At 40.3% G+C, this 121,896-nt stretch overlaps 1 protein-coding gene across 1 annotated transcript; it reads left to right on the top strand.

Annotated features, from left to right (window-relative positions):
- The first annotated feature begins 4,702 nt into the window (after positions 1-4,702).
- On the top strand, positions 4,703-108,343 carry PGCKA1 (PDCD10 and GCKIII kinases associated 1). Its single transcript, XM_089678378.1, has 4 exons — positions 4,703-4,841; positions 99,811-99,859; positions 100,199-100,251; positions 102,464-108,343. The coding sequence occupies exons 3-4, from the start codon at positions 100,220-100,222 to the stop codon at positions 103,275-103,277; spliced, it is 846 nt and encodes a 281-aa protein (XP_089534504.1). The 5' UTR covers positions 4,703-4,841; positions 99,811-99,859; positions 100,199-100,219; the 3' UTR covers positions 103,278-108,343.
- The last annotated feature ends 13,553 nt before the right edge of the window (positions 108,344-121,896 follow it).

The following is a 121,896-nucleotide window of genomic DNA, read 5'->3' as shown; positions in this document are numbered from 1 at the left end:
ACAAAGCAGCATATCGGTGCTGACAGGGGAGAGATTTTTGTTGTTTACATACAGACCTCTCCCCTTTCACTGTTCCTCGGCAATTGCCGGGTGCCAGCGGGGAATCTCCAGCCGGGACCCAGTGATTTGCAGCTGCAGGTGTCAATGGCAGCGCAGGTAGGTTCTGCTATAGGGTGGCGGGGAACCGGTTAATATCACTTTAAAGAGTTACTACACCCAGGACCCTGTATTCACTATATCTGGTCTCCCACAGTACACACAACATGGAAATGCAGGTTCTTTAGTAAATATAAACTGCTAAATACCTTTTCTCATCAGCAGTTAGAACAGTCTTGTGACTTCTATCAGTATCCAGCTGAGCACTAGTTAAAGCTTGTAGGAGGAGTTTTCTTTCTGCTCTAGGATGATGCAGGACCCCTGACCTTTGTCTGGACAGTGCTCTTTGGCCCTGTGCTGATCACATGCACAAGAAAAATAACCCTCTCTGGCAATACACACCTATGGATCAATAAATACATACTATATTCATCTATCCTCCGGTGTACGGCTGACCCTTCTTCCTAATACACACCAAACTGAACATGTGCAGAGTGACGCCACACGATGTGTCTTATCGGGAGATAAGAGGGGGACACTGGAAGAAGGGGAGGATCAGAGAAGTCAGAATCAAACAGTGTTTTTACATAATGCGGAGGATTAACCCCTTAGGTTCCACAGTGAGTATAACAAGCATGCTTTACTGCATATACAGACTGATTTTACTGTTGTGGGTTTAGTAACACTTTAAGTCAATGTTGTGGTGTGCTAATACCCTGCGTGCTGCAATTTTGTTGCATTGGCCTATGTCCTCCCATTTATGTCAAATGAATAGAGTTCAAAAATTTTTTAAAAACTTGAAACCTTGAAAACTATATAAGTACCTGAAATAAATAAATATTAAATACATGGAAATGTGTTAAGATGTTGCAATGCCGAAAATGTAAGTTTAGTGACACTTCTCTTAGTGAATAATTTTTTGCTGACAGGGTCACCTTAAAGTTAACCCTCTCAGGACACAAATGATATTCTGAAAATGCTAGCTGCCTGACTGCAATGCGGATCCACTAGATTTGAGACACAAAACCTGGAACAAAAGTGCAGCTAGGGAAAGTCTAGTAGAAGTCAGGAGTGGTTTTCTGCATATTTGCTCTGTTATTGTTTTCAGTGTTGAATCAGAGAACCAACATACCAGGCAGACAACTAGCATTTTCAGAATAAAGGGGACATAATGGCAGCTTTGATGTTTCTCTCATGGCATCAGTTAAGGTGCTCATACATTAAGATTTGGTTGAAGGATCAACCTGCATTTTTGGTGATTGAATGAGACTGCTTTCTGAAAAAATGTTTAGGGATAAAGCGTTATGGGATGAATGGACTGAGAGTCCTTATAAGACTGGTTCACACCTATGCGTGTTGTGATTGATGAGTTTTTGGCAAATTTTGCATTTTTTAACAAGCTTTTTTTTACATGTTTTATGATGCGTTTTGCTTTTTTTGCCAATAGGAAAGTATTGAATGCGACTTTCATGCAACTCTACACTTTTTGGCACTCAAAGTTGCATCAAAGTAGTGCAGGAACCTTTTCAAAGTTGCTGCAACTATGAAAATGTTCCTGCACTACTTTGATGCGAATTGAGTGCCAGAGAGTGTAAAGTCGCATCAAAGTTGCACTTAATATTTTCCTATTGGCCAAAAAAAATGCAAAACTCATCAAAAATATACGTGTGTTTTCAGTGAGGTTCCATTTAAGCTTATTGCACCATGAATGAACTCTGCTGTGAGGAAAAAGGTCCCTGACCCTTTCTATAAATGCAGCGGCTGAAGACGTATAGATGTGAACATGTCCCATAGGAAACCCTGTTGAATAGATTGTAATGTGTTTCTGCAAAATGTGCTAAAAAACGCATAGGTGTGAACTAGGCCTCATTCACAAGTGCATTTGCATTTCATGTGCCTAACCAGGTCAACGTACACTGAGGTTCAATGCATATGGCGCAGTCCTAGTTTGTAATGTACGTTGGCACAGAAAGCACATAACAACCCTAACATAAAAGGAAAAAAATCCTGAACACATCATATGAAAATGTCAGCATATGTACAAATATTTATCATCTTTATTCCAAACATTAGTGGATGCAGTTTCTACATGTATTTGCACATTAAGCAATTACCTACATTTAGGTACAGATGAGCAAACCGTCTGCATCCAGAGTTGTACATCCATCCCTGTGCGTATGTAAGCACTCCATGTGTAATTACATATGAACAGCTGTGGACAACGGCAGACAGTGTCAGCCTGTTATTTATTTGTACTAGCTACCAGGGGCGGACTGACAACTCATGGGGCCCCCGGGCAATAGGGGATCAGGGGGCCCCTGTGTCCTTGCCTAAACTCAAAAAAAGCCTATGAAAAAGGTACCAGGGGCATCTCATGGGGCACCCTACTGACCCCTGGCCCTTGGGCAGTGCCCAAGTTTCCAAATGGTCAGTCTGCCCCTGCTAGCTACCTGTTTGTGGCTGATGGCAAATGCCTGATCATACCCACCGCACAAATACGCTCATCTGGATGGTGTACAGCTCTAATTGGCTCTGAGCAAGAACCCTAATGCTTAGGCTACATTCACATTCAGTGAAGCCCAGTGTGACTTGTAGCAGCAGGAATCTTTTGTTTACAACTGTGGATGAGAGTGGCTAGGAGCAGCCGCTGGCCCTGTTCACTGTAATGACAGGTCGGCCATAGCTATCCGTGGCTCTTCACACAGCCAGCGATTACTTTCAGTGAACACTGCAGGATGCACAAGAAACAAAAAATGATTTTTGCCTAAAAACGAACAAAAATGGATGGCATCTGTTTAAATCCATTCAACATCCATTCAGGTCCATCTAAACGGAAAAGGACGCAGCCTTGTTCCATTTACAAAACGGACCTGAACAGACACGGATTTAGGCAGATGTAAACAGATTATCATCCATTTCATCCAATTGCCCATAGACACACATTGTGGTTCAGTCTGGATCTGTCTGAAAAACTAACAGATGGTTCTAGACTAAATGCCCATATGAAAGGGCCCTTAACGCGTGCGCTGTCAGGTCTGTTTACACACAACCCAGTGGCTGCAGCATTGCGTATATATCTGACAAGCAGACCCCTGCCTGTCATTTGAAAGCATTCGGGCGGCTGCACTGCTGACTGAATGCTTCCCCCCCCCCCCCGCATTCATGGCAGGTGCCAGCGGGTGGAGGGGAGGGGAGGGGGGAGAGCAGACACACATGCGCTCTCCTTCTTCTTCTTGCTGTGACCCTGAAAGCAATGTGTATGACGTTACTTCCGGGTCACCCCCATCACTTTGCATTGCAATACGTTCAGTGGAGCCCAGAGGAGACAAGTATGGTCTTTTAGACCCTGCATATCTCACAAAAGAGAACCTGTCACCTAAAAATCAACACATAGGGGACTTTATGTCCCCTATGTAATTAAAAACAAGATAAAAAAATTAAGCAAAAAAAATGTATAGTTACAAAAAAAGTTAAAAAATAAAGTTACATCCAAGCACATAACATCCCCCCCAAAAATGATGAGGCTCCCCACCCCCACATAGACGCATGTATGAGCATAAATGCAAGGGGCGCCTATGCATGAAAATGTCAATACACATGTTATATATCTCGCCATACGCCGCAGTGAGAGCAATAACTCTAGCACAATACCTCCTCCGTAACACTCAAATGAAGACCTGTAGGGGCTTTTGAAGCGTCAGCGATAGAAAATATAGGGTCCCGAAGTTTGTCGCCATTTCACGGACACACACAAATTTAAGGTTTGACGTATTGGGTATATATTTACTCAGTACAACCTTGTTTTTTATATTTTACCAAAAATGTGGGTAATTTATTGTTTTTGTTTGTCCTAAAATTCACTTTAGTGAGTTTTTTACTGAAACATTTTGTTTCTTCTTTGCGGTAATAAAGTGTGACATAAAAAATTGGAACAATCACTATTTTATTCTCTTGGGTCTCTGCTTCCAGAAAATATATAATGTTTGGGGGTTTTGTGTAATCTTCAGGCCTAAAAAGATGTTTTAAACATGTGTACAAAAAAATGCAAAAACGGCTCTGGCAGCGGAAGGGTTAAGCCGGTCATAGATGGCTTGAATCTTTACCAGTTCAGCAGGGACCGGCCGAGATTCCAACCATCTATGGGCATACTGATTGTACCCAATTCGATTGTGGGACCACTTGGGTACAACCAGCCTGTTGGATTTTTCATGTGATAATTGCCATCGGCCTATAGCAGAATCGAGTTGTTTGGTTGCAGGAAAAAAATTGCATCATCTATTAAAAAAATCGCATCATCTGAAGTCAGTGTGTAGGGTAATCAATTGAAAGGGCCTGTATATGGCAGTAATTAAAAAAAGAATGGGCGATTGTAATAAAAAGCTACGGGTGTATCTTTAAATGTTCACAACGTGTGTAATTAGCCAGCATTAGCCTATTGTGTGCATTGTTGGACTTAGTGCTTTATGTGTGTAAGGCATTATCTGGCTGGATCTGGCTCGACCTGCAGGTAAAGAGTTACACACAGTACATCTAGGAAGTATGAAAGAATGTATTTTCATGGGCTGTCACGTGATCACTTAATTCTCAGTGTCACCAGCTCCCGTCTCTCATTAAGAGGTCATGCAAACTGCAAGCTGCTGCAGCCACTCATACTCATTTCACATTCAAATCCAGATGACAGGCTGACAAGCCATGGGAGCTGCTCGGGGAAGGAGCTCACTGTCCCAGCAGCCTGGAGAATCCAAGTAAGAGACCCCCACAACTTTTCTTCTTTTGTCTGTCTGATCCGTATTGTATTGTTTGCTTTACCTGTCCTGCTGCCGCATACATGGTGTACCTGTCTGACACACCTGTTCAGCCACAGAACAAAGCACAGTTCAGTCCGGAGGGAACTATGGGTAGTATACAGGCGGCTTGCTACTGTTTGTTTATTAACAAAATTACATGAAGAACTTATTTATACTTGTATGCAATAAATCACATACATTTTTCTGCATTTCAAGTAGAAATTCCCATGTTTACCTCTGTGTCCGGTTCACATCTATGGGTTACAGTTAGAGTTTTAGGGGGATATTATATAGGTCCATTCACACCTACATGTGTGCCTTGCCGTGTGTCCTGCAATGCGCATGGATAGGCATGAATGGGTCCTTATTCTGCATTGGTGGTTGATGCAGATTGTATATACAACTTTACAAAATATAGACAGTCATTGGTGAGAAAATAATGCAATTTAAATGCCATCTTCATATAGAATTTTTGAGGGATTTATTGAAATGTGTCCACTTTGCTACCATTTGCCCATCCATGCAGAGCCAGCAGGGCTTGACCCACTTGAAGCTCTTGAAGCTTTAGCTGTTTGCCTGGTTTTAGGCTTTAGGTGCAAAGCCGCTCAGAAAACTATTGAGAGGAATAGGTTTCCTAGCTGTACTGCAGTGAAAGCACACCAAATCATCATCTTCTTTAAAGGTCCCGTCCACTGAAAACTGATATTTAAGTTTTGTATGCCTGTGAGGGAGCTAATTCACTTGTTGTTTGTTGATATCAGAAGCATCGGTGGTAGGATTGCCCAGCAGAACTTTGTGCCTCCGGTCCCTCTCGCAAGGCCATAATGAGGAAGCCACTCTCTCATTACCAGATTGATAAGTCATTACGTTATAATATATTATGAAGAAATTCACCAAAGGAGTGTGGCACCATCATGTGGATTTACAAAGCTTTTAACAATTTGGTGGAACTTGGAATTCTGGTGAGATATCTTGTCAATGAAGCCCCCAAGAGATAGGAGACAGTTTTGAATCAGTCTGTAGGGAACTATGCAGAATGGAAGTGTCAGGTGGAGATGCAAATTAGAATATCTTCTCAAATGTTTTTTGATCATATTTGTTACATTTAGCCCTGCAAGTAAATGCAACATTTCCACGCACATCCTCCAGTATTGTGGATACTTTTCATTGGCTGCACTTAGAATGAAGAGAGTGTGGTTTTGCAGATTGCTTGATGATTGTCTGGAAATGGGTAATTGTTGGGAAACTAGCTGCCAGGGACAGGTATCAAAGAATTAACTGTTATTCACAAAACATCTGCCTGTGTATGCCCAACTTTGTTCTCATGTATTTCACCATTTTCTGTGGATGCTGTCTGCATAGTAATAGTAATGACTGCAAATAATGAAGTGAGACCCATGATGGAGTCAGATAATTACTAGTTGATATTGAGGTCCTATGGATTTGTATGCAAAGAAGTGTAGCAAACCTTTGTGCCTCAATTAATATGTGATTATAAACTCTTAAATGTTCATTAAACTGTCCACAGAAATCAAAGCGTTCATAAATATTCATCCAGTGTTACCCTGTGATCACTATACATATACTAAAAATGCGCTCGCTGTCAGGATTTGACCCCTGTATATGTAGAAGGTCAGTAAATGCTTGTCATCATATAGATATTATAGCCAGGACCTCTGTCACACTCTTGTGGAATCCCAACCTTTGCACAAAATCCTCCTTTCAGACAGACACTACAAACAGCAATTCCTCAAAAAGACACAAAAGGACTATCTAATGCTCTCTATATAAAATAAAGTTTATTGACCTCAAAGTGATACTCACATAAACAGAACTTGTAATACTGTATGTAATAGTACCTGTGAGTTTACTCCACTGCCTGGTCTCATAGCAATCACTGCAGCCGTTTAATTCACCTGACTGCTTTACAGTAGAACGATAGGCAAAACCTTTTTTTTTTTCATTTTGGATAGAGCAAGGGATGGTTATAAACCGTCTGAATTTATATTTGGCATATGTGTCCCCATTGCAGAGATTTCACTTAACTTCACTTGCCATAGCCAAGCAGGAAGTGAGAGGAAATTCCTTAAAATTAAGGGAATTCCTTAGGGACCCTTAGGTCACCAGAACTAATATGCCTATTGGAAAATTTCCCCTCTATTACTTTTCTGGTGACGACACAAAATGTGGGATTTTCTTTTATTTTCACTTTCAGTGATAATGGTAAACAGGACAAATAGAGAGGGTGAATCTCCTTAATGGGGACACAGACAGCAATAAGAACAGGCAAGCATTCTAATCCATCTCTACTCTATCCAAAATGAAAAAAAAAGTTTTACCTTTACTTATACTTTAACAAAACTCCTCTCAATGCTGATGACATGGACCAATCCCACTTGACACATTGGGGTTTATTTACTAAAGCTGGAGAGTGCAAAATCAGACTCACTTCTGCATAGAAACCAATCAGCTTCCAGGTTTCATTGCCAAAGCTTCATTGAACAAGCTGAGGATAGAAGCTGATTGGTTTCTATGCAGAAGGGAGTCTGATTTTGGACTCTCCAGCTTTCGTAAATAAACCCCATTGTGTTCCAATGTGACTTCTTCAGAAGATAGGGACCAATCGGCAACTGCACTCTTTAGAAGCACCGAACAGAAGCACCTATGTGTGGGTGCAATATGGTGCGGCAGCACAGAACACACTGAGTCTGGTTACGATTAACAAACTTGTATTGAAGGATCAGCTCAAAGATACAACATCCCAGCGGGGAGGCTCCCAGCTGAAAACTCTTACAGTTCTGTGCCACAATTTCTAGAGCGGAGCAGGTTCTGATGCACCAACAGCGTCTGTCTCCGAGGGTGGAATGTGGCCAGTCTGAGCCCAATGGAGAAGGATTCCTAGAAAGGGTAGCATGCCCCTATCCTGACCCTACTTGTCCAGAACCTATCCCTACCACTATTCACTTTCCTTGACAGATGGGTATCCTGTACCTGTCCTGTCCACTCACAAAAATACATGCCAAGCCCTAGAGCCAGGGTCTAAAATAGACTCTGCCTGACCCAAAATGGCCACCAGAGTAACATGGGTGGCAGCATCAAGCCTGATCTCTTCCCCAGTAACCCAGGTAACCATAGAAGAATATGTTCCTCTTGACCTCCTCTCCCTCTGCAGTGCTGCTTCAGTTGAGTTAGTTGAGTTAGTGGAGAAAAGCAACTGCACCTGCCTACACACCCCTTAGTGTTATCACAGGAATCTATTTTTTTTTTACTTCACAGATACTGAACTCACCTCAATTCATGAAATGGTATATAGTCAAAAGGTTGAGAAGTTTGATGCCTAACCTCATCTACAGTTCTGGCTCTGGGGTTTGACATTTTTGCCAAAGATGAGTAAAAAAAAACGTATTGATTCCCTATAAGTGGCTGGATAAATTACAGAACAAGTCCATCTGAAAGTGACTAACTACTGCTAGACCATGACCTAGGAAAAAGAGAACTTTTATTGTTCTTTCAGACAGGTGGTGAGCTTACCTCCCTCTGAAAAGCGATGGATCACTTTTCAGAGATGGACTAGAAGCCTCTGACAGGCGTTCAAGAAACACTTGAGGCATGTTTTTTGTTGTTTTTTTTTTCTTTTTACTTTTTTTTATATTGTCAAATGACAGTTGTACGTTGCAGGATCAAAGCACAACTGCAAGCCAAGCATTTGGCTCACCAGTGCAGTGTAGCCCTGTTGATCTCAATGGGCATGTTTGAAAGGCAATATTGACTGTCAATGGAAAAGGAATGTTAGACATCCTTAGACTTAAAAACAAAAAAAAACGAGAGAAAAAGAAAAAAAAATGAGGATTCGAACCTTTTCTTGCCCTAAAACAAAATAAAAAGGTTTGACTAGAGTTGGGCTTTAAGGTGGAAGAAAGCACACCCATCTCCTTTACAAACACTGCACCACACAGCTTTGTCTTTTTAATGGAAAACTAATTCTTCTCAATGTTTTTCCAGCTATAGATATAGAATATATAAATGTTATCGGTGTGTGTAAATGCTTTAAAACACCTTGTGCCTATTTATAGCTTTTAATGATTATGTATACAGCCGTATTTGCTTAGTACATATGCAGGCTGTGCGTCTTGCTTAGGATTTCACCTACAATGTTATCCTTTCTCTTGGTGCAAGTCTACCAGTGACAACTGACTGACTAAAAACTAAATGTATGCTCTGAATGGTTTACATTTTATTTGAGCATTTGTTGTTCAAAAATGTTGAGTGATTTCAGTGATGTTAAGTCACTAGATTCAGAAAATTTGTATATTAATCTCTTGCTGCCCATGTAACGCATTTGAATGGTGGCAGAGTGTAGGCCTTAATGCCAGCAAGCCACACATGTATCCATGGACGGCAGAGATTTCTGTGCTGAGAGCACATTCACTGCACACTCCAAGAACAGTGACCAAGTTGACAAAAGCAGTTATCGGTGCTTACTAAACTTCAGGAGATGGCGGGACTGACTCTCATTCCTGTGACCACTGTGACAGCCAATCACAGTGGTCATATGACTGGCCAATCCTTCTCACCTTCTAGGCATACAGAGCATAATAAAGGAATGCCAGAGCTGGATAAGAAGGGGTTAAACACAATCATGGAAATATTTTACAACGTGCATATGTAGCGGAATGCTGGGCTATGGTAACATGGAGAAGGAGACAATTTCCTCTGTTGCTCTACTTTCTACTGTAATGCTGATATTGGGCTGCATTATACCCTCCAACCAACAGGGGGAGAGAAAAGTCAAACCAGCCCACAGAATCCTATGCACAGATTGGTGAATTATGGGAGTTGTAGTTCAAGACAGCAGTTAGTGAATTCTTTACACTACATTTTCCAAAAGGCACGAAGGAGTAAAGGGGAGTGTCCAAGTGGTTTTTACTGGACTGCCCAGGAAAATTCACACTCTTGGCGCCAGGAATTCGGGGAGCGCACATCTGCATCCAGGGTTGCTTGCTGCCAGGCTGAGTTTGGAGAGATCAGTCAGGAGGCCTAGGAGGAAAGGGAAGGAGATACCCTTGTTGCACAATACAAATTACTGTGTTCCAGCTATGCATCCCACAGAGGGACTGAGAGACCTCTCACCCTCAGCTTCCCATTGCAAGCTTTCGGAAGCATGAGATAAAGAGCTGGATTGCAGAATGAACAGCACTCCTGAGATCCACAGGAGAAGTTCAGCCAAAAGTGCTTTCCTTTAAACATACCACATCGCATCTATGCCCTAACTACTCTACACACCCTCCCCTTTTCACACTGTATCTTTACTGTACCTGTTGTATGTTTACCATACTACACTGCGTGCTTGTTATTTAGTACTACTAATAAATGCACCAACACAATTTATTCTTCCTGGATTGTATTTTTTCTAAAGGGCTCAAATGATAGCCAGCAGAAGAACCACTTAAAGGACTGACTTTCCTGTTAAATCACCCTACACATCTCTATTCCCCCTTCCATTGATGCTAATTTACCATGGACCGTGAATAACAGTCAATTTAGGCCTAGCATAACAGTCTTTAATGCACTCTGGCAGTATAATCACACCTTTGGTAGTTTACACATCATCACTGCCCACTGCTGCACCTGAGGTGGCCTGGCTACTGTTTATGCTGATCTGGAAACCAAGTGTTACTATACTACTTACTCTTTACTACCCAACACTTTCTATGCTAATAGTGTTACCATCAGTGTTGCTTCAATTCTATGTTTGCTTTGTTATCAACTTTGCCTAGTGACAATATATTAAGCCGCTTTGCCGACTTGCTTAATTGCATGTTCCTTTGACAAATTGTTACTGCTTTTTCCGAAGTGCTACTTGTAGTGAGTGTCTGTGTCTTTGCATGAACTTACACTCAACCAAATATGTCAGAGGAGCTGAGATTCCTGGGAGGTCGAGGCAAAAGAGCATGGGACACATTCTGTTCAGTGGCTCCTATGGTGTTAGCGCTACTAATGTAAATATGTGAAAGTTACAGCAAAAACTTTAAAGTTAAAGTGTATCTCAACCCAAGAACAAAATTGTAATATATTGCAGCTTACAAGTCCCTAGATGAGGTCGCTGCATACATTTTCATTTCAGTCTTATTTTCACCTGGAGATTCTCTCAGTAATACACTTCCTGTCCTAGGGTGACAACACTCACTGTGCTGTATGTACAGAGGAGCAAGGTTGTTACTATGGGTCAGGAATACAGTTACTTCCCCCTCTCTTCTTCATAACATGGGGGAGGTGTTTTGTAGTGATGGCTGGGGACAATGAAAGGCTGTAGTACAGGCAGAGAGCAGAAGACGTTATCAGTTTGCAAGATTTCTTTCAGGAATAACAGACGTTTTTTGCACCTATGGAATATAACAAATCATATCTAATAGAATATTTAACAAATAAAAAAAAAGTTTATTGTTAGGGTTTATATACTTTTTAACTTATTGTTTGTGTTTCTGTTCTTGGACCCCTTCTCTTCTTTATCTACACCTCCTCTCTTGGTCACTTGATACATTTTAAACAGCTTCCAATACCATCTCTACTCTGATAACACCCAAATCTATCTCTCTGTTCCTTACCTCACCCCTTCATTTTCCTCTCGTATTACTAACTTACAAATCAGCATGGATGTCGCACCACTTCCTTGAACTAAATCTCCCTAAAATCGAGCTGACAATATCCCCCCCCCCCCCTGCTTGTGCCTTCATACATAATTTTTCTATCAAGATCAATGATGCAACTCCCTCCCCTCACGCCAGGGTACTAGGTGTAATCCTGGACTCTGACCTGTCCTTTCAGCTCCAAATCCAATCACTGTCCAAATCTTGTAGACTTCTCCTCTGTAACATCTCTAAAATTTGCCCCTTTTTATCTCATGAAACCATTAGGTTACTCATTCACTCCCTTGTTATATTTCACCTTGACTATTGCAACTCCCTTCTCATAGCCTCTCTATAGACTATCCCCTCTTCAGTTTATCAGGTATATTGCTGCCAGACTCATCTACCTTACCAACTGCTCAGTGTCTGCCACCCCTCCCTGCCAATCCCTTCTGGGTTACAAATGCCCAGTGAATTAAATTACTATTAACAATATACAAAGCCATCCACAACTCTGCCCCAAGCTACATCACCAATCTTGTCTCCAAATATCACTCAGACTGTCCTCTCCTCTTCTTCCAAGACCTCCTGCTCTCAAGCTTTCTTTTCTCCTCCTCCCATGCTTGTCTCCAGGACTTCTCCAGAGCCTCTCCCATCTTCTGGAACTCTCTACCTCTGTCTGTCTGTCTGTCTGGCTATCTCCTACTCTGGCTACCTTTAGGCGATCCCTGAAAACTCATATTTTTAGGGAAGCCTTTCACACCTCCAACTAAGTGAACTTTTATCACCTCCATCAGCTCATCCCCCACAGTTATAACCTTTTGTAACACTTGCCCCACCCTATTAGACTGTAGGCTCTCATGAGCAATGCTCTCTTAACCCTCTTGTTTTTTATTGTAATGTAACTGTACTGTCTTCCTTTATATTGTAAAGCACTGAGCAAACTGCTGGTGCTTTATAAATCCTGTAAAAATAATAATAAGTGAAAACCCCAATTCCCTCATTGAGCCTGCTCCCTGAAAAGAAGCCTGACTGGATAAAAAGGGGCGAGCTACCGTTGCTCACTTGTTCTGGAAGGTTAGAATTATGGGGCTGTTTTTTTATCCCTCCTTTTCTAATTGGTGAGTCACTGATTTGAAACAAGTATGTGCTCAGGTAGGTGTTCACTGGCTGCAGGTTTCTTCCATTGTGTAGTGAAGGAAAGAGAAAGAATGAAGCTATAAGAGCAGGTCAGCAATGGCAATTCCCATCATTTTATGTCAAAAGATTGCCTAAAAATACATAAACAGTAGCAAAAGGCATGGGATACTTACTTTAACTTTAGGATACCATGGCTGGAAGACACATGACTAAGCCTAGGCAGAAACAGGGAGATGGATTTGCCAATCTGATTGCTGATCTTGCCCTACAGCCTGGATTATGTGACCAAAAGCTGAGGCATTAAGTCACATGACTACCCACCATGGAATACCAAAGCTGTGTTTTTTCAAGCCAATGTTCGTAATTCATACCTTCTGTTACTATGCATGTGTTCAAGGATTGGAGAGGGCAGAAAAGCACTTTCATTTTAAAGCACCATGGCAGTTCCTACATCTGTTGTTTGCAACTTTTGTCACCTTTTGTCAGGAATGATGTTGCCGCCCTCCGGCTAAATTATCAATAGAGTGCCGCATGCCTTTCCATAAATTTGATTGTTTTCCTGTGTGAGACATATACAGTTGTGTCCAAAATTATTCAACCCCCACTGAAATTGAGTGTTTTGGCCAGTTTGACATTGCTTTTGATCATTCAGTCATCTTGCTTACATTTACATTAAAGAGGCACTTGTAGGTCAGACAAATATAACATAACAGTTATAATGAAATAACCACAAATGTCTTTTCTGTGCTCACAGCATTATCAGTTTTATTCAACCCCCAAGTGACATTCAATCTTAGTACTTAGTACAGCATCCTTTTACAGTTATAACAGCTTTTAAACGTGAAGCATAGCTTGACACAAGTGTCTTGCAGCGATCTACGGGTATCTTCGCCCATTCTTCATGGGCAAAGGCCTCCAGTTCAGTCACATTCTTAGGCTTGCGCACTGCAACTGCTTTCTTTAAGTCCCACCAGAGGTTCTCAATCGGATTTAAGTCTGGTGACTGCGATGGCCACTCCAAAATGTTCCAGCCTTTCCTCTGCAACCATGCTCTAGTGGACTTGGAGGTATGCTTGGGATCATTGTCCTGTTGAAAGGTCCAACGTCTCCCAAGCCTCAGGTGTGTGACGGACTGCATCACGTTTCCATCCAATATCTCCTGGTACTGAAGAGAATTCATGGTACCTTGCACACGCTGAAGCTTCCCTGTACCTGCAGAAGCAAAACAGCCCCAAAGCATGATTGACCCTCCACCATGCTTCACAGTAGGCAAGGTGTTCTTTTCATCATAGGCCTTGTTCTTCCTCCTCCAAACATAGCGTTGATCCATGGGCCCAAACAGTTCTAATTTTGTTTCATCAGTCCACAGAACACTATCCCACAACTTTTGTGGTTTGTCCACATGGCTTTTGGCATACTGCAGTCGACTCTTCTTATTCTTTGGAGACAGCAAGGGGGTACGCCTGGGAGTTCTGGCACGGAGGCCTTCATTACGCAGTGTGCGTCTTATTGTCTGGGCTGAAACTTCTGTACCCACATCTGACAAATCTTTTCTCAGTTCCTCAGCAGTCACACGGGGACTTCTCTCCACTCTACGCTTCAGGTAGCGCACAGCAGTCGAAGTCAGCATCTTCTTTCTGCCACGACCAGGTAGCGTTTCAACAGTGCCCTTTGCCTTGAATTTGCGAATGATGCTTCCTAAGGTGTCTCTTGGTATGTTTAACATCTTTGCAATCTTCTTATAGCCATTGCCCTTCCTGTGAAGAGAAATCACCTCTTCTCTTGTCTTCCTGGACCATTCTCTTGCCTTCACCATGTTTGTAACCACACCAGTAAATGTCTAGAAGGAGCTGAGTATCACAGTCATTTTAAAGCTGCCTAATTGGTGCTTATTATGCTTGATTGCTGCTCGGTGACATCCACAGGTGTTTTCAATACCTGATGGAAAGCACCTGTATGAACCTCTGTTCTTCAGAGTGGTAGTCTTTAAGGGGTTGAATAATTGTGGCAATGAAGAAACCACATAAGAACCATTTACTACTGTATTACATAAACAATTGATGTCATTTTAGTTGCATTTGGGTAGTTACAACGTCCTTGTAGGATTTGATTCTGAATACAATTCCAAATGTACACTATAGTCCCTAAACCCCTTTACAGCATTGGGGGTTGAATAATTTTGGACACAACTGTAGGTCTATGCCAGTCGAGAAGTGTGGAAGAAGAATACTGCTAGTGCTGGCCTATCAAGAGGTAATTAGGGGCATACAGTGTATGCATGGGATCAACACCCTAATAAATGTTAGGATAAATGACCTCAAAGAACTTGGTAATAGGTCCTTTTAAATAGGAATTAAAGTACTATTTTGTAGTTGGCAGCAGTATTTTACAGTCTTTTTTTCATTCTAATATTGTAATTGTGTTGACAAAACTAGAAAATGTATTTCATCTGATCTGCACGCGCCAACTTCTGACAGCGCGGGTAACACCATGTGATTTACACACAAGTGATTTCTCTTTCTGAATTTTATGTATTTTGCATCTATGATACTTTAGAAAAACTCTGTTACAGCTTGCCTCTTGGGAGTTTTGACACAAGTAGTTCTGCTGGCAGACAAGTATACAGCCTGTCATTCCAACGCTGGAGGGAAAATCCCTTCACTGAGGTCCTAGACAGACCCAGCAAGGGGGCAGCCAAACCCTGTCCCCCTCCACTAAAAAATATTTTTTTTATTTATAAAACAGCATGTTTTATTTCTGCTTGGAATTCATCTCAACTCCTTCAAATACTATTTGCATCTAAAATGGGTATATGTAATGTAACTTCATTGCCGTGCCTCAAAAAACAGCTTTTTGTGGTGAAATCAAGTTCACACTTTATTTTGCCTTAGCCTGTCTTAGATGAGTAGGTTTGAACTAGGAAACTGATGTGACAGTTATCACCTCTGGTCCTGTCAATCTTCCCTGTCAAATATAGTTTTAGAAGAAGGGACTGGACAGTTCTGTGCAATGAAGGATAAAGATGTGTACTGGTTATTTTATAATATTGTAAAACAAATGTATTGCCTTACCTTTTCATGCCTATTTTATTATTCTTAATTCTTAATGTTCTTACACTTAGAACATTGAATTGATTAGCATTTGGTGGGTACAGTGTTACATTAATTTATTCTTCCTGGATTGTATTTTTCTAATGCATAATCATACTTATCAAAAGCTACAATATATATATATATATATATATATATATATGTACGGTTGTGTTCAAAATAATAGCAGTCAGACATCACTAACCTGATCAATCACTGTTTTTTGTAGAAATGATATTTCTACATGGCAAATAATTTACTAGCAGGTGTAGTAGAGTAATAAGAATCCAACAGACCCAACAGTCATGCCATGCATGCTGCTGATTCTGTGTAATTGAATCACTAATTGAAAGGGGCATGTTCAAAATAATAGCAGTGTGGAGTTCTATTAGTGAGGTCATTCATTCTTTGAAAAACAGGTGGCAATTATTGCCCTTATTTAAGGAAGGAAGGCAGCAAATGTTGTACATGCTGGTTACAGTGCATTTTTCTCTGAAATTCTGAGGAAAATGGGTTGTTCCAAACATTGTTCAGAAGAGCAGCGTACCTTGATTAAAATGTTTATTGGAGAGGGGAAAACATATAATGAAGTGCAGAAAATGATAGGCTACTCAGCTAAAATGATCGCAAATGCTTTAAAATGGCAACCAAAACCTGAAAGACGTGGAAGAAAGCGAAAAACTACAGATCGAATGGATAGAAGAATAGCCAAAATGGCAAGGACTCAGCCAACAATCAGCTCCAGGAAGATCAAAGAAGGTCTAAAGTTACCAGTGAGTACTGTTACAATTAGAAGACGCCTATGTGAAGCCAAGCTATCTGCAAGAAGCCCCCGCAAAGTCCCACTGTTGAAAAAAAGACATGTGCTGAAGAGGTTACAATTTGCCAAAGAGCGCATTGACTGGCCTAAAGAGAAATGGCGCAACATTTTGTGGACTGATGAAAGTAAGATTGTTCTTTTTGGGTTTAGTGGCCAGAGACAGTTTGTCAGACGACCCCCAAACACTGAATTCAAGCCACAGAACACTGTGAAGACAGTGAAGCATGGTTGCGCAAGCATCATGATATTATTATTATTATTATACAGTATTTATAAAGCGCCAATAGTTTGCTCAGCGCTGTACATTACAAAGGGGGACAGAACATGTGACAGAACAATACCAATACAATGCAAAACATGAGGGGATCGAGGGCCCTGCTCTTTCGAGCTTACAATCTAGGAGGGAGGGGATGGTGGCACAGGAGGAGATAGCTGTGGGGGATGGAGTGGTAGGAAGAGTGGAGGAGGTCAACAAGTTAGCAGGGGGTGGGGTAGGCTTCCCTGAAGAGATGGGTTTTCAGGGTGCGCCTAAAGGAGAGGAGAGTAGGTGATAATCTGATGGGTTGGGGCAGGGAGTTCCAGAGGATGGGTGACACCCTGGAGAAGTCCTGGAGGCGGGCATGGGAGGAGGAGACCAGGGAACTAGAGGGAATGGGAATGGGGATGTTTCTCATACTATGGTATTGGGCCTATTTATCGCATACCGGGGATCATGGATCAGTTTGAATACATCAGAATACTTGAAGAGGTCATGCTGCCTTATGCTGAGGAGGAAATGCCCTTGAAATGAGTGTTCCAACAAGACAACAACCCCAAACACACCAGTAAACGTGCAAGATCTTGGTTCCAGACCAACAAGATTGACGTTATGGAGTAGCCAGCCCAATCCCCGGATCTTAATCCAATAGAAAACTTGTGGGGTGACATAAAAAATGCAGTTTCTGAGGCAAAACCAAGAAATAGAGAAGAACTGTGGAATGTAGTCCAATCATTCTGGGCTGGAATACCTGAGAATAAAACAAAGGGAAAAATATGAAAGCTTGTCTACAAAAAAAGTTTTTAGATTTAATGATTTGATTTGAATGAGTTTAGAGAAGATGACTCTCTGATGTTCCTTGGAATTGAATTCCAGAGTTTGGGAGCATAGCAGGAGAAGGCTCTGTTTCCTACCGAGTGTAGGAGAGTAGAGGAGACACACAGAAGCCAAAAATTTGAGGAGCAGAGGATACGAGGGGGGGCGGGCAGGGGGGAGTAAATTGATTAAATTTCAGACAGATAATAGGGTGCCAAGCCATGAAGAGCCTTATAGATGAGCAAGAGGATGTTACACTTTATGGGAAACCTGACCGGTAGCCAGTGCAAGGACTCCAGGATAGGGGTAATATGTTCAGTTGTACCAGACCAGTGAGGATTCTGGCTGCAGAATTTTGTACATATTGTAGTTGATTCATAGTGGATTTAGGTAAACTAGCACCTTTTCAGCTACTGTGTATAATAGCATAGGACGCAGCTGAGCTATGTTTCTCAAGTGGAAAAAAAGGTGTTCTGACAACATTTTGTTCATGTGGATCAAAGGTTAAGCTAGCATAAAATATTACCCCTAGATTTTTCAATTTAGACTAAAGCTCAAGTACAGTGCCATCAATAAAAAGGCTACCTTAACTGGCCTTACACAATTGATGGGGGGTGCCAATTGATATCTATTTCAGGTACTTATATAGTGCTGTCAATGTACGCAGAACTTTACATACATATTGTAAATTCACATCAGTCCCTAACCCTCAAGGGGTGCACAATCTAAGGTATATGGGGCAGTATGTGCAGGAGAGGAGTCTAGAGGGTAAAAGGTTGGACAGTATATGCTGGAAGGTTATTATGACAGTGGGCAGTATGTGCATAATAGATTTATGAATGAAAGGTTACCTGTACTGCCCTTAGAACAGTTCTAATTTCTCTCCTGCACATACTGCCCTTACCATACCCTGCACATTTCTATGATGCACATACTACTCACTGTCCTAACCTCTATACCCCTTTCCAGAATATACTGTCCACTCTTTTACCCTCTACACTCCTCTCCTGCACATACTGCCAATCATTATACTCTCTACACTCTTCTCTTGTACATATTTTTCACCATCATACATCTTTTGTGTGCATATGCCCATCATTATAATCATTGAACTCCTCTTGCACATATGGCTCTCAATCATACCCTCCGCACATTTTTTCATGTGTTAATGGGGTTTATGCCTGGTAATACAAAGCTTAATGTGAAGTGTCAGCCCTTTTTGGTATGTGGTGCTGTGAGGATATATTTAGCAATAAGGGGTTGGGCCTAGGGGTTTTGGTCATGGGAGTTGGAAAGCCAATACATATGAGGATGTAGTGTTGCACCTAGAGTGGAATTACCCCTTGGAAGGATCCTAAATGGGACTGACAATTTGGAAACATATTGCTATCAGTTGGGTATTACCACAAACTAAAGATATGAGCACCGGAGATCAGCCCTAGTCAATTACAGTAACAGCAAAGAATTTATAAACAGGTGAGAAGAAGCATCACCACTGATGTGTTGCCTTGCTCATGTAACATTTGGAAAACTGTGATGTGGAGATACAATGGAACAGTCAGTTTAATCCGTTCTATGTAAAGTAAAGGAAGTTCTGAGTTAGCAATAATGTCTACTCTGATTCACATGAGAAGAGGATAAGTGTTTGTTTCTATAGCTCTGGGAACTGGGAATGGAGTATAAACTTTCATGTTAACCTTCTAGGTAATTGGGAGTGAGAAGTAAAGGGAGGGAGGGGCAGCCAACTTAGGAGAAGGGGTATTGATGGCCAATGATGGTTTTTTTAGAGGTGTGAACTGGTAGCTGTATGGTTTCCCCCTTCTAAGCAGCAGGTTCCCTACACTAGGGCCTATTACGAAGCAGAGCCCTTCTACAGACCGGACCTGCCCACAGTGTGTGAGGTCTCATAAGGTATAAAAGAGTTTGCCTCCATGCCTTTGGGCTGAAACAAGTAAAGTGTTTTATTTGGCATGTGTAAGAAAGCTGGTGGAGACATTCAGCACTCTCAACACTGTGTCTCCCAAAATATCTCTATAGTCCGTGCTGGGACAAATATCACTTAGCAAGTGAAAAGATGTTATCCTTCCGGTGTGGTGGCCTCGGGCCATAAGGTGTGCTAACCCACAGGAGAAAGCAATACCACCATGCTAACACCTGGCAAAAGTAATCATGTAAATTATCAGCATGCAGTTCCCACATGTTTGCAAATTGCCCACTGTCATTGTTACAGGATTTCCCCTGGAAGGTGACATGGGCTCACTAGAGGCAAGGAGTCTAAGTGACACCTTGGTCTTTATCAGAGCACCCTATAAGGAGTTATGAGCCAGTGACGCTAAGGCTCCTTTGCTGCAAGTTGTCACCAGGTCATGGCCCCCAGAACCACCCCACCAAGGGGATCACAGGAACACGGCTATGATATGGAGACTGGCCAGTGACACTAAAACTTGTCAAGTACAGGCTAAGGTCAGAGCAGGCAAGAGCAGTTGGTGTTCAAGCAGACGTCGAGGCCAGCAGAAGACAAGAGTAGTCAGGGCCCAGGCAAGGGTCGAGGCAACCATTTGATGATAATAAAACAGGGACGAGTCAGCAATAAGGTCAGGAGATATAGGTAGAACCAGACAGTCCAAAGCAAGGAAGGAAACAAACAGAACAACAGAAATGAGGCAACAAGGGGAGTGACGGGAACAAGGTAAGGAAGGAACAAGGTAACTGCTGAGAAGTCACAGTATTGGCCATAATAAGGGAGGGAGATGAAATACTCTCTTTGATCTATGTACACTCTCAGTGTTAAGAATGCATACCGACATATGAGTGTGTGCTATGCTTCACACAGACAGGACAAAGCAATCCCCTGGATGTATTAGATGTAGACCCTAGAGGTATTGTAACAGACATACCCTCTACACTCCTCTCCTACACATACTTGCCCATCATCATACTTTCTGCACTCTTCTTTTGCTCATTCTGGCCATCGTCATAACCTCTGCACTCTGCAGACACTTCTTTAACTTTATTTGCAACGTCCCTAACCTTGCACGTTTGGGAAACAAGCACGTTCTTTGCTAATATATATATATGTGTGGTTATATATTTTTATTTATAGTACATACAGAGCAGTGACAAGATGAACAGCACATACAATAATTTATGACTAATTATTTATAAGTATAATAATGTTTTAAAGTAGATGACCTGTCCTTCTTGAGCAGTACTTATTTTTACTTAAAGATGCGTACGACCCATTTTAAGAGCCATATTATGATTTTAGGAGGTGGAAAAACTGGCTTACAGCAGCAGTTATAAGGACAGTAAATTAGTGAAGCTGGAGAACACCTGTGCGAGGTGTGCCACTATTATGACAAATAGTCACAGAATCCTTTAGGAATGTGGATAAAACTGGTTGTAATGTGGACATTCATCATAATACAAGTTAACAATGCAGCAAAGGGATGACCTCTGCCTTAGGCTCCAATGCAGCTGGAGGTTACACAGTTTAGTTTTGTCCAAAATTACATGTGCTTATTATGCTGATTCAAAACAAGATAGATGGAAAAAGAAACTTTTCTGTAATCCTTTTAATGTAAATATGTGGTGAGAGAAATATAGACTACAGTATATTCTTCTGAAAATGCAAACATCAACACAAAGAAGCCCTGGATTGCTCACATAACTTAATTCCCTGCAAAGAGGCTGATCAGATCTATATGCTCGGACTACAACCAGTGTTCCCACAAGCTGACATCTGGAGAGAAGCAGAAAATGTTTGTAACCATCACTTGTGCCCAGAGCTTATATGAGTACAACTCCATGATACCCATTTTTGCCCTAATACTCCCCCCCCTTCCTTGGTGTCTAGTGTTACCACCCTTATTTGAAAAAATATTGACCTTATGGTATTTTGTCTATTAATAACATTGGCAACACATCTAAATTTCACCAGCCAGGCAAGCAAAATACTGTCCAGGTGGCAACCCTAGTGGTTACAATCCCTCACGGGTGGGTCCATGATGCCCTGCATTTGCAGGAAGTCCTACATCTTCCAGAACTTCTAGCAGTGGAAAGACATTACTGCAAGGGACAGCACAGCAAAGGAGGCGAGTACAACCTACTGGGGGATCTTTTTTTTTTTTCTGGAGTCGTGCTTTAATTTATCTGGACAATCCAAAATGCTTTTGTTAATGCTTTGCTTTTAAGTAGTATGTACTGTATCTCCTGGAATACTATACTAAAGCCAGTTGGTGATGGAGGGAGCCATTGCATTCTCCTGGTGGGAAGGGGGGGGCTGTATGTGGGGGGAGCTGTCCTCTGTGAGAACACAGTGATTACTGCTAGCGGCTAGGAATAGTCGTATGTAAAATCCGACAGGCTGGTTGTGCATTTAGCCTGCCCGTACGAGGTTCAAATCTTGGCTGGTCCCTGCTGAACCGGCCGAAATTCGAACCGTCTATGTTCAGGTTAAGCATCATGAGTTGTGGAATTGACTGATGCTGTAACTTTCTTTATATTTATTGATCAGTGCAACCTGTCATGTGCTCCTTCCTAATTAATACGCTATCTGCCTGGCAGCCATGCTAGTCCTCCAAATTTACTACGGTTGATCAACTAAAGGTGTTGAGTTATTCAATTTGCAAAGTGAATATTCACTTAGCTTATTAAATGTGATTAATCTGTGTTCACTTCTGAATATTCAAACATTTGCAAGCAAAAAAAAAACAGCCTTTTTGCTTGGATGTGATTGGTTGATTGAAGTGAACAAAACTTTTTTTAGTGAACATTTAGTTTGCTAAGTGAACAGTCTCTGTAAATCAACCTTAGTGAGTCACTGACATGGAACATACACGCAGCAAGAGGGTTGACGTCAGAACTCCTAATCTGTACTCTTGTTCTGGGTCAGTAACAGCTAAAATAATATGTGGCCTAATTATACACGTCCCTAGTTTTCTTTTCCTTGTTTTAAAGCTGAAGCTTTAAAGCTGGTACACTTACGGTACATTAGTCCAGCTTGGACCAATATAAGTATGCATAAAAATGCATGCATGGTAGCTGTCAATCACTGTAGTAGTCAGTGCCACTACAGTGATCTTCACAATCTTTTGGGTCCTGAGTAACTGCCCCACTGCACACTGACCATGGGGTCAGATTCGCTCGGCATGCCTGTAATTCATAAAAAAAAGTGTTTTCTTTTTTTCAAAATACAAGGTGTTCTTTAAATGGGTGAGGTGGAGAGGAGGGGACATTAGATTTCCACTTTTCCCAAACACAAAGCACCTTGAACTCATTGAAAAAAATACAAGGTTTTTGATGAATGGCAGGGATGCCAAGCAAGCAACCCTCTATGGTCAGTATGCAGTGGACAGCTTCTCATACAACTTGCAAGATTGTGGTGATCACTGCAGTAGTGCTGACTACTACATTGATTATCAGCTTCCACAGTGACACAGTATGTACACTTACATTGGTCGAAGTTGGACCAAGTGTAAGCAAGTAATAAAGCTCATACCAGGCATTCAACATTCATTCTGCTGCACGTTGCATGATTTTCCCACTATTACATCTAATTACAAAATAAATGATTAAATAATTGTCAGAATGAGGCAGAAAAACTAAAACAAAAAAACCCACCAACCTTGGGAAAGGTCCTTTGCATGCTTTCATACAATAAAAATAATACACTTTAAAATAAAAATAATACATCTATCCAAGTTCAGTATTACATATTTTTGAAGAAATCTGTCTTACAACTGTTGCTGGACTATTTGCACCAATAAAAATAGATCAGCAGAGATACAGTCATGAACAGTGTATAAATACATTATACTTTCAAATTGGTATTTTCCAAATGGTCATTACCCCTGAAAGCACCAACCATGTGTCTCCAAAGATAATGCAACAGTGCTATTAATTGGCTATCAATGTTCGGGTGAACAGCTAAAGGAGACTGTCCCTCTTTTCAAGTACCTATGAACTCATGAAGAAAGTATGGCTTGTATCAACTAATCACAGGGGCTGATACTGAATTGGACCTACAGTAGAACACCATAGCAAAGGGATATGATTCAAGTTAATAGGACCTCATAAAGTATAGGAGGGGGCCAATACCAGATTATGATGGAAATGGAATCTAGAATAGTATACAGGCGGTACATTCCAGATTCTGAAGGGAATAGAACCTAGAATGTATAACAGTGGGTACATACAGGATTGTGGAGGTAATAGGAGCTAGAACAGTATAGCAGAGTGTACATTCTGGATTCTAAAGAGATCACAACATAGAACAGTATATCAGGGGTGTCACAGCAGATTCTATAAGAAGCAGGACCCAGAACAGGATAGCAGGGGGCCCATGCTGAATAGAATAGGACCTAGAATAGTATACGTAGATTACATACTGGATTCGGAATTTGGATTCGGAGAGTACAGGGTCCAATCAAGTCACATTTTCATTGTCATTTTGTTTAAAGGTAAGAAGGGCTAAATGTTTTTCTTAGCTTTTGTTTTTTTTGTTTTTGTTTTTTTAAACTAATAAAATAATACAGCAAGTAGATGCAGAGGATCAAGAATCATTCCATGAATATCAGTTACATGTAAATCACCTAATTTGCTACAAACCTTGACAGATTGGATTTCCCATTAGTATGACTACCCTCTGTTTCAGCTATAGTAACATATTTATTAAATCAAAGCAAAGTCAAAACAAAAAATACAATAAAAATGGCAAATTTATATATTAACAAAACCGTAATTTGCCAATTTTTGGAAGTGTGTTCTGTGTTTGGACATCATGAATGTACATGCGTTCCCTTGATAAAAACTAAAATTCCATCCATAAATGATTTTTTTTTTCGTGGTTCAGTAAATGATGATTTAGTTTGTCTACATGGAAAATGAACCAAAGCATGGTATTGTGTGCTCATAAACAAATGAGCAACATTGTAATAAAATCATAATAACAAAACACTGAAAAAACACATGACACTGACATGTGAAAAATCTATGGCCATGGATAATTATTGGATTTCAATTATATAGTTTACCTCTAAAATAGCAGTGAAGTCACCTGTATGATTTATATCTGCAGGTAAGCCTATAATAAGGCTCATTTGTAGGTACAGTAAAAACCTCCTAAACGTGCACTGTTTAGGAGATACTTTAGTAGCAGCCAGTGACATCACCAGCACATGCGCACTGGGTTCTGCATGGACTGTGCCATCCATTCAAAGCTCTGTGCCAAGGCCATGACTACCACATGCATGCACAGGAGTGACATAATTGTGGCTCAAATGGTCAAAGCCTGCAAACCCGGTAGGAAGGCTGGGTGAAGATGGAAACCCTGGCAGCGGTGACAGCGTACTACTGGAAGGCTTTGTTTTAAGGTAAGTCTGTCATAAAGTGGTGCATACTAGCACATTATAACATTAGCCCCCAGGGCCCAATTTTTTTTTTTTTTTGTGGTTTACTACTGCTTTAAAGCAAACTTTATTAACCACAAAACCAACTGTTAACCATTAACATTCATCATGCTCTAAAGTAAGTGTGAATGTATCAAATTTACTTTAGAGTACCAATTAGTACCTCAACAAGCTTCTAGTCTGTGAAAAGACCAGGCTTGCTTGACTTTAGGTAACCTGTTGAAGACCATCTAGTGACAAGTAATCCAATAGCTGGAGGACAAGTTTTCGCTGAGATTACCATTTTCCAATCCTATAAACAACATATCCAAGCCCATTTACACCTCTCCCTATTGATAATCAGGCAGTCTGTCCTTTAACCACTTCCTGTCCGGACACTTTTACCCCCTTCCTGTCCAGGGCAATTTTCAGCTTTCAGCGCTATCACACTTTGAATGACAATTGCGCGGTCATGCAACATTGTACTCATATGAATTTTTTACCATTTTTTTTGAGACAGATAAAGCTTTATTTTGGTGGTATTTATTCACCGCTGTGATTTTTATTTTTTTTACTATGTAAATGAAAAAGTCCAAAAATTTTGAAAAAAAGTGTTTTTTTTATAAAATTTTGCAAATAAATAATATTTCATCATGAATCTTGGCCAAAATTTATTCCGTTTTTTTTTAGTAAAAAAAAAAATCCAAATTAGTTTATAACCAAAAATTATAATTTTTAAACATTTTTTTTACATTTTTATTTTATTATTTTTTATTTTATTTTTTTTTTACATACTGTCACCCTAGCAGTACCGTGTCACCATGGTGACACTGTACTACTTGTGGGGGGTAATGAAGATTTTTTTTTTTTACACTGATTGCTTTTACACCCATATAGGGTGTAAAAGCAATCATTTCTCTTTCTCTCTGTCTGCATTCTTGCAGTCATTGAGAAATACTGAGTGAGCTGTGATTGGTCACAGCTTGTCACATGGTACAAAGCTGTTGTGAATAGCCTTGTACCATGTGACCTCTGTGATCATTCACAGATTTCACACGTAGTAAGCAATGATGTCACAAGTGACATCTTGCTTACTACTTTGCATGTGATCACTGATTCGCCAGTCAGTGATCACATGATCGGGACCTCGTACAGAGGTCCCGTCCGACGATCGGTGTTTCACTGTGTCCGGAGGACACAGCAGGCACCGGATCGCGGTGGTGCGCGCTCCCAGGCAGCGCGCACAGCTAGAAAAGGTGGGTGCCGTTTAGGAACGGCAACCCGCCCTTGGACTGCCACCGCCCTGCCGTTTATAAACAGCAGGCGGATGGCAAGAGGTTAAAGTGGTTGCAAACCCTTACATATACCCAGTGAAGTGACTGGCCTCAGGTGATACACAGAGATGAAATAAATCATCCTATATATGTTGTACCTGTTTATCTATAGCCATCTTTCCCCTACATCCATTCAAATTGCAGAATTTATCCAGGATCTCTCAGCTGTGAAAATCAGGGGCCGGGGATTTGAAGTTATATCAGTGAGGAGAGCTCTGGGAGCTGATTGGAGGGAAGGGACACACCCCCTTCACAGAGCACACAGGAACAGAGCCTAGGCTGTCAATCACAAGCTGTGCCTTCCTCTGTCACCATTTGTATCTTGGTGTCAGGAAAACTCATCAGAAGTCACTCATGCTGATAGCAGAGGAACAAAGCAGCGGACAGAAATGACACTTAGTACTCTGGATTGCGACAAGTACACACTATAAAAGAATATGCTTTTTTTCATATTTCATGTCTGAGGTTTAGACCTCATGCACACTGGGCGTGTTTACAGCTGCTGTTCTTGACTTCTGGCATTTTTTTCCACAGCAACTCCCCAGCATTCTATCCTATGTGTCCATGCACACGTGGGGGAGATTTATTAAGACTGGAGAGTGCAAAATCTGGTGCAGCTGTGCATGGTAACCAATCAGCTTCCAGGTTTTATTGCCAAAGTTTAACTGCACAAGCTGAAGTTAGAAGCTGTTTGGCTACCATGCACAGCTGTGCCAGATTTTAAGTGTACCAGTTTCAGTAAATCACCCCCATAGGCTCTAACTAGCGTTTTTTCTGGCTGGAAAAAAAACCTAGTAGGTTTCAAGAGGAGCTTTTTAGCTTTAAAAATGCTGCAAAAAGCTACAAAAAATGCTGCTATCCAGTGTTTGAGTGTTTTTGAGCCTCAGGCTTTTGTGGGAGTATAGTTTTACTAAAAATGCAAACAGCTAAAAATGCTGCAAAACGATAATGCAAAAAATGCTAAAAAACCGACAAAACTCGCGTTTTTAATACGGCATTCCACAACTAACGCTACTAGCATTTTTAAAACATCCAGTGTGCATGAGGCCTTACAACCACTTTAAATATAACACAACAATCCTATGGGGCCACTTCACAAACTATTTTTTGTGACCCTAACACGTGCAGTGCTGAGGGTTGGTGGAGAAAACATCATTAGCTCAAGTTTTCATTTCTATGAAAGCATTCTACACATACATCCAGCTTCTTAGGTATTTCATTCAGCAGTTTTCCTATGACTTAATTTGGTCTGCACATATTTACTCAGCCTACATTTCATTTGCATAAGCCCTGTCAGAAGGATCATGTGAAAATTCCAAAGGAAGTTACTCTATAAGCTTAGAAATGAGATGCACTCCTCAGTCTGGGCCCAGGGAGTGGCACTGATACAGGCCTATTCAAGAGGAGAAAGTGCAATGTACACAATGTGCAGCAAACCAAACCAATCACAAATAATCTTTAACTGATTTTACAGGGAGTAACCTGAAATCTGATGTCTGTGTGTTGCCTTATCAAGTAAGCCCACTTCAGCCAATACTGTTGATATCTGTGATGTGCGATTATTCATTAGCAGCAGGACATTTTCGGCAAAGCAGTCAGGAACCTGAGCAATTTAACATGCACATATTAAAACAAAAAAGACGTCACCTTCAGTACAAACTGCATGCCAACTCCACCCCTCCTATCTGGTCAATGAGGCCATTCAATACAGCAGAAGTTTTTAATGAAAGTCCAAATCCAGGCAAGCAAAATAAATATTCCAAAACCTAATGGTATCCCTAAGTAGTAAATAAAACATATTTTTTTACTTTCTTTCCTGAGTTCATAAGATACAGCTATCCTGGCTTCTTTACTTGAGACCACTGTAGGGAGAAGACTGCAGGGCACTCCAAATGTTTTTCTGTTAAAATAGGTGCAACCTGTAGGACTAGAACTACTGCCCTAATGTCTTGGAAGTTTATAGAGACAATGTCATATGATATACTTCAGGTGTATTTTTAGCTGTTTGCCTGGAGTTAAGCTCAAACACAATATAAGTTGGTTGTCAATGTTAGAGAGACTTATAGTAATGTCATCAGTATTCATATTAGAGGGCTGTTATGCTTGGACCAGCTTAGCTATTTTAATATACAGAAATATATACCTCCGTGGTCACTAAATTTTGCAGATCTTGAAAACTGACCATATGCTAGTTCGCAGGCAGTCACATACATCACAAGAAAGCTGAACAATTGTTTTGCAGGCCTAAAACTAGTATGCATGTGGGTGGTTACAGCGTGGTGTGGCAACAGTGAACAGTGATTGCAATGATCAAAACTTGCATTGAAGAAATTGCTCAGTAATACAAACAGCCCAGCGGGGAGGCACCCAGCTGGGAACACTCACACTTCTGTGCAATAATGAAGAGTGGAGCAGGTTCTGATGCACAGCATCCGAGGACGGGATACAACCTGGTCAGTCTGAGCCCAGTGGGGAGGATTTCTAGAAAGCATAGCGTGCAGCTATCCTCTCCCTACTCCTCGGGAAACTTTCACTACTTCTGTTCGCGTTCACTGAAAGACAGGGAACCTGTCCCTAACCTGTCCACTTGCAAAATGCGCACCAGGGTCTTAAATAGACTCTGCCTGACCCAAGATGGCCGTTAGAGTCACATGGGACAGTGACATCCAACCAAATTGCTTTCCAGTGACCCAGATAACCATCGAGGAAAAAGTTCCTCCTGATACCTCTACCTCTCTAATGCCGCTGCAGTATGAGCGCCAACTGTGTAGAAAAGAAACTGCACCTGTCAACATGCTTCCATTAGGGTCTTCTCTGACAGGTAATTATTGCTAGGGCAGATTCTTCTGTGTCCACATTAATTATACTGGAAATCATCATTTTATCCTCTTTAAGAGTCAACTTATTTATACCACCTTATAGCAGATATACTGCTACAGCGCGGTACACCTGTGCAAAATCACACATATTTAATTTGATTCTGCACCTCCATCTAGGGGGTGCTGTAAGGGACCGCCCGGCGGTACCACTAGCACTCCACTGAATAGGCGTCCCCAGCGCACGGAGTCTAAGTCCCAGGGTGCTTGTTCACCAGGGCCCCTGATGGTGGGGATGGACTTGGAGCCCCCCGAGACCAGGTCGTGGCTACTGGGTGCGTCCGTCAGTGGTAGTGGTATGCGCCAAGGGCTCCCACGGGAAAGAGGCTGATATGAGGAGGTCAGAAGACCCCACTGCGAGGGATGGGCGGATGGATGGATGGATGAGCAAGGTCAGACGGGCCGGGTCGGTAACAGAGAGGACGGTAAGGTACAAGGCAGCGGGCAGAGAATGGTCGGGTCACACGCCAGGTCAGCAACAGCAGGTCAAATCTAATAGGGGGCATCCAGGAGAGAGGTCAGGCAAAGCAAGGGTCAGAATAGGAGAAAACAGCAAGGTCAGGTACAATCCGGGTCAATAACTTACAGGGTACAGGTTCGCAGAATCACAGGATGCAGGAAAGACCAGAAGGCACTGAATGACAGCTCAGGGCCATTTAAATATCCCGCCCTGCGCTGCCATTGGTGCCCAGCGGGCGACCGCGGCTTCTACTGCGCATGCGCGAACTCGAACGCCGCGGCCGGCCCGGACCTAGTGCCCGTGTCCCTGCACAGGGCGGTGCACTGCGCCTGCGCCGGGACCATCGCGGCGGGGATCGAGGAGATCCCTGACAGGTGCACTTGTGTGCCGCCGGTGGGCCACTTCAGCTGAGAAGCCAATCTGCGGTTGCCGGGCAGTGGATGTCTGATCCTCGAGCAGAGACACAGAACAGAGCTCTGCCTATGTAAACAAGGCCGAGCTCCTTCGGATGGGGGTGGGGATGCGTGATGGATCTTGTGTCCCTGCAAAGGCAGCACACAGTGCACAATAATACACTAGCTAACCCTTTGATCGTTCTAGATGTTTAATCCCTTCCTAGTCAGTGTCATTAGTATACTGTCAGTGCATATTTTTAGCACTAGTATTAGTGTCACCGGTTCCCACAAAGTGTCTAAAGTGTCAGTTTGTCTGATTGTCTGCCACAATATTGCAGTCCAGCTATAAGTCGCTGATCACCGACATTACTAGTACTAAATAAATAAATAAACATTCCAGTATATAAACACCAAACTTTGCAGATAATATACAGTAACTTTTGCACAAAACAATCAATATATGCCTATTGGAGGGTTTTTTATCAAACATATGCAGCAGAATACATATTGGTCTAAACTGATAAAGAAATAGGATTTTTTTAATTTTATTGGATATGTTTAATAGACGAAAGTAAAAAAAATACAGTTTTTTTTCCAAAATTATCAGCATTTTTTTGTTTATAGCGCAAAAAATAAAAAACGCAGTGGTGAACAAATACCACCAAAAAATAATGACACAATTTTATATGGGTATGACGTTGCATGACCATGCAATTGTTAGTTAAAGTAATACATATCGCAAAAAATGGCCTGGTCATGAAGGGGGGTAAGTCTGATAGTTTGCCTGATTGTGCTCTATGCAATACTTCAGTTATACTGTGCTCACACAAATACCCCAAGTGAATATAGTACTTCACCTTTTTGGATGGACCTTATGAGCAAAAGGTCAAAAGGAGCTTACTATATATGGTCTATACCAGGCATGTCCAAAGTCCGGCCCGCGGGCCATTTACGGCCCGGGGGTCGGTTTAATACGGCCCTACAACAGCCCTCCCTGCTCTGTGTAATGTGGCCCTCCCACGGCCCTCCCTTCTATGGCAGACAGTCTTCTGCTTGAGAGCAGAGGGCAGTGCACATGCCTGACTGCGGCGCGTTCTCCCTGGTCTGTGTAAATGCGGCTGTCGCACGGCCCTCCCTTCTGTGGCAGACAGTCTTCTGCTTGAGAGCAGTGTACATGCGTGACTGTGCCGCACTGGGAGCGACAGAGGGCGGTGACGTCAGGGCCGGGCTTCCAGCGTGAAGTGTGTTTCTCTTCCCCTCCCGGCTGCCGAGCAGAGACTTCAGCTCCAGCTACCTTTTTCACCCTTCACATTAGTGCAGGTAAGTTTTTTTTTTTTTTTTTTTTTTATTTATTTTCAATACATTGTGAAAACTCAGCTGTCAGTTGATCTTAATGTTATGAAATGAAAAGTATGTCGTTTGCAATTAACTTGGCATAAAATAATTTATTTGCATTTAATTGTAATGGTTCAAAGAATGTTCGGAAAAATGTTCGGCCCTCCACCATGTTCACTTCATCCAATCTGGCCCTCTTTGAAAAAAGTTTGGACACCCCTGGTCTATACCTACATCTACACCTATATAGAGTGGCTTTTTAGATTTCAAAGTCTACCTGCATTTTTCTTAATTCACACCTATTCCTAGCTTAGAAGGAGAGTATTGATTTTTATATCCTGGGAAGTCTGAAGTTAGTATCATGGACGTGGATTTGTTGAAAGTATGAGGGGAAATACTTGGATGGATCAGCGAGAATACTTACATGTCACCAATGTAGCTACTTTGGATGTTGGAAAGAAAACATGTTCTTTCTTTTTATAGCTTCATGTCTATTTTTGTTTTACTCTTTATTTACATTAGCAGGGGAAAAAAAATTTTGCATTGGATGCAAATTGTTGACCACAGAGATGGAGAAAGAACAATAATCCTTCAAATGAATCCATGTACATTATGCTAATGGAGAAGAAGCATCTTGATTGTTATAGGAGTAAGGGATGAGCCGACATTTGTGTTTTAATGTGGAAATAAACAGTCCAGCATTGTTCATGGTTTAATAAACTCTATAGGCATGTCCATTTAACTGAAGGGATGATTGTTTTTGAACACTCCAGTAGGTTCATTACCCAGTTGTGAGAGTATTACTGGGTCAAGCTGGGCATAACACAGTTTGGCAATCTGTAGAATTTTTATATATATTATTTCATTTTCTATACAAATTGGATCTGTAGTCTGTTTAGCAGAAACTTAATTGCAATTGATCTGAAAATGTTAAAGCAGACCTTGCTGTTAAAAATTAGTGTCTACTTGATATCTCTGGGCTCCCGCTCTCATAATATATTGCAGCATAAAGTAGAAAAAAAAAAAAAAACTGTAAGGAAAAAAAGTAAATGCTGTATATTTACCCTACCCTCAGCTTCCACCTGTGGCAACTAAGTGAGGCTGACAATCCTTCCTGTGAGAACTCAAAGAACGCATAATAATCTAAATTTAAAAAAAAGACACTCCTTCGCTGTGTTAGAGCACTTTAGTATACCGGATAAGTAGCTACACAGTGGATCAGCTTTGCAGCTGTGTTGCAGATACGGATTAGACTGTCAACGTTGAGACAAACTATAATCAACAAAGTTTAAAGACAGAATACTTAAATGAAATATGTCCATGAAAATATGTCACTTTGAAAAAGTAAACATTACTTTTAGGTAACATTTACCTTGAGTTTACAGTAGATACTGAATGTCTAATAAATAGCATTTATCCTTAAAATGGTATTCCACTATGGATGAGAAGATGAGGGTACAAAAAGTGGGACTTTAAATATACCTCCAAAGGTGCAATGGAAACAGTCAAAACAAATTTATTCCATGTCTGACACAGCAGGGTTTATTTACTAAAGCTGGAGAGTCCAAAATCAGACTCCCTTCTGCATAGAAACCAATCAGCTTCCAGGTTTCATTGCCAAAGCTTCATTGAACAAGCTGAGGTTAGAAGCTGATTGGTTTCTATGCAGAAGGGAGTCTGATTTTGGACTCTTCAGCTTTAGTAAATAAACCCCAGCATGTCTATAAAAACACTTTAAAAACACAAGCAGGTATTAACCATCCACAAGAGCTGTACATCTAGTCTTGAGATCAACTTGTGATAGGCCAACGCATTTCGTGGAAAAGACTCTGCTTCATCAGAACCTCTCAATATGTGACTGCTAAAGTATTTCAATTCATCCTAGCCCGATGTTCAACAAGAAGACTTGTAATGTAAGAAGAATAAACTCCTAGCCTGCCCCTTCCGTACGCCATCTTGAGCACATGTTCGATGTTTACTGGGGACTCAGCATCCGTAGAGCAGCTCTCTTTCTCCGTTTAAAGGCAAGGAGTTTATTCTTCTTACATTATAAGTCTTCTTGTTGAACATCAAGCTAGGATGAATTGAGTTGAATTACTTTAGCAGCCACATATTGAGGTCCTGATGAAGCGGAGCTTTTTCTGCAAAATGTGTCAGCTTATCACAAGTTGATCTCGAGACTAGATGTACAGCTATTGTGGATGGCTAAAACATACATGTGTGTTTAGAGTGTTTTTATAGACATGCTGGGGTTTATTTACTAATGCTGGAGAGTCCAAAATCAGACTCTCTTCTGCATAGAAACCAATCAGCTTCTAACCTCAGCTTGTTCAATGAATCTTTGGCAATGAAACCTGGAAGCTGATTGGTTTCTATGCAGAAGTGAGTCTGATTTTGCACTCTCCAGCTTTAGTAAATAAACCCCGCTATGTCAGATATGGAATAAAGTGTTAATATTTTATTTATAATTAGTTTTGTCTGTTTCCATTACACATTTGGAGGTAAATTTAAAGTCCCATTTTTTGTACCCTCATTTCTTAAACTAATAGGGATGATACCTCCAGAGGTTAGACTTATACCTAACCCCCACCCAATGTATACATTTCTCTATGAATGAGAAGATAGAACCCCCCCCCCACACACACACACACACACACACACAAACAGACACAGAGTTGACTTTGGTCAAGCAGAGGTTATCTATAGGATAACATCCAATTTATTCAGCATATGTGATCACTTGCTCAATTGCCTGTTCTAACGGTACTTTATTTCAATGAACAATCATCAGAATGCCACTGAGCTGTTCTCAAGTGGTTTTAACCAACTGATCTACAGCACTGTCTCTTGGCAGACCTCTGCTCTAAAACTGAAAATTGTGTAAAATACTTACTGTACTTTTACTCTCCTGGCATCAGTCCATGGCAGCATGCATGTGGTAGTATCCTCACCTACTTTCACCCACAAGTCCAGTGCAAAGCTATAAAATGTTGACATCCACAAAACAGGCCAGGAACAAACTGGGTGAGTTTGGTATGCTGCAATGGATTGGCACCAAGAAAGGAAAATTATGTTAAGTATTTGATACAATTTTTCATTTCCTTGGCACCAACAAGGCAGCATACATGTGGTGGACCAATAACTAGCTGCTAGGATGGGAAGCTTCCTGAGTTTGTCCCATGAGGACAAAAATGCTGCCATCAAAATTCAAGAGAATGTCCAGCGATTCATGAAAAATTATAAAAGGTGATTGTTATCCTGCAGATGACTTTGAAAGTCTGTTACCAGATTTCCAATCCACTTATGCCAAATAGATCCAATAAGCTGCCAAAATCAACAACTGTTTGTCTTCTCCTTCATTTTTCCTTCCCAAATATCTTCAACTTGTCACACGTAAAACCCCAAAAAAACTCATATAGTTTAGTATTTTATAAATAAATGGAAACAAACATATCTATATTGTGCTCACATGTGAATATACCAACACCAGTGCACCACCAGTGCACCATGTACACATGTGGGGAGAAGACACAAAGTTGATGATTTTTACAGTTTATTGGACCCATTTGGCATAAGTGGATTGGAAATATAGTAGGCCGAGGGTGTTGGTGGTCTGTTCAGCTGCTTGGGAGACTCTGGGTGGCACTTGTGCACTGGTGGGCTCTTTAAATTTGTTATGAATGTATGCTGCCATGTTGGCACCTGAAAAATGGGTTTCCTATCTTAATGAAAATTAGAAGTCCTCTTTTCCAATTGGGAATTTCAAGTTTCATTTTTCACAGCTTCCTTAGCAGATTATGGTTTAACAATATTTTTTTTCACGACAGCCTCTGAATAATGTGTTACTTTTTTTATAATTATGAAATGTGATCTTGTCTCATAACTCTTCTGTTCACAGCTCAACATGGAAATTACATGTAACATTTTGCTGTGACAACTCACTGTCTGTTCATCCTGTATTTATAGTTTTGTACCTCTGTTTACTTTGAGAGGATCATAAAAAAAGAAATTGCAAGCCATATTTGTTTTGTGATTTACAGATCTCTCATAGTTAGCTAACAGAGAGAAATCTACAGTGAATTCTTTAGTGTATAGTGTATCAATTAATATATTAATTTTAAAGTATATATATAGCCATTTTTTTTAGAAATAAGGAAGAGTTAAAACCCCTGCCAGATAATTTTTTTGCTATCTGTACGCTTTTGGGGAAATTTCCATTAAGTTCCTGTCCCAAAGACACAACAGAAAGTTAGAGGAAATCTCCCAAGTTGAGGATAATTCCCCACTTAGACAATTGTCCCTGGAATACATGTCCTTATTAGAAGATTTACTCTTACTTATTGTTCGGAGCACAACTCTAAAGCAGGCCATACATCTTTTTTTTTTTTTTCAATCACATTGAGGCCCTATATTGAAAGAAATACTACATGTGGTATTTCCATTGATAGCACAAACAAATCCCTTGTGTGAATTATCCAATGCAGTATTTTTACATAGATGATAAAAATAATACAGATAGGGCATGCAGTAAGGCTTTTGTGAATTGATCTCAAAGCATGCTATAGTGCGTTCCACAATTCTGTGACCTCAAACAAAACAGAATTACATTTTAAAAAAATCCAGTTTGCCGATTCTTGAACAATGATGTGTGTGTCAGAAGATGAAGAATGTGTGTTATCATAGTTCTTTTTACAAGCATATTCTGTATATTGTCAATGGGCAGGGATATTAGTGTAGGAGTATCTATATAATGAATACAAGCATGGAAGCAGAGTGGATCCACAACAGGCAGTGGTCTAACAGGTTTGTAGTGTTTGTTCTGTGATCTCAGAATTATATGTATGGTCTGGGATAGGAGGAATAATGAACATAAATACATAATAGCTCCTGTTAACCTGAGTTCTCTTTATATATGTTATATCTAGCATGTCTTTTATCCTAGCACTTCTTTATACAGTAAATATAGACCTGTGTACACCTCCTCATTTTGTGTTACGTGCCATTTGTCTCCCTCTCCCATTCTATCTCTCTCTCTGTTCTAGAGTCACAATAAAGGACCACAAAGATGGAAAAATCAATGTTCTGCATGTATTACTACACCTGCCTAGATCATGTTGCCTATCTTAGAAGCATTGAGAGTCTTTTTAGCTTACTCAATGACATTTGGAAAAATTACCATTGGAGTTCCATTCTAAAAGAACTATTTGGCTTCCCAGCTGTATTAATTGACAACTTTACTTTTAGTGAAGTTGTCCTTTAACATTTACCCTTAACTCCCTGAGTGGAAGCCATCTAATAAAATAATTACTGTCATCCAAACTCCTGATCTCTTCAATGTGGGACCCCAACCTGCATGGTTGTTGCAGCAGTCAGGTCCAGTGTTAACTTTGCATGTACAAAGCTTGGCCTATTCATTCTCATGGCTGGTCCATATTCATTGTGGTCCCCATCCATCTAAAGGAATATGTGATGAGCCCTAGAAATAAACTGGGTGAGTTGTACTAATGCACAATAGGAGCTGGACATGGCCAGGAGTTCTTGCTGCAAAAATTGTGCAGCACCAGACAAGGCCATGCAGTGAAGATTTGAATGAGATCGCAATCTATCTGCACTGGAAATGTGCACGCTGGAAATTTTAGTTTTGGATGCATGCGTTCATTGAAGAGTTTTATTTTGTCATATTCATTATGTATTATGTTGACCCAGTTCGTTTTCGGATTTCATTTTGCATCATTGGCATTCTTCCAGGTGAATTAAAAAATATTTTGTAGTTTTTCCAGAAGATTACTATAGATTTGATATATTATCGCATTGGACAGATTAAATCATTTCAGATGCTAGTCTAACCCACCAAGAGAAATGGCATGAACTAATTGATTATGAGCTAATATCGATTGGCGTCATGTACATCTGAATTAATGAATAGAAGAAATTTGGATCCATTCGTTTTCAGAATGCAAACTAATTAAAAAATTGAATTAATTTCTCCAAGGGCCTAAACTACTATTGCATCATGTGACAGCATCCGCATGAAATGAATGCAGTCATTAATTTCATTATAACTTTTTTTGGATTCGTTGCCATTTGTTTGTGTCCATTCAGAGATCCAGATACATCTGAATCTCCGAAAATGAATTTTTCATCCAAACTAATCACAACTAAACAAATCACACATGTCTAATTTGCACCCAAGAGCCAACATTTGTCCCTAAGTGCAGGTAACCGTTGAATATACAGATACATTCTTACAGTCATGAAGCCCTCAACTCTTTTCAGCCTGTCATTCAGTTGTAAGGGCTGGAACACCTGGGATCCTGGTCGCAGGAATACAGTAGTTTCTGCACCCATTTAGCACATGTGAATGAGGCCTTACTGCTGCAAGCTCCATCATATAAACCAAAATGCTTCTTGAGTAGGTTGACCCATTGATGATAACCCTACCTGGATGACATAGTTTGCTAAAGCACTGTGTAATTTATAAGGTTACAGCTTACAGTATATGAAATTGTAGTGGGAGGTTTTAGAACTACCGTAAAGGGGTCGTAAAGGCATGAGATTTTTTACCTTCATGGATTCTATACATGAAAGTAAAAAACCTTCTGTGGGCAGCAGTGCCCCCAGCCCCCTCAATACTTATCTGAGCCTCATTGTGATCCAGCGATGTGAACACAGCCTTGGCTGTCTCGGGTCTCTGCCTCCATTGGCTTCCACTGCTGTCAATCACAGCCAGACAGGCAATGAGGAGAGACAGGGGGCGAGTCCAAGTGAATGGACACATGGAGCATCAGGTACCCTCCATAGCAAGCTGCTTGCTGTAGGGGCACCCTACAGGAGGGAGGGGCCAGGAGAGCCTGCAGGGGACCTGAGAAGAGGAGGATCCAGGCTGCTCTGTGCAAAACCACTGTACACAGCAGGGAAGTATAGCATGTTTGTTATTTAAAAAAAAATTAACCTTTAGAATCATTTTAATTTTCTAACAAGTAGATGAACTGGATGTTGATATAGCAGAGTAATATGTATGAAACAAGATGTCACGAAAAAAAAACCCAGGACTTTACTAAGCAAAAATAAGTGATTTATCCAGCTAAACAGCACTCCAAATTAATTCTTCTTTAGGTTTTACTACTGCTCACATTTTTGTACAGTATATCACATACAAATATCAAAGTAAAACAAAGACTGTATTCTTGTATACTTACTTTTGCAAGGTTGTGAATTCCACTGTTTGCTTCTTTTAGGTAGTCATGTGACACAGAATAGGCTCACTATTTTCTGGACATGTTACCGTTTATAGGTGGATTATGCATACTCACACATTTAGCTGTTGTACGCACTGATGCATTTTTCAGCAGGATTTTTCATGGAGCACAAACATAACAGCAGCAAAATTATCCAGTAGTAAGCCAATGTGCTTTAATCAAAATTAAAAAAAATGATGCATGCATAGTCAACAGTATCCTATTGTGTCCATGTATTATGCAATATTTCCAATCAATAAAACAGATTTGTGTTTCTGTAATCTAAATCCAATAACAGCATTATATATTGCATCTTAGAAGCCCATTGGTGTGGAGGCTGCATTTTTTTCTTTTTTCTTTTAAAAGCACATGGTGCTGCCAGTAATGCACTTCATTTCCTGAGGTGGCAGCTATAAAGGAACAGTACAGTCACCCTAGGCTGCTTTTTCCTGATTTGGATTACAGAACACCTCTCCCTCTTCTTGTCTCTATAATATAGGGGGAGGTGTTCTATCATTCACAGAGGTGGACTTGGTGGGACTGATAATACTGCCTGAGATCTTATTGCAGCACAGAAAGTTAGGAGCTAATTAGATCAAATTATATTTTTTCCCATAAAAATCACAATACACTTTTAGTGGTATCTTTACAGACCAAAAAGGAACAAATTGGAAGAATCCAATATAATAAATAATTTTTTTTTTGTATTGTTCTGGTGTGTGATACAACCATATGAGAAATTTGTGAGTCAAAAAGATATTTCACTATGCTCTACAAATTTTCCTAACCATTGGAAAAAGGAATGGCCCTTTCACCCTTTGGTTGTTCAGAAAATCACTTGAGCCATGCTGGGCCTCAGTTTTAGCAAACTTTTTGTCTACAACAGGAGTTCTTTAATCCAAGGACCCAAAAGGGAAAATTGTTACCATATTGGGACCCAAGAAGAGAATTATTACACACTAGGGTATTTTGAATTTCGAGCAGAATTGCCACGATTCTGCTCGCTATTTCAAAACTCTCTCCTAAAATGACAAATTGCAGAACTGTGTGTTCAGGTGCCATTCATTTTGATGGCATCTGAAAGTGCCATGTGGTTCTGTCGAGATTGTTACATGCTATATTGCTCTGCATTTGCGGCACACCACATCGCTCAAACTTCTTTGGGTGATTTGCGTCGCACGATGCAGTTTGACGCAAATGCAGTGCGGTTTATTGCACGAGAATTGCAGCAGAACTGCACCACATTTTCAGTTGCCATTATAATGAAAGTGATTCCACGATTCAGCAATTTCTCAGTTTAGTAGAGTGCTTACAGATCAGGGCCAGAATCACGACAATTCAAGTATGTAGATTTAAAACGCCTTAGTATGAATGGGGCTTAACAAAGTGTCAGCAAAGTGAAACAAAGACAAATCACAATTGCTGCAAAAAAAGCAAAACATAAACAGTAAAGATCTTGTTAGGTCTTGCAGTTTTCTTATACTGTACAAGATGAAGTGCATAATGTCATGTGCTTCATCCCAAGCAATGTACTGTATGACATTAAATTAATTTGTGTAACCAAATGATCATAATGTCATTCAGCACATTGCACTCGGGAGAAAGCTTTTTTTAAAATGTAAAACAGATGAATGTAATGTCGTTCAGTGCATGCGCAGAAGCAGGGACCTAAGAAGAAGACAGAGAAGAACCAACATATTCAATGTTTTTGCACAATCCATGCAACTACTGCAGGATACATATTCCCGCGTACAGCCTACGTGCTTTTAACAACCGCCGTGCAAGGGTGAGAACTGTGATATTAAAGTGGTTGTAAAGTTAAAAGATTTGAAAAAAAAAAAAACACATATCAGATTTTCCTGCTATGTGCAGTGGTTTGGCACAGAACAGCCTTGATCCTCCTCTTCTCAGATCAACTGCCGGCTTTGTCAGATCCTCCTGTCTGCCACCACAGGAAGCTGCTTCCTATGGTGGCACTTATGCAGGCTTCATCTCAAGCCGGGCTGCATGTGTCTATTGACACACATGGTGTGGTGTGGCTTGGTCCCACTACCATTCCCCCCTTACTCTAATTGATTGACAGCAGCAATAGCTTCAGCTGCTGCCTCCATGTCCAGTGCTGCTGCTCTTGGGCACAGCGCTGAATCGAAATCAGGCTCCGGTATTTGGGGGTGAGGGGTAGCTGACAATAGAAGGTTTTTTACCTTAATACAGAGAATGCATTAAGGTGAAAAACCCTCCAGCCTCTACAATCACTTTAAGAGGGACACAAGCAAGGTAGGCTTAGTGACCTGACACTCTCCAAAGTGTCTGTTTCTTCATGACGGAAAGGATGGCTATAACTCTGAATTACTTGCTCTGAGACAAAGACTCCAAAAGTATTGGCGTAAAATGACAGACAGGCAACTAAACATTTTCTCCATACTTCCTTACCTGTACATTAGCTGTAAAATAATTGACTTAATATTTATTATTATTTCTACACATGATTTATATAGTGCCAATAATTTCTGCAGTGCCTTATTTCTAAACTTCTGTGATTATTTTCACATTTACCACATATTAGATGAAGAGTTGCCACGCATGCATTGAAAACATTGTCTAATTTGTTTCTTTGAATTTACCCTCTGCGATATTCTCCCATCAACTTAATCCCATCAAATAATTGAGAATGACTCCAGGTGGCTACAAATGCCAAGATTCAACCTTATGAGCCTAATCACTACAGGAATAATACATAGGCGTGAAAATTTCTGCTTTGATAACACAAACCCTAGTAGTTTGCTTGTCTAATGTAAATAAATGAATGATCTTTATTTCTTAAATAACTTGTGGGAAAATTAGTAGTAATGCTTTGTAAACAGGTCCATTGCAGCTCCAAGACAAATAACAATGGAAGTACATTGCAACACACAAGGGTGGAAATATGCCATCATATGTAAACAATTACTACCTTCTGAATATTTGTGGCTGGTGGTAAGAAGAACAGGCATGAATAGCTAGGCATAGTATTTGGCCACCCAAAAAAATGTTTGTAGTTTAGCACACAATGCAGTACACAGGAATGAAACATTGTTTAGCACTACCCCCACAGGAGCCACTAGTAGATTTGGGCCCTCTGCTCTTTATCTGGTCCTAGCTAGAGCTCCACTAATACTGGTACCACCAGAATACCTTGACCGGTATTAACTCCCGGTGACTTTAGTCTACAACTTTGTGTCTTAAAGTGACCTCAGCCTGCAACCCCTGCAAAATTAGCTCCCGGTAGTAACTCAAGAAAGATGCACACCAATTATGGTAAAACAAATGACCAGGTTGTATTAATGGAAGGGAAATGTTAAAACAAGGCAGCAATTTTCTGATTGAGCAATAAATACAGTGAATCAACACAGTGACAATCAGGGGCGGACTGGCAACTCATGGGGCCCCGGGCAATAGGGGACTATGGGGCCCCTGTGTCCTTGCCCAAACTCAAAAAAGCCTATAAAAAAGTACCAGGGGCATCTCATGGGGCCCCCTACTGACCCCGGGCCCTCGGGCAGTGTCCGAGTTTCCAAAAGGTCAGTCTGTCCCTGGTTACAATACAGTTCTGAAAGGTACCCGTTAAAGCATAGCCAACTATGTCCTGCAGAACCAAGAGTATAAACAATAGCCCTCAGACCAGGAGATTTCTCCCCAAGTGAGAACTGTAGGGTAAAACAATGAATCAACTGGTTAGCTCACTTCTGGGCTCTCAGTCAGAAGAGTCTAGGTTTAAGCATCAGCATCTGGTAGACCTCCTGCAAACCTGTGTTTCTAATAGGATAACAGGATATGACACTGTCTGAGAAATGAGTTCTTCTGCCGTCTTAGCTGGGGCTCTTTCCATTGGTGCATAATGCAGGGTACTGTCACTTTAAGAGGTGAAGTGAGTAAGATAGTTATGTTTCTCAAGTCAGGACTGTAGATGCAGTTCACCTTAAGCAATGAGAGTTAATTTTTAAAAGAATAGGGGTTGCAGGCTGAGGTCACTTTAAGACACAAAGTTGTAGACTAAAGTCACTTTAGGATTCTAAGTTGTAGGCCAGAATGCTTTAGGGATTAAGCTGTGGGCAATGTCACTTTAAAAGGTTGGATCTGGGATATACTTTACAAGGCCAACTCAATCTCAGTAGCAAACACCCTATGTGATTGCAGTAGATGCAATAACATAGAACTGAATCTGCCTGGCATGGAACACAGGGTTTATCAAGTTCCACAACCTGCAGGCAGGAATCACGAGGGCAGGTGACTGACAGAAGTCTGTAACAATAAAGGACAATGGTGTATTGATGACACAATAAAGGCCTATGCAGAAGAATGTCTCTAAGAACTTGAGGAACTTGAATGAACACAGTATGAAATGTAACTGACTCTGATGATGTGTGTGTCAGTGACTCTCTCAGCCAATCCTAGGCAGCAACCAATGAAATGATGAGCATCTGTTGGTGGTGGGGGGCCATCTAACTGGAGATGCGGCTGTAATGGCGGCGACCTTTGCATTCCTGCAGCTGTCAGATCTCCCCAGGGTGGCTTTTTTCACTCGATTCTCAGCTTGACAGTGATCCCTTAAGCTTCTCCAGCCTCACTGCGAACTCAGGTCCAATCCGATCTGGTCCAGAACCATGCATCTCAACATGAGCTCTCCAGCCCCCTTTCCTCTTATACAGTCTCTCTCCAACTCCCCCCAGTCTTCCCGGGGTTTTACTTTTATAGGCTCCCGCCCCTGGGTGATTGCTCATGGATGCTGTATTTCAATCTCACGCTCCCTCAGCATGGGTGTGGTCCTCGTTCTGTGAATGCTGCTGCCTACAGGTGGTTGTGCCAAAAAAACAGCATTCTCACCACTTGTCAAGTCTAAGCTCACAATCTGCAACAACCTGATTTGCTTGAAACTGAACTCTAGGTAGTGTTCTTTCATTCTTTTTGGCCACCCTTGTTCCTGTCAGTAGGAGGACTTCTAGTAGCAGATAGTTTTATTGGTCTTAAAGAAGTAGAAGAAGTAAAAGAAGAACTCCGGGCAACATTTTCCCATGCAATGGGGCTGTGCCCGCACTGCATAAGTTAACGGCACGTTTTGTCCAGGAGCGTACAGAAAATCTATGCTTGCCCTATCCTCCGGAAAACCATTGCCCCCCGCTTCCAAAGGAAGACTGTTCCTGCCATCCTCATGTCCACAGTCATTCTATGAGCATGATGACATCAAGAACAGTCCATTCACAAGACCACTAGCTTACAGGGGGAGGAGCTGCGGGGACTGAGGATCTGTGGATTAGTTAAGCATATCTCCGCTCTGCCATCCCCTAGACAAAAATGACTAGTTAACCCATGTAGTGTGGGCACAGCCCCACTGCAAAGGAAAGTAAAACTTTTGCCAGGAGTTCTTTAAGTCTCATACACAAGATGAGAATAGACCCTGGTTGAGAAACCCTGTATTAGAGCATATAGGTGTGAATCCAGCTTCAGCCTTCACATAACTAGTAGATGAGTAATGTCTGCTTTACTTTCTGTTAGAGAAATGCTCATCTTTGCGTGAATTGGAGGGGAACCCTTCAGCTTTGCTTAACTATCCCAAATAAATTGCTTACATGGCCAGGGATTTCCCAGCTATGTAAGTGAATGGGGCCGGTGACAACACTGGTTGTTAAGGACTTGGCAGTTACCTGTCGATGTCAATTTGGCATAACAATCATTATCTTCAATAAGGGGCAGGCTTCTTGGCAATTTTAGCATTGAACATAGTTACAGGGTTTGATTGGAAATTAAAAATACATTGATGGGGGTATTACTTATGTAAAAATGAAGAAATGGAAATCTCATTGCCTCATTTTTTTATTTCTTTTCTGACAGTCAGTCTTAGTTGATGTCACTGTTCAGATCTCATATATATAATTTCCATTTAATACAACCACCTTTAAAGTAATACAACTTTTTTAAATACAACTTTCTTCCTAGGTACCCCAGGACCCCCAAACCTGGACATGTTAACAGGGAAAACTTTCTGTCCCACCTATCCCATAATGCAACGCATGTGCCTCACTGACCTATAGAGGTCAATTTACTACATTTTATGCTCATAGTACTTAGTAAATAAGTACAAACTGTATTTGTCCATTTTTTTTTTTTGCACATGAATTGACATCCGAAGTGAACACAGCTTCAATTTCTATAATAAGCTAAGTTTTGTAAAATGACCCTCTACTCCTTTAATACATTTACTCTGCAGAAAGATCACTACTTTCATATTTTGAGACAGTCAAGAAGCTAAATAAAAAGCTTATGTGCATGCTAAAGTCCCAGAGTTATTGCTAAAGTGAACCTGTTGCTTTTCAAAAATCCGAACAGCCACACTGTAATAGCAGAGGATGACTATTTACCTGTACAATGGGTAATGAGACATTTTGCCTACTTGTAGAGAAACCAGCAGGCTGTAAACTGAAACATTTAGGTTTGTAAAATAGCATTTCTCCTGCTGGGCATCATTGTTCCTTCCTACATCACTACAGAACTTTGTGTGAAAAGCCTAAAATTGTTATGTGTCTAAACCAGGGTTTCTCAACCAGGGATCTGTGGAACCCTAGGACTCCTCCAGAGGTTGCTAGAGGTTCCTTGAGCGAGGAGAAATTTCTGCCTTTCAGATAAATTCTCACTGACACCATTGATCTTTTTAGCTATCCACAATGTGGTAATTCTTCTCAATGACCACAAGAATAAGGAGCATTCTTCCCACTGACCATCACTCTAATGTATTATGAGTTGTAAATATAGTAATTTTTAGCAGGGGTTCCCTGGGATTGGAAAGTTATTTCAAGGGTTCCTCTGTGTTGAAAAGGTTAAAAAGGCTGGTCTAAACCCTACTGGTACTGGGTGTTAGGAACAGGAGCATGAAGGAATGATTTGCACAAGTCCATCCACTTTATTAAAATGAGTCATAGCTCCTTTTTTGGATTTGTACTGAAATTGAAATAAAATATGTGTATTCGACTAAGCTTTGTTTGGGAATGTTTTTCTATTAGGGAGAAAGTACTGAAAAATACACTATACATACATTTAGGTGATATAATTTTATCATATCAATAAAAAAAAGAAACCTTCCAAAAATAAGGACTGAACTAGTCAGTATTATCTGATGACTAGAAGAAAAAGACTATAAAATGCTGCTTATATTACTATAGATTATGGATCTAACGAACTGGTGTTAAAGATTAGAAAACAGTCATATAGAACCCCAGTATCTGTAAATAAACAATATGAAATGAACAATAATTTAAGTAAAAACTATTAATTATGGCAAAGGTCATTTGGGGTACTTATGTACATCTTTATTACTAATGTCTTTTAGTATAGGAATATTGTCTATATTGTAGAATGTTATGCTAAATTGGTAGAAACTCATTCTTAGAAATCGGATTAAGGAAAATAATTTTAGGAGAAATGGAAAAACAAAACACAAATATGAGTCCTTTATAATGATTTGACATAAGTACCCTAAGTTTACTTGCAGAGTGATTTCTTATTTTATCAAATTTATTTTCTAATTGAACATATTTGTGCACAAGATGGATTAGACTTTTAGATTTAGTATTTGTGTATTTTCATTTTGTCACTCTGTCTCTTTTTAGACCCTATTAATATTACTATTTATAAGACATATATTTCTCCATTATAAAAGCAAACTTTACCCATACCAGTTTGATAATAATTATAGTTCTTTAACAAAAGAACATACATTCTACATTAGTAATTATGCTACCAAAATTAGTGTGTGCTGTAAATTGCCTCCAGCATTGCTCCTGTTTCTTCTTGCTGGAGGAAGCCCAGAACAGTCACTTCCGTATTGAAAACTCTCCCCTCTCCTTGGTCTCAAAAACTGTATGTCACTTTTTTCATTTAAAATGTGTACATTTCCAACCTTGATTATATGCCTTGGTTCAGTTAGAGAGAAAGGTTGCAGAAGCTTTACAATGCGGAAGTTCACATGCTGCTGAGAATATCAGGGAGATAAAATAAGACATAACTCTTGTAAGTATAACTCTTTTGTGTCCCCCTGGCAGCAGAGTTTATCCTGTCACCTCTCCTGTTTTTTTTTTCTAATCTCTAATCTGTGTTCCTTCAGCACAGTCTGTGTCATTCCAGTTGCTTTCTTCCCCGTAGCAACGGTAAATCCTAAAGCTGTCAGCTGATCGGCCTCTAGTGGCTCTGGTTTTAGGCACAGTGCCGAGAATAGCAATCAACAGAGCATGTGCAGAGCAGGGTGAGACAGTGTATTACTGGATTATAAATTACATAGGTACTTATTTTTATTGTTTTACATAGCTATACCTGCAAAAGGGGCCAGCCTGAAGTGATCTATCAGGACCTATTATTCTGACTAAAGTTCCACTTTAATTATGAACAAATACATTTTAGTAGTATTGTCTTTTATTTTCCAAATAAGCAGAAGCTGTTTTCTTTTTTGTAGACTCTGTTCACACCTGAGAGAAACTGCCGCGTCGTGTTTTTAGGGCATTTTTATAGAGATTTTTGGAGCAGCACAATTCATTTGAATTTGCCTCCCTCGACTCCAAAAATGCGCTAAAGTAGGTCATGTACCAAATTTTGGCACTGAGCCAGGAGCGTTTTGTGACGGACGGTTTAATGCATATATACTTTTCCCCTGCTGATGAACAAGAAGATCACTCCATAAAAGGCCTGTATAATAATAATAAAAGGGTGTAAAAACAAAAGTGGATTCATTAAATATATAATTAAATTTAAAATCAGCTCTTTTTTAGCAGTATTTTTCTACAGTATATATCTGTAATTATTAGATTCTAGTGGTGTGTGGTTGAGGCACAACATAAAAAACTGGTTTACAGACTTATCCGCTTAAACACATAAACATCCCAGCTGAGGTTTCTGCGAACTGCAGTGTGCATGATTGGCAGTTAGTTGATCCATATGCATTAGATTAAGGTGAAGTTATGCATTTAGTGTGATTAGTCAGTTACTATACAATCTAAAATGTGCCTCTGATCACATCACTGCTGGATTATCATTGCCAGAAGAGTGTAGCAGTAGATGTCTTATTTCACAGAGTCGTTTTCATTCCCAGCAACAGTATGTACATGTGTGAACAGCATTAAATAAGAAAAACTGCAGTCTTTCCATTTCTAGTATTTCTTTAGACCACAGTTTGCCACTAAGAGCTTTCTGAAATTTCGTAGAGTATAAAACAGACTATTTTTCAGTAGCTGTCTCATGCAGAGAGAAACACAGACATAATAGTAATGTCTCAGCTGTAATATATAAGACCTTTGTGATTGTCACATCTATTGCTACAAGATCCATAACCTTAACCTTTTTAAAGTCAACCTCTATATAAACTCATGGTTGGGAATATCATGTATTTTTAATCCTTCTATTTTTAGTTATATATCTTGCTGGAACATACATTTTCATTGCATGCTTCTGTTCTTATTGTGCTTAGTGTGGCTTTTTTCTTTTTATCCTGTTAAAAGCTTTGACCTTTTGCTATCACATATGAGTGGAGTGAACAGAATGCAGGTTGTGGACCTGGAGATTTATGGCTTTGTAAAGCTCAGTCTTAAAGATCCAACCATGTATTTAAAAGCAAGAAGCTTGTGATTTTTCGCTCAACCCTGGCCTGCCTTTCTACTTTCACTTCTTACTTGTCATAATTGAAAGTTGTATAATGCATCCCACAGGGATCCCATAGACAGAGCGCAATTTTACACTCCATGGGTCGGTGATTTGTCAGATTGTGTGCTGTATGAAGCTGTTATCACAATCATCAGCAGCCTTTACACAGGACTGCTAACAATGTATGGGAGTTTTATTGTTATCTAAGGGCCTGGAATGGTTGTGTACTTTATCCACATGGAACTGACTCTGCATAGGAAAACATTTACTTTGCTTGCCAAATTATTGCAATATGATAAATCTATGACTTCATGGATGGTAATCTGTTATACAGAGGCCCGGTATTACTTTCCCAACACTTCTTTACAGCTAGAGTAAAAAGTTGTGACACAATGCCTATGTCCAGGGGCATATTTACCACAAGGCAAACATGGCATTTGCCTAGGGTGGCATTTTTCCTGAAGAAGAGATGGAAGAAGGGACACACACGCAATGGGAGCCAGGTGAGGTCCGAGAGAGACTGCGGGCTGCTTGATGGTATATGCAGAGTGCGACTCTCGTTCCTGTGGATGTCCAGAGCTGTGAAGGTGAGTGTCTTTCTCTCTGTCGCCAGGGGGGTGGTAGTGGAACGGTCTCTCGGGTGGGGGGGCAAGAGTGTTGTTGGTCAATGTCCAGCTCTCTTCGCGGGAGGGCTAAAAAGGGGTGGTGGTGTTGGTCAGTGTCCACGGTGGCAGATGATATTTGTGTTGCCTAGGGCAGCACAAAACCTAAATACACTACTGACATAGTCACTGAATGAGAAAGTTAAATGATATGCAGATACATAGAGCAATAAATAGCAGGCCTCCTATTAATATTATGAAATATTTAAACTGGGAAACTTGGTTAAACTTTTTTTATAGGGGGGATAATGGTTTAAGCCTTTGTCAGATTTGTATAGTTGTCTGGTTTCCCCTCTCATCCTACCCTGGTAACTGGTGCCACAGGAAGCAGGAGAAAATCTCTCTGGGGGACACAGACAGCAATCAAAATGTTTTTTTCAGTTGAGTAGACAAGGTTTGGAAGTGCAGGTAGGTTTCCATTACTGTTTGGGTCCTCACTTGGGTATCCTGTTCAAGTATATTTTGCCACTAGGACAGAATGTAATTAAAATATTACACTTTTTTTATTGTTTAGCTGGAAATTCAAATACATGTACCAGACTTGTCCAAGTCTTGAACAAATTTCTGCCTGCAGCAAACAAAGCTTACATGCAATAGGCAGTGGAAAGTGTGCTTGGCACTGCGACATGCAACCTGGTTCATACAGAAGACGCATTTGATTTAAGCAAATTGATAAGGATCAGGCATTGAATATCTTCAAAGAACCAGCAAACACAAATGCTCCTGCACTTGGGGATGGACTTGATGCAGGCTACAACCACATTAAGAATGTCCTGGAACATGCACACCTTGCTGCCCTCAAATAGAACGGGGGGAATCCAAATATACTGAATGAGGAAAGAACAAACAGAGGGCGCACAGGCCTAGTGCATTACCATAAAAAATGTTTAATAAGAAATAAAGTAGGTGGTGTGCTCAAAAACGACAATAAAGTCAAGGCACATCATAAAAGAACAGCTGGGTCAACACCGCACTGAGTAATAGTCCGCAATAGGGAGTGTAGACATCCAATAGGCTGACGCGTTTCGAGGACTTGCCTCTTCCTCAGAGCCCATGCTTAGTGGTTTTAACAGTTAAAAAGGGGGTCTGAGGAAGAGGTGTTGACCCAGCTGTGCCTTGACTTTATTGTCATTTGTGAGTACAACACCTACTTTATTTCGTATTAAACATTTTTTAATGGTAATGCACTAGGCCTGTGCGCCCTCTGTTTGTTCTTTCCTCATTGAATATCTTCATAAAGGGACAATACAAAGATTTTCTCACCATCAGAAAAGCTCCTCAGCATACACAGGGATCACAAAGAATGTTGTCAGGCACCAATCATTACCTCCTCTAGGAAAAAAAACAAGAGTATGACTTTGTGTCTTTTACTGACACAAGTCAGCAAAGCTGGAAAGAAGAGTTCAAGGATGAGCTGCGGTTTGACCGTCTGTCCTTTTTTGTGAGATATCTGCTTCTACAATGGCTATTTTAGGCCGTAGTTTTGCATCTGTTTCACTCTTATTTCAAAGCGGTACTTATCTGTTGCCAACCTTCAAACGTTATTAAACCCAGATTATGAAAAACTCTCATTACATGTTATATAACAGAGTATGCATACTCATAAAGTCACTAAAGCATGCGTTTTGTGTAGAGTGAAACATACTTGGTTGATCCTGCCTTTAGCTGCCTTGTCCGTCTTCTCTGTGTCCCCACTGCAGCCTTAGATTGTGTAGACCAGCTGTTGCCTTCTACAGAGCATGCCCCTGTTTTAGTTCCCTTTTAAGCTCTTCATTTCCTCCTTTTTTCTGTGCAGCCCATGTGACTAAAGAATCGCACATGTGGGCTTATGCACAGTGGTAAAGGACACTCCCCTCCCTTCCTCCTCCTCCATGTCCTCCTATTGCTAAACACTATGGAAGCAGGATATAGTATGTTGATTGATTACTTTCACAAGAAACTCACAAAAAAGTGTAGTTTTAATATAAATCAGTATTAAATATATTAAATGTAATTACTAATACCTGTAAAGTAAAATTAAAGGAGCCTTGGATGCAGATGCCATCTGAACAGAATAAAAGCTATTGTCAATCATCTTTGAATCATCTTTTACACTATATTAATGTGCAAAAACGACACATTTGATGTTAAATAGTTTTTTTATGGAGCTGTAAAACAGTTTTTTTTTATAGTTATAATTTCTTTGAAGTGATCGCTCTTCTGAATCTGTTCTGAATCTGTGACCATCACAACACCAATGACAGCTATGCAGATATAGGAATTGTATAGAGCATACATCAGCATAGTAATAGAAGCCGCTCCCAAAGATCTTTCATGCAGATGCCAATGAACATATAAATATTATGCAGGAATAAGGTACTTAGATGATTAAAAAAATATATACAGAGGCGTGATATATATGATGTATGTGAATTAATTATGGCAATTAACACTTCTTTGTTAAGTATCCCTTTAAAAGTAAGATATTTCATATGAAGCTCCAAGCGAGATCAGGCTCCACACTTCACAATCACATCCCAGGTGCTGGCCCTACTGCTCTCTACCAAAGCAAATACTGTAACTATGCCAGCAATGGGAATACCACACACCAAAATGCTACATAATATTTTTAATTAACAAGCAGGAACAAGTTATATTCTGACATATTTTGCACTAGGTACAGCACTTGCTCAGAGAGAAAATAATATTCTCTTTAATGTTTCAGTGAACATATCTGAATTTAAAGGACTTCTATCACACAATATATCATGTAATGATAATGTTTTGTATTTTTATTTTACACACCCCAATTTATATTTTTTGAACTATTACATGCACACTTTTGTCAGGCTGTTCAGAAAAAGTAACAGTAAAAAGGGATGGGACAAACTATACCACTACTAGGGGTCATTATAATGGTTACTTTTTATTAACATAGTTTAAAATTTCTGTTTAATAGAAGGAGTTACCGCAACTACTCAATCGTCCCCAGCAGTATCACATATTTATCTTACTGTACATACAGTTATGAGCAGGGCTATTTTTCTCAAAGTATAGGTGCAGGAACTCCCCACTTCCAAGTCACCTCTTGACTCCACCCTCTACCCATCGTTCCTTGGTTCAACCCCCTACCCACCTCCCAGTGCTGCCCCTTTTATAGAATACAGACCCAGGTATCATTTTGTGGTGTTAAGTAATTTGTATGGAATTTGGTAATGATAGCAAGACAAGCAGTAATATAATTCCCCTGCACCAAGCAACAATAGAACCCCCCAGCAACAGCCTTCCCATGAACAATGGACCCCCCACAACAAAATAACCCTCCAGCAACATAGATCCCCCAACAGCAACAATAGACACCCTCCACAAAAATATGTCTTCTTCAGCAACAATAGATCCTTCATCAGCCAGCATCAACAGACTTTTTAAAGTGCATGTAAACCCTGGACTTAATGGACTTTTTAGTGTATTTGGTATCATGCCAATAATAACAGTTCCTGTTGCAGTTTGAGAACACTAAGCCACTGCCTCACAATTAGCATCAGCATTGTGATCCCACAATTAAATGAAAAAAAAAGGATATTTAGTGGGTGTGATGGGAAAATTTTAAAAATGGGTGATGTCTTCACTGACTTGTTTTTGTAAGCTCTGGAGTCAACATCTTCATCCTTTCTTCATTATTAGGTAAGAAACTGATCCAGACCGTTAATGCAGCCAATTATTATTATTATTATTATACAGTATTTATATAGCGCCAACAGCTCGCTCAGCGCTCAGCCAATAAAGTCTCACTTTCATGATTACGTTAAATTAGTGCCATATTTGTGCAGAGAGGCTAGAGAGGATGGCCTTAGAGCTTGCTCCTTCAAACACAAGTCAATAATGGCAGCACATTTATGTTTGTCCTGATAGTGTGCATTTACAGTGGAACTATAGCTTATACAATCATATGGAGAAGAAAGGGTCTCTGGTTGGCCGCACATTCATAAAATCACGTTTGTTGTAACATCTTGACAAAAAAAAACACCACAATGTAATCGCGGGTGGGAAAATAGCATTCCAGCTAACGTCTCACGCTAAGCCAAACGCTTATTCATAGCTTACACAATAATGATGTTCTGTACAGGTATTGAATGCTTTTATATGTTTTATTTATTTTGCTTAAGTAGAATTTTTTGTACTGAAATTTAGTAACATATTGGGACACGTAGCAGGTACCAATAATTATTGGCTGCTGCGCTTTAATTGTTCTGCCCAGGTTTTTGCAATTAACGGTTTATCTAGCTTACTTGTGTGCAGATATACCTGTGCAGATTATCATTATTGTATGAGCTATGAATAAGCGCTGGTCTTAGCATGAAACTCGGTAGCTGGAATGCTCCCCCCCATGATTACATTGTGTAGTGTTTTTTGTCAAGATGTTACAATAATGGTGATTTTATTGATGTGTAGCCAACCAGAGATGCTTTCTTCTCCATATGATGTGGATTGCAATGAACAGGGCCAGCACCTGCTAGTGTGCTAGTGGAGGTGGTACAGGGAACTGACATGGAGCGGTGTTTCACTTGTTTCTTATAGTTCATACAATATCATTATTATTACTATACAGGATTTATATAGCAACAACAGTTTGTGCAGCATTTTACCATGTAAAGGGAGACATTATAGCAACAATACAATTCAGTACAAGAGGGTTAGGAGAGCCCTGTTCCTGGGAGCTTACACTCTAATAGGGAGGGGCTGGTGGAACAAAAGTTAATAGCTGTGAGGGATGAACTGATGGGAGAAATAAAAGATTTGGTTATGAGCTGAAGGCAGGATAGGTTTCCCTAGAGAGGGGTTTTCAGGGGTTGCCTAAAAGTGCACCGAGTAGGAGATAACCAGACAGATTGGTGTAGGGAGTTCCAGAGGGTTTTCAGGGATCACCCAAAAGTGGACAGAGTTGGAGATAGCCAGAAATATTGGGGCAGGGAGTTCCAGAGGATGGGAGAGACTCTGGAGAAGTCTGAGGAGATGAGCATGGGAGGAGGAGACAAGGGACACCACCCCCCATTGACTTCTCCATCATGTCCAACAACGCCACCATCAAACCCGCCCCGCAGGCCAGAGTACTTGGTGTCATTCTGGACTCCAACCTATCCTTCCAGCCCCAAGTCCAATTTTTAACAAGCTCGTGCAGACTCCACCTCCACAACATCGCCAAAATCCACACGTTCCTAACCCCAGAAACCACTAAACAGCTCATCCACTCCCTCATCATATCATGACTCGATTACTGCAACTCCCTCCTTACTGGCCTGCCTCGCCGCTGGGTATCCCCGCTTCAGTCGATCCTGAATACGGCAGCCAGACTCATTCACCTTTTCAACCGCTCCATCTCCGCCACCCTCCTCTGCCAATCCCTCCACTGGCTTCTGATTGTGCAACGGATCAAATTCAAAATCCTAACACTGACGTACAAAGCTGTCCACCACACTGCCCCGAACTACATCACTGACCTAATATCCAAGTACCACCCAGCACACACACTCCGCTCCTCACAAGACCTCCTTCTCACTAGTTCCTTGGTCTCCTACTCCCATGCCCGCCTCCAGGACTTCTCCAGGGTGTCACCCATCCTCTGGAACTCCCTGCCCCAACCCATCAGATTATCACCTACTCTCCTCTCCTTTAGGCTCACCCTGAAAACCCATCTCTTCAGGGAAGCCTACCCCACCCCCTGCTAACTTGCCGACCTCCTCCACTCTTCCTACCACTCCATCCCCCACAGCTATCTCCTCCTGTGCCACCATCCCCTCCCTCCTAGATTGTAAGCTCGAAAGAGCAGGGCCCTTGATCCCCTCATGTTTTGCATTGTATTGTTATTGTTCTGTCACATGTTCTGTCCCCCTTTGTAATGTACAGCGCTGAGCGAACTATCGGCGCTTTATAAATACTGTATAATAATAATAATAATAAGGGAGCTAGAGAGCAGGAGGTCTTGGAAGGAGCAGAGAGGTTGGTTTGGGTAATATTTGCAGACAAGATTGGTGATGTAGCTCAGGCCAAAGTTGTAAATGGCTTTGTATGTTATTGATAATATTTAGAATTTTATTCGCTGAGCAATGGGAAGCCAGTGGAGGGATTGGTAGAGAGGGGGGGTGGACACTGAACGGTTGGTAAGGTGGATGAGTCTGGCAGCAGCATTCACGATAGACTGAAGAGGGGATAAGCTGCGTTTAGGTAGGACAATGAGGAGGAAGTTACAATAGTCAAGGCGAGAGAGATAATAAGGAAGTGAATAAGATGCTTAGTGGTTTTAACAGTTAAAAAGGGGGTCATTTTGGAGATGATACAGAGGTGATGTCTACAAGATTTGGACAGAGATTGGATTTGGGGCTCAAAGGTTAGGTCAGAGTTTAGAATTACACCTAGTACCCTGGCACGAGGGGAGGGACTGATAGTTGTATTATTTTGATGGCCAAGTGAGAGGATGGGGCTTGAGTGGGAGGGAATATTACAAGCTTAGTTTTAGAAAGATTGAGTTTCAGGAAGTGGTGCAAAATCCATGCTGATATGCCAGTTAATAAGTTAGTAATGCGAGAGGAGACATTGTGATTTCACCAAACTGTTTCACAATTACAAATGGCGTATGTATTATTCCATCATCCCTTTCCTTGCTATCACATTTTTATTTTTTTGGTCCTTGTTCCATAGACCTAAATAAACATTTGCAGACAGTCAGTTACTGGTATGTACAAACAGTTCTCACAGTCAGTCTCTCATGACTTACACTTTCTGTCTACCTTGGACATTTATGTTCTTTATAACCACTTTAAAATACAGTAGTACTATATGCTTCTTGTGAAACCACAAATATCTCAATGTTTATTCTTTGCTTTTTGGTCAGTTTTCTTCCAACTGAACCTGTACAGAGTGATTGATAAGCAAATGTTCCAAAAACATATTTGTACAAAATGGTTTAAAGTGGTCACATAGAAACAGTTTGCATTGTATGAACAATTGCGCCACTTATGATGATAGAATGTGATGAGCATTAGCGACAGCAACATTTGCCTATAGAACTTTAGTTGAGAGGTCAATGAAAAATAGCGTTAGTCACTATTAAAATAGAAGAAATTAAGCTTTTAACCCCTTGTCCTAGATGTGAGAGGAAACAGCTCCAGCTAATTTTACAAGTGCCCTGGGGTAGTTGTACCTTGGGTTCCCTCAAGCCTTACATGACTTTGATAATGTAAATATAATTTTTGGAACTAGTAATACTCCAAAAGGGTGAATAATAACAAGCATCCACCATAACAAAAGAACTCCAACCCCCACTTATACAAACACTATCTAACAACTCCAAGCTGTGATACTAAAAACGAATAAAAAAACCCAAAATGAATAAAATATAAAATGTTATATAAAATATAAAACTAAATAAAAAAAACAAAGCTTAGAAAGAAAAGTATTTTCCAAACCAAGCCAAGGCGTCCCTCCAAACATCTTCTGTAGATTCACACAGCTTCTTTTTTTTAAAAGAAATTCAATGACAGATATAAAATACCCCTACTTAGCCCAGTTATGTAATCATTCCTTTGTGGTCACCCTGTTACCACCTGGTCACTTGCAAGCAATACAAACCCTGTAAAAGAAGAGGCAGAATTTCTGGCAGCCAGTGTGTTAAAGTGTCATTGCATCATTGCTCCCTGGCCACTGCAGGTTATTGACCCTTTAGGGTGATTCCAATACCTGCTCCCCCACCACACACAGTGGTTTCTTCTTCTGGCTTATATGTCCTTCAGTGACATATGAGCTGGCAGGAGGAACCATTGTTTGCACTAGGAGGAGCAGGGAAGTGTGGAATACCTGCAGCAGCTGGGAAGCTGCATCATTTGAAGACACAGGCCTCTAGAAATTAAGTATAGTTGAGCTTGTTTACAGGGTTGTCTTTTTATAGGTCAATATGTGGTGACAGGTTCACTTGAAACGTATTTAATATAGGGTCACTTTATACTTGCCATCTGCAGTTCCTGCACAGCAGGATTTTGACTGGGATAGGAAAGGATATCCCTGTAAGCCAGTAAAGTTTTTCAACCATTCATAGTATACAGGTTGGTAGGAAGGAAAAGCACAGGATTGTCTTCATTGGTGTGTTTTGATCCTGCACTGTCCAATGCAGGCAGATCTGTCCCAGAGCAGTGTGTGGTAACAGAGAATAGTGTAATCTGGTGATAGGTCTCTTTTAGCAGAGCCCTCCTCTTGTGAAGTCATGGGTGAGTCAATGCCCATATTCAAGCCAGGCTGGGAGGAGCTTTAGTGCAGTCAGGTCTTGGGATCCAGAGGCCCCACCAGCATGCAGATGTAGTCAACTAAGTGGAGGCCCTGGACAGGACTGGAGGACAAGAGGAGCCAGGACAATAGCCAAATGTAGTCATTCTATCTCTTATAGTGGTGGAGGCTAGAGCAGGTTGCAAAAGGCCTTTTAGGCCAAGCCAAGTATTACTTAAAAAGTGAGGCTATTCTCGTAGAGGACCAGGGAGAAGTATACTAAAGCAGAGGTGAACTACAGTGATCTTGTCTCAGGAACTATATGCAAGAAGTTGTGAGCTAGGCACAGATAGTCTTAGGCAAGTCAGAGTGAATACTAATAACCTTGGGAAGGAGAGGCTGAGTAGGGGAAGATTGCTTAATATTGTGCTGGCTTCAAATGTGACTGCTCTGGATCATCAACTATATGTAATTTACAAAGTAATGACAAGTGACCCTGGATAGTATATCTATGTTATGTCACTGTAAATGCCATCAAGTAACATCAGTAACATGCAGCTACTCTCTCTTTTTTGTGGACATTCCTTTCTTTGGGCTAATGGCCAGGAATGACATGGGGAGGCCTCTGGCATAGAGATGGGCACAATATGGTGGAGATTAAGGCTTCAAGCAGGACGGTTGTTGTTCAAGCAAGAAGAAGCAGGGCAGGGACTTGTGCTCCTTGCACCACTACGTGGCAAGCCCCCTTACAAGCTGATAGCGGTGTCTGAATTGGAAAGCTTGATGGAAAGAATTACATTTTTCTAGCAAGAAAAACTCCTCACAACTATGTATTTCAAATGTGAATTTAGCTATTTTCCTACAATTCCCACTTTAAGTGAGGTTAGCTGCTCTCCCTACTGTGAGGCTTACATCCCAGAATGGGCAGGAAGGCATACATACCAAGCATTTTAAGGACCAGAATTATAACCTATCAAAAATATTGTATTGGAAATAATGCAGTTTGCAGATTCTGCAGTGCTTTCCTTTTCATTTGGTGACCTTATCAGTATTATATACATTTTCATTGTCAGATATTTGTCTTTTATAATTCAGGTGATTTATTTCCTTGTCTGCATTTTTTTTATTGTGCCTTGTGCTAATATATAAAGAAACACTGCTGATAATAATGATGGAACATTAGATGCTAATTTCAAGGTCCACAGATAAATGATTTGGAAGTGAATGGGTACCTTAGAGGAAAGGTAATTTACAACAGCGCTTTTCTGTTTGATGTGCTCAGTCAGATGGAAGTCGAATGTCTCTAGATGTTTTTTTGAAGTCACTCTGCAGTTATGGCATTAGAAATGTTTTCATGGGAAAATATTTGATGAAAGGTATGTTAAATCACTGTAGCGGACAATATGGAAATTGTGACAACCCCGCAGTGACTCATTAGAAGATTAAAGGGGCTCCCTCTGTATTATAATATTAATACACAGAATGGTCATTCTGGGCAAGATAATATTGCATTGTGCATTCATTTGCTAATTTCAAAGATATGATTGTTAACAAATTTAGACTAAAAGTTAATTTTAGAATTATGCAATAACTAGCTGTCTATAAAGAATAAGTGATAAAACTAATGATATATAATTATTATTATTATTCAGTGTTTATATAGCGCCAAAAAGTTTGCTCAGCGCTGTACAATATAGTGGGGGACAGTACATGAGACAATACAGTAACAAAACAATAAACAAGAGGTTCGAGGGCCCTGCTCTTTCGAGCTTACAATCTAGGAGATAGATAAAATAATGAATTTTACAATACAGAGTTTTAGATTAGGACATATATATATATAGTCTGGGTTTAACATGAAGGAAACATTTTTCATATTCTACAGAAGACTGCAAAGGACCAAACTTTTTCAGTTGTGTTTGTTCCTAAAGGTACATTGCATCTCATTTAAACGCCAACCACATCTTAGTTAAAGTAAATGTAAGCCCTAATGTAATTTCATTTAGTTTGCTAAAGCTCTGGGTATCATAAACAAATGCTATTTTTAGAAATGTAAACCCTATAGAAGTCTATGGATGGTGAATCTTGTTATTCAATTCCGTCCGTTTATAGGAATAATATGCAAGCTACTGACATACAAAAGACATAGAAAGCCAGACACTGGGTTGGTGGACATGCACCATTGCCATAGTTAAAATAATACTGTACATCAGGAAGAGGTCTTTCCATGTGGCTTTGAGGGTTTCATTGAAAATACACAAACACTTTAAATTACAGGCTTGGTGGAAGCTTTAAGGCTGTACATGATAATGTAGAACAGGCTGTCCCTGATTTCATTGATGCAAAACTGTCCAGCTGATGGCCAATTTCTATCAAACTCCCATTAGTAATTTAAAGACTGTACTGTAGATGGCACAGCATCAAAAAAGCCAACAGCAGCAAATTTTTTAATGAGGGAATATGTGGCCAAAATGTACTAGAGACACAGAGAGTACAGGCAGGTGTTTTACTAATTGGGAAACTGCAGAGAATACAGCAGTGTAAAACTGTTCAGTAGGGCTGGGCTTCATGTTCGAGTCGAACATAAATTTGACTCGAACATGGGCCGTTCGTGTGTTCATCAGTGTCTTCACTACTAAAATACCGCATGACCTAATAATATAACTCATGTGGTATTTTAGTAGCTGTGCGATATCTTACTACATGCTCAGAAGCGGTAAGATACCGCTTAATCAATAGCCCCTGTTCGAAATTCACAGTCGAACGTTCAGGAGGTTCAAATTTTCAGCCACAAACCGAACAGGGGGGTGTTTGGCCCATCACTACTGTTCAGCAGCAGGACATTTGTAACAAGTGAAAATTGGCCGAGTTGTTATAAAGACACAGAGCACAAACAAGTTTTTTACTACACAAATCAAAAGAAAGTACATGATACAGCTATGTAAAATTGGCCAGAAGCAAAACATTTTAATTTATTTCAGGTGCTTATATAGGGCCATCAATTTACACAGCGCTTTACATATATATATTGTACATTCACATCATTCCGTAACCCTCATGGAATGTACAATCTAAGGTCCCTAACCCACATTCATACATACATATACTAGGGCCAATTTAGACAGGATCCAATTAACCTACCAGCATGTTGTTGGAGTGTGGGAGGAAACCAGAGTATCCAGAGGAAACCCAGTCAGGCACAGAGAGAACATGCAAACTCCAGTGAGGTTGTGCTGTGGGTGGGATTCAAACCTATGACCCTTGTACTGCAGACAGAAGTGCTAACCATTTAGCCACCATGTTAATGAGCTAGACTAGGCCAAAACGCACTAGAAAAAAAAATTAAGATATCTCTAATGATACAACCATGTAAAACTGGCAAACAGCAGGACAATTTTATTCACCAATAACAGGTATAACTGGTGTATGCCTAACTTTTAGTATTACTATGAGGATGGGGGGAGGGGGTAAATGTGGTTGATAGATATAGTTTGAGGTAGATTAGGTGCATGTTGTTCTTGCACTTAGTTAGAGGTAAGTCGCAGCACTTAGGTATGCTGCGAACCAAGAACAAATGATTAGTATAAAATAAAAACTAATAAACGTGCAAAAGAAAGAAAACACTTGCGGCAAAAATAAAGTTTGCTGTGAAAGGGACAGCACTTAAAGTGACCACTGACCTCAAATCAACCACAAAATTAAATTAAAGACAAAAAAATCCAATAATAAGAACAAAAAAAGAGAGCAAATAAGTTGACTGCTTAAACAACAAGTGATCAGAACATTTTCCTAACTGACCCTAATCACGTCTAATAGGCTTTGTCAGCTTCTCATTCCCTTGCTCTAGAGCAGCATCAATACACAGTCACTTTGATTTTTTTGTGCCCTGCTTTTTATATTGAGGTGACTGATTTACCCAAAAATTCCTTATTAATCCCTTATAAGCATCCTGGTAATAGTGTAAAGGCAATGCAGTGTATTATATGGTATAAAATTCACCTGGGTGAATTTTGAAATAAATTCATTGGGGCTGTGAATTTCAAACCCCTGGGATCTGCTGCAAAAACATGGTAGGAGCTGACGTGAACCTCATCACTATTTTTCACAGTGGGTTTTCAGCTGGTGACAACAGTGGACCATGTTTGCATAATGTGTGTTGGCATGGGCATTTGTAATTGCCATTGAAAGTGCATATGGCAGAGTGACAACACAGAATACAGAATAATTAGGAGACAGGGACAGAGCATTGTCATCCTACAGGAAGCTTCTGAACAAGGACCTTCATGGTATGACCATTGGGTATTATTTGATGAAAGCTGCAGATTTAAATATTGAAAGCAATGTTCTTTACTATGTTAAAGCTTAAATTAGATTTAATGTTTTGGTTTGCATTCACTTCACTCCAGTTTTCCAGTTTTCCTTCTCCTTATCTCTCTCTTTCCAACAAATTCTCAGAATACCAATACTGTCCATTACACTTAACCAGGTATTTCCAACATCCCCTTTTGCATTGTTTTAATTATATTACCTGAGTATAGCTGTGTTTATAGGTATTATGCATTGTTTTTAATTATATAAGGTAAGGGTACCAGTTATCATTTAATTTGTGTCGGAGGTGAACACCTTACCTGGCCCAGCTTGTGGGTCATCTAGTTATTAATATATTATTTTTTATACAGAATTTATATAGCACTAACAGTGTGTGCATCACTTTACAAAAAGAAGCCAGTACTGTTACAATACTATTCAATACAAAAGGAATCAGAGGGCCATGTTCATTAGAGCTTACAACCCTCTACTCTATAGATTCGTGCACTCCCACCTGAACATCACAGGTACAGATGTGCCTTTTGTACTCATGGAGCAGACAGGCAGTTTTGTGAGCTGGACCAGTTTTTTGTGTGTTTTTATTTTGTTCATTGTTGTTAGTGAGGTGCTGATAGGCATACAAACTGGTGTCAGCATAGCAAAGGCCCGCCATTTTTTTGATGGCCCCCTTGTTATGGGGATAATAGCTCATGTTCCAGGTATGTCTACCTATAAATCCTTTCAACTGATGTGGTTGAATGCTTTTTTATTGGGTATTTCCCCAAATAATGTAAACAAAGGAAAAAGTAAATAAAACAAGTTTAGAAAATCAACCATTCTAGGTAATCTAGATTTGTGCAGGGTGATTCGTTCTCTCTCTCTCTTATTAGTATCTTCATGTTCCAGCTGCACTGAACCCAGTCTGTAAGTGGGTTGGAATTGAGCTAAAGTGCTGCCCCGGACAGAAGGGTAGGTGTTAACCTTAGTTTCTGGGATTTTCTCTTGCCGGGCTTTTTGGGCCCAACCCACTGGTCCTGTGCCTATAAAGAGGGAAAGTGGTCCAGAGCTGGGATGCTGAGCTCTTCCTTGGAGGTCGTAGCTCCTCGCTACACTGCTGGCTGCTGACATCTTGCTAACTTCTAGGAGCCTGCCCTGCACTGATGTGGGGGATGCAACCTATGGACCTTTGAATACATGGACTCTACCTTTGGAGGTATTCTGGGGCAGCGCATAGACTGAGCTGTAATTAGTGATGTAGGGGCAAGAACTATTGTATTACACTGTAGAATTTGTTATGCTCGAAGTCTTTTCTTAAGTAAAGCATTGAAACCTTACCTTCTGCCTGGTCTGAAGGAGTGCAATGTAAGTATCTGGCACATTTTTACAGCTTTGGGTCACTAGCATATTGGGGTATGAAGAGACGGCATTTAAGAGACATCCTGGTGAAGTGCAGCAAGTGGTTACCATGGGTAATGGAAGTCTACAATCAGTTAATGCAGCCTATCGGTAGCATGTAGTTTACATTGTCTCAGGTGGAATAGCCTCTAGCATCCAGGGAGATTTTGTCAGCACTCCTTCCTCCAGCGGTCTGTCTCCCATAGCAAAGGGAGCGGATTTGCACCACAGGGGTCCCCATTCTGTACAGAAGTTCGGAAGTTTAAGAGTCAAGTCATGTGCATGTATGGATCTTGCGCTAAGTGCACAGGGAGGCCCCATTCTGCTACTGGGAACGGTAGTGGAAAAAGCTGGACAGATGGATGTGAACAAGGCTTAGTGTGTCCCTTCCTAATTGCAAGTCTACAATGAGAGTGTACATTGTCACAGGGACCCGAGGGTTAACTGGAGAACAGTTATGGTGCAAGTGTACACGGTGTACGTTCATCTCTAATAGTGGAGTCCCACCTTAAGATTGAGTATTCCCCAATGGTGGCTTCGGCCTTGTCCCAGGGCATTGATGAAAAAGTAGACATTTTGTTATATGGCCTAGCATAGCCCAGAAAAACCTACCCTGGCGACAATCCTCTTATGTGACCCAGACTTGGCGAGCAACGAGTTAATGGGAACATGGAGGAAAGCTCCATCATCACCTGCCACCCCTACAAGCCCCCAAATGTTGTTGCATTTGACTTTTGCTGCACATATTCTGAAAGCTAGAATAAGCTGGCTGGGTTCAGGTTCTGCATCAAGCCGGAAACTTTTGTCTATAAAAACAACATACAACTACATGTACGATATAATTGTATATTCAACAGCTATTTTATTTCTTTTATGTTCAATAGTGTACATGTCTCTGGCATTCCTATTATCACGTGAGGTTTAAATGACTGTTTGTAAGAATGTGAGCTGTCCATGTGCTAGCACAAAGCATGTCCAGAGTCCTTTAGAAAAAATGACATTGTTTGGAGGAATGTGCAGTGAGCTCTAAAACTCCTATTTGGCTGTGAATAAGTGTATGATATAGTCTGTGCTATGGTATTTCATTTATGCTTATTTATTGATATAACAATGGTTATGCCAGTTTAATTATATCAAATAAACAATTGTGATACATTATCCTTCCTTAGGTTGAGCAGGATTACTAATAAAATACAAGGGGTGTTCAAGTCAAAGCAGGACTTTTGAGGTTATATAATCAAAGAACAGATTTCAAGGAGTGAAAACTGCATGTATTTTTCAGCATACTCCTCTGCTACATTTATACACTTATCCAAAAGTTTAACCCCTTCGCGCCGGCGCCTCCTGGCTCTTTAAGAGTTTCAGAAGCTTGGAGGCAGGGCGGGGTTTAGGGTTATGTGACCGCCGTGACACGCTGTCACGGCGGTCACATGCTCGGGAAAAGTCCCGATCAAAAGAGGAGATCGGGACCTTTCCGTGAGTACCGGACATGTGTGCTGGGAATGCGAGCTCTCGGCACATATGTCCTTTTTTAATAGAACGCAAATGTGTGGCCACTCGGCGTCTAGGCCCAGACGCCGGGAGGCCGCACATTTGCGTTCGGCCGGCGTGAAGAGGTTAACGAATGCCTGGAAAGCTTTGGCATAACAAAATTTGTCAGTACATCTGAACCAACCTAGGACAGCCTGCTTCACTTCGTGATCAGTGCTGAAATGCTGACCACAGAAAGATTTGTCTTTTGTGCAATTACATGACAGGTCATGCGTCCATTATCCAGGATCATGCATTCCGCGTGCTTAATGTTTGCAGGAATGACTGCTGTGGGCTGAGAACCACCACAGCCGGAATAGGCACTGACGGATGTACGGCCATCTTTGAAACCTTTACACCATTCAAATATCTTACTGCGCGTTTCATCACCGTACTGTGTTTGAAGTTTTGTGTAGATATCCGCAGTTTTTTTTGCCTTTTTTCACAAGAAACTTCATCACCACATGCTGTTCCATGCACAAACCAACACTGTTGTCTGCCATCTTGATTAACCTCCCTGGCGGTATTCCCGAGTGTAGCTCGGGGTAAAGTTTCAGAACCACAAGCGGTAACCCCGAACTACACTCGGGCTTACAATGCGGTGTTGCTCAGGGATTCCCTGCAGCGCTTACCTTGACCTTCGCTCCCACGATGTGTCCCCTGCAATGTCCCCGGCCATCTCCTCCGGCCAATGCCGGCATCCGGCTTCCGTGTTCCTGTCCCTGTGACGTTGGGACGTACGGGGGCAAGAACCCGCGGCAAATTTGAAAGTTTTAAAAAATTTCATTTTTTTGTAAACAATTATTACATAGCAAAATATTGCTGTTTCAAAGCATTTCACATACATTTTGTCCCTACTGCTTTGTCCTGTGCCCTGACTGCATTTTGATTGTTCTTTCTGCCTGGAAACTGAGAAAAGTCCATGGCGTCCAAAAAGCATCCCTTTAGGTCAAAATCGGTTTTAGACCAGCTAGAGTACAGCGATAGTAAATCAGATCCACTTGCAGAATTGAGTGATAATGATTTGTGGGGAAATTCGTCATCAGACACTGAAAACAATTCTGCGACTTTGCTCAGCAATGTGCGAACTTGGCGCTATATTTCAAATTTCAGTATTTTTGGTTTGATTATATTATTGAATTAAATGTATTATTATTATATTATTTTTATGATTATTTATTAAATTATAATTTATGATTTCGTGTTTCAAGTTTTATCATATCCGGAATGTTTACTAGACTCTTGTTCGGACAGATTTCAGTGAGTTATTCCTAAAAATGACAGGCCTACAATAAAAAAATACATATTTCCATGCGAAATAATGGTACCGCTTTCAGCACCAAAAATCTGAAATAATCATACCGCCAGGGAGGGTAACGGTCTCTAGATTGGCCTGCAACATGTGCACTGCCTATCAGTAATAGGACACACTTAACACATACTACTGTGTGTGGTACCACCACGCTAGCATCCCTTTTTATACCTGCAAAATGAAAAGTCCCAGCTTGACTTGAACGTAAAATGTTCGGTGAATGATTGTGTTCACCTCTCCCACAGAAAGATTTGTCTCTTGTGCAATTTCCTGACAGGTTATGTGTTAATTATCCAAGATCAGGGGTACCACGTGCTGAATGTTCACAGGAATGGCTGCTGTGGGCTGGAAAGCACCAAGGCTGAGATCATCACTGACGGACGTTCAGCCATCTATGAAACATTTACTCCATTCACATGTCTTATTGCAGCTGAGCGTCTCATCACCGTACTGTGTTTGAAGTCTTCTGTAGATATCTATGGGTTTTATGCCTTCGTTCACAAGAAACTTCTTCACCACAATCTGTTCCATGCACTCACTAACACTGTTGTCTGCCATCTTGATTAACAGTCTCTGGACTGGCCCGCAACATGTGCGCCGCCTATCAGTAATCAGACACACTTGCCACTTACTACTGCGAATAGTACCACCATGCTGGTATCCCTTTTTATACCTTTAAAATTAAAAGTCCAGGTTTGACTTGAACGCCCCTCGTATATCGTATAAGGGGCATATTTATAGAAGCAGATATCTGAGATTTAGGAACTGTTTTCTGCAGGAGAAACTTCCAGGGTATGTCCATAATTGGTCAATTGAGTCAACTGGGAAGACCAACCCAGGAGATGTCATTCAGTATAAGTGAAATCAGATGTCTCAGCACCATTCATTTTGCATTGCTGCATCGCTGGACAACTCAATTGACAGTGGCTCTAGAAAATGTTGGGACTTTTTTTTTATTAATTGGCTTGCAAAAAACATTACAATTTTCTTTTTTTAGGAATGAGTACCCCTTATTCATTTGCATTGGTGGTACGATATCTGGGGGCCCCCTTATTGTTAAAGGGGTTTTTCAGATTTTTGTAAGCCCCACGCCGCATCATTCCCCCACAGCCACTGGGCCAGGGTTGTGGGGAGGAGGGCTTTGTCCTCACTGACATCAGGACAAGTAGATTTTCTGGGGGGTCCTCCTGCTAAGGTGTCCCCTCATGTTGAGGGCATGTGGCCTAATATGATTAAGACAGGCACACGTCCCATTTTTCTGGCCTGCCAGTGTGCATGATTAAAAACAGTTTGGTATGCGTTTAAGGGGGGACACAATTTTTATATGTGTTTTTTTTGTGCTGTTTGCCCTTAAAATCCGTACCAGACCTGAAGTGCCTGATATGAATTTTAAGGGAGACTTCAATGCCTCATTCCTTTATTCCTAATCCCCAGTTCACAGCTGAATGTACCAAGCATGAGTCATCGATTGTTAGGATGTGGTGTGTGGGCTGCAAGAGGCCTACAAGAGGGTTAATGTGTTTTTCTTTCTGTGTTCTTGTTTTTGCAGTCTGTGTTCTCAAGTTAATTGGGCCAGCTAGGTGCAAAGTGATACAATATCTATGCAATTGTCCTTAGGTTGACCTATGATTTGGGGGTAACTGAGCAGGAAGGGTTGATGTTTTTTCCACCATTTTTAGCAAGGTTACCAACCGCTGAAGATCATACCATATAAAAAGGGTTCACTTAGTGCCCTATAGAGCATTGCGTGGGGAAATACTGCCAAAAATATAGGGTGGTCACCCCTTTGGGGCTGGTGGGAACCCAGTCAGGGTTCCCCAGGGGGGTCTGGATTCTGGAGACAGTTATAGATGTATAGCTTCCAATCATGAATTTTACTGCCTTAGTGAATTAGCACCAAATCATGGACTCTAAGGGACCGTCTCTGCCTTTGTGAATGTATTGCCTAAATGGACTTTTGCCTTGAAATGACTGCTTTATGAACTTGCCATCTGCCTAAGGTACAGTCATTTTTATGGGGGACTTAGAGGACTCTGTACAGGAATGTAAGAAAGATGTCTTGAGAACTGTTTCTGTGTTATTCTGAACTATCTCAGTAAAGAATCTTTATTTGTTCACTTACTTTGCCTGGTCTGAAGTCTATTAAAGTGGTGCATGCACAGCATATCAAAAGAACAGGGCTTACATCAGGGGAATGGAAAGTTAGAGAGATACAGTACATAGAGGCCAGTATGTAGGATGCTGTCTAGTGTAGGCTATATTGCCGTTGCTAGAGACAACTGTATTTGTACCATTTGCTTAAAGCAGCCAACTAGCCACGGAATGGGTGACATGGAAAAGGCGAAGGTCACAATGGTAGTGAAGAGGGTTAAGTACTTGGCACCTTCACTAGCAGCCAATTCGCCACTTTCTGGGACCAGATCCACAGCACAGAGCACTTAGGAACCCAGCCTGGAGTCACGGGAGTGATGGAGATGCATGACATACCTCGGGAGAAAGAAAGCAAGCATGTAGAATAGAGAGAGAGATTGTTTCCTGTTTCCAGTAGCAACAGTTGGATAGGTCACTGGGAGAGAGGTGACAGGAATTGCTGGGCTGTCGGAGACCGCTACAGGCTCTGTGGTACTGGTCCCTAAATGCTGCACACCTGGGGAGTGGTTTTCTCTAACCAGTAGTTGAGTCTAGAAGGCCTGGTGTTAACAGTGTAACAAGTTGGCCATGGGTTATAAGTGGGTTAACTGTGTTAGTTGTTGCGTGCTTCTAAGCCTGGAATTCTGCCTTAACCACTTGCCCTTCCTGACCAGGCCTTTTTGTGCATTATAGCGCTACGTTACTTTAACTGATAATTGCGCGGTCATGCAAAGCTGCACCCAAATGAAATTTACATCCTTTTTTCCAATGAATTGAGCTTTCTTTTGGTGGTATTTGATTACCTGTGCGTTTCTTATTTTTTGTGCTATAAGCAAAAAAAAACGACAATTTTGAGAAAAAAACAATATTTTGGACATTTTGCTATTAAACATGTCCAGTAAAAAAAAATTAAAAATCTAATTTCGTCATAAATTTAGGCCAAAATGTATTCTGCTACATGTCTTTGCTAAAACAATTCCCAATATTTGTAAATTAATTGGTTTACATGAAAGTTATAGCATTTACAAATGACGATATAGATAATGGTATTTTTTTTCTACTAGTAATGGCAGTGATCAGCCTTTTAGCGGGACTGCGGTGGACATTCTGACACTGAGGGGCAACTAACTTGGTGTCACTGACACCCCAGTGGCACCAATTCAGTGATCAGTGCTAAAAAAAGCACTGACACTGTACTAATGGCACTGGGCAGGAAGTGGTTAATGTGAGGAGCGATCAAAGGGTTAACTGTGCAGGGAGTGTTTTACTAGGAGGCAGGGGGTGTGTTCTTCACTGTAAGCACACTGATCGGGATGGCTGTACTGTGCACAGCCATCTCAAGCAGTGTGCTCAAGCTGACAGGGAGGAAGATTGTGAACAAAACAATCTTCCTCCCCGTCAGAGATGCTCGGTAATCACCGGGCGCCAGCGGGTAATTACCGTCCGGGACCCGGTGATTGACATCTGCGTGCGTGCCCCCTACTCGGAAATGCAGAATGACGTATATATACATGATTCTGCGCACAGGAACAACCAAGAACTCTGAGAAGCAAGCTGTCACATTAGGCAGTGGTAGTAGTATTGCTGCAAAATGTTTCAATTCCCTGGGCAGCTAGGGCACCAATTGCACTTCCCACTATGGCTCAACACCCATTTAGTTGCCCATTTGTCCAACTTCCTGAACAATAGATGAGCCTACAGCTCATCGCTAGGGAGCACAGGAATCCCTGTACACAGTGTGGATATTATTTCCTCTTATGATCTATTGTTTTTAGCCTATAGTGTTCAGCCATTTCCTCTGTTGGTCCAATGTTTTTTAAAGTGTATTTATGTCAAAATATAAAGACATACAGTGGGGATCGAAAGTTTGGGCACCCCAGCTAAAAATTTGTATTACTGTGCATAAAGAAGCCAAGGAAAGATGGAAAAATCTCCAAAAGGCATCAAATTACAGATTAGACATTCTTATAATATGTCAACAAAAGTTAGATTTTATTTCCATCATTTACACTTTCAAAATAACAGAAAACAAAAAAATGGCGTCTGCAAAAGTTTGGGCACCCTGCAGAGTTAATATCTTGTACTGCCCCCTTTGGCAAGTATCACAGCTTGTAAACGCTTTTTGTAGCCAGCCAAGAGTCTTTCAATTCTTGTTTGAGGTATCTTTGCCCATTCTTCCTTACAAAGGTCTTCCAGTTCTTTGAGATTTCTGAGCTGTCTGTCACGCACGGCTCTTTTAAGGTCTATCCATAGATTTTCAATTATGTTGAGCTCAGGAGATTGTGAAGGCCATGGCAAAACCTTCAGTTTACGCCTCTTGATGTAATCCCCCGTGGATTTCGAGGTGTGTTTAGGATCATTATCCATTTGTAGAAGCCATCCTCTATTTAACTTCAGCTTTTTCACAGATGGCATCAAGTTACCATCCAAAATTTGCTGAAATTTTATTGAATCCACTTTTCCTTCTACTCGTGAGATGTTTCCTGTGCCACTGGCTGCAACACAACCCCAAAGCATGATTGATCCAACCCCATGCTTAACAGTTGGACAGAGGTTCTTTTCATTCAATTCTGTGCCCCTTCTTCTCCAAACGTACCTTTGCTCATTCCGGCCAAAAAGTTCAATTTTAACCTCATCGGTCCACAGAACTTGTTTCCAAAATGCATCAGGCTTGTCTATATGTTCATTTGCAAAGTTCAAACGATGATTTTTGTGGTGAGGACGTAGAAGAGGTTTTCTTCTGATGACTCTTCCATGGAGACCATATTTGTACAAGTATCTCTTTATAGTGGAATAGTGTACCACAACTCCAGTGTCTGCCAGATGTTTCTGGAGGGATCGTGCAGTCAAACGTGGGTTTTGAATTGTTTTTCTCACAATCCTGCGAGCTGTTCTGTCTGATATTTTTCTTGGTCTTCCAGATCTTGCTTTAACTTCCACTGTTCCTGATGACTGCCATTTCTTAATTACATTCCGAACAGAGGATATTGACATCTGAAAACGCTTTGCTATCTTCTTATAGCCTTCTCCAGCTTTGTGAGCGTCAACTATTTTCAGTTTCAGTTTTCTAGACAACTGCTTAGAAGAACCCATGGTGCTGATTGTTGGGGCAAGGTCAGATGAGTCTGGGCATTTAAAACCTTTGAGATTGACATAACCTGGTCTTCCCAGACGATGATTGAGAACAATCCATGACACTGGCAGGTCTCAGCTTTTCAAAGGGGGCAGTGCATGCTATAAATTCTGCAGGGTGCCCAAACTTTTGCAGACGCCATTTTTTTGTTTTCTGTTATTTTGAAAGTGTAAATGATGGAAATAAAATCTAACTTTTGTTGACATATTATAAGAATGTCTAATCTGTAATTTGATGCCTTTTGGAGATTTTTCCATCTTTCCTTCGCTTCTTTATGCACATTAATACAAATTTTTAGCTGGGGTGCCCAAACTTTCGATCCCCACTGTACATTAATTTCCACATTGTATTTCATTTATCCCTAGTCTACTCCTATTAATCAGAACAAAAACATTTCTTTAGTTTCTTTTCGGATCAATTTGTTAAGTTACTAATTTCATTTAGTTGTATTCACAACAATATTCATTTTGTTTAGTTTCCTTTTGTTTATTCATTTTGACCTTATTCTACTTTTTACAGTGGGTTCGAAGTATTCAAATCTAATTCAAATCAAAAATATTGAATTGATCCAAATTCATTGTGAAGAATAGTTGGTTCTATACTACTCAAATTTCAAATTTTGGAAGATGGTTATATTCTTTCTATTTTATTCTATTCTAATCTTTTATTCTCTTCTATAATATTTTCTATTCTATTCTTTTATAGTCTACTCTTTTTTATTCTTTTCTATTCTATCTTTTTAATTCTATTCTTTTATTTTCTGCTTTATTCCATTCATTTCTATTCCATTTTATGCTATTCTTTTCTAATCTGTTTTATTCTTTTTGAAATTTTAATTAAAGAAGATGGATTGATTCTATTTTATTATAGTCTATTCTAATCTATTCTATTGTTTCTATGCTATGCTATTCTATTCTTTCCTATTCTGTTCTACTCTATTCTATTCTTTTATATTCTATTCATTTATTTACTATTCTATTTTATTCTATTCTTTTCTGTTTTACTCTATTTATTTCTGTTCTATTCTATTTTATTCTATTATATTCTTTTTGAAATTCCAATTTCAGGAGACAGCAATATTCTTTCTATTGTATTCTAGTCTATTCTTTTCACATCTATTCTATTTTTGTTTTTTATTCTATTCAAATATATTCTATTATTTTCCTTTATTTTCTATTTTAATCTTTTATTTTCTATTCTATTCTGTTTTATGCTATGCTATTCTTTTTAAACTTTGAGTTTTGGAATACAGCTATATTTTGCCTCTAAAACATAATGTCTTTGTAGGAAATCAGCAATAGTCAGCAATATGTGTATGTTTCAAATTTGTTTTCAAATTCAATTTTGTTTTTGAATTCAATTCAGATTTCAGACGAAATGTAATTTTGTTATTTCTGATTCGTTTGAATTCGTTACTATTGTAATTCAGAAATTTGAATACATCCGAATCTTCGAATATCAAAAATTTTGTTAAAAATTTGATTCGGAACTAAATGAACTGCACATGTCTAATCTGAATGGTCTTGGAAGTTTGTAAACATACTTTGTGAAGATTTGTGACATTTATTTCCTTGAACTCTGACATACAGTATATTTACTATTAGATGGTCACAGCCTGTGTCACTGCTTGAACTCAACCTGTAACCTCTTCAGTTCCTTGCATACCACCTAGGTGCTTCAAAGCCTAGGAGCCCACTCACACTCTACAACTCACTGGAAATCAGATAATCAGATTTATTAGACTAACAGCACATACTGCAGCTGACACACTAATGTCTTTCACCCATGACAGGGCTTAATCGTAGGGAATGGGAATATATTATGCCCTGTGAGTAGGCACTGCTGTATCATGGAATTCACATCACCTGCCTTCTGATCTACAGAGGTGCTGAGAGGAGGAGTCTAAGGAGTTGGAGTCTGTACAGAAATCACAGCTTGCAGGAAGCAAGGTACCATGGAATATGTAGTCCTTAGAAATTGAAAGTAAACAGCAAAGGAGAAATTGCAAAGCATGCAGGGAATCCAGGAAGTTATGGAAAGAGATAGCCAGTTGACAGTCAATATTCACAACATGAAATAAGATTTTTTTCGAGTAAGCTTACTGTATATTGGATCATCAAAAAACACTATAGTGTATATTTTTATTACAATGCTGATGTTATAAAGTGAAAATGTATGTTGTGACCATAGATTTCCTTTAACTCTTCTGGTCGAATGTTCTTAAGACTATTTTCTTTAGGATCGAATGTTGGGGAATGATACATTGGCCCTGCGAAAAGCAAACATGACATTTTACACATATGGTGCCTTGAAAAAGTATTCATACCCCTAGGAATTTTCTACATTTTTCATGTTACAAACAAAAACGTAAATGTATTTTATTGGGATTTTATGTAATAGACCAGCACAAAGTGGCACATAATTGTGAAGTGGAAGGAAAATGATAAATGGTTTTCAAAATGTTTTACAAATAAATATCTGAAAAGTGTGGCAAGCATTTGTAGTCAGCCTCCTTTAATCTGATACCGGAGTCTACCCGTGTGAAATTTAATCTCAGTTTAAATACAGCTGTTCTGTGAAGCCCTCAGAGGTTTGTTAGAGAACATTAGTGAACAAACAGTATTATGAAGGCCAAGTAACACACCAAACAGGTCAAGCATAAAGTTGTGAAGAAGTTTAAAGCAGGGTTAGGCTATAAAAAAAATATCCCAAGCTTTGAACATCTCACGGAGCACTGTTCAATCCATAATCAGGAAATAGAAAGCGTATGGCACAACTGCAAACCTACCAAGACATGGCCGTCCACCTAAACTGACAGGCCGAGCAAGGAGAGCATTAATCAGAGAAACAGCCAAGAGGCCCAACTCTGGAGGTGGGAGAATCTGTCCACAGGACAACTATTAGTCATGCACGCCACAAATCTGGCCTTTATGGAAGAGTGGCAAGAAGAAAGCCATTGTTGAAAGAAAGTCATAAGAAGTCCCGTTTGAAGTTTGCGAGAAGCTATTTTGGGGGGCACAGCAAACATGTAGAAGAAGCTGCTCTGGTCAGATGAGACCATAATTGAACTTTTTGGCCTAAAAGGAAAACGCTATGTGTGGTGGAAAACTAACCCTGTACATCACCCTGAACACACCATCTCCACTGTGAATCATGTTGGTGGCAGCATCATTTTGTGGGGATGCTTTTCTTTAGCAGGGACAGGGAAGCTGGTCAGAGTTGATGGGAAGATAGCTGAAGCCAAATACAGGGTAATCCTGGAACAAAACCTGTTAGAGTCTGCAAGCAGGACAATTCTAAACATACAGCCAGAGCTACAATGGAATGGTTTTGATCAAAGCATATTCATGTATTAAAATAGCCCAATCAAAGTCCAGACCTAAATCCAATTGAGAATCTAGGGTAAGACCTGAAAATTGCTGTTTACGGAAGTCTCCATCCAATCAGACAGAGCATGAGCTATTTTACAAAGAACGGGCAAAAGGTTCACTCTCTAAATGTGCAAAGCTGGTAGAGATATACCCAAAAATATTTGCAGTTGTAATTGCAGCGAAGGTGGTTCTACAAAGTATTGACTCAGGGGGGCTGAATACAAATGCATGCCACACTTTTCAGATATCTATTTATATAAAATTTTGAAAACCATTTATCATTTTCCTTCCGCTTCACAATTATATGCCGCTTTGTGTTGGTCTATCACATGAAATCCCAATAAAAGACATTTACATTTTTGGTTGTAACATGACAAAATGTGGAAAATTTCAAGGGGTATGTAAACTTTTTCAAGGCACTGTATTACAAACATTATGGGTATTATCTGTGACTTTTGTGCAAATGCTAAGGCATTTGTAAAGCAATTTGTTTCATAAATACACCCCAAATAAAAGTTCAATATTAATAAGTAATTTTTCAAAAGAAAAATCTAAAACAAACATAAACACTTAAAGAATCCAATAAACGATTACCAATAATAGTGACTATAAAACTGAGTATAATAAAGTGCTAAAATCACATGATTATCATAAGTGACTAATTGTGCATCTGTTACATCAAATCATCTAAAAAAGGAGGACATTATGGACATGGTGTTGAAGGAGGAAAAAACTAAAATTCTTTTTACAAGCTTTATTAACATATATGTTAACAGTGAAAATATATATGTTCAGTTAAAATAAATATTTGGCCAAATTGTGGATCCCTCTTTGTTGTATCAGACCCACTTAGGAGTTACCAGTATCACATTCGGCATAAATACTCTCAACATATCTAGGGGGTCCTCATACACTTCTCTTTGAAGTGTATCAAAATTGATAGAGAAATAGATTATGTGATTTCTAAATGGAATAACATCACCACAGAAAAAAAATCTTTTATATGATATATTATGGGTTATGCAGTCTGTCTATCCACCATGATGGTATCGCCCTTTTACCAGTTTGTAAAAGACTTAGAACCAGTTCAGAGTGGGTATATCAGGAAGGTAAAATTATATGTAGTTTTATTTTTTTTTTAAGCACGCATGCACTCCCTTGGTTAAAAAAAGTTAGAGTAGTTTTTACATGTGTGTACGCATACATGCAAATATGCGCGTGTGCTATACAGCTTGTCCTATTGTTTTTTCTGCCAGAAAAATCTGATGTTCATACATCAATACCATATGCAAGCACCCTAAATGTTACCGCTAGCTTAACTTACTGTAGTATTGTCCCAGCTGCCCCATATCACAGCATGTATGCCAGAATTATAATCCCCACACGTGGCAGTTCTGTCATGTTAACATCAGGCATAAATATTTCAAGCCATAAACAAAGTCAAACTTAGCTCTGACTCATTAGCATTACCACATGAGTCTTATAAAGATAAAGAAGGTGTTAGGATTTGCTTGGGAAAATCCTTGTTTACATCTGATAAGATGTACATTGGCTAGTCCTTCCCACATTAGCCTTTTCCTTAATAAAACATTGGAACTTCTGTTGTAATTTGATTAAACTTATACCGATTCAGTAGTGTCTTCCTATCCAATCGCCTGACACAGAATTAAAGCAGTAGATATAAAATCAACAAAAAAAATATTCTTGTAATTCTGACATTCTGCATCTAAAAATGACAAGTGAGGATAGTAATGGTATTACTTTCAGTACACTGTCAGAACCATCTGTGAAAACTGTACATGCTTGCATAGCTCAAGATTGGAAATGATCGTCTCCATCCACAAAAATGTTTGTAGAGCTTTCTGATCCACCAAATGTGCAAAGCATTAAGTGTGATCTGCACCCTATTGTCTCAATTTGCAGCTGGGAACAGTAAATAGGATCATCTGCAACATGGGACACAGAGCTCCCTAAACTTAATAAAATTGACTCTGTGGACCTAAATGTTTACATCAAAGAGGAGAGGATAACTACCCAAAGCACAGTGGTGGGCCATTAGGGCCAGTAAGACCTTTTCTGGTGCCCTAAACACTGCCTAAACTATCAGAACCACTTAATTATGTTTTAACCACTTGCCCTGCAGAGGATTCACCCCCCTTCCTGACCACGTAATTTTTTGCATTATGGCACTGCGTTACTTTAACTGATAATTGTGCATTCATGAAACGCTGTACATAAATTAAATCTATGTCTCTTTTTCACGCAAATAGAGCCTTTTTTTGGTGGTATTTGATCACCTGTGCATTTTTTATTTATTGTGCTATAAACAAAAATAGACCAACAATTTTGAAAAAAATACTTTTGACTTTTTGCTAAAAAACATCCAGTAAAACAATTTAAAAAATAAAATTTAATCATAAATTTAGGCCAACATATATTCTGCTACATGTCTTTACTAAAAAAAAATCCCAATACATGTAAATGAATTGGTTTACGTGAAAGATATAGCGTTTACAAATGGCAGTATGTATACTGGAATTTTTTTATATTTTTTTCTACTAGTAATGGCGGTGATCAGTGACTTATAGCGGGTCTGCGGCAGGCATTCTGCCACTGGGTGGGAACTGACTAACTGCCATTGACATCCCAGTGACACTAATACAGTGATCAGTGCTAATAAAAAGCACTGACACTGTACTAATGACACTGGGCAGGAAGGGGTTAGCATCTGTGGCGATCAAAGGGTTAACTGTGTGCTGTGTGCCGTTTTACATAATGTGCTGTGTGTGTTTTACTACAGAGAAATACACAACAGCATGTTATTGCTGGCAGCAGAGAGACCTGTGTTGTTTACACGCTGCTCTCTCACCTGTCTCTGTGTCCAGGACCTGGTGATTAACATCTGTAGCCGCCAGTGGTGGCACGGGTAGGGTGGCGCACGCGTGCCCCCTACCTGGGAATGCAAATCACGTATATATACATGATTTTGCGCAGCCCTGCCACCCTGTAACAATACTTCTGTTATAGGGCGGAGGTGAAGTGGTTAATATTTTTTCCATGAATGTACCTTGAGACCTTCAGAATCAACAGTGCATGTGCCTTACAGTAAAAGGGAATTAAACTGTTGCTTTGAACAATCAGATTGTAGGCTGGTGTCACTGGGACCATCTAACCGGGCCCTGGTGACACATGATGGCTACTATGGATAAAATGTATAATTTGATAAAGACTCTAACATAAAACTTACACCACTGGAAGCAGGGCAACCAAGAGAAAAACTATGAAATAAAGAGTAGAAATGTGCAATTTGTTTTGGTCTGAATGTGGATTCAGACACATTTTTGATTGTTCGGAGATTCCGATGTATCCAGATCTCTAAATGAGATAGTAATGAATTTAACTGAAATTAATTTCACATATTCGTTTTCTAACTAATTCAAACTTTTCAGAACAATTCAAATTGGTTGCTAGTTTGACTCTTTCCCTTACAGTGTAGTGTAGCTAAAACCTTAAGGTGAAAATGTTGCTGGCAGAAAAAATGTCATTGTCTGTATTTCTCTTCTGCAATAGAAGATCCTTTTCTGCCTGCCAGCAATGTTTTTCCTAATTTTACACTGAGCCACACATGCACAGGGCTTCACGTCATCCCAAACTGAAAAGAATAAAGAATATGGGGAGAAGATGTCCACAGTGACGAAGCAGCGACTGGGGGTGAGGTAAGTGTAGTGAACTTTTGTTCATCTTAAGGGTCGGTTCACACTATAGAAAGGCAGCCCAGATAAGTTTCTCCAAGTGCATTTTTGGCGCGTTCCAGTGTGTTTTTGATGCGTTCCAGTTCATTTTTCCCCTCTTTTTCTTCAATTTAAATAGGGACTTGTGCATTCTGGTGCATATTTTTTACCATGTTCCAGTACAGTTCTGTGCAGAAAAAATGCAGCCTGTTCTACTTTTTTTTCTGCAACCAAAACACACTGGAACTGCAAGCACTGATGTGAACTATGACATTGGCAACCATATAACCTACTTTCTGTGCATTTTGTATGCAGAAAAAAGCAACTGAAATGCATATAGTGTGAACTGGCCCTTAAAGTTTATCTAAAATCAAAAGTGATTTCTCTTCACTTCCTGTCTCGTGAACAGATTGAAAAACAAGAGGAAATCTTTACAAAGTGAGGCAATTCCCCTTTCATACAGTTGTCAATAGCTCCCAACTGCCCCTGATTTGGAGGGACCGGCCCTATTGCGAGACTAAATCCCTCTGTCCCTCATGCAGCTTCAGTTGTCCCTCTTTTTGGTCTGATGTGCATATCTTTATTCAGAATGTAATTTTACTACCATAATTGTTATGCTGCACTATTTTTTTTCATCCAAACCTCTATATCCCTGCATTTGTTATTTTGGAAAGCCAATACAAAGATAGAAAAATAGAGCTCAAAAGAGGCACTTGTGTGGTTTACCCCCGGTTCACATTTGAATGGACTCCCGTGCCCATGACACGCAGGGAAGAAGTCCCTGCACTTCTTTGGAAAACACAGCCCGCATGGCACCTCGGTTCTCAGTACGGTTGCGTTTTCCAGTGCGGGCAGCCTGCCATTAGAACTAATGGCACCCTCAGGTCCGCATTTCTCTGTGCGGGTGGATTTTCCTGCGGATCCGCAGCGGCACCACCAGCACAGATGTGAACCTAGCGTAATCCATTGGACTGTACACCCATTACCACCCATCATACCATAAGAACATACCTAAGTAATAAAATAACACGCAACAAGGATTGTGGAAAAGTTTAAGCCACGGCTCCTTTGGGTTTAAATCAATTTTAATTATGAAATGAACTTTAAACTTTAATATCAAACAGAACCTCTGTTAACCATTAACAGACCAACATGCTTAGTCACTAAGACTCAGGCAGCAATATCTTATACAACCAAATAACTGCGTACCAACCACTGTCCATCCACAAAGTGGGCGACATTACCTCATAAAGATGGATCTTCAATATCAAACAGAACTATTGTTAACCATTAACAGACCAACATGCTTAGTCACTAAGACTCAGGCAGCAATATCTTATACAACCAAATAACTGCGTACCAACCACTGTCCACCCACAAAGTGGGCGACATTACCTCACATAAAGGTGGACCGTGATGAGGGAAAAATTAACAAAGGGGAGGGAGGGTGATAGAGCAGGTCAAAAGATCCAGTAGGAAGGCTGAGGAGAATCCAGAGGTGAGTCTATCTGAGGTAAATGCTGACTCCGCCCAGTGACAGGAGAGGATATAAGTGAAAGGTTACACTCATTGGCTAGATGTTTCCCGCCTAAAGATTTGTCACCAATCCAGTGCTCAGCAGCTGATGTAAATCCTCCTAGCGACAGTAGGCAGCTTGTTACCTGAAATACAAAGCAGAGAGAACCAGTAAAGCAGCCATAGAGAGACATGGAATTACCAATCATCATAGCCCTCTATTAAAGTAGAAGTAAACCCACTTTTGTATCTTTTACCTACAGATAAGTTTACAATAAAGCTTACCTGTAGGTAAAATAAATATCTCCTAAAAACGGGACAGTTTAGGAGACATTCGCTCTTTTTGTCCGCTGGCGCATACGCTCTGAAGGAACGGCATACCCGTGCTGTTCCTTCAGAGCACTGTGCCGTATCCGGAGATCGGCCAGTCAGGTGGCCAGGACTCGTGGACCCTGAAGGAAGACCGGGTAGATGGAAGTCTCTGCAGCGGGGACACCGCTCCGCTGGAGGGCTTAGTTTTAAGATAAGTCCTTAATAATGTGCTAGAATGTGATGCTTACTAGCACATTATGACATTCCCTTCCAGGGGATTTGTTAATTTTTTTTTCTCAAGCTGCGGTTTACTACCAATTTAAGAGTGACATTTATATAAAAAACAAATGGGTGATAGGGGTGACAATCCCATGGGGTCACTTCTCTATATTTTTCTTTTGTGGCCCTGACATTCCTTTTCTGTATATTAGACCTTTGTAGTCTGTGTAACTGGGGATTAGGTTGTGGCAGAGAGGTGTCCTTTGCCTGCATACTGTGTGCTAAAAGTTGTCCATATTTTTCATTTTAGAGAGTTGGGAGGATTCCTGTTGCCAGCAGAACAAGTGTTCCCACTAGAGGATTTCCCCTGTATTCCTGTTCTAGTTAGAACTCAAAAGTTTGGATTATCTGTTTTAGTCCTGAAGCACCAGGAAAAACAGATGACAAAAAACTCTAGGGGGCTCAATTCGCTAAAAGCAGATCGTATGAGGTATTTAGGTGATCTGACACATTTTTCCCAAATATCGCATGCGATTCTAAAAAAGTCAGTTTACTATCTCTTTATGCAGTATTTACCTCAAAAAAGCATAAATGCTCTGTAAATACGGCATTAAATTCAATTGACTAAAGGAAATAAGTAAATGCATGTGGTAAATAAGAAGTGGTCCAGGCATTCTATACTTAAAGAAAGTATTTTATTTCAGCTGGTTGTCAAGGAGCAGGCACCTGCTCACGTCCTTAACAACCAGTAAACAGCTAGTTGTTAAGGAGCGGGCAGCTGCCGCATCCTTAACAACCATGACCCATCTGCTGTCAGCGGGGTTTTGTGCTGAAAGCAGAATGCAAGCAAAAGAATTGCCAACATTTAAAAATATTTAAAGAAAACTGTGTTGGGGTCCCCTCCCAATCCATACAAGACTCTTCAGGTCTTCCCCTCCTGAACCATACCAGGCCACATGCCCTCAACATGGGGGGGTGCTTTGGGAGACAAGGGTCTCTTCCCCACAACCCTGGGAGGTGGTTGTGGGGGTCTGTGGGTGAGAGGCTTATGGAAATCTGGAAGCCCCCAGATACTGGCCCTTACGTGAAGGAGTATGGGGTACCCTTACTCATTCATCCAAAAAAAAGTAAAACCCCAGAGACAGTTTTTGACAAGTCCTTTATTAAAAATAAATAAATAAATGTCCCCCAGAGTAGGTCTAACGTCAATCGCAATAAATGCCAGCTGCTGTCCCGGATTAAAAAAATGACCCTCACCGACGCTTGCTCCTGCCAAATGACATCTCTGCCACTGCCCACTGCTAAATAAACCAAGGGGCAAGGCCTCCAGTGAGATAACTGGGTGACCCTGCCCCTTTATGACATCATCGATTGGTAGTTTTCACTACTAAAATACCTCATCACTTCATAAAAAAGCTCATGCAGTCTTTTAGTAGCTTTTTAGAGAATTGTAATAAAATTTGTGAAGAACGTTAAGAGCAGGGGGGGACTGACCATTTGAGCACTCGGGCACTGCCCGAGGGCCCGGGGTCAGTAGGGGGCCCCATGAGATGCCCCTGGTACCTTTCATTGTCTTTTTCAAAGGCTTTTTTGGGTGTGGGCGAGGACACAGGGGCCCCATAATCCCCTATTACCCGGGGGCCCCATGAGTTGTCAGTCCGCCCCTGGTTAAGAGGTATTTTACCGCAGTTCTTAAAGCAGTAGATACCACTTTGTGAATTGAGCCCAGGGTCACAAACAGCATTAAAAACATGACAGTTGTTCTAACTCCTCACCAATCCAATAAAAATGTAAAGAATGTTTTGTCATTAAATACACTTTAGGCCTCGTGCATACTGTCAAATGCTGGGCAGAAAAAAAGCCCACCACATCTAAATACGTGTAAATAAGTCTAAATGTGCCTAAGTGCTATGTGCGTTTAGCGACTGAACGTTATTTCATTTCATTTTCAATTACAACCATTGCATTTTACCTTTTCACAGTATCTGTCACTATCCCGCCTCATTGTCTCATTTCCAGGAATTATGTGTTTCACTGAAAGGTCTGGAGGATAAAACATATCAAGAGCGACTTCAGGAACTTAACATGTACAGTCTGGAGGAAAGACGGGAAAGGGGAGACATGATTGAAATCTTTAAATACCACAAGGGGGTGAATAAGGTTCAGGAGAGCAAAATTTTCAACACAAACCAAAATCAAGAACACGGGAATATGACCTTAAACTAACTGGAGAAAAGTTTAAAACTAATCTCAGAAAATACTATTTTACTGAAGAAGTAGTTGATGCTTGGAATAAACTTCCAGTAGAGGCAGTGAGTCAGTCAACAGTAAATAGCTTCAAACATGCTTGGGACAAGTATAGATCTATACTCAGACAAAAAAGTGACCAAAAAACAAAAAAAGAACCAAAAAAAAAAAACGGGCAGACTCGATGGACCACTCTGTCTTTTTCTGCCATCACTTTTCTATGTTTCTACTATTATAGTGTTTCGCAACCAGGTGACTCCAGTATAGATCTGAGCTCCTGCAAATCAGCAGCATGTTGTGTGTTAAAATAAAAAGGAACTATTAAACTCAACAGAATAATACCACAGCTGGCTAAACATTAACTAAAGCAGAGTGGAAACAACAGAAGAATATCCTTTTCTTCTCTGCCCAACAATACAGAACAAAGCAGTTTCCATCAATGTATAAGATAGAAATTACTGAGCAGTTTTCTGTAATAAAATATTAGTAAATGTTCTGTTTCCACAACATGGCCATATTACAAGGGGTTAGGACTGTGACTACAATATCGGGCTGAGTGCTTCATGCCATAAGTCTGAATACAAGATGACAGTGAACTGGCATGTAAGGCACCCATACAGCAATGTTATAATTGCTGGGGAAAAATAGGAAACTATTCTAATATTAACCATTTCTTTTTTCAGTGAATTAAAGTAGATGTAAACCCAGACACTTAAAGTGATAATAAACAATATCCTTAAATAATCCATACACATACACATCTTAATCACTATTACTCTGTTTTTCTGTCTCTTTGTAACGTCTTCCATGAGCTCCCAGACCTCTCCCTTTACCCTCTCACTTCCCTTTGTTTGGAACAAGCAGTACACATTAGTTGGGATCATGTGCACTGCTCTATGGATGCTACAAATCCCATATTCCTTAGTCCATTTCAGGAGCAAGAAAGAGCATGGCTACATTCCTACATACAGTAGGACCACGAAGAAATGTTGCCACCCTCTAAGAGACAGCAGCAAACAAATTTAGAATGGAATTTGGAGTTTTGGAGGAGGCAGAGAGCAATAGAAGATACTTTATAATTAAGAATACATACTTGATTAATGTAATGCTCACCCCCTCAAGGCCCACTGGATTCCACAAGCTTTCTCCCAAAGTTAGTACAGAGGCAGCCAGGCAAGCAGCAACAGTTCACCCACTCTGGCTCAATAATTTTCCTAGGGATGTTTTTTTTTTATTTATTTCTGAAACTTGTAACTGGGGAGGACAAAAGGGTATGGGATACCTCAAAACGTCAAAGCACAAATTTAGCAGTGGACACTTTCTCTGGGTGATAGCAACACAGTCTTCTATTCTCAGCCATGAACCAGGAGAATGTTGTAACACAAGTAGAACATTTAATTAGACTGGAGCAGTCTATGTATCCCACAGCTGTCAACCACAGGGTAGGTTTGGATAATTATTAGGAGCAGGCTAGAATATTCTGAGTTCCCGCAGCTGAAGACCACAAGATGAACAGTAATAGGCATACTAGAGCTGTTTGTAGCATCCACAGCTGGGGACCATAGATAAACTGCAGCTCAGGAGATTGAGCTTTACTCACAAATACTGGTAGAAGCAAGTCTATGGGCTCAATCCAGGGGAAGGAGTAGTCCAACAGCCAGTCAGGAAGGTTGCAGGGCTTAGCAGCCCCTTGAAGCACACAGACCACCAGGGGAAGAACGGATCAGCTCGGTCCCTGGCTATTTACATGCTTCCCACTCGCCATCTGGGCACACCTCCCCAAGGTTCTGAGCAGAGCCAGCCAGGGGGAGCCAATCAAATCCTCAGATTCTGGAGATAGAACAGACCAAGGCAACAGAACACAGTTGCTCTAGTTGCAGAGCAAGCTGCACTAAGTTTTCCTAGCATCCTTAGCCTAGTAAGGTTGCTACATAACATTTCTTTTTTAAACCAGAGTTTAGTGTCATTTTAAATCTCATATTAGCTTGAAAATGTTAACCTAATTTCAAAAGTATTCTTGTTTCGAAAATCTGCAGCTTTTTGTAAAATAATACCAGGTGATCATGACATGAAGGTGCTATTGTAGGAACTTCCTGTAATAGGGTGACAATGCTCTGTTCCTGTGTCCCAATTGTTCTCCTGTGTTGTCAGCCTGTCATGCACTCTCCCGATGGAGCACTTTTTGCTGTTGGTATCATCAAGAAACACTCGCTAAGAAATGAAATGAAGCAGTTGTTGGATTGCATGTATGTAGACCACACCATACTGATTTAGTTTTATGTGGGCTGAGATTCTTACTATTTTTTTATAATTTCCAAATCCTCTCATGCGAAAACTTCCCTGCCTTCTTTCCAGAAGGTCAATTTATCATTCGTTGGCAGCAGGAGCCTCCAATTTTTTCTGTTTATTCTACATTATGGAGAGTTTATCTGTGCATTGTGGCTGTTGGTTGGAACTGAGGATTTTGTTGGACATGTGGTACTACGGGGTCCACAGCAGATCAAAGAAACCAGAATGAAATTTAACTTACCAGCCACCATCCAGAACCTTTGTTTGGAGCCGATTTTGAATATAATGTCTCTGCTGCTTGCACTGGTTAGTGATCAGAGGGCTGCGGGAAGCAGGTTCTGGCATTATCGTATGCGGGCACTCACTATGACACACATCTATGCAATATTTGATCTTCACAAGAATTAAAGTGACCATTCAGCATTGCTTTGTAATTTAAAACGTATTCCTGTTATGTGAAGAATACATGCATAAAGGCTCTGTGATTTTAGCATTGAATGGACAAGAATTCTGTATACATTTGGAAATGACTCCTCAGACTATTGTCCTTTAGTAGGAGGTGCGTCACTTACTGCACATGAATGACAATAGACACAACTATGTTATATTTTCATAGAATTACTTTCTTTGTCTATCCTGATACATTGAGATAGTCTTAAGTATATTGTACACTGAATGTGTACAACATGGCAATGGAATCTTTGTAATGTCTTGTTTAGCTAAGGCTATGACTTAAAACACACACTTTAATACAATTATACAGTATATTACAATTCCTTTAAACTACATTCATTTGGAATACTGCTAATTTAATAACCATGATTTGTTGTATTTATTTGCTATTTTACAAGCATATGTGAACATTTTTTTAGTGTACCGGTATTTCTGAATTAAAATATTTTTTAGCAAATATCATGCAAAAATCATAATTTTTATTTGCTAGGTTCTCTACATTCAGAATATCTATATTTTTCTAAGCTCTAAATCAAACTCTAAAATTCTAAGTCAAAACGAACTCTACAATCGTTAATGCATCCTTAGGCCCTATTTACACTATGATGCACAATGGCAGGCAACAGGTATATGTGCTTTTTTTGGTCATTTGCAAACTGTGGCAGAAGGCCAGATGCGGTCATTTGCTTGCTTTTATCCAGCCTTTGGGACATTATCCCCCCACTGTGTGCAACAGTGAAGCATAGTTCCTGCCACGGGCACAGACAATGCGGTGCTATTCCTCCCACTGACACCAATGATGGGGCACTATTCCTGTCACTGACACCAACAATAGGGTCATTATTCTTCCTCCTAATACCAAAGAGGGGATACTGTTTACTCCCACTGACACCAAGACATTTTTTGCTCCTGCTGGCCACAGTCTGGCCCCCTAAAGTTTGAAGAACAGTAAACTGTCCCTTTGTCTAAAAGTTTGGAGATCCCTGGCCTAAAGGATAACTAAAACCAATATCACAAAAAAAAATTATGTTGCAAATTGCCAGGCCTTAGATGTAAAGACTGCAGGCTTTTTCCCTTTATTTTCATTGTGATTAGTCTGACAAGGGGCTAGGGAGTGATAAAACCAGGCAGTTGAATGCAATGGTGGTAGTGAGTCATTTACAGGGTTACATCAGGTAGCAAGGATGTGACATATCAACAGCCAGTTGGCATGGGAATTTTACCAGCCCATTGGGATAGGGTACCTTCAGCTGGCTTACAACAGGTGTGCTCTTCTTCCTCTTCAGGGGGGTTCCTCAATGCCTGGCACTCCTGCATTGCTCACTGTCTCCTAGCCATCGTAGGCAACCTATTCCTTACATAAGACATTCTGATCCCCTATTATTAGGCAAGGTATCACACATGACATGGAGATGTCCCTCCCAGACAGGGCCATATATCACCAGGGGTGTATTTACCACAAGGCAAACAAGGCATTTGCCTAGGGCGGCATTTTTCAAGTGGGCAGCACCACCCCCGGAAGAAGAGACACATGCGGCATTGGGACTAGGTGGGATCCGAGAGAGGTTGCGGGCTGCTTGATGGTGTATGGAGAGCCTGATCCCTGTTCCCAGGAATGTCTGGAGCTGTGAAGGTCAGTGTCTTTTTCTCTCGCATCGGGGGGTGAGGGGGGGTGGTAGTGGAAGAAGCTCTTTCAGGTGGGGGGTGGACAGGTGTGTTGTTGGTCAATGTCAAGCTCTCTCCGTGGAGGGGCGCCCAATTTTTGTGTTGCCTAGGGGCAGCACAAAACCTACATGCACCACAGTATATCACCACTCAATAAAGGAAAACTATAACACACATCCTTACATATACTACATCTACAGAGACACATGAATATTCATGTCCCAAGGATTTGACATTTACTTTACTGCTAGTTAAACAGAAACAAAGGAGGGTGTGTGAGGTGTGTGCTAACTCCAGTAGCCAGGAATTTTCAGCCAACATGTAAATGATTTGCATTAAAAGTACAGAAGCTGTCATTGTGGTTGTAGAGAGAACCTCCTCCCAGCAAGGACGCACTTTGCATCTGTGATGTAATATGTGCTCAGGGTGGAATATTGACTATGTCATTACTGCAGAACATATACAGTATACTGTAGAAGGGGATAAGCCACACACAGCATGTAGAACAGTGATTGACATTATAGCATCACCACTGCATCCATAGAAATACATAGTCCCTAATATTAAACCATGGAAACACATACTGTAGGTCTGATTTACTGAAGACACATAGGCTGTTCACTTTGCAAGGGAATTTTCCCCAGAGCAGAGTGAGGTGAAGCTTTACTGACTGATTATCTGATCAGGTGGAAGTAAAAATTTAACTTTTAAAAAAATTCCCATGCATGTAATTGGGTGGCCTTGCAAGGTAAAATCTCACAACAGTCACTAAGCTCTGGGGAAAATTATCTTGCAAAGTACATAGTTGTCACCAGTTCCAAAACGTTTTTAGGGACACCTTTTTTTTTGTGTCCAGAAAACCACTGTGAGTGGATCATGTACTTTAATTAGTGGGCAGGCATTCATTTAATATGAGCATGTATCTCAGGCCTGCATCATTCAAGTATAGCAAGGCATCGTCTGCATAAAGGTATAGTTTTTCCCCCAAGGCCTTAATCTTCAAACCCCAAACTGCTGGAGATTCCCTGACCAAAGTTGCCAGAGGCTCCAGGGCCAGGGAAACGGACTAGGGGAATGAGGGCAGCCCTGATGAGTACCTCTATGGAGCAAAAAAGGTTCACACAGCCAATTGTTGGTGTGGACCCGTGTCCAGGGCATCCTGTGGAGGAGTTGAAGCCCATGCCGAAATTTAGGGTCAAAACCAAATTATCAGAGAACCTCCCAAAGATATGCCCGCTTGACGGAGTCAAACGCCTAAGGAGGCCACCACTCTGGTGCCACAGTTGTCATGTGTCAGGGAAAGGTTTAAGAAAAGGCATCTAATTCATGTAGCATTTGCTTCCTGGAATCCATCTGCCCTTAGCTCAGGCATGTAGCCTTTAAGCCTGCTTTCCTATATATTTACTAATGCTAGCAGCTGAAGGATTTAAAATAGTCAATGTTGATTGAGAGAGTAAAGTTCCACTTTAACCAGCACAAATTTTAGTTCAGCTGTTTTAGTCAGGCTGTGTTTTACTGATCTAGCTATTTAGTATGACATTTATATTGCAGGTCAAGATGTACTTTTTCTATTTTTGAAAATGTTAATTTATAGTTGTCATTTTTATTGAGGGAATCTTACCAGAGAAAAGAGATCAGACATTTAAGAGGAATAATGCAATGTTCTTCTAACTGCCCAACGTGTATATAACTTTCCTAACTATTTTTATTTATCTGACATATATGCAGTGTGCTTATCAGAGAGCTACGTGCATTCCCACTTTCATTTAAAACATGTCAGAGGTTGTGTAATAATATTAGACACCATATAAGAAGGCTAAGAAATGTGTAAGGAAATAAAAGAAAAAAAGGCAGGTAGCTATGGCTTTGACTGCCAGTGATTTAAGCAGTGCTAGACACAAAATAACATTGGTTGAGAGCCCATTTTAGCACACCTTAAGTATACTTAAAGGTGCCTTAAGATGTAATTATGAGGAAAACAAATGACATATATTATGTAGCCTGTCACTAGCGTAAACAAGGTGGTAGTTGCAGGGGTTGAACAAACCATACCACACTGGTGGGGTGCTTACAATGGTCAGATTTTATTCATATGGTATAAATGTTTAAAAGCTATGGTGTAAAGCTGAAAATGATGTATGATTTTTATTGTATAGTTGTGTTAGGCCAGCTTAGACCAATGTAAGTATGCATTTCTCATACCTGATCAATCCCTGTATAAACTACAAATCACTGTAGTTGTTGTGATAGTGGAATCCTCAAGGTCCAGTGCGGCTATCCCTCTGCATAGAAACCAAAAGGGGGGTCTTGCAAGCAACTGCCAACTATCAAAGAAAGCCTTTTATTTTTTTCATTGAACACAGGGCTTTTTTTTTGATTAGATGAGATGGAGATCACCTTGGCTCCCCACCTCTTCCAATCTGAGAATGCCTTGTATTCCATGAAAGTAAAACAAAACTTTCTCTGAATGGTGAGCGACCCTCTGTTGTTACTATGCAGAAGGGCAGCCCCTCGGCCCTGGACCTTGAAGAAAGCTGTTATCACCGAAGTAGTGGCAACTACTACAGTGATTTGCAGCTTACACTGGGATCATTGAGTATGAGATATGCATACTTACATTGGTACAACACATGACCCTAGAACCCCACATTTGAAACCTCCTTAAGGGCCAGGAGGCACCGGTGTGAACAAGTCAGACAAAATCATTTCCTTTTTGTGTGCACAAAAGCATATGTAATGGAAATTGTTACTTTTTAAAAAATGATCCTCTGTCCTGAGGTTTATTTGTGTCTGTGAAGCTGTCAGTTGTGGTTTGTAATTAGGAATATTTTGTGGGTACAAGCAGGGGCGGACTGACCATTTGGAAACTCGGGCACTGCCCGAGGACCCGGGGTCAGTAGGGGGCCCCATGAGATGCCCCTGGTACCTTTTTCATAGGCTTTTTTGAGTTTGGGCAAGGACACAGGGGCCCCATGATCCCCTATTGCCCGGGGGCCCCATGAGTTGTCAGTCCGCCCCTGTACCGGACTGTCCAGTCAGAGTTCATAGGAGTCAGGTAGGTCAGTATAGGAATCAGGTAGGTCAGTATAGAAATCAGGTAGGTCAGTGTAGTAGTCACGGAGGTCAGTATAGGAATCAGGTAGGTCAGTGTATGAATCATATAGATTAGTGTAGTGGTCAGGTAGGTCAGTGTAGTACTCATGTACTGTAGGTTACTGTGGTAGTCAGGTAGGTCAGTGTAGTGATCAGGTAGGTCAGTGGAGGAATCAGATAGGTCAGTGTTGGAATCAGGTAGGTCAGTTTGGTAGTCAGGTAGATCAGTGTAGTACTGATGTAGGTCACAGTAGTAGTCAGGTACTGTAGGTCTGTGTAGGAATCAGGCAGGACAGTGTAGGAATCAGATACAGTAGATCAGTGTAGTGGTCATGTAGGTCAGTGTAGGAATCAGGTAGGTCAGTTTGGTAGTCAGGTAGGTCAGTGTAGGTTACTATACTAGTCAGGTAGGTCAGTGTAGGAATCGGGTAGGTCAGTGTAGTTGTCAGGTAAGTCAGTCTTGGAATCAGGTAGGTCAGTGTAGTAGCCAGATAGGTCCGTGTAGAAATCAGGTAGGTCAGTATAGGAATCAGGTAGGTCAGTATAGGAATCAGGTAAGCCATTGTAGTAGTCAGGTAGGTCAGTGTAGTAGTCAGGTAGGTCAGTGTAGGAAACAAGTAGGACAATGTAGTACTCATGTAAGTCACTGTAGTAGTTAGGTAGGTCAGTGTAGTGGTCAGGTAGGTCAGTGTAGGAATCGGGTAAGTCAGTGTAGTAGTCAGGTAGGTCAATGTAGGAATCGGGTAGGTCAGTGTAGTAGTCAGTTAGGTCAGTGTAGAAATCAGGTAGGTCAGTGTAGTAGTCAGGTAGGTCAGTGTAGTAGTCAGGTAGGGCAGTGTAGGAATCAGGTAGGTTAGTGTAGTTGTCAGGCAGGTCAGTGTAGGAATAAGGTAGGTCAATGTAGGAATCAGGTAGGTCAGTGGACTGGTCAGGTAGGTCAGTGTAGTAGTCAGTTAGGTTAGTGTGGAAATCAAGTAGGTCAGTGTAGGAATAAGGTAGGTCAATGTAGGAATCAGGTAGGTCAGTGGACTGGTCAGGTAGGTCAGTGTAGTAGTCAGTTAGGTCAGTGTAGAAATCAGGTAGGTCAGTGCAGTAGTCAGGTAGGTCAGTGTAGTAGTCAGGTAGGGCAGTGTAGGAATCAGGTAGGTTAGTATAGTTGTCAGGTAGGTCAGTGTAGGAATAAGGTAGGTCAATGCAAGAATCCGGTAGGTCAGTGGACTGGTCAGGTAGGTCAGTGTGGTGATTAGTTAGGTCAGTGTAGGAATCAGGTAGGTCAGTGTAGTAGTCACATAGGTCAGTGTAGGAATCAGGAAAGTCACTGAAGTGGTCAGGTAGGTCAGTGTGTTAGTCAGGTAGGCCAATGTAGGAATCAGGTAGGTCAAAGCATTTTGATATGGCTTTGCTTTATTACAAAAGAAACTTGTGTCATGAGATGATAAAGGCACCATAAGGTGCAGGTAGGTTCCCCTATCTTAACCTCTTGCCGACCACGCATAGCCGAATGACGGCTTCACCGCGGCCGGCCAGTTCTGAGTGGACGTCATATGACGTCCTCCCAGAGGGCGCTCTCCTGCGCGCCCCAGGGGGCGCGCACCCGGCGATCTCCGTGATCGCTGTGTCCTACGGACACAGCTGATCACGTGATGTGGTGAAAGGCCGATCCCACCGGCCTTTTACCACGTGATCAGCGGTGTCCAATGACACGCTGATCACAGGGAAATGCAAGTGCCGGTTCTCGGCTGCACTTTCCTCACGCTGTCAGATCGTGAGGAAAGTACTGCCGAGAACCGGCAGTTGTCAGAGCGGGGATCGGCACCGATCATCAGGGCACTGATGATCAGTGCCCTGATGATCGGTGCCCAGCAGTGACACCCGCAAGTTCCGCCCAGCAGTGCGCCCACTAGCCCCGCCCACCCGTTCCCAGCAGTGCCCCCACCTGTGCCCAGCAGTGCCCCCACCTGTGCCCAGCAGTGCCCCCACCTGTGCCACTCTGCAGTGCCACCTACCTGTGCCCAGAAGTGCCACCTACATGTGCCCAGCAGTGCCACCCACCTGTGCCCACCCACCTGTGCCCACCAGTGCCACCCACCTGTGCCCACCCACCAGTGCTGCCCACCAGTGCCACCCACCAGTGCAGCCCAGCAGTGCTGCCAGTCAGTGCCACCAGTCAGTGCCCAGGGGTTGTGCCAGCCAGTGCCGCCAGTCAGTGCCCAGAAGTGATGCCAGTCAGTGCCATCTATCAGTACCCATCATCAGTGTCACCTATCAGTGCCGCCTATCAGTGCTGCATATCAGTGCCGCCTATCCGTGACCCCTAATTAGTGCTGTCTATCAGTGCCGCCTATCCGTGCCACCTCATTAGTACTGCCTATCAGTGCCCTTTAGTGCTGCCTATCAGTGCCCATCAGTGCCGCCTATCAGTGCCCATCAGTGCCGCCTCATCAACGCAAATCAGTGAAGGAGAAAAAATACCTGTTTGAAAAATTTTATAAAAGAAACAAATAAACTTTTTTTTTTTTCAAATTTTTTGCACTTTTTTTAATTTATAGCGCAAAAAGTAAAGCGCCCAGTGGCGATTAAATACCACCAAAAGAAAGCTCTATTTGTGAGAAAAAAATGATCAAAATTTCATATGGGTACAATGTTGCATGACCGCGCAATTGTCAATCAAAGTGCGGCAGCGCTGAAAGCTGAAAATTGGCCTGGTAAGGAAGGGGGTATAAGTGCCTGGTAGGCAAGTGGTTAAAGTTCCCCATCAGGAAGCTCCTCTATACTATGTAGTGTAAAGTGTTGGGGGTGTTGGAGCACCAGATATTGTAGGATGTAGGGGACACAAGCTCTGTCATCTCCATAGTGTACACACCCCGACTTTGGACCCTCCCAGGGTACACGGGTGTGTAAATTGAAAGTATGTACCTGCACTGCACAGTGTTCTGTATGATCAACGTATGGAAGTTCATTGTGTAAGGTGCAGAGACAGGATCCCTCAGTATCAGGCTAAATATAAACATAATGGAAAATAGAAAAGGTTCCTTATCCCATGAGTTGCAGATAAAAATAAGGAATGGTCTTTCTCTTGCTACATGTCTTTACAAGGCTCAGGAAATGCTAAAAGTCCACGGATTAGAGGGCATAAATTGTTTGCCTTGCCCTGGGCACTGACAACCCAAGCTACAACACTGTTCAGAGGTCTTAGCCAACCACTTACATACAATAAGTGTCACAGACACTATGGACCTAAGTCTTTAAACTAAGGAAACATATGTATTTAATCTACAGGTAGTAGCATTCCTATTGTGTGTCACAGTTATGAAAAAAAAAAGATTCAGATTCCCAGAAAGAGAACTGAAAGTGGGGCACGAGCAATATCATACATACTTTATTATCCATGGGTATAAATCATAGAGTGACCAGACTGTCTCATAGTTAATATTTTTTTTCTTCCAAACAAATTTTATAGAGAATAAGAAAGTTTTACAATGCATAAAAAAGAAAAAAAGCAGGTGTATACATTGAACATATGGGAACATATTCAAGATTGTCGTAAGAAGAGAGTCTGAAAGCAGTTGTCCAAACCTCATCAGAACAGTACATCTAATGATTATACATTAGCAACAAAACAGTGCATAGCAAGATAGACAGTATGCACCTTTTGCCAAAACAGAGTTTTAAAAGACTATACTGCTGAGGGGCACAGTGCCAAGCTAATGAGTCTGTAAAATGGGGAGGCATGGACAGTATAGCCTAAGAGAAAAACTGGTTCTAGCTCATTCCTGGAAGGGAAAGGGCAGAAAGTGCATGGTGTAGGAGGTTTCTAGACATTAAAGGTGTTAAACAATGGAGCATAGACAATGGGTCCTCCTAGTCTCGGGCTAATTCATGAGTTGAACCACCCCAGTTTGGTGTGAAGTGTATGTTAGTGTGGGAATAAAGAAAAGTAAGGGAGAAAGTGCCAGAGGAAATGCACAGGGAAAGGGAGAGTAGAGAAAAAAAAGGGAGGGGAGAGGGAAATAGATAAGGGTGGTAATATATGGAGGGGAGGAGTATCCCAATGAGGACATGGGTATGAGGGGCCTGGAAGGCCCTCCGGCATGGAACCTCTCCCAACTCATCCAGCTATCGTTTGAGGGTGAAAGGGTTCAAGGAAGTTTTACAACGTAAAAAAGAGTCATATGTGTTGCCATGTTACCCAATCATATGGGCCATTACGGGGGAGCACCCATTACCTATTAGATATTAGTCAGGTGATTGAAAATGAAGCCAACAAGCCCAAATGGGTGTAAACTTTTGATATGCAAATTAATTCCTCCATGTCTGCAATTTTATTCGGTCGCCGGTACCATTCAGATAGAGAGGGGACAAGAGTCATTCCCCAATGTATGTGTATGCACATTTTAGTTGTCTTCACCATCTGCATTGCAAGTGATTTAAAATACACCTTGGAGGCAATCTGTGGTAGAGGAGATATTGGGCTGGGGAAATTTCTAGCGTGTATGTTGTTGCCCAGGCTATCACATCATGTATAGCTGACTGAAAAGATTGGAGAAGTGAGCATTCCCACCAAACGTGTAATAGAGTGCAAGCGGCTTGACGGCAATGCCAGCAGCAGTTGAAAACTGATGGATCGAATTTATATATTAAAGTGGGTGTCTGATACCAACACAACAGGATATTATAGTAGTTTTCCTGGATTGAAACATTAACAGACCCCTTATTGTCATGATGTGTTCCCATTCCTCTTGAGAAGATCCTAGTTGAAGGTCTCAATAGATGTTATAGAATAGAATGTTTACATTCACAGCTTGTGAGCTTTATTTAACTGGAGTGTTTTCTGTTGTGCATGTACTTAAATCTCAGCCTTGCTGCTTCAGAGAGATATTCTAATTCCTCTAACCTCCAAAGTGAGGGATTCTTTGGAGATCAGGCTGGACTTCACCTAATCCATTAAAAATACCCTGTCAGGTTAAGGAAAGATCAATTGTCCCTGCAATAAAAGAGCTTTTTTACTTACCTTTTCATTGACCGGGATCTTCTACCCTTCTGAACTGAACAGAACTGCAATCTCCGTCATTGTCTTCAGCATTTAACACTTCCTGGAGTGTAAGATGCCTGTGTGCCCTGCTGTACACCATGGTCACATCCCTAGACACTTCTGGGTGTACTGTGACATGGGGGTTGGAGGAGGGAGCCACATAGCTTGATGGGAGACACTCTCAGAAGTGTGAAATACCAAAGAGTCTTATAAAGGCTGCAGCACTGGATCTGAGTAAAGTTTGCACACATGACCACACTGAAGGGTGTGTAGAAAAGCGCTACTATTTCATGGACCTTGGATCTCGACTTTCTTTTAACTTGATAAGGTTGCTTTTGAATGTTGGAAGGTATATATATATATATTTAAATAGCCATACAGTTAGTAACCGCAATCCCCTTTTGGGGGGGGGTAGGGAAAGACAACTCACCAAAGAATATGAAGGTATATGCAGCACATAAACTAAAAGGGGTATGGAAACTCACAGAATTAGGTGAGTAGCCTATCCAATACTAATGATCTAGGTGTTATTCCTGGAGTTTTTAGCCAGGGCCCCCATAGTTTATCAAACTTTGTTGGAGATCCCTGTTTAGTGTATCTAGGTTTTTCCCTCACTAGTGTATGAGTGACTCAGCGGTAGGAGTGCTAACCACCTCTGGGCGATAAGTTTACGAACCTGGAAAAGAAACCAGATTACTGAGATAAGTGTGGTGAAGGGTATAATTGCTTCATACATAACCCAACAAACATAATTTGGGGTCTAGCGAAAAGGATAAAAAAAAAAAAGATTTTATTATATAAGTAAAATATGAAAACCACAGAATGAAAAATAATGGAAGGAACATAATGCTTAGTGTCTGTCCAAATACTCATTAACATAATTATTAATATTATTATTATTATTATAATACTGGATTTATATAGCGCCAACAGTTTCCATAGCGCTTTACAAAATGAAGGTAGACATTACAGTTACAATACAATTTGATACATGAGGAAGCAAAGGGCCCTGCTAATTAAAGCTTACAATCTACATGAATTTAAATCCTAAATATTTACAATAATATTCTTTTTGTAGTTAAAGGATAACTGTTCAGTGTCTCCATATTTGTTTTTTTACAGTTTATCATTACTGATTCAAAAGTTTATGTTGTGTACAGCCATACCCATCTTATTATGAAGCTATTTTCCCTCTAGTCTTTGTACCTGTAATTAAAGAGCTATGTCACCTTTGCTGTCAGTGCACACGTTTAACTACAGAAAAAAAAGCTTCTTATTAAAACCCAAAAACTCTAATCTAGCTTTCTGTTTTTCTAACAAATTCATTTTTACTAAACAGTAATTGTTGGTTCTGCAAATGTTTTTTGCTGGTGGTGCTAGTCGTAGTCTGTGAGGTTTCACATTTTATGTATATTTACACTTAAACAACTCTGGTCCAAGCATGCATTCACTAAATAATAGAGTGTTACTACAGTAGTCATTATTCTATAATACAGAAAATCTGCAGAATGTGGTAAAAGGCCACTGAGAAAAGTAGCAGCCTTCACCTCAAACTGCATGACTTCTACTTTAATGAGAAAAGTGACAAAGAGCTACGAGGCAGGGGGTGGCCCTGGGCCCTTAAAATGTAACCAGCAAAGAAAATTGCTCTTTACAAAGCACCACATTCCTAAATAAAGAACCGATTCACAAATAACACAAAATGTATTAGATTTTAAAAAAAGCCCTTAACCCATAAAATTATAAAAGTCTATCTATGCAAGGTCTCCAAGATTATTAGGCCCTTCTCAAAAATATAAATATGTTCCCCAAGTTGAAGCACAAAAGTGAGCTCATGATTTAAAAATGTTAAAACAAGCTGATATCAAAACAGCCTAAAAATATTCTGATACTACAAAGGGGCATAGATAGACCATGATTCAAAAAGATAATCTAAACTACTCTATTGGAAACATTATCTGAAAAAATACAATACAATAAAACTAGCCTCCTGCCATACTTCAAGTGCAAGTATAGAGGGATGTAAAGCATCCCCCTTCGTTTAATACACATATTAATTGATAAACAAATGCTTAGAAGTATTTTAAAAATGTCTCAGTCTGTCTTTGTTCCAGCTACACATCTATTTTCATGCTTATATAATTAAAAGTGATAATCAGTAAAACAGGTCTGTGCTATCTGTTTAGATATAAATGCTGAGATACTATACAGTATGTAACTCATACATCCATTAGGATTGAAGAAGCAGCTTGGACTATCTATGAACCATCTTTAACATACAAAACAAGTCCAATTGAATGAGATTACCCTCTTGCCATCTGCGTAATGTGTATATGTGGCAGCAAGAAAGGTGGGCTTGAACATCCAGGTGCTGAACATATGTTTCCATGTCGTTACGAGGTTTTGTACTGAGAGCATGCTGACTGCTCATTCCTAGGATACTAACCGAGTTGTCACTAACAGTTCTCAGTCAAGATAATATGACCTCTGTGAAAGCCAATCACCACAATCACATGATACAGAAGTTGGGCAGCTTCCCGGGCATTAAAGCCCACTTAAAAGGTTAAAATGTTACTAAACCCAGGACCCTGCATTCACTATATCTGGTCTCACACAGTACATAGAACATGGAAATGCTATTATTTTAGTAAATATACACTGTAAATTCCTTTTCTCATCAGCAGTTAGAGCAGTCTTGGGACTTCTATCTGTCTCCAGCTCACCACTAGCTAAAGCTTGTTTTCATTCTGCTCTAGGAGGATGGAAATCCTCTGACCTCTGTCTGCACAGTGCTGATTGGCCCTGTGCTGATCATATGCACCCTCCCAAGGAAAAAAAAAAAACCTCTCTAGCAATACACACCAAACTGAGCATGTGCATACCTACAGTTCAGTCTGGAGATAAGAGGTGGTCACTTGAAAAAGGGGAGGAACAGAGAAGAAAGGATCAAACAGCATTTTTACACAATGCAGAGGATTAACCCCTTAGGTTCCACAGTGAGTATAACAAGCATGCTGTACTGCATATACAGACTGATTTTACTGTCGTGGGTTTAGTAACACTTTAACTACTATTAGCTATACCGTGACCTGAATAAATAGGAACAGTTACAGACACATTGATTGTTGTATTGTGATACAAAGCATTTATGTGTTTTACAAATGAACAATATTGCAAGTTATGCAGACTACAATTTTCATAACATGCTGCAATGCAGTGCAGAGATAAGAACGGGTTTGATTTATTTGTATGACCATTCCATTATTATAGAATTGCTTTAAAGTAGAACTAACAGTAGAACATTTTGAATAGAGTAAAAATAGATTATACACCCATATCAAGTTTTTTCATGCACCTGTGTCCCATTGGGGAGAATTCCCCTTCACTTCCTGTACCATGACCAACACAGCAAATGAGAGAAAATTCTTCCAAGGTGAGGAATCCCTGGTTGTCACCAGGGTCACCAGAACTAGTGTCCTTATCAGAATGTTTATCGTCTATTACTGTTCTGAGAACAGGGATTTCCTTTCCTGTTAACCTTCAATGCAAGGGCGTAACTACAGGGGTTACAGGGGTCGCCATGCCCCAGGGGGCCCATGCAGCTCCCCTTTACACCTGAACAGAAGGGGCAGCATATAGAGGAACTGATGACCTCCATGTTCTTTCTGTAGCCGATGAATATCTGCTTCTTCTCCTCTTCTTCCCGCAGGCATGAGCAGCTGCTGGAGGAACATGGAGGGCATCAGTTCCTCTATATATCTCCTGTCCAACTTACATCTACTGCCCAGGAGCCCCTCTGCTCTCTCCTGACCCTCCTGTTTTCTTCCCTGCCAACGTTTGTGCCCTCTCCTACTCCCCCTGCTGCTCATCTCCAGTCCTTGTGCTCTTCTCCAGTCCCCCCCGTGTTCTTCTCTGGTTCCCGTGCTCTTTTCCAGTCCCCCTGTCCTCTTCTCTGGTCCCCTGTGTGCAGTATTCTGGTCCCTGTGCTCTTCTCTGGTCCCCACTGTGCTCTTTTCTGGTCCACCCTGTACTGTCTCCTGGCCCCCCTCCTCCCCCCACAGCACTTCAAGGTTCCCCCTCCCCTCTCCCACTAGCTGCTGCAGGGAATATGTCAGGATGAAAAGCAGGGAAGGGGCCAGTAAATATGTAATTTACCGGCCCCTTCCTTGTCTGAAATGACAGAGTTAGTGATCGGTACCGATCACTGACTCTGTCCATTCATAACTGAAGTGTAGTAAACTGTGTTTACTATGCTTCAGTTTGTGAGTGAATGGGAAGCTCTTTACAGAGCTATTCCTGTCCATACATTCTGTGCAGCTGCAGCCGCAGAGAAGGAGACTAAGGGCTTTGTCCTCAATCTCCTTTCCCTGTCTCAAAGGTGAAACATCGGAGGTCTGTTTAGACTCTTGATATCTAACCAAAGCCCAACCAGGCTGCTAAAAAATTGTAAAAAAAAAAAATTGAAAAAAAAAAAAATAAAATTATTTAAAAAATTAATAAAAAAATAAAAAAACTACTGACACTGGTGGCAGAAATACCAGGGTCGCACAGGTCACATTCTGCCCCTATACTCAAAAGTAAAAGCTCTCGGCTTGGAGGGAAGGGCCTCCGGCCGGGGGTCAGGGGGCCTTTCATAGTTTCTTGCACTGGTGCCCTGAAGGTTCTAGTTATGCCTCTGCTTCAATGATAATGGTAAGCATGAAAAATAGAGAGAGTAAATCTCCATAATGGGGACACAGACAGCAATAAAAGCCTGACAGGTATTCTATTCCTTCTCCACTCTGCTATTGAAAAAAGTATTGCTATTAGTTATACTGTATCCTTGTGTTCTATGTTCTGATCATTTAACATGTTTCTTTTTCCAGGCACAACAGGTGGCTCCCACGTGTTAATCTTTAATGGGATACCAGGCAGGTAGTCTACAGTTTAGCCATTTTCTGCATATGCTTTTATCAATGCTTTATATCTCTTTAGTAATATGAAGGAAACCCTTCCTTTTCATTTGCTTTCCTTTTCTCATTTTACCCTTTTTCCTTTTTCCCTTTTCTTATTTATCACCTGTTAAAATAGTGCATCTAACCACTTGAATTTCCTAGAAACCTTCATTGCTGTCCTCTATCTTTTTCCTATAAATGGTCACACAGACATGTTATAATGTGTGTGATAAGTTGTACTTTACTGTGGTCTCACATTTTAATCAAATTCTTTGTAGAAGAATAATGCAACTTGGCACATTATTTGTGTTTTCTTAAGGCACTGAGACACTTTGCCCAGATGGGGTGCAATTGCTGTAGAATGCTGAACAGGTAAGATTTTGTTATTCTTTAAGCAGTTCTCCACCAATGAACAGCATACTGAAATATAGTATAGATGATCATATCACACATAAAGAAAAATAATTTCCCAGTAATACTTTGGGCTCCAAACATTTTGGTTCAGAGGATAAAAGATGACTTAGACACTGTAGGCATGATGGTGCAGTTTTTTTATTATCCTTTGTTTTTCCATGGAAATGTTTTAAACCCCAGAGTTGTTTTAAACCCCCCCCCCCCCAAAAAAATATTTTAAAGCTTACAAATTCATAGGTGTGGTGGCTGCATTAGTTTTATTTTCTTAGGCATTTTCCCTTTATTTTCACTTGGCAATCTAGTAACTACGTGTGTTATTTTTCAGCTTCTTTTAACAGACCAAACTGTCCAGCAAAAGTGGCAGCTAGAGGGTTTTGACAAACCATTTAACACTGACGGTGTACTTACAATGCTGTAAGTGCTTAAAAAAGTGTTACCTGGAGCCCATCTAAATCTGCTAGTGAATCTTACACTGCCCTCTGCTCAGACTGACAATGTTGCTGTCCAAAAGTTTCTCCCTTGCTTCTCCAGTGGAGAGGAGACACCTCAAGACAGAATGTACAGTATGTAAAAGGTGTAAAAATAAAGGAAAATTAGCTTTGCAAAAGAAAATTAATGCAACCGCCACATTTAACGATTTGTAAGTTGCCATATTGTAAATTTTTGGCATTGTGTTTAATACCACTTTCATTTAGAGTTATTTGTTTAGTTAGGTTTAAAGCCCATCTTGATTTTTTTCCAAGTCTCGCCTAATATATATATATATATATATATATATATATATATATATACCATAGTTTTTAGACATGATATCTTTCATGCAAACCAATCAATATACCTTTTTTTGGGATTTTTGTACGTGTAGCAGAATACATTTCTTTTATTGGATATGTTTTATACAGGAAGTAAAAAAACATTGGGGTTTTTAGGTTTATATAATAAACAATACAAAAACCATTGGTGATCAAATACCACCAAAAGAAAAGTCTATTTCTGTGAAAAATTTATATAAATTTAGTTTGGGTACAGTGTTGCAAAGTATCGCAGTGCTAAACAGCAAAAAATGGCCTGGTCATGAAGGGGTAAAACCTTCAGGAGCTGGAGTGGTTAAAATAACAAACATGTTATAATTACCTGCTCTATGCAATGGTTTTGCACAGAACAGCCCCAATCCATCTCTTCTCAGGTCTCTCGCTGTTGCTCCTGGCTTCTCCTGTGCGCTGAGTGCCCACCATAGGTAGCTGTTTGCTATGGGGGTCACTTTTGTGGGCTCCCTCCCGAGCCGGGCTGTTTGCATTTACACACGGCTTGGCTTGGGACTGGCAGAGAATACATTAAGGTAACAAACCTTTTACCTTTACAACCACTTTAAGGCTGGGTTCATGTTAAAGATTCAGTTTAGGGATTAGGTTAAGGCTTGAGGTTAGGATTGGTTTCAGAAATATATTTAAGGGTTCACTTTTCAAGGGTTAGTTTGGTAAGGTTTTTAGAAGTATATTTTAGCAAAACTGAAAGTTCTTTCTCTTAATAATTCCTCACCTAGCTGGCAGACTGGAATGCACCAAGTGGCCTTTAAACTCATCTCATTCTATGACTGTCAAAACAGAAATAATACATATTGCAAATCTAAGCTGAAATGCACAAGTCTGTGAAATGCTCCATTTAGTAATGATCTATAACTGCCTAAACAATCATTACTCAATTAAAAAAAAAATTTGACCAAATGCAAGTTGGCAAATATACTAGTTCAGAACTGGAAAGTACAGAGATGTGCATGTTTTTACTAAAACATTCTGAAATGTGTGCGATGCAAGTAGTAAGACAACCAATCTTATTCTGAAATAACATTCTTAAAATATCTGAATACCAACACAAAATAACTTTGTGTTATTTTATTTCAAAGTGTGTGTATACTGTGTGTGAATAGTGTGTTTCTACCTATATTTTGTTCACTATGGCTATGGCTACTTCTACTGTTCTGTTCTTTCTATTGTTTCAATGCATTTTGGTGTTTTTCACTACAAATCCCTAATTCTACAGTTTTCCATTATATACAATACAGTATGTGTGCAAAGTTTAGCAGGTCCAAGAGCCAATGTCAATTAATTTAACTGTCAACATGATGAAAATATTTTTAAAAAACTTCATGTATACCTTTTTTCATTTTTAGTTATATGTTCAAGCCCCAAGAACCACACACGAATGGCTATGTGAATGAAGCCCACAGTTATGAACACGACCGCTCCAAGTCACCCACCATAAAGATCAGTGAGCTGATAAATGATGGGCACAATGTAATTGACAGGTTCACTGGCTCGCAGGATCTGTACAGTGTGTCAGAAAAGATCAATGCCAAAAAAGATGAAGTTGATTCCAACAACCCAGTAACAGTTTCTTCATATGTGGTTTTAAATATTAACTTTCCTGGAGAAGTCAAAGAACAAGATGCCCATTATTCACAGTCTGATGATAACATGCAGACCAAAACTTCTACACACAGCTTCGAGCAAAATGTTGACCTGAGCCACAATTCATATGAACCAGAATGTATTCAGCATGAGTTTTGTGGGTCAGTTAAGGAAACCATTTCCTATACCGAAAATGTAACCCTCAGAGCAGAAAGGAGCAGACTTACATTAAATTATCCAAATTCCATTAGCAACTGTTCAGATCTGAATGAGCTTCCTGAAAGCAAAGACTTTGTACTATGTGCTGATGCATATTCTCCTGATACAGTTAGCCATGGCTCCAGTTCACCTACAGTGGACACAATGAACACAGTTTCAGCGATGAGGTCAAGCGAACCTTTTCTGGTTTCCCAAAGGATAGAAAGAAGTTCATCTAGGGATTCAAAGAAAGGTTCCATCATTGCAAATTGGATCTGCACAGAAGATGGCTTGGATCCAGATGTTGCTGAGGCTCTTGAAGCTTTGGCAGCTGCAATTGCTGGTGAAGAATTTGAAGCCATTCAAATTGCAAATTAAACATTCTCTTGTTGTATGGGTATGCACTTTCTAAAGAAAGCAGAGTTCTGTGAAGATTGCCTTAAACTACTTATGTTATCTCAGGAGACACTGAATGTTGGCTGTCTTTTTCTGAAAAATACTAATATTTTTTAAATGAAGAAAAAAAGAGGCAAAGGGAGAATGTTTCATTGAAAGAAAATGTGTAATTTTATTTTTGAAAGCACTATTAATGTCTTGCTCAATATTTTAACTTAACAATGTCTTAATATGAAATATTGAAAACCGCTGGTTGGTAGACACAGTCCTCCTTTGATTTAATTTAAATTTATGAAGCTGGAGTAATTATTTGATGAAATGACTTTAAATATGTGATTTATTTGGCAATTTTTATTGTGTAACAGTATGTTAGGTCTGAAAGGCTGACAAGTTTTAAAAGTAATTGGTAATATATTTCCTTTTATTGCATTTGTTGCATTGCCATTAAATTTATCCCAGTAAAACCTCAAATAATACAACCACTTAGTAGAAATCAAGGATGGATTTTGGAACTTTACTTTTAAAGAACATACAGTACATATTCTGTTGGTTTCTTAGCCTTTGGTATTGCACCTTGCACATGTGACTGATTGAACATATAGGTGTATGTCCACTCTTGCAGCCACATTGCAATAGCACTTACTTTATATTTGTTACATGCTCCCATTCTTAAAGCATAACTTTAAAAATATTTAAACATTTCATTTTACTTGTTTAAAAATTTTTTACTTAACCCCCCTAGGGGTATGATTATGTCAGTATTTCTGTGCTCAAAGCGGTACATTTTTTTGCATGGAAATATGTCATTTTTTTTATTGTAGGCCTGTAATTTTTAGGAATAACTCACTGAAATCTATCCGAACAAGAGTCTAGTAAACATCCCGGGCAGGGGCGGACTGATAACTCATGGGGCCCCTGGGCAATTGGGGATTATGGGGCCCCTGTGTCCTTGCCCACACTCAAAACACACCCAAAAAGGCTTATAAAAGGTACCAGGGGCATTTTATGTGGCCCCCTACTGACCCTGGGCCCTCGGGCAGTGCCCGAGTGCTCGAATATTCAGTCTGCCCCTGATCCCGGGTATGATATAATTTGAAACACTAAATCATAAATTATAATATAATAAATAATCATAAAAAATAATAATATAATAATAATAATAAATTTAATTCAATAATGTAATCAAACCAAAAACAATGACATTTGAAATAGAGCGCCAAGTTCGCACATCACTGAGCTTAGTCACAAAAATCATTTTCAGTGTCTGATAACGAATTTCAGCACGAATCATTATCACTCAATTCTGCAAGTGGTTCTGTTTTACTACCACTCTTCTCTAGCTGGTCTAAAACCGCTTTTGACCTAAAGGGACGCTTTTTGGATGCCATGGACTTTTCTCAGTTTCCAGGCAGAAAGAACAGTAAAATTGCAGGCAGGGCACAGGACAAAGAACTAGGTGCAAAATGTATGTGAAATGCTTTGATACAGTAATGTTTTACTATGTGAATTTAGTGTATTGAGTGAATGTCACTTTTAAAATTTTTGAATTTCCCACTGGTTCCGTCCCCCGTACGCAGGGACACTCGCAGGGATCGGAACCCGGAAGACAGATGCCGGCATCGGCCGGAGGAGATGACCGGGGACGCTGCAGGGAGGACATCGTGGGAGCAAAGGACAAGGTAAGTGCAAGAGGGATCCCGGAGCAACGCTGCAGGGTAATCCCGAGTGTAGCTCGGGGTTACCGCTTTTGGTACTGAAAGTTTACCCCGAGCTACACTCGGGAATACCGCCAGGGAGGTTAATTTTACTTGATTTTTGCTTTCCACTTCTGTATAATGTTAAGGGGGCTGAGGAGTTTTGTTTACAATAAATAACTCTGTGCTGGCAGATCTTTATTATCAGTTGTAAAAAGGGGCGGACTGACCATTTGGAAACTCGGGCACTACCCGAGGGCCCGGGGTCAGTAGGGGGCCCCATGAGATGCACCTGGTACCTTTTTCATAGGCTTTTTTGAGTTTGGGTAAGGACACAGGGACCCCATGATCCCCTATTGTTCGGGGGCCGCATGAGTTGTCAGTCCGCCCCTGGTTGTAAACTAGATGTGCACATTGTCTGTCCTAACTAAAGAATGGAAACCTCAAGGCTTGAGTGGTACATTGTTAATACACTTAAAAAAAAACAACTGTTCCTCAACCTGTCCCCTAATTGTGCATCATAATCTATTTAGAACAATAAAGGATGCCTGTAGAGTCCTACGTATAAACTTTCTCCAAAGAACAACTAGAAAGGTTAGAAATAATAAAAATATATAATTTTAGGTATTCTGTGTGAATGGGAACACATAACAAACATATAGAATCTTGTGCAGCTGTATATGGCAGCCAATCAGCTTCTTAATTAATTAAGCTTTGACGATAAAACCTGGAAGCTCATTGGTTTCTATGGAGAGTTGCACCAGATTTTGCACTATCCAGTTTTAGTAAATTTCCCCCATGTGGGTTTCTCAGTTTTAACTGCAAAGGTAGAAATACACTTTATGTAACAATCTGATTGCAAAAAGTTATTTTTTCACTCACCACAGACACTAGAAGTTAGGTAGAACCAGTAGCTAACTTTCACGGTTATCAATAGAAATCCAGAATGCCCTCTAAACCTGTCAAAATAATAAATATCAGATGACATATTTATAGGTATCCTAAATCTGATCTTTTAGAAATATATAGTATAGTTTGGTCAATAAACAGTGTAATGTAATGTACAGCGCTGAGCAAACCTTTCTGGCACTATATAAATACTGTATAATAATAATGTTAAATGTTACATTTTATAATAAAATCCAAAAACAAATATGTGTAGTAATATTCTAGATAATCAATAATGCGACAGTAATGAAAACTGTTTTCCGAATTGTTGTTATTGGTTACAAGGTGTTTACTGCTGTTCACACACATTTAATAAAAGAAAATTTTTGTTTGCTATAATTACAAAAAATATTGATTTTCCTAGCATATAATGATATGTCCCACCCTGAGTACTATTTGGACTAAGGGGTAAAACACCTTGTCCACCTAGTCCTGTACAGGCAGTCCCCGAGTTACAAATATTCGATTTACGAATGACTCGTACTTAGGAACGGGGGGGGGGAGCAAAAGGAAATGTGAGGAAAATCACCCCTAGGAAGGAAAATTCACTCCTGTAAGAGTTATCATGGGGAAAAGGTGTCTCCACTGAAGATTTATTACCAATCCTTGTTTCCACAACAACCCAAAATTCTCAAAATTAAATTGTCACAGGGACAGAAAGTGAGGTGAAATCTTCTGAACAGAAGCACAGACAGCAAAATAAACATTACAGGGGTGTTAACCCTTCCCTATACTATCCAAAAAACTTAGAAATTATTTTTTTGGCTGGAGTTACACTTAAAAAATGTACCTGTTCCAACTTACATACAAATTCGACTTAAGAACAAACCTATAGAACCTAACGCGTTCAAATACCGGGGACCACCTGTACTCTATAATCTATGATGAGTTAGTAAATCCGTCTATGCCTATATGCCGCTAAAATTGCACTAGCCTCTATGCTGTTGTTAGTCTGAATAACAACTTCAGTCTCTAAGGCCCATTCACACTATGATGCGAACAGCAGGCATCGCATATTTTCACGTTTATGTGTGTTTTTGTGCTCATTTTCACACCAGTGGGCTGCCCCACACATGACAAAAGCATCAATGTAGCTCATGCAACTTTTTGAGCGCTTTTAACTGTGTGGTTTGTGTGAATAAATGCTGGCCTGCTTGCTGTGCTTGGGGTGTCTATACCAATAAATGGAACCAATAAATGGAACCACCAGCTCAACTATCCTTCACATCTGTTCTATGCTTTGAGCCTCCCCTCTGCTTGCTATCAACCCCTGATTTATTATTTATTTATTTTTTACTGGTACTTACTGTATATAGCACCAAAAATTTGCGTAGCATTTTACGTATATTGTACATTCACATCAGTCCCTGCCCTCAAGCAGCGTACAATCTAAGATCTCTAACTCACATTCATATGTACACATACTAGGGCCAATTTAGACAGGAGCCAATTACTTACCAACATGTCTTTGGAGTGTGGGAGGAGTACCCAGCAAAAACCCACACAGGCACAAGGAGAACATGCAAATTCCAAGCAGGTAGTACCATGGTTGGGATTCAAACCAGCAACCTTAGTAATGCTAGGCGATAGTGTTAACCATGTACATATTTATGAGAAAATTGTGCCCTGGAAATTGATGATTAGCACACATTCTGGAAGGCTGTTTTGGCTTTAATTCTGAAGCACCATACAGAGTGAACGCTTACCCACAGGTAAATGTGCCTTAGACATTTTGCTTACCCCCTTCTCTTATCACTAGTATCTAGTAGATCTTTAGAAAAGCAATGTCCTTAAAGGGTTAACCAGTAAAACTTTAAACGGTTTGCAAAGCAACATAATTCTTACAGAATCATCAAATTGCAACTTCCACTGATCTGACTTGATACAGGGAGAGCTAAACCCTAAATGGTCAGCATTTACTAAAGCACATCATAAACCATAGCCCTGATTGTTGCATCTCTGTACTGCTGAACTCCTTCAGCCTCTTTTAGCCACCTCCCATCAACAGTATATGCTTGGATTCCTGTGTCAGCTGCTCATCATTGATATCTGATGTAGAATATAGCAGACCTTGCCTTTTCCATATATGTAGAGCCTTTTGCAGTCTCCATCAGGGGCACGTATGACAGGGTGACAATGTGGGACTACAATTAGGATCACCAGGTGTTATTTATATAAAGCTACATATAGAAAATGATTGACAACAACTTTTGGAATCACAGTAACATATTAGAAAGTATATGAGATTTTATTGAGTGGGTTTAGATCTATTTTAAATAGATCAGCTGTGCAATACCTTATTTAATAAATAGATTTAATCATCTCAGCTGTTGTACAATATCAAACTTCTTCTGAATTGTTTTCTAACATGATTTCTAACATTACTAATAAACGTTTCTACTGCCAGTCTTTTATGGAAGTAATTTTAGTGTTACGTGATGTACATCAGGTTTATTGTATCATAATTTATGCAATTCTGTGCAATTCTTTTGCACAGAGCAGGCAAATATAGACATGTTTATTATTAAAAAAAAATCCTTTCCAACCACTTTAATAAAGTGTTTGTCTACATTCTACTAATATTTTTCAAATACTGTACAAGATTTTACTGCTGCATCCAGGGAACAGAATAGTCTAAGGCCTAGGTGTTCAGAACTATAATAACCATAGAATCTTCATTATGTAAATAGCCAATTTCCTCTGCATCCATATTTAATAGCTGTGTTAGTCTTCAAAATCATTTGTTTTTTTGGATACAAAGCATTTATGTTATACAAAGTTCAGTGAACCGTCATTTATAATTAAAAATTGTGTGTTTATAAGTGGTGACAGAGTAACTGCAGCCCTGGAAACAACATTACGCAATATAACCCTCTGAAATATCAATGTCTTCTTGATAAGCGAGTCATAAGGCCAACTTTTGGTCTGTATCAGTACTATGTCTCAGTTTTTTTATTTTGAAAACTTGGTCAGTTTTCAAAGTGCTAAAATCACAATGTATCTCATACAAACATCTCTACAATCGCAGTTTGACCAATCAACAAAACCTACAGCTTTGTGACTCAAAAATAACATCTGTCCCAGACTTTGCAGTTAGAACAACAGAATGATGTCCTGTAAAGTGATCCTATCACTGGTGAGTTCAGGATCATAAGCCTGACATGGGCCTTAATGAGCCATTCAAGCCTTTTTGATGCTTCAAAGTATGGGAGGTGGGGCCCATGATATAAAGTACTTTTTTCTGTTTGAGAAACATTGGAGATTATGGTATGTTGTCATACTACTTGCAGACCACTTACTTACAATGCCTTTTCTGTCTGAAATGTCACTTCATGCATGAAACATACTTCATGAGACCCACGCTGTATGGAGAATATGGTAGCCTGCTGACTTTTCTTGTGTGGTAAAGAGAGCATTTCATTTATGTTTCTTTAGACTGTACTGGACTAAGCTGGACCAACTACACACATGGTGAGGCTGGGATTAGCTAGATTGAACCAATCCATTAAACAAGAAAATATAATGTGGGGGGAAGGGGAACACACCATATTTAAACAAACAAGTATTAAAGCTGGCTGCTTGTGGCAACACAACGCATATGTATAGCTATATACACTGTATATAACATTGCAATACATTATTTCACATACAACCTTTGAAAATCACTATCACTCTCACTCTCAATCTTCCGTTTGGCTTTTACGAGGGGCGTTCAAGTCAAACCGGGACATTATATATAATAAAAGAACACATTTCAAGAAGTGGAAACATTTATTTTTCTACATACTCCCCCACTACATTTATACACTTATCCCAGTATTTACCTAATGCCTGGAAATCTTCAGCATATAAAGATTTGTCAGTACGCCTGAACCATCGTCAGCCTGCTTCACTCCATCATCAGTGCTGAAATGCTGACCTCTGAGGAACTCATTTAGAGATACAAACAGGTGAAAATCACTCGGAGCAAGGTCCAGGCTGTAAAGGGGATGTGGCAATACCTCCAAGCCGATTTGCTTTAATGTGCACGTAGTGCGGTGAACAATATGAGCGCGTGTAGTGTCTAGGAGAAACAAGACGCCCATAGTGATCAAACCAAGCCATTTTTCCGCAGATGCTTATGCACATCACTCAGAACACTAGAGTAATATTCACTGTAATATTCACTGATGATAGTGGCACCAGTGTGCGCTAACTTTTCAAAAATGCAAATGTTCCCACAAAAAGATTCTTGTGCAATTTCATGACAGGTTATGCATCAATTATCCAGGATCAGGTGTTCCACGCACTGATTGCTCACAGGAATGACTGCTGTGGTCTGGGAACCACCACGCCCAGGACTGTCACTGACGAACAAACGGCCATCTTTGATACACCATTCAAATGTCTTACTGTGGCTGAGCATCTCATCACTGTACTGTGTTGAAGTCTTCTGTAGATACTGCAGGTTTTATGCCTTCGTTCACAAGAAACTTCATCACCACACGCTGTTCCATGCACGTGCTGACACAACAGACTGCCATCTTGAGTAACTGTCTCTGGACTGACGCACAACTTGTACACCACCTATCAGTAATAGGACACACTTGCCATTTTCTACTGCATGTAGTATCACCACGCTAGTATTTTAATACCTCTTAAATTAACTTTAGAACATAAAATGCGGACAAATTTTGCTTCTTTTTCTTGCACAATAAGTAAAACTTGCAATTGTAAGCAACACCTTAACTTTGCAGAGCTAATTTTTTTTTAGATAGGTTGAAAAAATAATTAAGAAAAGCAGTTAAAGCTCACTATAGGTGTTTTTAATAACAATCTCTAGGATTTTGATTTTGGGCATAGTCTCTGTTCTGCCTCCTCTGCAGTATGTTGCCTGCTCACACTGGGGAATAAAGTTTTGTTTAGATGTATCGTTTGGAATCACATTGACTTATTGCTGTGCTTAATTAAAAAAATGAAAAAATATCTTTGAAAAACTGAGGTTAATGAGTATGGTATGTGCTAAATAACTTTTGACTAGTCTTTGCTTTAAGAGGGAAGTAATGAGCTATTATTATTGAGAGAACTGTAACATAAGTAGTGCCAGTAATTGGCCATTAGGCTGGTTGTAGAATAATAAAGTTTAGCATCAGGTCAGACTTTGTGACTTGTTGTTTTGCAATCATGAAAATAGCACAAGAAATTCAATATTGTCACCTTTATGTGACACAGCAAATTTTAGTCACTTTTACAATAAGTCATTATGAGCCAAAGCTCAGTATACATTGACCATTCCTGCAAATCAGAAAACAAATTTTGTCATCTTTCCAACTTTACTGAAGCCGACACTCCCAATTCCTTTACTACATGATCGAATCACTTCTTACAGAAGTATTGTGGGCCACAACTGAATTCACTCTATAATGCACATTACCCAGGATCCTTGAATGTATGCTTATATCTAAATATGTAAAGCTAGGGAAGAGTCATCATTGATATGCATTGACTGCGATCAAGTTTCCTATACATATACATTGTAAATAACTGGATGGCTAAATGTTAAATGGTTTTAAGCTGCATGTGAACATTTGTAGGAATAGATGAAAAACCAGGAAACTGCTGACACCACTTCTATTTCTATCCACAGGTTCACATTATCCACCAAAAATTGCCTGCAGTTGCAAGTACAGTAAATGGCTATTATCCTTTCATTAGACAAGAGCAAGTATTACCAGTTTGGTGGCAGCTTGCTAGACACAGAACTGGTGGTGTCCTGAGGCACACTTAGCAAAGGAGGAATCCTGTTGCAAAATAATCACTAAAACACTGACAGGGTGATGGCCCTGTGTTTTGTCACAGTAGTGACAGCGCAGGATCCTGCTTAAAATGTTCTCTTATTAAAGATTATTGGAGCATATTAATAGCTGCCTTTAGGCCAATTAGAAACTATAAGAAAACACCAGTATTTTAAACTTCTAAAGTCCTTCTCCAAAAACAACATTTTTGCACCTTGTTTATACCTTTTCCCCTAGTAGAAACAACATTCTCTTCTTTGCCCCTTTAATGGCAATACAGAGGCCTTTTAGTTTCCAGGAGGAGGTATTAAAAACAGCACCCTGCATCACTTCCTCCATAGGCAGGTTGCTCATTGGATTAAAGTAGCCATGAGCAGGTTCACGGTAAAAACAGAGGGTGCTACTGACATTTGGGATGAGAGTTCTCAGCGGTGACTATGATGATAACTCCTCAATACATCACTGTAATTCATGCACCAGCTAGAGTAATATGGCTTCAGTTAATTCATTGAAGGCCATTTAGTGTGGTTACACTCTAGGAGGAATTTTGTTAATTACTATTACAAAATATATAATCAAAATGTGAAAAGAAATGTAATAACCACTATATGACTTCAGTATGTGCAAAATACTGCTGACAGAATACATAAAACAATTGCTCAAACGTGAAGATGACCAGCAACATTATGACCACTCAATCACACAAACATCCATAATTCCATTATATCCTATGTAAATATAACAGTGTTCAAAGTCATTAATGCTTCATCCTTTTTAAATGTTCAATGAGTAATGAAAAATACTTACAGTGCTTGTGTTCAAGTGAACACCACCACCACCCCACTGGGCACTCTCTGGCCAGGATAGAACTATCAGGATAGGATTGATGCTATGAATAAGGCTTGTGAAGCTGAAACACGTCAGGTTTATGGATCCTGTATTTATTTAACCAATAAATATTTCCATTAAGAAGCTTTCCGAGTTGCCGGCTACTTGTATTGAGGATAGGACTATCACTCTTCCGTAGATGGTAAACATATTTAGGCATCCAGGATCAATTAATATATAAAGACTTAGAAAAACACAAATAGAACAACATACTGCTCTCCACAATATAAAATGTTTACTTATTATCCATGTAAAAATGCACTTACATGTATACGGATCACTCTCGGTGATCAGCAGTGACAATGGTGATAACTCTCTTCCCCAAAATGCATGACAGTACATTACAGTAATCATTGTGGCTCCTTAAAGTTTTCATTCATTCATTAAATGATGCACTGCTTGCTTTAAATATATGATATGGGTTCTAACCCTTCCAAACTCTGTCCAAAAGGTTTGGCTTAAAATATGCTTCCTCCTGCCCAGAGAAGATCAAATCAAAATCATCACCATCATCTGGACCTCCAAAATTGCTTATATATATATATATATATATATATATATATATATATATATATATATATACATACACTCAGTCTCTATTCAGCCTACACAGGTTGAGGAGTGCTCAACCTGTGGCCCACAGGTCACATGTAGCCCTCAACCTCAAGGACACGGAATCCTCTTACATGGCCTTCAACCTCAAGCCAGGGAAGTGCACTTCTATTATATCCTGTGGGTTTGGTGCACTTTCCAAACATGCACCACACTCGCAAGATATCATAGAAGTCTATGGCAAAGCACAACTAATCCACAGGAAAGTCGCAGGTGTACTGCACTGCACCCGCAGTGCGAGTAAACCATAGTGCATCAGTGTGAAAGCAGCCTCATACGGGGCTCAGGACAGTAAGGACTCACTTACATTTGCATTTTGGGGTGGTAAAACCCCATAGTTAAAATGTGTTGTTATCACACACCCCAACCACTGGTGTAGTGTCAGGTGTCACAATGGTGACTCCACTCCATACTCCAGGGGGCCCATATGACTGCCCTGTCACATTGTATTTTTCACTTGGACAGGAGGCACAGCGGGAGTAGCATATACAAGAACCAACTCTCTCCATTTTCCTCTTGCAAACGCTGAAACCCAGCTTCTCCTCCTCTCCCTCCCGCCGGCATTCAATGGCTGCAGGAGGAAAATGTTCATTATGCTATTTAAAATTTTAAAAATTAGAAATTCTGAACCATTTAATTAAATTGTGGCCCATGACTGGTTACCAAATTACTTAAGTGGCCTTTGCTCTTCAAAAGGTTGAGCACCCCTGACCCACACCTACATCTTGGCTATGCCTGTTGATCCGTTTGTATCTTTTCTTCTTTGATAGCTTTTGAAAACCTAGCAACGACCCTTGAAAAAACGAACTCTAATTCTGTTTGCGTTGTGGGTGTGTGTTCCAGTTTCTACTTAGTGCCCCTGAAAGATTCTAATGAAACAGTAACTCCTGAAACAAGAGAGGAAAAGATATGGAAACTTCTCAGGACCCAATTACACTTAAGCTCCCTTCACATTTTTGAAGTGCTTCATTGTGCATTGTGCTTTTGGAATGGGTTTGCCATTACTCCAGCAAACAAGTGGTGATCATGCATTGCAGTGTGATACAATGCAGGTGCATTTGGATGCTACTAAAAATTAACAGCACCACAACACACTAATGCTTGTAATGTTTCTTTCCATTACTGCCAGGGGCAGCACAGCCAGGGGTAGCATTGGCAACTATCATCTTGGCTAAAGTATTCATCTTGGCTTAAGTATTGAGCATTGCACTTTGGCTCTGCATCATCTGATTAACTCTTCTCTTCCCATCACAGGTAAATGTCTGCAAGCAATATCCATCTGTACTATCGCCCATGCCATGTATGAATGCTAATTCACCTTGCACTGCTATTTGATAAATGTCTGCAAGCAATATCCATCTGTAAAATCGCCCATGCCATGTATGAATGCTAAGTCTCCCTGCACTGCTATATGGTAAATGTCTGCGAGCAATATCCATCTGTACTATTGCACTATTGCTCATGCCATGTATGAATGCTCATTCACCCTGCACTGCTATATTGTAATATATACTGCTTTTAAAATCCACCTCTAACTGAAGCTGATTCATAACTATCATTGTTCTTATTGGTCATTCTTACTGCTTCAAAAATCTTTAACTCTGTCCGTATTACTGCGGTGTTTATTTTGCTTTTGTTTTCTATTTATGAGCTGATCCTAATCTTTACAACTCTGCCCTCCTGCTCTCTTGTTGTCTCTTGTAGTCCTCCTTTGATGTAAGAAGTTTGCCCTGATGTTTGCCCTGTTAGCCATGTGTCTCTCCTATGCATTCCAAATTGATTAATTGGAAATACCCCCACCCAACTCAGTATAAATGTAGGCCTTCCTTAGGGGAGGCACAGCCAGGGGTAGCATTGGCAACTATTATCTTGGCTAAAGATCCAGCATTATATGAAAAGAAAAGGTTTATTTTAGGTGCTCAACAAATTTGACATTAATTATGTACTAAAATCAATATAAAAATTTATTCCATATTTACATAGAAAAAAAAGCTATATCACATTAGTTTTGAAAAATATAAAACCAATATGATATGACTTGAAGTTCACAATGGAAAAATTCCAACTAGCCAAATTTCTGGCTCCTTCAGGAGATTTATAGGTAGTTGCATGTAATTACCACTAGAATATCCAAAACCCCCTATTGGCAAGCTTATTCACCTCAGGGAATCCAGCAATAAAAGTCAGCAACAAAATACTTTTAAGGATGCAGGAGAAACCCCACCAAACAGTCATAGAGACCTTTAAAGACAGAAAAAAAGTAACAAAAATAAGTATTAAACTAAACACGACAGAACAAAATTAACCATCCTAAAACTTTCTTTCATACTATGTGCTTGCGAAGTCACAGAAAGGCTGGGTGTAACAGCCATACAGCCAGCAAAGGCTGGCTTATATATCCCCCCCACCTTACCGATAATTACTGGCCAGGTGCGGACGCCCAAGCTTTGACTGCCTATATTTGGGATACTATGGACTTACAAAAGCCCCTGGGTGGAATTCATGTTCCTGAAGGGGCTTGGTTGGTAGCAGTAGATGTTGAAGTCCTCTACAACTCCATCACCCATGAAAGATTGGTAGGGGTTGTTGAGGGCTTCATTTTGGATCGAGGTGTATCCTCATGTCAATACAATCAATTCATTGATCTTCTAAGGTTTGTTTTGACCAATAATATCTTTATGTTTGGACACGCCTACTACCCCCAGGTGCAGGGGGTTGCGATGGGGACGAGGTGTGCCCCACCGTATGCCAACCTATACCTGGGGGGGGGGTGGGAGCAGGAGCTCTTTTTTAAAGAGGATATTCAGGAATATCTTAATAAGGTACTAATCTGGTGCAGATTTATCAATGATGTGTTTATGATATGGACTGGGTCACTAGTTGATTTACAGTCATTCATGTCCATTATTTTGAGGCAAAAGAGCTATAAACTCAAATTTACAATGAATTGTCATCAGAAGACAATCAGTTTTTTAGATGTTCAGATCTTTATTGAAGAAGATGGTAGTATAGGCTTCACCCTCTTTAGAAAACCGTCCTCAGGCAATACCATCTTACATGCCACCAGTTCCCATCCGGTCCTTTGGTGTCAAGCATACCCTATAGCCAATATCTTCGGTTGAAGAGAAATTGTAGTAATTAAGATGATTTTGAAGTGGAGGCTAAAGCCCTCCAAAATTGGTTAAGAGAAAGGGAATACCGTAAGTCATGGCTCAAAAAAGCCTATCAATGAGCTAATAGTCAGGATAGACAATCATTGATTCATAAGAAGTAAAAGACCAACTCTCGTACTCACAATGTCAGGTTAATTACAAGATATTTGATGCAGCACAGAGAGCTTGGTCAAATATTGAATAAATAGTATTTACTAAAGGTGTATAGCACAGTATCCAAATATGTGAAGAATTATCCTTAAAAACCCACAGGAGGTCTTCATCTCTTAAAGATCAATTTGTTCAGAGCCATTATTCAAATAAACCAAGGGATAGACCAAAGAGAACTGGCACAGCCCCTTGTGGGAGGTGAAATTTTTGTAGATTTATTCCTCAAGTAGGTCAAATTTCTTTACCCAATGGTCGCACTTGTACTCCAAATATTATTTGCTAATTGTCAAACATGTGGCATATTATACCTTATGAGATGTGAGTGTGGTGCTTTCTATGTAGGAAAAGCCAAAAGACCGTTTTTTCAGAGGGTTCGTGATCATGTAGCACTAATTTCCAAAAAGAAAATGGAAACAGCTATCAGTAGACATGTAGGTTTGTACCATGGGTTTGACTAAAATTCAGTTTTTTGCTTTGGACCATATACCTCCACATGAACGTGGAGGTGATGTTGTCAAACCCCTTTTACAACATGAAACGAAGTGGATATATATGCTATCTGCCAACAAATTTCCTGGACAGTGGGGATCGAAAGTTTGGGCACCCCAGCTAATGTATTAATGTGCATAAAGAAGCCAAGGAAAGATGGAAAAATCTCCAAAAGGCATCAAATTACAGATTAGACATTCTTATAATATGTCAACAAAAGTTAGATTTTATTTCCATTATTTACACTTTCAAAATAACAGAAAACAAAAAAATGGAGTCTGCAAAAGTTTGGGCACCCTGCAGAGTTAATATCTTGTACTGCCCCCTTTGGCAAGTATCACAGCTTGTAAACGCTTTTTGTAGCCAGCCAAGAGTCTTTCAATTCTTGTTTGAGGTATCTTTGACCATTCTTCCTTACAAAAGTCTTCCAGTTCTTTGAGATTTCTGGGCTGTCTGTCACGCACTGCTGTTTTAAGGTCTATTCATAGATTTTCAATTATGTTGAGGTCAGGAGATTGTGAAGGCCATGGCAAAACCTTCAGTTTACGCCTCTTGACGTAATCCCCCGTGGATTTCGAGGTGTGTTTAGGATCATTATCCATTTGTAGAAGCCATCCTCTCTTTAACTTCAGCTTTTTCACAGATGGCATCAAGTTACCATCCAAAATTTGCTGAAATTTTATTGAATCCATTTTTCCTTCTACTCGTGAGATGTTTCCTGTGCCACTGGCTGCAACACAACCCCAAAGCATGATTGATCCAACCCCATGCTTAACAGTTGGACAGAGGTTCTTTTCATTAAATTCTGTGCCCCTTCTTCTCCAAACGTACCTTTGCTCATTCCGGCCAAAAAGTTCAATTTTAACCTCATCGGTCCACAGAACTTGTTTCCAAAAGGCATCAGGCTTGTCTATATGTTCATTTGCAAAGTTCAAATGATGATTTTTGTGGTGAGGACGTAGAAGAGGTTTTCTTCTGATGACTCTTCCATGAAGACCATATTTGTACAAGTATCTCTTTATAGTGGAATAGTGTACCACAACTCCAGTGTCTGCCAGATCTTTCTGGAGGGATCGTGCCGTCAAACGTGGGTTTTGAATTGTTTTTCTCACAATCCTGCGAGCTGTTCTGTCTGATATTTTTCTTGGTCTTCCAGATCTTGCTTTAACTTCCACTGTTCCTGATGACTGCCATTTCTTAATTACATTCCGAACAGAGGATATTGACATCTGAAAACGCTTTGCTATCTTCTTATAGCCTTCTCCAGCTTTGTGAGCGTCAACTATTTTCAGTTTCAGTTTTCTAGACAACTGCTTAGAAGAACCCATGGTGCTGATTGTTGGGGCAAGGTCAGATGAGTCTGGACATTTAAAACCTTTGAGATTGACATCGCCTGGTCTTCCCAGACGATGATTGAGAACAATCCATGACACTGGCAGGTCTCAGCTTTGCAAAGGGGGCAGTGCATGCTATAAATATTGCAGGGTGTCCAAACTTTTGCAGACGCCATTTTTTTGTTTTCTGTTATTTTGAAAGTGTAAATGATGGAAATAAAATCTAACTTTTGTTGACATATTATAAGAATGTCTAATCTGTAATTTGATGCCTTTTGGAGATTTTTCCATCTTTCCTTGGCTTCTTTATGCACATTAATACAAATTTTTAGCTGGGGTGCCCAAACTTTCAAACCCCACTGTATATATATATACAGGTGAAACTCGAAAAATTAGAATATCGTGCAAAAGTTCATTTATTTCAGTAATGCAACTTAAAAGGTGAAACTAATATATGAGATAGACTCATTACATGCAAAGCAAGATAGTTCAAGCTGTGATTTGTCATAATTGTGATGATTATGGCTTACAGCTCATGAAAACCCCAAATCCACAATTTCAGAAAATTAGAATATTCCATGCAATCAATAAAACAAGGATTGTACATAGAACAATATTGGACAATATTGGACCTCTGAAAAGTATAAGCATGCATATGTACTCAGTACTTGGTTTGGGCCCCTTTTGCAACAATTACTGCCTCAATGTGGCATGGCATGGAAGCTATCAGCCTGTGGCACTGCTGAGGTGTTATGGAAGACCGGGATGCTTCAATGGGGTTCAGGTCAGGCAAGTTTGCTGACCAATCAAGCACTGTTATCCCACGGTCATTGAACCAGGTTTTGGTGCTTTTGGCAGTGTGGTTCTGCTGGAAAATGAAGTCAGCATCCCCATAAAGCTTGTCTGTGGAAGGAAGCATGAAGTGCTCCAAAATCTCCTGGTAGACGGCTGCGTTGACCCTGGACTTAATGAAGCACAGTGGACCAACACCAGCAGATGAAATGGCTCCCCAAATCACTGACTGGAAACCTCACACTGGACTTCAAGCATCTTGCAGTGTGTGCCTCTCCATTCTTCCTCCATACTCTGGGTCCTTGGTTTCCAAATGAGATGCAAAAGTTGCTCTCATCAGAAAAGAGGACTTTGGACCACTGAGCAACAGACCAGGTCTGTTTTTCTTTACCCCAGGTAAGACGCTTCTGACATTGTTTGTTGTTCAGAAGCAGCTTGACAAGAGGAATACGACATTTGAAGCCCATGTCCAGGATCCGTCTGTGTATGGTGGCTCTTGATGCACTGACTCCAGCCTCAGTCCACTCCTTGTGAAAGTCCCCAACACTTTTGAATGACAATCCTCTCCAGGCTGCGGTCATCCCTGGTGCTTGTGCACCTTTTTCTTCCACACTTTTCCCTTCCACATAACTTTTTATTAATGTGCTTTGATACAGCACTTTGGGAACATCCAACTTCTTTTGCAATTACCTTTTGAGGCTTTCCCTCCTTATGGAGGGTGTCAATGAAGGGTTTTCTGCACAACTGTCAGGTCAGCAGTCTTTCCCATGATTGTGATTCCTACTGAACCAGACTGAGAGACCATTTAAAGGCTCAGGAACCCTTTGCAGGTGTTATGGCTTAATTAGCTGATTAGAGTGGGACACTTTGAGCCTAGAATATTGCACCTTTTCACAATATTCTAATTTTCTGAGATTGTGGATTTGGGGTTTTCATGAGCTGTAAGCCATAATCATCACAATTATGACAAATCACGGCTTGAACTATCTTGCTTTGCATGTAATGAGTCTACCTCATACATTAGTTTCACCTTTTAAGTTACATTACTGAAATAAATGAACGTTTGCACGATATTCTAATTTTTCGAGTTTCACCTGTATATATATGTGTGTATCCAATTTATATATATTTTTTCTTGTTTATGCTGTATTGAGATGTCGATATGTGGTGGGTCGCAGCTTTTTCCCTCTTTTGGCTCATCTTGGACTCTTTTGAGGATATAGAAATGGATGCTTGTGTGCTGGGTTTTCCATATATCAAAACACACCTGGTAAAAACGGCCTCGGCGGGTTAACCCCATAAAAACCCACATTTAGTAGACAATGATTTTGCATTGTATGGATGATTCTGTTACTATTTTTTGTAATTCTGTAGAGTCAAAATTATTTATCGTTCGTATTTTAGTTTTCTAATGGCAATTACATGCCATTACCTTTAAATCTCCTGAAGAAGTCAGAAATTTGGCGAAACATGTCTAGTTGGAATTGTTGCATTGTGAACTTCAAGCCATATGAAGTATTATGTTGGTTTTATATTTTTCAAAACTACTAATGTGATGTAGTTTTTTTTTTTCTGTGTTAATATGGAATAAAGCTTTGTATTGATTTTAGTACATACTAAGTGGCAAATTTGTTGAGCACCTAAAAAAATCCCTTTTCTTCTCATATAATGCTGGATATTCACAATATGGGATGTGGTGCTAGCTGATCTCTAGCCCACTTGAAACAAACATAGCATTTATCATCTTGACTAAAGTATTCATCTTGGTTTAAGTATTGAGCATTGCACTTCACCTCTGCACTCCAGCGAATGCACAAAGCGAGAAGCCGACAACTTCAAATACTAATCAGACTACAGGTGACCTGTTTCCCCATCCAGCTCTTTTAGCTTTTATCCAGTCTGCTTCTTCATCTCACCACTCTGTAACATGCACTTCCTACTCCTCCTTCTCTCAGTAGTATCCTCTCTCTTCAAACTCTCTCTCCTTTGCCCCTCTTCTCGACCCCACAACTTATATATATCACACTCACTCCTGTCTTCACTTTACTACGGTACTCATCAACCCCTGCTAATTCTGAACCCACATACTAATAAAATCAACAGGACACTGGAACCTGTTGCTTCATATAAGTTATACTCCCATATTACTGGAGACATTTCCCCAAATCCTGGGCCACCATCTTTTTCCTTTGATCAACACACCCGACACCCCTTATCCTCAAACAGCAGCTGCAATCCACACAATCTAGTTACTATTCCTCTTTTTCCTAGAACCAGCCTCCCCTTTTCCTGTGACATCTGGAATGCCCGCTCTGTCTGTAACAAACTCACCTCTGTCCATGACCTTTTTATCACAAACTCCTTTAACTTGCTTGCAATTACGGAAAACTGGCTTTATGAATCTGACTTTCCCTCTCATGCTGCCCTCTCCCATGGTGGTCTCCTCTGGACTCACTCTCCCAGGCCAAGTGGACAGAAAGGAGGTGGAGTTGGAATCCTCTTATCCCCTCAAAGCACTTTTCAGGTCCTTCATTCACCTCTCTCTCTCTGTCCCTCTCCTCAATTGAAGTTCACTCTATTCGTCTATTCTCTCCAGTTTCTTTAAGAATTGCTGTGATCTATCAGCCTCCTGGACCAGTATCAAGCTTCCTTGATGACTTCTCTGCCTGGCTGCCTTACTTTCTCTCTTCTGAAATTCCCACAATCATTCTTGGTGACTTCAACATCCCTGTTAATCTTAACACTCC

Source organism: Staurois parvus, unplaced genomic scaffold (genome assembly GCF_062004578.1).
Source record: "Staurois parvus isolate SC_StPar_1 unplaced genomic scaffold, SC_StPar_1.0 ptg000204l, whole genome shotgun sequence".
Lineage (NCBI taxonomy): Eukaryota > Metazoa > Chordata > Amphibia > Anura > Ranidae > Staurois > Staurois parvus.
This window is presented reverse-complemented; position numbering and strand designations above follow the sequence as displayed.

What these genes read in the sequence shown, in the direction of transcription:
- PGCKA1 (XM_089678378.1), top strand. Translation starts at nt 100,220, where the DNA reads ATGGGGTGCAATTGCTGTAGAATGCTGAACAG. An exon ending in TGCTGTAGAATGCTGAACAG is followed by an intron (nt 100,252 to 102,463) that starts GTAAGATTTTGT and finishes TTTCATTTTTAG; the next exon opens with TTATATGTTCAAGCCCCAAG.